The sequence below is a fragment of the Prionailurus bengalensis genome, chromosome D4 (assembly GCF_016509475.1).
Source record: "Prionailurus bengalensis isolate Pbe53 chromosome D4, Fcat_Pben_1.1_paternal_pri, whole genome shotgun sequence".
NCBI lineage: Eukaryota > Metazoa > Chordata > Mammalia > Carnivora > Felidae > Prionailurus > Prionailurus bengalensis.
In genome coordinates, this window is record NC_057359.1 from 1648291 (window position 1) to 1791213 (window position 142923).

A 142923-nucleotide genomic window follows, 5' to 3' on the forward strand; every position below is an offset into this window, starting at 1 on the left:
TGCCACATTACTGAATTCATTTATGAGTTCTAGAAGGCTCAGGGTGGAGTCTGGAGGGTTCTGTGTGTGTAATGTCACGTGTCTGCAAATGTGACAGCTTCTTCCTTTCCAATTTCGATCCTTCTATTTCTTGTTTTTTCCTAATTACTCTGACTAGGAGACTGTGGTTTTACATTTAAATGAATTTTTTGTAGACAACACATAATTGTGTTTTTCTTTTTTATCTATCTCTGCCTTTTAGTGTGAGCATTTAAGCCATTGACATTTAATTTTTGTTTGTTTATTTTCGAGAGAGAGAGAGAGAGAGAGAGAGAGAGAGAGAGAAAGAGAGAATGTGGGGGAGGGGCAGAGAGAGAGAGAGACGGGGAGACACAGAATCCGAAGCAGGCTCCAGGCTCTGAGCTGTCAGCATAGGGCCCAAGGCAGGGCTCAAACCTACAAACTGTGAGATCTAGACCTGAGCTGAAGTTGGTCACTTAACCGACTGAGCCACCCAGGCGCCCTTAAACCATTGACATTTAACGTAGTTATCCATACGGTTGGATTTAAGTCTACAGTATTGATACTTTTTTATTTCTCTTCATTGCTTTTTTTTTTTAATCCCTGCCTCCTTTTAAGGCAAATACCTTTTTTTTATGATTTCAGTTTGTCTCCATGCTTGTCTTATTAGGCAGGTTTCTTTTATTTATGCATTAGCATCATTAGTTGCTCTGGGATTTTGTTGATCACGATCTATGTTCAAATAATATCATATTTTCTCGTATATAATACATGAATTTTACAACAGTCAACTTACATGTCCTTTCCCCCCACACTTTGTGTGTTGTTATCATACACTTTAATCCTACATATGTTGTAAACTGCAAAATACGTTGTTGGTTTTTGCTGTAAGCAGTCAATCATCATTTAAGATTAAAAAATGGGAAAATGTGGAGTGCCTGGGTGGCTCAGTCAGTTAAGAATCCCACTTTGGTTCAGGTCATGAGCTTGTGGTTCATGGGTTTGAGCCCTGCATTGGGCTCTGTGCTGATAGCTCAGAGCCTGAAGCCTGCTTTGGACCCCCTGACCTCCTTTCTCTCTGCTCCACCCCTAATCACTCTCTCTCCCAAAAATAAGTAAACATTAAAAAAAAAATTACTCGGGAGGGGGGTGCGGAGTGGCTCAGTTGGTTAAGCGTCCAACTTCAGCTCAGGTCATGATCTCCCAATTTGTGGGATCGAGCCCTGCGTCGGGTGCTGCGTCTGTGCTGACAGCTCAGAGCCTGGATCCTGCTTTCGATTCTGTGTCTCCCTCCCTCTCTGCCCCTTGCCTGCTTATGCTCTGTCTCTCTTTGTCTCTCTCTCTCAAAAATGAAAATAAACATTAAAAAAATTTTTTTAGTGGCAAAACATATATCAAATGTATCCACATAGTCGCCAGTCTGGATGCTGTCCGTCTCCTTCCTGTAGAAGCACAATGTCGTCCTGGCCCCATTCTCGTTCTGCTTGAAGCAATCCTCCCATGACATTTTCTGTCCTTCGGGTCCACTGTTGAGCTGCTAGCTCAGTGCTTCTTTCATCTTTCTGGAAAGATGCTTTTATGCAATATAGAATTCTGGGTTGTCATTTCTTTTTTCTCTGAACACTTAAAAATGTTGTTTGAGGGGTGCCTGGGTGGCGCAGTCGGTTAAGCGTCCGACTTCAGCCAGGTCACGATCTCGCGGTCCGTGAGTTCGAGCCCCGCGTCAGGCTCTGGGCTGATGGCTCAGAGCCTGGAGCCTGTTTCCGATTCTGTGTCTCCCTCTCTCTCTGCCCCTCCCCCGTTCATGCTCTGTCTCTCTCTGTCCCAAAAATAAATAAACTTTGAAAAAAAAATGTTGTTTGATTGTCTTCTGGCCTGCACAGTTTCTGGAAAGAAAGCCACCATCACTGTTATTACCTCTGATCTCGCAATACCCCTTTCCTTCTCCAGCTGTCTTAAGTACGATGTACCTTAGTGGGGTTTTCTTTATATTTCTGCTATTTAGCATTTGCTCAGTGTCATGGATATTTGGGCATGCAATTCTCCTCAAATTTGGAAATCTCAAGTATAATTTCTTCAAATATTTTTATGTTTTCCCTCTCCTTCTGGGACTCCAATTACTAATCTGCCAGACCACCAGATATTGCCCCACAGCTCACTAAACCTCTGGGAGATTTGTTTTCGGTATCTCTTGTTTCCTCTGTGCGCTTTATTTTGGATACTTACAGTTGCTGGCTACGAGGTGTCTGATTCACTCTTCTGCAGAATCTCCTGTGCCCTCGGCCCTGCCCGGCTTATTGTTCACTTCAACATCACAGTCCTCATCTCTCCATCTTCCACTTGTGTCTTTTTTACACCTCCCGGTTCTTTCCTCATGATGTTCACATTCTCCCTTCTGGCCCTGATCACAGTTATAAGATTTTTAATGTAGTCGTTTAATATTTCCATCTATTAACACCGTTACCTGTCACTTCTCCGTCTGCTTGTATGGCCTGATTTTTCTGCTGTCCTTGGGCCATTTTTCTTGCTTCTCTGCATCTCTGCTCATTTGTGGACAGTGTAAGCTTTAGAGTGCTGTTCAGTGCTGTTATTTTTTTAAAATTTTTTTTAACGTTTATTAATTTTTGAGACAGAGAGAGACAGAGCATGAACGGGGGAGGGTCAGAGAGAGAGGGAGACAGAATCCGAAATAGGCTCCAGGCTCTGAGCTGTCAGCACAGAGCCCGATGCGGGGCTCGAACTCACGGACCGCGAGATCACAACCTGAGCTGAAGTCGGACGCTTTACCGACTGAGCCACCCAGACGCCCCAGTGCTGTCCTTTTTTTTTTTTTTTTTTTACAGAGTGTTACATTGAAGTTATGTTACTTGCAGATGAATCCAGTCCTTTCGGGTTTTGATTTTGAGATCTACTAGAGGGATTTCTGAGCAGCTCTGGTCCTACAGGTAACTGAACCCTGGGACTAGGCATGGCCTTTGAGAACACACTACCTAATGCCCCAGGCATCATGAGGACTCTGGGAACACAGACTATCCCCAGCCTCATCTAAACTCCAGGAATTGTTGTCTCCTGCTTTCCGGGATTTCTTTCCTCAGTCTGGGAGCTTCTCTGCCAAAGACGCGTTGGGCCCCTCTGCAGATGCCTGGGACTCTGTCTACAACACCATCCCCTTCTGCATTCTGTTCTGAAATTTCTAACCTTCTTGACGTCCCCAGAACTCAACGTCTGTGTCTGGAGCTCAGCGAGAGCTCTGAGTCCTGCTGGATTCCCCTGCCCTGCCCTGCTCTGCCACCCAGATGTCTGCTCCGGGCAGTGAGCCGGGACATCTGTGGGGCTCACCTGCTTTTCAGCTTCTCCGCCCTGTGCTGCCACTTTCCGGTGCCTGGAACTTTCTGGTGCCTGGTGTTGCAGATATTTTTCTCCACTGTTCTATTTTTGTATGGCCAGAGGGCAACTCCCTTAGTACTCGATACTTCACGGGCAGAAGTCGAAGGCATCCATTGAGTTCTTAATTTCAGTCATTATGGTTTTCAATTCTAGAATTTCTGTTTGATTGTTTTTAATGGTTTCCAGTTCTCTGAGAATCATTTTCCATTTTCTTATTGGATATGTCGAAGACATGAAATACGAAACTTAATTATTTTAAAGTTCATGTCTGATAATCCCAGGATCGGGGGCATTCTGTGAGTCTGTCTGTAGTCTTATTTTTTTCTCTGAACTTTTGGTCAATTATTATCTTTTTGTATGCCTTCCTAAATTTGGTTGAGGGCCAGACATGTGTGGTTTACAAACTATGAAGACAGCTCGAGACTTTGGATTCTTTCTCAGACAGAGAGGATTTACTTTTGTTGCTAGCCAGCGGAGAAGCTGCCTTTTGTCCTGGCAATCAGTGATCTGCTTCCTCTCTGCCCTCTCTCCTGGGGTGCACCCCTCCAGGGACCCTGCCGAAAGCCTGGGATGTCCTCTCCTCCTCGGCCAACTCTGAACAACGCTTGAACAACGCTGAACAACTCTGAACAACGCTTGTCCCCAAGCGCAAGGAGCCACCGACAGTGAGCCTTGGGGCCTGTGCGGCAGCAGATACATACCTTGGGGGAAAAGGTACCAGAATCGGGCTCCCCTCCCTGGGCTTTCTGTCTCTCTGCAGTGCTGTTGAAAGACATTTAGTTAGAGACTGTGTCCATCTTTTCTAGTCGCTCTTGGTTCGAGGATTAGTTTGAGACATGCTGGTTCATGGTTACAGGAAATAAAACTCAGCACGGATTTCTTCATAGTAGTACTTTTTGAACCTGAAAGGGCAGCGGCTGTGGCCAGTGTAACTCACATCACCAAGAACTCCCCTGTAGTCAGGGCTGACTCCAACTTCCTGAACGCCAGATCAGGGCGAACAGAACCCTCCACCTCTCCCTTGATGAAGCCAGGATTCGGGATCCTTGAATTAGGGCAAATAGTCATGGAAGAGATTTACAGCCGGGCCACGTACAGGTGCCTCCTTAAACAGGGTGTGGTCAGCGAGGTGCCCAAAGCTGAGGGCCTCGGTTATCACATTAAGGTCCCAGAAAAATCATTCAAGTGCGAGTTGCTGGCAAATGCAGGCAAAATGTAGGATTTTCTGAGGGCATGACATAAAAATCTAGTCCAGTTCCTTGGACTGGACCCCGTTCCTCAGTTGCCCCCAGAACATCCCCCTGATGTCCAACAGCACCTTGGACGCAGGGGCCTGGGCTAAACTTGCTGTCTTCCCCCAAAATCCCTTTTTTTCAGAGAAAAAGTTCTGAAAGGACACAGATTAAACTATTTTTTTTTAACATTTAATTATTTTTGAGAGAGAGAGAGAGAGTGCGTGAGCAAGCGAGGGACAGAGAGAGGGGGAGACACGGAATCTGAAGCAGGCTCCAGGCTCTGAGCTGTCAGCACAGAGCCCGACGAGGGGCTCGAACCCATGATCCGTGAGATGGTGACCTGAGCTGAAGTTGGGAGGCTTAACTGACTGAGCCCCCCAGGCGCCCCTGTTGAAAACAGGGCCTCCCAGGCGCCCCTGGATGAAACTGTTTTAATGGGGCCACATCGGAGGAGGTCACCTGCGGAATCGGAGAACGGAAGTGGCGGCAACTTACGCTTTCCACCTTTCGCTCCTCTGTAGTCTTGAGAACAATTTTAAATTTTTTTTTTAACGTTTATTTATTTTTGAGACAGAGAGAGACACAGCATGAATGGGGGCGGGGCAGAGAGAGAGGGAGACACAGAATTGGAAGCAGGCTCCAGGCTCTGAGCCATCTGCCCAGAGCGCGACGCGGGGCTCGAACTCGTGGACCGCGAGATCGTGACCTGGCTGAAGTCGGACGCTCAACCGACTGCGCCACCCAGGCGCCCCTGTAGTCTTGAGAACAATTTTAAACCATGGATTGGTATCGCCCTTAGAATAAAACACACCTGTCCCTCCCGTGCTCCCGGCAATGCCCACGAGGGTAGCGCCCCCACCCACCCCCGCTCACTCCGCCCCGACCCCCTTCCCCGCCCCCCATCACGTGGGAACACGGAAGGAGGCCCACCCCTCCCCCAAGTCCAGCTCCTCTGGTGCTCAGCTCCTGTTTAACTGACTCAAACGCCTGCTCGTCAGAGCAGCGGGTCCTCATGGCTGTGCCTACGGTGAAGCCCCAAGTCCTGGGCGCGGAGCAGAGACTCCCCTCCACCTGAACCCAGGCCTTCCCCCGCTCCATTCTCTCTCTGCGGCAGGGGGGCTTCCGGTCGGGGCGGGGCTTCCGGTCCAGGCGGGCGGCTGGGCTACTGTGAGGCCTGGCGGGTCGGAAGTTCACGAGTGCTGCAGGCAGGCCTGCGTGCGGGACTCGGAGGGCCAGGGTCCAGGGCAGGGTGCCCCAAGCACCGCTCCCTGCCTCGTCTTTCCCTCGCTGTTCTCTGGGCTGGGTGGCCCGTGCTCGTGGCCAGTGCTCCCGCCGATGCCTCCGGCCATCCAGATTCCCAACACGGTGCTGCTTCTCCCGGCGATGGCATCAAAGTAACACAAGGTCTGGAACGTCGTGGGCCTGGATTGAATTCTGGAAGGTGACTTACCACTGTGAGACCCAGGTCACTCTTCCAGAAAAGGGGGTTCCCGGAGGTTGGAGGACTAGGAAGAAAAGGGCGAGGCCCCAAGCCCAGCTCCTGCCACAGCAGTTCTGCCACAGACGCCAGCCTGCCCCTTGTCCTCCGGGGTCCCCATGCCCCAGCGCCCTCTCGGCGCAGCGCCTCGGCCTCAGCCTCAGCCGTCAGCGCCCGACACCTGCGTGTGGGCTCACAGCCCGGCCGGTCCGCATCCTTCCAGGGCATGGGCCGCAGAGTAACTGACCCCCAACGCTGTCCTCGTCCCGATCTCCCAGACCTGCGACCATGCGACCTTCCTCGGCCAGAGGGTCCCTGCAGACGTGGTAGACTGGTCCTGAGATGAGGGATGGTCCTGGATGATCGGGGGCGGGGCGAGGCCATCACTGGGCCCCGATAATCCGGAGACAGGACAAAGAGGCAGATGCTGGAAGCCACCATCAGAGTGATGCAACGAAGACTCTCCAACCCCCCAGATGCTGAAGAGGCTGGGAGACGGGTCCCCCCCCTCCCCCCAGGCCCCACAGGGAACCAGCCCCAGCCACACTTGAGCCCATGAAACCAACTTCATCCTTCTGAGCCTCAGAAAGGTAAGATATGAAATCTGGGCTATTTAAGTCACCAAGTTTGTGGTAGTTTGTTACCAGCAGTAGGAAATTCGTGCGGGAAGAGTGAGAGCCGCACCCGGCACCGTCTCCCTACGGTTTGCTACAGGGGCAGTGGCCCATTTTTCTTAGGTCGTAGATGCATGTTTGACATCCTTGAGAAGGCCAGGGCGGGGGCTGCTGAAGTCAGTCAACAGCCAGCACGTCTGAAGACTCGAGCGACACCCCACAGGCTTAGCATGATGGCCACACGCCTCCTCCTGACCCCGGAGGTTGCTCTCAGGCCTGGGGTCCGTCACACCCGCCACACCTGCAAGGATCTTTTCTCACTGTGAAAGCCACACCTGCCCGCCCCCATGCGGGCAGCAGGGGGCGGGCCACCTCCTCCACATGGGGCCTCGTCTGCTGCTCCCACTCCCTCACACTTGTCTGCCGGTAAAGAACAGAGAGGCCCGGACTGGCTGTTCGTTTTCTGTAAGCAGAGAGTTGCAAGTATGGCCACGGAATGCATTAATTTCGGAATGAATTTTGTGAGTGACATGTGCTCCCTGGGGGTTATCTATTGCAGAATTTATTAAATCCCAGCATTACCAACCAGGGGTTTTTCAAAGTGTAGACTTTGTTAGAAATGTAAATCCTCAGGGGTGCCTGGGGAGCTCAGTCGGTTAGGCGTCTGACTCTAGATTTCGGCTCAGGGCATGATCTCACAGTTTGTGAGTTTGAGCCCCACGTCGGGCTCTGTGCTGACAGTGTGGAGTCTGTTTGGGATTCTCTCTCCCCCCTTACCCTTCACTTGCTCTCTCTCTCTCTCTCTCTCTCTCTAAGTAAATAAATAAACTTTAAAAAATTAAAAAAAAACAGAAACATAAATCCTCAGGTCCCGTCCTAGAACCGTGTGTTATGGACTGAATGTTTGAGTCCCCTCAAAATTCATATGTTGAACTCCTAACCCTGATGTGATGATGTTAGGAGGTGGGACTTTGGGAGGAGATCTGGTGACTTTGTAAGAGAGGGCCCAGAGAGCCCCCTCATGCCCTCCACCGTGTGAAGATACAGCAGGAAGTCTGCAACCCAGACGAGGGTCCTCACGTGACCCACTGGCACCCTGATCTCAGAGCCCCCGCCTCCAGAACCATCAGGAAGGAATGTGTGTTGTTGAGGCCGCCCTGTCTGCGGTGCTTGGTTACAGCAGCCCATGCTGGCTGAGACACTGCACGTCCCTGAATGCCCAGCGGTCACGTCTTACCAAGTCCTCAGTGAATCACATGCACACTCAGATTGAATACCGATCTGCCTTGCTCCTGCTGGACACGCTTCTGCAGCAGTAAGGCTCCGTGTAGCCCCACTTGCATACCTCGAAAGCCAGGGGCTCACTACCTAAATTAGGTTTGGTCATCAAAAGCTCTTTCTTGTATTGAGTCAAAATCTGTCGCTGTGTCCTGAACCCGCCTCCATTCTGCCCCTGGGAGGCACTTAGAAAATAAGTGTATTCTGCTGATGTCCTTCCTCCGGCCACTGGCGCGTCCAGAGGGCAGAGCCCCCGGATGGCTCCAGGTCTGGGGGCTCTGCCCAGGCAGCCAGAGGCCCCAAGCAGGGGTGCTGTGTGAACTTCTTGCCTTGCTGCCTATAGACTCCAGTGCCTCCTCTGAAGTGGGCAGTGATCAAAGTGGAACACAGGGCACCTGGGATGTCCACCTTTCCCCTCGCCAGCTCTCGCTCAGGTGGACATGTCCCAGTGGCTCCAGAGCTGTGCCCTCAAACCTGCCTGGGCCGTCCTTTGCTGTGTTCTCACTGGAGGCCTGTCAGTTACCCGATTCTGTCCTAGCACTGCTGAGGCTGAGGCTGTTTTCTCCCAGCATCAGACGGTCTTTGTGTCTTTGCCTCCGTGGCTCATCGTGGCTCGTCATGGCTCTTACGGCTGCTGGAGGTTCACACACCCTGGCTCCTAAGTGCAGGAGATGTGCAGGAGGGGGGTTCAGGAAGGAAAGAGGCTGCAGATCTGAGTGGCAGAAAGGGGCCAAGGTGGTGAGAGATGGAGGTCAGAAGGGCCTGGAGGGGGAGGGGGCCATGCAGCATTGGGAGTGACACGAGCCAGGTCAGGTTTGGGGAGCCCCTCTGTTCGCTGGATTCGGTGACAAGTGCCAAGGGGGTGTCCTCAGAGGATGAGTGAGGAAGGGCATTTCTGGCCCAGGGAACAGGCCTGGCAACGTTCAGAGGAGAAAGGAAGGAGAAGGACCTGGTGGGAAGCTGTACCTCACTCTATGAGATTCGGATCCCGATTATTTCTTCATTACAAGCAGCTTCCAGGAGCACCGGTGTCCTCCTGCCCGGTCCACACTGGCTATGAGTGGTCGAGGCTGGACTCCATCAGCTGGCCTCAGGCTGGAGGCGCATCCCCGCCTGGGACTCCAGACTCGGGGGGGGGGGGTGGTGGTGTGAGCCGGGCCATGGTTTCATTCTGTGCCATCAACCAAAGTTCACACGACCAGCTGGCTGTCAGGGGCTCAGCTAGTGGAGATGCCAACTCTGGTCATAAGGAGAAATGAGCGTTTGGAAAAATACAACCCGCCCCAACCAGGGAGCCTGGCCAGGTCTGGGGGTGGCGGGGACGAGGGACAGAGCATGGGCCTGATGGGCAAGCAGACTACAAGGTCAAGTCCAGTGGCCCCCAAATGTCTTTTTTAGCTGGTTTGGGAAAGCCAGGCTCCAGTCGGACCCCAGGCATCAGAGAAGGCTGCCCTGACAAAGTGCCACGGATCAGCAGCTTTGACAACAGAAACAGATACTCTCAGTCCTGTGATGCAGGCGTGGGCAGGGCTGGTGTCCCCTGAGGCCTCTCTCCTGGTGTGTAGATGCCATCCTCTCACCGTGTCGCCCCTCCAACCCTCTGCGTGTGTCTGTGTCCTGATCTCCTCTCCTCAGTCATGTTGGGCTAGGGCCCACCCTCCTAACCCCATTAGAACCAATCACATCTCAAAGACCCTACCTCCAGATAGTCACATTGAGGTACCAGGGGTTAGGGCTTTGACGCAGAAATACTTTGAACTGAGAAAAATGAAAACAACACATAACGAACTATGCGAGGTGCCCCTACAGTAATGCAAACAGCATCTGATGCTCTGCAAGTGGGCATGGAGGGAAACGCATTAACCAAGTGCCACAGGCTGTGTTGATCTGCCCAGTATAGATACCATATCTGGGGCAGCAGGTGACATCGGAGCCACCACCTGCCCACAGTCCTTCAAGAGCCTCTGCACGGGCCCAACTGCTGAGTTAAGTGGGGAGGCTTCATTCAGGGTTGTGATGGTGGCATCCATTTCTTTAGTCCCCAGGGACGGAGCACTGCTTCCCTGTTCTGCGGAGAGTGGATGCTCCAGGGGCTGCCATCAGCCCTCAGGGAAGAAGAGTCAGGGAGCCGATGTGGGGGGGTACCACTTGCGGGGGGGGGGGGGGTCTGTGCATCCTCCAGGCCTCTGGGAGGCCATGACTCGACCCATCACCCCCCATGCTGCCCCGACGTGTTCAGTCCCTGGGAATCAGCATCAGTGCAGACACGGAAAAGACACTTCTTTTCCTCTAGTGCATGGTCACTTTAGCAAGCGGACTGAGGTCCCTTTGGGAGACGTGGGTGAGAATACGTGTGTGAATCCGCAGTATCCGCATGGGGTCTTCTCTCGAGGGATTCGGGGCCAGTGAACCGACTCTCCATTGTGGCACTTCAAGCCCGGTTTTTAGCCACCAGACCTAGAGGGTTTTTTTGGTTTTAATTTTTTTTTAATGTATATTTATTTTTGAGAGAGAGACACACACAGAGTGTGAACAGGGGAGGGGTAGAGAGAGAGAGAGACACACACACACACACACACACACAGAATCCGAAGCAGGCTCCAGGCTCTGAGCCGTCAGCACAAAGCCCGACGCGGGGCTCGAACTGACGAACCGTGAGATCATGACCTGAGCCGAAGTCAGACACTTAACTGGCTGAGACACCCAGGCGCCCTGCTCCCTAGGTTTGTGACCCGCATTAGCAAAATCTTGAAAATCTTCCAGCATTCAAACTGCGTCCTCCTGGGTCACCTCCCCATGTTCCCTGGGATCATGCTCAGGTCTGACCTAAACCACGGGTCTAGAGGCAACAGGGAGTGGTTGGGGTGGGCCTTGAAAAGGATGAGTATCCCTTTTTGAGGCACTTGCCCGGCGTCCCGATATCAAGGGTGTTAAGCAGAAGCAGCTGTCTCCTTCGACAGCAAACAAGCTGTTTCCCTGGCAGTGGAGGCTCAGAATGATTTGCCGGTCCAGTGTTGTCAGTTTCATCTGGGTCCAACCAGATTTCTCCATTCCCAGTGTCTCCATTTCCAAGTTTCAAGATTCCGTTCCTTCCCGATCAATACCCTAACTTTCACAGGGGAAGCTCGGCAAGACTGAATCTGGCTGCCGAAATCTAGCACCCTGCACAGCTAAACAATGTGCCTGATTTCCAGCTTCAGGGGCTGTCTTGGACCCTCTCTGGTTTTCAGAAAAGGCTTCAACTGATTATTTTTAAATTTCTTTTTCTAACATTTATTTATTTTTGAGACAGAGAGAGACAGAGCATGAGCAGGGGAGGGTCAGAGAAGGGAGACACAGAATCTGAAACAGGCTCCAGGCTCCGAGCTGTCAGTACAGAGCCCGATGCGGGGCTCGAACTCGCGGACCGCGAGATCACGCCCCGAGCCAAAGTCGGACGCTTAATCGACTGAGCCACCCAGGCACCCCGACTTCAACTGATTATTAACACACCCGAGCTTCTTGTTTTCTCTCTGCAAGAGCTCAGGTGCCCCCACCCCTGCTGTAACAGTCAAGCACAAGGTCACTGGGATCATAACCCATCGCTGTGGTCCATGGTGCCTCACGGTCCATGGTGCTCCCGCTTTCCCTTGGTGAGGAGCTCAGCACTGTGCATGATCCTGAGGGTACCGCTAAGCCAACCCCCGAATTCCATCTGTACAGGTCTGCTTCCCGGGACCAGTCCCAGAACCAGTTCTGTATCAGTTTGGATCCAAGCAAGGGTCAGAAACCACACAGCGATTTCAACGGAAAGTTTAGTCTAAGGAATTATGAAGCTTTGATTAGGGAATAATATAAAGGTGGAAAGAGATCTCTAAAGGGAACCTGTCAGCTGGATAAACAAACGGGTTCATCACAGGAAGAACACGCACGCCACATCGTTCTTGTGCGCAGCACACACAGGGGAGAGCAGACTTGGAAGGAGCCTGCTTCCCAAACCTAGGGCTCAGACATTGTCGGGGAGGTGCAGTGTGTGATTTTGCTGGCTGCCTGGACAGAGCTGGTCCACAGTCTCTGGCAACAGGAAAAGACCCTCTGAATTTGCCTCCTCACAGACAAGACAGCACACGGTCTCCAGTGCATGGGGTTCATGTTGGAAGAGTTGCAGCCACATGGCCACCAGGCCAGTCCCCGAGGCACTAAGGTTGTGAGGGACACATGCTCCAGGGCTCTGGGCTTGTGGCTGGGGCAGAGCACCACTGGGGGTTCCCAGGACGTGTGGCAGAAGACAGAAAAAGCCGGATACAGCATGTGGCTGTCAAGGGGAGGGACCCCTTGCCCCTGCACTGGCCCCTAGTGCCGGCTGCTGACAATTCCGGTCATCACACCCTGCAAAGGTGAAATGCCGATGGATCCCAGGCTGTCACAGAGGAGGTGCTCCTGGGGCAACCCTGGAGCTCAGGGGCATATATAGATCTGGCCCATGCCGCAGTGTAGACACCACACCAGTGTTTATCAGCAGGTGAATGGATGAACACAGTGGGGCACGTCTATGCAGCGGGAAACACCACTCAGCCATAACAAGTATCCTATCACTGGCACACGCACCACACGCATATGTCGCAAGGACATTTTTCTGAGAGCCGCAGACACAGAGGAGCCCACGGCACGTGACTCTGTTTGTAGGAAAGACTCTACCGGCAAAGCGTCAGCTGGATGGGGTCCCGGGAGAAGTCGCTGCCAAGGCGCATACGCAACTTTCTGGGATGATGGGGATGTTCTGTTTTTACAGTTGTGCTGGGTAAGTGGATGTACCCATCTTTCAAAACTCATAAAGCTCTACACTACAGTGGGTGCGTATTTTTTATGTAAGTCACGCCACAATAAAGCTATTTTTCAAAAGTTAGTGGGAAACTATGGCCTCTCAATGAAAGCAGGATTATTAAGAATTCAAACCGTCAGATGTTGGGGAGAGGACCCCCACCGGCTGAGGGGCTGGCTGACAACAGAGTACACACACACGATGGGGAGACCATGCAGATGTCGGCTGTGGCTTCAGGACCAGTTGTCCACACGAACGGGCTTCTTGTTGGCTGTTCTGGGGTGTGCGTGGAAACCCGGTTTTCCCACCTCCTCCGCCTGTTGTTTAGTCAGCAGCTTTGGCGGTGATTCATTTCAGTTATCTTTGGGGTCACAGAATTTCCAGTAGGACTTTGAGCCAGAACAGGAATGACCATTCAGACGTTATTATGGGGCGTAATGGGACTTTGCGGTCCCCTCCCGGGGGTGAGAGTCAGAGGATCCCCCACGAAGCATGACTGCATCCTGTTGGAAGAGCGTGAGGCTTCTGTCCTCTGCTGAGCATGACGGTAAACGCAGGTGGTGGGAGGTAGGGATGCTGGGCGCTACAGGGGCTGCGACGATGCTTGACTGCACGGGGTTATGGCTGTTGTCATTGAGGTCCACACCTGCCTTGTTGCGCTTTGCCTTTGGCTGCTGGAGCCGAGTGTCTCAAGTCTGTGTTTCCTAGGGTCACCTGACAGCTGGCTTCTGGTCCTGAGGATGGGGAGCACTGGCAGGAGACGCGAAGCTGCAGAGGGAAGACCGCTCGTGCTCTGACAGCTCGAGGTAGCTCAGCGGGTGGGAGAGGTGTGGCTGTGCCCCAGGGGACCCAGGCAAGGGCGGGGGCGGGGGGGGGGGTGGGTGGGGCCTGGTTATCACTCCTTCCTTTTTGCTCTTCTGTACCTTCTTCGTCGTTTGTAACCAAGTCTCTGTATACATTTTTCTGTTTAAATACCTAGTAGAGTTTCTGTTTCCTTGCCCAGACTGTGACAAATACAATAATCCTAGTATCAAAAACACTGGTGTGGCTTAGCACAGTAAGCACAGCAGCCTTGCCCAGGGGGTAGGTGGAGACAGGATAACCACCTGATACCATTTACACGGCGGTTTTAAAGCATTTGCTTAGCAGAAAGGGTGAGCGCTCTAGATAAATGAAGGAAGGGCCCGGAAGGAGGAACGGCTCAGGGAGCACCCCCAGCGTCTCCCCACCTCCAGAGAATTCATTTCTAGTCCCAAATCTGCATCCCCTCCTCAGCAAATCAAAGCCCTGCAGTTAAGGGCACCACTGTCTCAGAAGGCAAAGTTTTGGCTCAGTTCCTCAGGACCCTCTCCTTCTAGGCCCTATTCAAAGATTCCTTCCCCCACCCCTGCCCTGCTATTTCCCCTGAGGGGAGATCCAGAAAAGATTGCTGTCTCTACCCTGCTGCTGCTTTCAGTGAGATTGGCTGGTCTTCCCTGGCTAAAAGGAAATGTGCTTTCTTTCCAAGTGCTCTGGAACTTTCCTGAGCCCTCTGGTGCTCCTGTGTGCCTCCCCCCTCCCCGCCCCCCCCCCCCCCCGCCCCACTCCTGGCTTCCCAGGGCCCCCAACATAACTGTCAGTTAGGCCATGACATAGAAGGTGCACAGAAGTTAGAAAAGTGCAGAGACAAAGGATTTAAATAAGAAACAGTGCCTCATAACATATTATGTCCAGAATATCATAGAAAATCAGCAGTTAAGCCAAGATCCAGGAACATCTCCACTTCATCGAGAAAAGACAACCAACAGAAGTCAACACTGAAAGGATGCAGATGTCGGAATTATCTGGCAAGGATTAAAAAAAACTTTTTTTTAATGTTTATTCATTTTTGAGAGACAGAGCACAAGTGGGGGAGGAGCAGAGAGAGCAAGACACAGAATCCAAAGCAGGCTCCAGGCTCTGAGCCCTCAGCGCAGAGCCGGACGTGGGGCTTGAATTCATGGACCGTGAGATCATGACCTGAGCTGAAGTTGGATGCTTAACTGACTGAGCCACCCAGACGCCCTTTATCTGGCAAGGACTTTAATATAGCCATCACAAAAATGCTCCAAAGAGCAAATACGAACACGCTTGCAACAAATGAAGAAATAGAAAGTCTAAGTAAAGAAATAGAAGATGTAGAGAAGAATAAGAGGAAAATTTTAGAAGTGAAAAATACAAATGAAAACCTCAATGGATGGACACAATGGAAAATGGAGAGGAGAGGAAAGAATCAGCGAAGTTGGAGGTAGAAGAAACTACCCAACCTGAGCAAGAACAAATAGACTTGAAGAATAAACGAACAGAGCTCGCAGATCCTGTCGAACAATAACAAAAATCACACACTGAGACTTTAGAGGCTCAGAAGGAGAGGAGGAAGAAGGTGGCCTGAAAGATTTTCAAGGAAATCACTGCTGATAATTTCCCAAATTTAGCAAAAGACATAAACCCGCAGATTAAAGAAGTCGAGGATAAACAGGATCCACCCAGCGAAACCCACACCAAACACCACAGTCAAACTGAAAAGGTATCTGAATCCCCAAGACAGGTGAGTGACCCCTTGCCTGTAGAGCAAACAAGCCTCGGACAGCAGAGTCGGAGTCAGAAACCGCGGCGGCCGGAAGGAAGCCACGCGGCACGCTCCAAGCGCGGACAGAGGACCACTGTGAACCCAGAATCCTACAGCCCGTGGGGATAGCCCTTGGGAATAAAGAGAAGAGCGAGACATGCTCAGAAAGGAGAAGTTCAGTGAGTCGCCAGCAGACCTACTCTGAGAGAGCTCGAGACTGAAGCGACAAAGGAAAGATTTTGAAAGATCAGGAAGGAAGGGGGAGAAATACAGTGAGAGTACCAGCAACCCCGGTAGGCTCTGCCTCTTACCTTGAGCCCCCGCATCGTGCTGGACAGTGGAAACAAATCAGTGTTCCCTGGAGTCTACCGGGGAGCAGGGACGCGGGGGGAGACATGCCCTGTCCTGGGGGGGAGGGTGTGGGGGGGGTTCCCAGGCCGTGCATAACTTGATCAAACCGCCTACAAACAGTCCTGATATGGCAGTGAGCAATGCATGTAACTGTCTGTTAACGGAATACAAGAAATGTAAGAATCCGGACACAAAAGTCAACGGAAAGACATCCACCGGCAGAGAAGATCGTAAATCCTCCTTTTTGCTCCCATTAATGTGGCAGTAAAGTACAGAGGGGAAGAGATCCATCTGGTCCACTCAAGTCCCAGGCTGTACCATCCGCTGTCAGCCAGCCGGGGTCCAGGTGGTCCCGGAAACCTCCAGGGAGACGTGGGTTCTTCCTGGTCTCCACCCCACCCCGCCCCCTCGCGTTGGCCTCCACACCACCGACTCCATCAAAACTCTAGCATCTGTTTTTAGAGAAAGGTTTTCTCCCCATTTTCTGTTCTGAACATACACTTTGACCCAAGCTCCCACCTTGCAACATCAGAAAAAAGCTCTGTTTGCAGCCTCTTTCATCTGCTGTTAACATGAATTAGGTTGTAAATTAATCAACCAAGTCACTGGTTAATTGGCTTTCATTTCTTCCAGAAATGTCAGGAGAAATGATATTTTTCAGAGCTTAAAATGTATTCCCCAGCCAGAAACACTGGGCTACATAAGAAGGTTTCCTCCTAGGCCAGATGAGGGTGAAACGGGGCAGACAGATTTCTCTTGCGGCCCCCACGTCCTTGGTGGCGGTCTGTTCACAGGGACAGGGCAAGAGCCGTGCCCTGGAGGACCTGGCTTATCGCCGCGTCCTGTCACTAACGAGTTTTGGGAACTTGGACAAGTCAACGCCGTGAGCCTGGTCTGTAAAGTGCATACAAATCTACCCCGTTTGGCCTTTGCAAAAAATTCCTTGTAAAATGCAGCATATCACAATGATACGTTCCTTTCCAGGGGCTGGAACATATGGAGAAGTGCAGGAAGGTTGGAGAACCAAGCTGAATCATGAAGGAGGAAAGGAAAAGCGGTATTTTCGGCCAGAAGAACAAGGTGGCAAAGGTGAGGGAGGGCGGGACAGATCCAGAAAACTGCTCCGAGTTTGCACAGCCAGGTTTAAGGACTGAGGGAAATGGGGGATGGGGGGAGGTGTTGGAGCAGGCAGGGCAAGGTCACGAAGCCCTTCTGGTGTCACCCGGGGGAGTGTGGCCTTGGAGGATGTGGGGAGCCATCAAGGCATTTGGAGAGGGCAAGACCAGGTCTGTTGTGTGAGAGCTCCCTGGGAGTGGGGCACAGAGGAGGGACCTGGCACAGACTAGGCTGGAAGATCCCCCCCGCCGGGGCCAGGCATGTCAAGAACCCAACCGGGGGCTGTTGTACTGTGACCGAACGTCAGGTGGAGCATCCAACTTCGGCTCAGGTCACGATCTCGTGGTTTGTGAGTTCGAGCCCCACATAGGGCTCGCTGCTGTCAGCCTGTCAGTCCAGAGCCTGCTTCAGATCTTCTGCCCCCCTCTCTCTGCCCTTCCCCTGCTTGCACTCTCCCCAAAACTAAATAAATATTTTTAAAAAGTGGCTGAAAACCCTGCCCATAGGAAGAGATCTTAGTTTTACAATGAGCTAAAGTAACTTTAGGGCAACTCAGGGGGCTTCTGCGCAGGCCCTCAGCTCCAACCTGGGTAGCTGCCTGTTCTGCAGAGTAGACACATTCTTTCCCTGCCTTCGTCCCTCCCTCTCCCTGAGAAGATGGTCCCAGTGTGTTACTGGGGTCGCTGCCTTGCAGCTGATATGGAACACACTGTACATCCAGTGGTTTTCAGACTCCCCACCCTCATTCCTCAGGATTTTTTTATAAAAGAAAACCAAACAGGGAACCCCAATATTAAAAGCACATTTTATTTATTTTTTAAGTTTATTGATGTATTTTGAGAGACACAGTGCACTGCCAGCACAGAACCCGACACGGGGCTCAAACTCACAAAAACGCAGGATCATGACCTGAGCTGAAACCAAGAGTTGGATGCTCAACCGTACATTTTAAAGGCTCTTCAGACAGTTTAAATTTTTTGTTTACATTTATTTTTGAGGGACAGAGAGAGACAGAGCACAAGTGGGGGAGGGGCAGAGAGAGGAGACACAGAATCAGAATCAGGTTCCAAGCTCTGAGCTGTCAGCACAGGGCCTGACGTGGGACTTGAACCCACAAACTACAGAGTTCATGACCTGAGCTGAAGTCGGACGCTCAACCAACTGAGCCACTCAGGCGCTCTGGCTCTTCAGTTTAAATCTTCATCTTGCACAGTTCAGTTTGAAAAGTCTGATTCCCAATGATCTCTGCTAAGAATTCAGCTGCTTTCCAGGACGGGTCATTCTCTGCAACCTGTCCACTGCTCACAATGCTTGAGGTCAGGGATCTCCGTCCACATCCAACCTACGATCTCTTTTGTCTGGTTAAGCCCATTGCTTTTGGTTCTTGTCCTTATTAGAATCAGATCAATTTCCTGCTATAAGTTTACACAGTAACAGTTTATGCCTTTAAACCTATGGTTGGACTATTTCAAACACATGGATAAAAAATTTAAAATATGGTTGTCCAGATGTTTCCAAATCTCAACCAACAATTATCATTTCTCATTGGTTTCCCCGTGCCTCTGAACTAGAGACCAAAGTTAAACTGGCCCAGCAGGTCCTGTGTGATTCAGGTCCTGCCTGCCTTTTCAGCCTCGTGCTCCCATCTCCCCTAGTCGGCCACCACTCCTCCCCTGCCATTCTGGGCTTCTCTGCATTTCTGGGATGCTCCAGGCCTTGTTTTCACTAACTGCTTCTTTGTGACTGTGCATAAATTGACATAAAATTCAAGATCAAGGGCAGAAGTGGGGTCACGATCTTCCACTTGGGTCTTAAGTTCCTTCATCTGTAAAATAAGAAGGGTGAACCGGACCGGGTTGGACACCAAGAATGGGATCCCATGATTCCCAGGGAGCCTCAGAGACCTGCATGGCTCAGTGAGCCAGGAGAACGGAACTTTGGCCCATGCGAAGCTACAACAGGAATGAATCTTCACCAGGCTCTCACTCACCAGGCTCACGTTTCCCTAGTTCCTTAACGAGGTAGGTGCTGTTGACCTACTTGACCATCGCCATTTTCTTTCTTTTTTTTTTTTTTTTAATTTTTTTTAACGTTTATTTATTTTTGAGACAGAGAGAGACAGAGCATGAACGGGGGAGGGGCAGAGAGAGAGGGAGACACAGAATCGGAAACAGACTCCAGGCTCTGAGCTGTCAGCACAGAGCCTGACGCGGGGCTCGAACTCACGGACCGCAAGATCATGACCTGAGCCGAAGTCGGCCGCTTAACCGACTGAGCCACCCAGGCGCCCCGTCCATCGCCATTTTCAGGTAAGGAAATGGTCCACAGAGAACTGAGATAGGACCCTTAAAAAGCAGACCTGGGGATTAGAAGGCAAAACGAAACCAAAACCATGTTTCTTTGCTTTTAAATGGAATTATATGAATTTAATAATGTAACCAGGGCTGTCCAGTTAATAGGCTGGGTGGCAGGGCAGGGGAAGAAGCGTATTCTTGCTTTCAGATACCTTTCAAAACATGACCCACCCGGGGAGGGGGATAATAGTACGCAGACTTCTTCTTTTTTTTTTTTAACGTTTATTTATTTTTTTTTGAGACAGAGAGAGACAGAGCATGAATGTGGGAGGGGCAGAGAGAGAGGGAGACACAGAATCCGAAGCAGGCTCCAGGCTCTGAGCTGTCAGCACAGAGCCTGGTGCAGGGCTCGAACTCACGCACCGCGGTGACCTGAGCTGAAGTCGGACGCTTAACCGACTGAGCCACCCAGGCGCCCCAGTACGCAGCCTTCTGATAAAGTTGGTAACCAGTGGAGTAGTTGCTTCATAAAGTACCTCAAAACCGACGAGGATCTAAGAAAACCTGACACATGGCGTGCGCGGTGGTAATTAGCTGCCATGGGCGGGGGTGCATTTGTCAGAAAGCAAGAGGAGCAGGCCCCACGCTGCTGCCCTCACTTAGAACACCCTTTCTCTTTTAAAAATTCAGTCTTGGGGTGCCTGAGTGGCTCAGTCAGTTGAGCGTCTGACTCCGGCTCAGGTCATGATCTCGCGGTTTGTGAGTTCGAGCCCCACATCAGGCTCTGTGCTGACAGCTCAGAGCCTGGAGCCTGCTTCCGATTCTGTGTCTCCCTCTCTCTCTGCTCCTCTCCTGCTCACGCTTAGTCTCTCTCTGTCTCTCAATAATAAATAAGCGTTAAGAAAAAAAAAATTTTTTTTAATAAAAAAATAAAAATTCAGTCTTGATTGTTCTGTTTAGTCAGGACTGGCTTACTTGCACAAGTACCCACATGGAGCCCTTCCCAGCCTCCCCTCGATAACGCACATTAATAATAAAAACGGTGCACTGCAACTGACTTCCTACTGCCCACCCACCATTCTTTCTAGTACCTTCTGTCTCCCACTGTATTGGTATGGTGGCCTGGTGGCTGCCTTTTGAGCAGATTTAATAAGCAGGCATCAGGCTCTCGCTGAACTTGAACATGCCAGACCCTGTGGCCACTAGGAATCCCGAGCAGCCTGTTTAGTTAAAGCCACATGGCTGGGGAAGTGAGCAGCCTGCTGACCATCTGTTGTCTTCCTTCTCCAGGGGCCGAGTTGAAGGAATGTGGAAGGTTAGTGAGCTCCCGCTGGCCCCCGCGGTCCTGCCCAATCTGTGGTGTGGGCCTTGTCCTCTTGGAAGATAAACACCCACAAGAAATGTGTCAGGGGTGCACATGCCTATACAGTGACCAGAGTTTCCTGTGAACTTTCCAGAGGCTATAAGGGAATGTCAGAAAACAGCATGGGCTTTGTAATCAGACCGTTCAGGGTTTTAGACCTTGATTCCTCCACTTAATTAGGTAGCTCTGGTGCATCTCTGAGCTTCCTCTTCCTGTAAAATGAGGCAATGATAACATGTTTATCTTGTGGGGCTATCGTGAAGATGAACTGAACTAAGTGTGTGGAGCACGGAGCACAGACCGGCTGCTTTGATTGTTGGACTGTAACTGAGCTCCCTCTTCAATTCCTCTACGTTGGTTTCTTCAAACCATCAATCACTCATCCCATAAACACTCACTAAGTGCGTGAGAACATGCCTGTGGCTAAGCTGCCGCCGGGGCGGGGCAGGACTGGGGGGAGCTGAGACAAGCAGGAGGATGGGGTGGGGACCCCACAGCGAGCAGGGCTCTGTGCTGAGAGCTGAGAATCGCTGGCAGACGAGCCCCAGCATCTGGATGTCGTCCTCACTTTTGCTTCTTCACTCAAGCATTCATTCAAGAGACTTCAAGGCTCACAGGAGCTCTTGGAGACAGGCCAGCCGGGCTTGTGCCCCCACTTACTTCCCCGCTGCGGTGAGGATTAGCCACTTTCTCAACAGGAGCCTCCTGCCCTCAGCCTCAGTAGTACTGTTGTTTTTTTTTTTTTTAATTTTTTAATGTTTATGTTTATTTTTGAGGCAGAGAAAGACAGAGCATGAACGGGGGAGGGGCAGAGAGAGAGGGAGACACAGAATCGGAAGTGGGCTCCAGGCTCTGAGCCATCAGCCCAGAGCCTGACGCGGGGCTCGAACTCACGGGCCGCGAGATCGTGACCTGAACCGAAGTCAGACGCTCAACCGACTGAGCCACCCAGGCGCCCCATCAGTAGTACTGTTTTTGAGAGTGATGGGGTTGTGGCGAGATCACCTGCCCTCTTATTACGGGCCGTTATGGTTTGGTCCTTGTCCCTGGTCCTCTGATCACGTTGATTTATTTGTGTTGTCAATTCTGTCACTAAGTATGTCCTCTTACATCATGTTGTTATAGCACACTTCCATACAATTTCAGGAAAAAGTGGGTACCACTGGAAATTAAATTACTCAGAGAACCACATGATGAGGACATTCCACAGTGCTAATTTGTTCTCTCTTTCCCCCAAATCTGTGGCAACGAGTGACTCATCTTTAAAATAAAATAGCTCTAGAGTTGGTCATCTAGAATAACTCAAGGGCAAAAAAAAAAAAAAAACCCCACAAAACCCTTGTCATGACCTCCATCAAAGCAATCAATCTTACAGCACAATAAAAAACTCCAAGAAGGTTGTCAGTTGAACATGGCATTAGAGTGAAATTGGATGGCAGTCTTTGCACATCTTACTCAAAAAATTGTTTTGGTGGAACACCCCATTCAAACTGTCATAGAGAAATGATGTTGACATAGTCCAGACTTTCCCCAACAGTGCTGATTTAAAATACCGAGTATTTATTTATTTTTAATTTTTTTTCCAACGTTTATTTATTTTTGGGACAGAGAGAGACAGAGCATGAACGGGGGAGGGGCAGAGAGAGAGGGAGACACAGAATCGGAAACAGGCTCCAGGCTCTGAGCCATCAGCCCAGAGCCCGACGCAGGGCTCGAACTCACGGACCGCGAGATCATGACCTGGCTGAAGTCGGACGCTTAACCGACTGCGCCACCCAGGCGCCCCTAAAATACCGAGTATTTAATTTGGGGTTAGAAAGTATGATCAAAGTAAGTAAAGAATACATCTTTCCAGGGACTAAAATACAATTATTCCTATCTAGTTCTGAGGTGTGAAAATGAAGTAATGAGACTTTATTGCGTTGGCTGAGGAAAACATCACACACATAACCCCTACCCTCGGTTGTGGTTTCCATGCAATTTTGTAAGCTTTTCGTGGACCCACAAGGCATCCCCCTTGCCTGCTCTCAGATGGGGATGTTTGAACCCCTGACTTTCCCTCTCACTGCTGGTAGATGATCCTGGCTGAGCTTGAGTCAACTGCCCGTCTGTTGGCTGGATGCCAGTGGGTATCTAAATTAGGAATGGATTTGGATATTTGGATACCAGAGGGTATCTAAATGAGGAATACCACCAAGACTACACACAAAGTAAAGAAACCCCCAAATCGAGGAGGGAATGGCTGCAAGTGGCCATAGGGATGCGAAGTCCTTATGTGCATACATGACCAGTTATGTGCATACGTGACCTGTCACGGCAGGGCACCACCTAATTATTATGTTCTTTTAGTCCTCTCTTCAAACCCAGCAGTCACATAAGCGACACCCTTTTGCCCTACATACTTTTGTACTGCTATTCCCTACACTTAGCTTGGTCCTCTCCAGTTCAATTTTCAAGACCCCCATTCAATTATCTCTTGAGGCCTTCTCTGATGACTCCCTACTTGTTCCTTGCCTCCCCTCCAGATTGGATGCCCTTCTCACATGTTCCTACACCACCCAGGGTTGTCCTGATGAGTTCAGATTGTGTTCTGGTCTTTCTCCCCATAGACTGTGGGCTCCCTACAGGCAGATCAATGTCTAACTTTCCCCACTAATTGTCAAAGTTTAATGCAGCAACAATATTTGAGAGGTATTTATTTGTATGTTTATTTTAGAGAAAGAGAAAGAGAGAGAGAGAGAAAATCTTAATCAGGTTCCACATTCAGTGCGGAGCCTGATGCAGGGCTCAATCCCACAACCCTGGGATCATACCTGAGATGAAATCAAGAGTCAGACACTCAACCCACTGAGCCACTCAGGTGCTCCTGGAGAGGCCTTTAAACCAGTCTGGTTACTTATTAATAAACCATAGTGTGGGCACTCTTCTCCCTTTGACAAACTTGAGGAAAATCAAGTTCAAGTTTTTCAACTCTCTTTTAGACTCTACTGTTCATCAAAAACGTTTCCTTCTACAATCTCACTATATTGTTTTGGCACGGTAATATCTTTACATTGGTGTATTATGTGAGGCCTGCTTCCTGAGCTGCAGAGAGGAGTGATCTTGTCAGAGCTGGGTGGCCTTGTTGATTTAACAACACAAACTTGTATTACTTGGGCCCATGTGTTTGTAGCACTGTAGAGCCGCCCACACCAGATCATCTGGTGTACGTAAAAGCCATCTGCGTTCTAGTTTGCCATCCCTGATCAGCGGTGTTGCGGAGGTAATCATGCCTACCTCGCAGGGTTGTTGAGAATTAAATGGGAAGATGTATGCAAGCATCCAGCACAAGGTCAGCCACAGAGCATGTATTCGCCTAGTAAGTTGTTCACATCCAGGAGGACTTATTTCTAAGGACCACCCGCACCGTTTAAACACACACAACACACACCCACCCACCAGGACGTAGCATTCTTTCCCTCTTTTTTGGAAGGAGATTTCACCGCGGGCAGAAACGTGCTCAGACTCCATTTCCCAGCTGGGTGAGCTGCTAAGGTTAAGTGTGTAAGATGTGGGTAGAGGCTGTTGGAAGGGGCTTCTGGAAGGCCCGTTCTAAATCAAGGAGGTGACTGCCGGAGCTCCCCCAGATTTGCGGTAGGAAGCCAAGCCGTGAGGACAGAGCGGAGAGAGCCTGGGCCCCTGGGGTCCCGAGCTCCCCTTGCTCTTGGAGGGGAGGCAGCCTTGCGATAAGGCTCGGGGTGTTGGGATTTGGGGGTTCTGCTACACGCAGGCGAACCCCATCCGCCGCGCGCTGGCGGAGCAGGTGCGGGCCCCTTGGGACACTCGTGGGCCAGTCGCGGCCGTCGGGGCGGGGTAGCTCGGGGGCGGGGCCCAGGTTCCGGCTCCCCGTCCCGCGGGCACAGGCTGGCCGAACCCGGGCCCTGCCTTCCCTCCCCGCTGCCGCCGACCTCCGAGTCGGGCCGGGAGGCGGGATCCTGCGGCCTTCCCGCGGCCCGCCGCCGCATCCCAGGCCGCCTCGGGCTGCCATTGGCCGGCGCGCGTCACGTGCGTCGGCGGCGGGGGCCAGGCGGCGCGCGCGGCCCGGGAGCGGCCCAGAGCGCCTGCGCCGGCCGCGGCCGAGGTGGGCGCCGGCGGCTGTGTGGCGCCGGGCGGAAGCTGCCGGGCGGCTGCGGCGGCGTCCTTGGCGGGCGCGGGCGGCGCGGTGAGTGCGGGCGCGGTGAGTGCGGCCGGCCTGGCGCGTCTCCTCTAGAGGCGGAGGTCGGCGCTGTGCTGCCGCCGCCCCGACCCCGACGCGTCGGCCGTTTGTGGGAAGCGCGTGAGAAGAGTGGGGGCCGGGCGGGGGGCGGGGGTCGTTCCGCCGTCCGCGCGGGGAGGCCGAGGCTGGGATGCAAGCCCGAGCCCGCCACGGCGGTCCCGGAGGCCCCTGGGCGCTACCCCGCCGCCGGCGACTTGGGACCGCGCCGCCTCCCGCCTGCTGGTGCGGGTGCCCCCAGGTGCGGATGCCTCCCAGGTGCAGGTGTCCCGCCGGGGTCTGGGACGCCCCCTGGTGCGGGCGCCCCCCAGGTGAGTGTCCCCCAGGTGCAGGTGTCCCGCTGGCGTCTGGGACGCCCCCAAGTGCGGGTGTCCCCCAGGTGAGTGTCCCCCAGGTGGAGGTGTCCCGCCGGGGTCTAGGACGCCCCCTGGTGCAGGTGCCCCCGTGGTGAGTGTCCCCCAGGTGCAGGTGTCCCGCCGGCGTTTGGGACGCCCCCTGGTGCGGGCGCCCCCCCTGGTGAGTGTCCCCCAGGTGCAGGTGTCCCGCCGGGGTCTAGGACGCCCCCTGGTGCGGGTGCTCCCTGGTCTGGTGCTCCCCGTCAGGTGCAGGTGCCTCCAGGTGCGGGTCCCCCAGTTGCGGTGCCCCAGGTGCCCCGCGTCCCGAGCCATCTTCAGGGGCTGCACCCCGGGCTTCGGTGGGGACCAGCTGCTGACGGGGCCTGGCGCCCTGCCTGGTCCGCGCGGTCTGGGAAGGTGCCTTGTCCTCCCTTCTCTCCTCCTTTCCAGTGTAACGCTTCCTCCTGTGCTCCTCTGACCCTCATAACAAATTCAGGCCCACGACAGTTGTTTTAAAGGTAACATTGGACGCTATGAAAAGGGGTCTGAGAAGCACAGTTTCCCCCAGTGCAACCAGTGTGGCAGAATCACTTCCACACCCTGCGGAATCCCCTACTGATGATGAAGTCTCCTCGGTGCTCCTCGTATAGATTGTTCAGGGTCCCAGCATTTAGGAAAATCTTGGGAGAGAAGGGGCTTGCACTTCAAAATTCCACTTGGAAATCTGGAAATTATCCTGAGGACAAACCTTAAATCACAGTTCTCTTAAAGGCACATCTCATCCTTTTTCCGACTGAAACTGCCTCAACATCCGAAGATTTTCTCTAGCTTTAAAATAAGCAGCACGGTGGGTGTGAAACGTGTACGTTGGAATGTTTCTTTGCTGGTGACTTTATCCGTTCTTTCTCACATCACTTCGGCCTCACCTAAAGATACATTTGATTTTTTTTTAGTTTACTTATACATTTCCTGTTCTAAAATATGTAAGTTGAATAATCAAAACATTTCCTTGCAAAATATATTTTTTTAAGTTTTTATTTATTTTTGAGACAGAGAGCATGAGCAGGGGAGGGGCAGAAAGAGAGGGAGACACAGAATCAGAAGCGGGCTCCAGGCTCTGAGCTGTCAGCACAGCGCCCGACGCGGGGCTCGAACACACGAGCTGTGAGATCACGACCTGAGCTGAAGTCGGACGCTCAACTGACTGAGCCACCCAGGCGCCCCACTTTCCAAAATATTAACTGTGTCATTTAACGCACTTAATGTGTTGTTACTGAAAAAAATGGACTGTTTTTTGGTTCCCGTGGAGGCAACTTGGGATAGAGAAAATAAAGTGGGTTTTGGTTTAAGCAAGAACTCGTATTTTAACCCCAGTTCTAACACTTTCCTGACCTTGGGCCAGTGACTTCCTGGCTGAGTCTCACTTTGCTCATCTTTAAGATGGGGACAGTGCCTCCAGGGTTTTATTTGGGACAGCATATGGAAAGGCCTGGCAGAGTACTAAGCACAAGCAGTTTTGTCCTGTTCTCTTTCACCTTCCCTGTTTTCAGAGATCAGTGCGTTCCCATACTGCTGTAACATTCCAGGTCATTTTCATTTCCAAAAAAGATGCAATTCATTTTTGAGGACCTACTGCATGCAAGGCATAAAAAGAAAAAATCGATAAAAATAATAACGAGCCGTGGGGCGACTGGGTGGCTCAGTCTGTTAAGCATCCGACTTCGGCTCAGGTCATGGTCTCATGGTTCGTGGGTTCGAGCCCCGCGTCGGGCTCTGTGCTGACAGCTTGGAGCCTGGAGCCTGCTTCGGATTCTGTGTCTCCCTCTCTCTCTCTGCCCCTCTCCAACTCGTGCTCCTTCTCTCTCAAAAATGAAATGAAGACACATTTGAAGACACAAAAATAACAGTGAGCCACCTTTTAAATATTTTTGAGAGATCTGTGGGCACGGGGTATTTATTTAGCTCCTAATCATGCTTTCCTTTCTATGACTAAACTCATCCATTTGTTAATTCAGTAAATATTTATGAACATTTATTGGTGCCAGGCTTTGTGTTAGGTGGAGGGGATATACCAGTGAGGAAGGCAGACAGGGTCCCTGATCTTACAGAAATTATATGGGAAAAAAATACAAGCAAATATAAAAGCAGAGGTAAGTACAGATTGTGATAAATGTTTGAACAGCACAACTACAAAGTCTCTGAATGTTAGCATGATGAGGAAATGTGTTTCTCACTGAGTTTGATTTGTAACAAAATAGTGGTTGGGAAATTCTCTTAAACTCTTAAAGTCTCAGTTAAAAGTACATTGTGCATTAGAAAATAGGAAACTTCAAGAAAATAAACGAGCACAGTTGAAGATTTCACAGGTCTGAAATACTTTTCACAGTTGATCCAAGAGATGTAACTTAAATTTGTTCCCATAAAAATGTCAGTGCTTTGACAGTTCTTTGGCTTAACTTACAAGAAGTTATAATCGTATTTTTTTCTTGGAAATCATTCCCTTTAATGGCAATTAGTATGGGCACCTAGTTTTGTAGAAAATTGTGTCCCCATAAATCTTTCTGCATGATCTCGAAAATGTACTGATCCTCAAGCCCATGAGACTTTTAACACGAACAGTGAGTGTGGACTGACCATTAAACAGGTGTCTGAGAGAACAACTAACCCATGACCTTAGACACCACTTATAAGGTACATGTTTTTATTTTTCCAGTTGATCAAACAGCAATAGATCTGATGACAGCAAATTGAACAAATTGGATTTTTAAGGAAACTGACTTTTGCAACTGACCAGTTACGATGATGAAAACCTGAAACTCCCTAACTACTTACACTTGCATGAAAAAAACTAACAGAAATATTAACAGGCATTCTGCTTATCATTTTCTCAGTTCGTTATTAGTCATGTTTCCTGGGCTGTCTAGTTAAGTATTTGGACATAACTTTTTTGCCATGGTTTAAAACCTAACAGTTGTCCTCTTGGTGGTAAACCTTATGATTTTAGTCCATGATCTTTTTTTTTTTTTTTAATTTTAGAGAATGAACAGAGGGAGAGGGGCAGAGGGAGAGCGAGAGAACCTTAAGCAGGCTCCATGCTCAGCGCAGAGCCCGACATCCATGACCCTGGGATCATGAACAAGTTGAAATCAAGAGTTGGATGCTTAGCACCTAGTCCTTAACCTCTTGATTGGCAGGTCCCCCCCCCCCCCCCCCCCCCCCCCCATCAGCTAGCCTCCTTGTAGTTGCTATGAAAGAGCACTTCTGCCCTTTGTTCTTTCTCTGTGGGCACTAACACCTGTCAGTCTCTGGATCAGATCTTTGTGTCTGAGTGCTGTCCCGCTTATGAGCATAGGAGCCGGCCAGGTGGAGTAGGTGGAGACCAGCTAGGAGAAAGCCCGCTAATAGTTTCTTGAGGGAAATAAAAGTCTTTTTGGTCTGGGAGTCATTTCTTTTCACTATAGTTCAAGCAACACCATTTTTTTCTGCACGGTCGGTGTGTTAATTTGTGGCGTTCTACCCTTCAGAAGGAAAGATGTTTGGCCCTATATGTGAACTCAAGACTTTATTTCATCAAAAAAATCCTTTTAAGTTTATTTATTTATTTTGAGAGAATGAGAGTGAGCAAGCAGGGTAGGGGCAGAGAGAGAGAGAGAGAGGGTGGGGGGGGGGGAGAGAGAGAGAGAGAGAGAGAATCCTAAGCAGGCTCTTAACTGTTAGTGCAGAGCCGGATGCGGGGCTCGAACTCACAAACCGTGAGATCGTGACCTGAGCCGAAACAAAAAGTTGGACGCTTAACCGAGCGGGGCACCCAGGTGCCCCAATTCTAGTTCTTTTTAAGCAGATGTTTTATAGCTAGAATAAGGACCAGAAGAATCCATTTACTGAATTGCTCTACAGGATAAATTTGGAAACCCAAACTGCCTGTCCAGGAACAAAATCAATTATCCGCTCCTTTCCTTCCCTAACCCTGGCCTCTCAGCCTTACTGCCCACCGGAGGGGTCTCTGTCGGAAGAGGTCTCTGAAGGAAGATTTATCCTATTGGTGACAGGTAGCACCTTCAGTTCTCTTCTTTTCAAACTTTGTCAGCCAATCCTTTAGAATGTTTATTTTTTACTTTATTTGCTAGAGGCAGAGCATGAAGAGTAGACTTGAGGGGATTAGGGTCAGTGTGGAAAAGTAAAATCACATGCTGGAACTTTTCCTCAGAATTGTAGGGAAAGGGGAGATGGCTGACTGAAAATATGTTTAGAGTTGAGTAATAGATATTCAAGTTTAAAATTTTTGTGTCCCAAAGAAAATGGCCCAATTTAAAAATTCTGTCTAGCCTTTTGTATATTACCTCAAACTTGGTAGCAATTTTGTTGTGTCGATCACTGATGGGCAAATATATTTGACTATTACATTGTGGCTGTTTTGAAATATACAATAGTTTTGTCTTTATCCCCCAATGAGAAACTATGTATAAATTGACTCAGGCCACAGGTTAAATTTACAGCAGATATTAGAAACAATGGCAGGAATATATTGTAACATGTAGCACGAAAGTAACTAAGGCTGTGTGTAATGTAATAACCATTAACAACTATAGGATCTTTTGAAAGTGGAATTGTATTCCTATAAAAGTAAAACATCATGGAGCATAAAAATTTAGAAAATACTGATCAGCCAAAACGAAAAAAAACCTTGCAGCTCCAGCAGCGTGAGTATCATATTAGTTGAGCTCGCCTTTGTCGATCTGCGGTGGATTTACTCGGGATGGTGGTAGACAAGCCAGCTGCCCCGTGAGCGCTGGACGCTGCATCTCCTGCGAGCGCGCGTAGTGTGTGCTCTCTACTCTGGCTGTTCCGTGAATGGAGGCACTTATTCTAAGGTCAACACCTTTAGTCCACTCTTTTTTCCAGACTGTGACCTCTCCGGACGTCTTCAGACCTCTGGCTCCTCGGGAATCTTTAGGGAAGGGCCCGGTGAGCTAGCGTTTCAAGTCTGTGGTGGCCACCTGAGTAAGAACTGAAGAGTGGCCGAATATGTACTGCGAGTAATAACGGAAGCTGTAGGAGCGGGTCAGGGGAAGTCAGCCACCTGGTGTCTCTCAAGCGCTTTCTCGCCGCCTGTGTGGACGTACTGTGTGTACAGTTGTTGTGTTTGACTTTGCTTAGCGGGAATGCCTTTCTGTTTCCAGCCAGCTCTCTGCATGTCCGTATGGCCCAGAAGTGCTGTCCTGCAGTTCTGTCCCTGCAGGCCAGCCCGTCCCCTGCCACGGTCCCTCCCGACCCGCGGGCCTCCTTGTGCTCACCGCCGTCAGTGCTGTTGTGTCTTGAACACATCTCGGGCTTCTCACTTCATGTCATAGGCCCACCTGAACACGCTCACCGTCACTGTGCCCTGTGAACACTGGCGTCACACTGTGCCCTCTCCTGCTGGCCCCCGTGGTTGAGCTCCTGGTCTCCGCCCCGAGCTGACTCGTGTCCACACGCCCTCCATAAGCCTGTTTTGCAAAGGTCCTAGCACGCATCCAGCTTAGCCTGTGTTTAATTTTGTGAGTATAAAGCTGTACAGAATCAACTGTTTTCTTTCAGCAAAAGCTCATTGGGAGCAGAGGTGATAAGCAGGGGCTTTGGGGAGGCTTTCTCCTCTCGGTGGTCAGTTGTGTGTGTTTCCTGGTACATGTGGCAAAGCATTCTCGTCTGGATAATTTTCTTCTCTTCCCTCTGATGCAGCCATTCCATATTTCAAAACAGAGAAACAGAATGTTAATTATGTGTGGAATTTTAAAGTGTTCATGCCCTTAATGGTCTAAAGTTCTATAAAGTGATCGTGGAGTATTTCTGCTTTTCATTTTGTGCTGTCCAAAGTCTTATTTTCTAATTGCCTGTTACTTGGATCAGTGGTGGCCTCCTTGAGTCAAAGTACAGGACTCCCCCGTTCATGTAGACAGAAAGAAAGCTGAACAGTTTTTCTGCATGTTAAGTTTTAGACTTTTAAGTTCTGTACTTCTAAAACGCTAATTTCTCTAGTTGATTATAACAACATAGAATGGAAGTAATATCCTTTTGTCACATAAGTGGTGAAATTTACTGGTTTCAGTAGAGTGAGTCCTGTTGCATTGGGCATTTGGGGAAGAGATCGTAACACATATTAATCGCTTCCTTGGTGCCAGATGTTGACTCCAACTCAGCCTGTGAGGGTGTCCTGAGCCGTCCCTCAGGCCACGCACCTCAGGAACTATTTGGTCTTTGTACTCCCCCATGTTCTCAGAGCTCTTGGCACCTCGTAGGGGCTCAGATATTTACTATATTGAACCGGACTGTTGTTCGTGTGACTCCCTAAGCATTCTGGCGTCTTCCCCTCTAAGGCATACTCTGGTTTGTCTTCCGACTTTGGGAAAAATATACCTGCACGGTGACACAATTTTGTATTATTGAGCATGTCAGAGGTTTCTGTTCCCAGGTAGATACAACTGAAAAGTGCAGTATTTATTTGTTGCTCAAATTGTTCCAACTTCACCATCGAGAGCTCTTTCCGGTGGTTTCTGTTTGTGTTTGGAGCACTTGCCTACTTTCCGGCACTACAGGATGCTTCAGATTCATCTAGCGTGTTCCCTGTTCCAGCCCTAAAATCAGCCATTTCAACAAGGATCCCTGGATCCTGGTGTTAAAAGCCAGGATTTGCTCTGATGTGCTCATCGCTACTGGGGTGTCCTTGCTTTTAGGTCCCGTGAGTGAGCAGAGCTAGGAGATAAATATGTGGATATTGACTTACCTGTGTGTGCACACATCTGTGTAATATTTCCACTTTGAGTCATCGGTTTCTGTATTAAGCTAAATAGGAGTTCCGGCTGATGCCTCAGACTCTAATTCAGAACCCCCCCACCCGGTTCATTCTGGCCTTTTCCCCGGTGCTTACTTGTTATCTGTACCCTCCATCTGCGACAGCGAGAGACCCGGCTTCTGCCATTCACCATGTTTCTACTTAACTTCTCCATTCCAGGATACGTGTGCAGGGGTATCAAGATTGTTAACCAGCCCCTCCCTGAGAAGTCGCATTTCCAGCTACAGTGGAGTGTATGGTTCCTTTTGACTTCAGCCTCCGGTCATTTCCAGAGTTACTCAGGTCCCTTTCTGCCATCCCCCCTCCTCCTCCCCGTGAGGTTATTCACACATTTGTAATACAATTAAATTCTTTTGTCTGTGTTCCCTGCTGGGGTTCCCCACTCTTCACCCTCCTAGTTGATTTTTTTTAGTTTGCATTTTAAAATATTGCATAAAGTTTATTCTTTGTGCTCTAAAAGAGTTCTGGGAGGGCTGACAAATGGATAACATACGTATCCATCACTGTAGTACTAGACAGAATAGTTTCATGGCCCTAAAAATTTGTGCTTTACTCGGTCGCCCCTCTGCCCTTTTCAGACGTCTTGCAAAGGCTGTTTTGTCTCTTTTCCAGAGAGTCCTATAAATGGAATCTTACAGTGTAATCTTACATTGGATTCTTTTGCTTAGCGTGCTACATGTAAAATTTATCCACGTTGTTGCATAGAATAATGATCCTTTCCCTTTAATCACAGAACAGTGGTCTAGTAGGTTTTGTGACAGGTGGGTCATTTCCAGATATTGGTGATTACAAGTGAAGCCATCGTGAAGATTCACATATGTGTTTTTGAGTGGATGTGTTTTCAAATTAGTTGGGTAAATAGCTGAGAACAGTTTCTGGGTCTTCCTCTAGGGCTGTGTTGAGCTGGCTGAGAGACCGCCACACTGCCTTCTACATGGCTGTACCGTTGCCCTCTCTCCCACCAGTGGTGAAAGAGGCTTCCTCTTGCCCCCCATCTGTGCCAGCAGTTGGCATTGCTAGGTTTTCTTGTGTTTCTGTGTTTTGCTGTTCTGACATAGAGTGGTATATCATTGTGGTTTTAAGTTGCACTTCCCTATACGAAGCATCTTCTCATACGCTTTGTTTTCATCTGTCTGTCTTTGGTGAGGTGCCTGTTCACATCTTTTGCCCATTTTTTTTCTTTCGGTAGAAACTAAAAAGTATAATATAAAGGTTTTATTTTTAACTTCAAAATAAAGCTCAAACAATACAGAAGTGTATAAAGGGAATAAATAGGACAAATGCTCCCTTTTTTGCTCCAAATGTAAATCTCTTAAAACTGGTATTAACAGATTGACACATATGGCGCCAGTTTTCCCTTATGTTTCTAATTCACAAATGCATTTTTCTATAATTTTGAAGTTTTTTTAACACATAAATGTAACTCAACCCAAACTATTACTCTGCAACTTGCTTTTATTTTTTAACTTACTGCCGTATTGCAGTCAAGTTCCAGCTCAGTGCATGTAAACATAACTTGGTGAGAATGTAACTGGCTTGTGTTCCATGAGAAATGTATGCTAGCATTTGCTCAACCATTTCTTACTCAGAAGTATTCAAATTCATACCAGTTTCTTTTCTACAAGAAAAATTCTGCAGCAACCACAATTTACACACCCTGATGTCCTTTTCATTTTTTTTAAAATAAAAATGCAATATGTGGGGCGCCTGGGTGGCTCAGTCAGTTAAGCACCCGACTTCAGCCCAGGTCATGATCCTGCACTTCGTGGGTTGGAGCTTGGCGTCGGGCTCTGCGCTGACAGCTCGGGGCCTGGAGCCTGCTTCAGATTCTGTGTCTCCCTCTCTCTCTGCCCCTCCCCTGCTTACACTCTGTCTCTCTGTCTCCCCAAAATAAACAAACATTTTAAAAAAATACAATATGTAAATACCTATAATATCTCCAATTAACCAACATATGAGCAGGAAAGAGTAGTTATCAGTCATCCTGGGAACCTGTCCTCCCACCCCTGCCCTCTCTCCTCCCTTTCTCATTTTGCCAGTTTTTAGGAGTGCTTGGGTGGCTTGGTCGGTTGAGCGTCCCACTCTTGATTTCAGCCCAGGTCATGATCCCAGGGTTGTGGGACTGAGCCCCACATCAGGCTCTGCACTCACAGCATGAAGCCTGCTTAGGATTCTCTCTTTCCCTCTCTCAGCCCCTCTCCCCCGTGTTCGCACATGCTCTCTCTCATTTAAAAAAAAAGAAAAAGAGTTGTCCTCTTTTTCAACCTTTAAAGTTGTTTGCATGTGTTTGATGCGTGTCCTTCATCAGACATGGGATTTGCAGGTACTTTCTCCCAGTCCGTCTTTTCATCCTCTGTGGCTTTTACAGAGTTCAAGGTTTTCATTTTAATTAATTTCAACTTAAAAGTTTTTCTTTCAGGGGCGCCTGGGTGGCGCAGTCAGTTAAGCGTCCAACTTCAGCCAGGTCACGATCTCGCAGTCCGTGAGTTCAAGGCCCGCGTCAGGCTCTGGGCTGATGGCTCGGAGCCTGGAGCCTGTTTCCGATTCTGTGTCTCCCTCTCTCTCTGCCCCTCCCCCGTTCATGCTCTGTCTCTCTCTGTCCCAAAAATAAATAAACGTTGAAAAAAAAAATTTAAAAAAAAAAAAAAAAAGAAAAAAAAAAGTTTTTCTTTCATAGATTTGCTTTTGCTGGTATACTTAAAAACTCATCACCAAAACCAAGGTCATGCAGATGCCCCCCTGTACTTTCTTCTAGAGATTTTATAATGTCTGCATTTTACATGTAGGTCAGTGATCCATTTTGAGTTAATATCTGTGTGAGGTTCAGTGTGTTGCATATGTACTCCAGTACCTGGCATCACTTGTTGAAAAAGCTGTTCTTTCTTTATTGAATGGTCTTTGCACCTTTGTCAAAAACTGTGTTTTTGTGGGTTTGTTTCCAGGCTCTGTTATGTTCCATAACATGAGTTGGTTCTTTCACCGGTTTATAGTCAGTCTTGCAATCAGGTAGTGTGAATCCTCCAACTTTGCTCTTTTCCAGAATCAAATTGGCTATTCTAATATATTTACTTGTTCATATAAACATTAGAACAAACTTGAGTGTGTTTCCAAAAAGCTGGCTGGGATTTCAGTAGGAATTGCATTAAACCATCGATCTGCTGACATCGTCACTACATTGAGTCTTCCAAATACAAGAACATGAAATATCTCTCCCTTTATTTAGATTTTCCTTGATTTCTTTTGATCAGTGATTTCTGGTTTTCTGTACCCACATCCTGTACATATTTTGTTACATCTATACCTCAGGACTTCATGTGGGGAGGTGCTGTTATAAGTGTATTCTTTTTGAAAATTCAAATTCCAAGTGTTCATTGCTGGTATATAGGAAAGCAGTTGTCTTTTTTATCTTATGTCCCTTTCAGCTGTGCTAAATTCACTTATTATGTACAGGAGTTATTTGGTAGATTCTTTGGGGTTTCTGGATAGAGAGGTATGTTGTCTGTGAATAAAGATAGTTTTATTTCTTTTCATTTTATTTTTTTATTCTTTTTATTTTCTTTCTTTATTTCTTTTTCTTTTCTTTTATTCTTTTTCTTTTATTTATTTTTATTTCTTTTTATCCAATTTGTATACCTCTTCTTCTTGTGTGATTACACTAGCTAAAACTTTTAGTATGAAGATGAATTAGAAGTGGTGAGAGGGAACATCCTCCTTCCTGATCTTGGGGAGAAACTTAACATCTCACTATTTAGTGTGATGTTAGCTGCGATTTTTAAAAATAGTCTTATTAGATTAAGGGAGTTCCCTTCTAAGTTTTTTGGGTTTTTAGCATGAATGGATGTTGAACTTTGTTTCTCCTGCATATATTAATATAATCATATCTGTTTTCATTCATTCCATCAATATGACGAATTACATTGATTTACAGATGTTGAATCAACCTTGCATTGTTGGGATGAACCCCATGTTACCATGTATTACCCTTTTTATATAGTCAGTTTGCTGGATTCATTTTGCTAATATATCTAAATTCATGAAAGATCTTGGTTTATAGTGTTCTTTTTTGTAATATATTTATCTAGTTTGGGGATAAAAGGTAATGTTGGCCTTACAAAATGAGTTGAAAGATGATCTCCCTTCTGATTCCTGGAGGAAATTGTAAAAGTGGTATTGTTTCTTCCTTAAATGTTTGGTAACATTCACCAGTAATAGCATCTGAGCTTGGTGTTTTCATTTTGGGGGAAGATTTACCACTGATTTAATCTTTTTCAGGTGTAGGGCTGTTCATATTATCTGTATTTCCTGGGGTGAGTTTTGGTTGGTTGCACCCTTCAAGAATTAGTCCATGTTATCTAGATTATCAAATTTAGGGGTGCCTGGGTGGCTCAGTCAATTATGTGTCTGACTTCGGCTCGGGTCATGATCTCACAGTTTGTGAGTTTGAGCCCCCCGTCGGGCTCTGTGCTGACAGCTTGGAGCCTGGAGCCTGCTTCGAGTTCTGTGTCTCCCTCTCTCTCCCCCTCCCCCCTCTCAAAAATAAATAAACAGTAAAAAAATGAATTATCAAGCTTATGGGCATAGAATTGTTTGTGCTATTCGCTTAACTAACTTTTTGATGTCTGTAAGATTAGTAGTGATGACTCCTATTTTACTCCTGATTGGTAATGTGCGTCTTCTCTTTTTTTCTTAGCTCTTGGTTTGGTTTATTGTTTCCTTCCTTCTACTTGCTTTAGGTTTTGTTTTTCTTTATCTCATGTTTGAAGTTGGAAGCTTATGTTATTGATTTTAGACCTGTCGTCCTTTCTGTTGATCTTAAAAGTAAAACTGCTAGTTATTTTACTCTGTACAGGAGTAGAAGAATTGCAATCTAGGACGTTCAGGTTACTACAAACCATAGGTAAACTCAGAGAACAAAGCAGAAGAATGCACTTTTATGGATGAAAGGGGGATTTGCAAAGGCTGTTCTGCACAAAAGTCCAGTGGAGGTAAATGGGAGTTTCAGGGTGGTGCCCATCTCTCACTGGCTGGGCTCTGATAGTCTCTCATTGGCTGGGCTGTGATAGTCTCTTATTGGCTGGGTTGTGACCTGTCTCTCTGGCTTGGCTGTGATCATCTCTCATTGGCTGGGTATTACCATCTCTCATCTCTTATTAGCTGAGCTGTGACCCTCTCTCATTGGCTGGATATTACAGTGTCTCATTGGCTGGGCTGTGACACCTCTCATTGGCTGGCTGTGTTCTCTGTCATTGGCTGGACTGTTGCCAGGTCAGGAGAAAATCTTCCTTCATCTTGCAGGGGTGGTAAAGTGAACTTGGTCCTGACTGAATGCAAGGTAGGGCTCTTCCTGTTGCATCTGCAAAGGCTGCAAGCAGTGGGGGAGGGGTCATGAGTGCTCCCTCGTCGGACCCCCAGCTCCACTCTAAGGTTTCCTTTACTCATTTTCACATTCCCCCTTTTAATCAAGAGCTTTCCCCAAAAGCAGCACCTGTCCCGAGTCAAGTTTTCTGTATTTAGTGGTTTAGTCCCTCAGTGGCAGGGAGGACCTTTGCTAGTTGTCATGTCCTACATTGGAGGGAAAATGCATAGCAGTTGGAAACCACTTCAGGCCACATTTGAGTAACGAGGAAGGTTAGGAGGGAGAGACTCTCGGGTGGTTTCCAACTAAAGTTTCTGTCTTAATGTTGTAAGTGTTGGAAATCACCTTGAAGCATGAGCTAGAATCACCTTATTGGGTACATCGTTTTTACAAAAGTTTGACAGGTAATAAAATGCAAAACCTAAAAATAATTATACAAAACAAAAAAAGTAATATGACAATAACAAATTACATTATAGTCTACAAAGTTTTCCCGTTGAGACTTCACGATGCCGCGAGTGAGTGTGACAAGTCTGAGGACTGAGCGTGGCGTGTGCACAGTGCAAGTGTGGTAACATCACACGGCCGAACAGTGCACGCCTAACTAACAAAGCACCTGAATGGTGAAGTGGGTTTCCCGACCACCATGATGTGTGAGAGGGGCCCCCAGGTAGGAGTAATCTTCTTTAACAGAATTTTAGCCACAGAAGAAGCATTGGCCTGTCTACAAGGGGAAGCTTCGGTCCGGTGGCAAAACATACAGACCACGACAAGAACATGTTTCTTTCCCTGAGGTAGGGAAGCCGTATGAGATCCATTTGCCAAACCTCAAATGGTCCGTCGGGCGGTTCAGAGTCTGGGAGAAGTGCGGTTTTCCCTGGATTATACTTTGGATGTGGGACAAGCAAAGTAGGCACCCTGTTATCTTTTCCGCACCTGTATTGGTCCACGAATGCCATCACCGTGTCAGGAGACCAGTGGTTGAAAGCACGTACAGTGGTGAGCAGCGGGGATTTTGGAACTTCTGTGGGCAGATTGTTATTTGGTCCACACCAGAGTTCTCTCTTACTATCAAACCAACAATGACTAGATTTCTAATACTGTTTTTCCTTTTCTGGGGCCAATTTTTGGGGTCTCTGGTCAATTTTTCCAAATTATCATTTGAGAGAACATCCCTTTGGACCAGGGCAGAGGTCTGGCTGTTGGCCTCCGAGAGAACAGCATTTGGGGCAGAAATGTCAGTGAGGTGGTTTCCTTTGGCCTCCAGGGACTCACGTCTGGAATGCCCAGGAACCTTGGTAATGGCCAGAGCAGCCCTTAAAAATATGGCACGTAATATATTTAGATACAGCCATTTAAAATTTTATCTCCGTTGGAGGTAAACCTCGCTGTTGCCATACTATTTCAAAGTCCTGAGTTACTTACTGGAAGGGCTACCAGCTCTCGATATAAATGCCTGTGGTTTTACCCCTGGCCAGGGTATCCAGCTCGAGTCCGGGCATGTAACTCAGCCTGTCTGGCTGAAGTAGGCAGAGGTAAAGGTGCCCCCTTAGTGACTTCAAAAGGGGTTCCAGTAGCACTCCCAGCACGATATTTACCATTTTCATCCTTTAAATAAGAACCATCAGTGAACCATTAAAAGTCTGTATTTCATCTGCAGAGAAATTCCTGTAACTTGTCACAGGGCGTCAAAAGGTGATGTGTCAACATCGAGCAGTCGTGAGGGTCTTGTCAATGAGGGAGGAGAGAGGAATAGTGGGGTGAAGGCTGTTGCAAAAAGGAAGAGTCACATGAGGAGCGGTTAGCAGGAGGATGGTAAGTGAGGCGACTGGCTGAAGAGTATTGAGTGTGGGGAGAGTTCAGGAGGGCTTCCACTGCATGGGGCACAAGGATGGTTAGAGGGGACCCCGTGACTATTTCCGCGGTGGCCTAACCAAGAGGGCAGTGGCAGGAATGACTGGGAGGCAAGGGGGCGGGGGGGGGGGGCATCCCTGAGCCACAGGTTCAAGTTGTTGGCTATAATGCCCTACGGGACAGCAGTGGTGCCCGTGATTTTGGGGTGAGCGCTCCAAGGGCATTCCCTTCCCTCTCACATACCAAGAGGAAAAAGGGGAATTGAAAGGGCGTCCAAAGACAGGGGTTGTGTTAGGCTTTTCCCTAAAGTCCCAAAAGCTGTGTCATCCTGATCTTTCCAAATAACAGGGTCAGGTTGGTTGATTTTCAGGAAAGCGTGTGGAGGTTGAGCTGTAAGAGAGTTTGGAGTCCAGTTTTGACGCAGTCAGCTAGGCCAAGAAAACCTCGTAATTGGTGCTGGTTTTAGGTTTAGGGATGTTCAGGGTGCCCTGAAGTCGGCCTGGGTCCAAATCTAGCCCTGGTTCTGAGGTCAGGGGCCCTAAGTATCGAACCTGAGTTTGAGCAAACAGCAGTTTTCCTTTGGTGACTTTATGTCCGTTTAAGGCCAAAGCTTTGAACGCATGAACGTTGCCTTCCTGCGAAGAGATCTGGGAAGAGGGGCAGAAGGGCGAATCCTCTGCGTATCGGAATGAAGTAGAGCCTGCAGAACGCTTTCTGTCGTCTGAATCGGCTTTTAAGTTTGTGAAAAGTAAGGACTCTGAGAAACCCTGGGGCATGACTGTCCAGGTGGATTTTAAGTCTTCCCCAGTGAAAGCAAAAATATATTGGCTGTCCTTATCTACTGGAATACTAAAAATACACTGTATGCATCAATCACAGTGAAAATTTTGTTTTCAGTGGGATTGGGTGTCGGTACGGATGGGGGTTAGTGATAGTGTGACGTATGGTGTGGAGATCCTGGACAAACTTTTCGTCCTCAGCCATTGAGTTTTCTCGCAGGTAAAATAGAAGTATTACAGAAACTAGTGCAGGATCACTGAGGCCCTGAGCCTTGTAACCTTGTGTTATGGGCTTGATGCCTTGAAGGGCTTCTTTATTTAGAGAGTATTGGTTAATTCTGGGGAGAGAGTTTGGAGGATCTGTTCGAATCTTGATGGGAGGTGCACTGTGGATTCTGCTAATATCAGCTGAAGGTTTTGCCCATGAGGAGAGTGGTAGCTGATCTAACAGGGACAAAAGATCAGTGTCTTTGGACTTAGCTCTAGTTAGCTCGGAGAAGGAGCAAACAGAAGACGTTGAAGGGTCATTTGACTTACCGATTTGGCTACTTTGATTGCTGCTGTCAAATTCTAGGATTATTTCCCCCTTTGGGGAGGAAGGAGTCGCAGCATGAAATTTTTCTAAGACACCTCAGCCCAATCAGTGAATGGGCAGAGGAAGGAAGGAGAAAAGGGCGTGTGTCCCTCAGAGGGCCCAGACGGAGGGAGTGGGTTCAGGGACGGAACCTGCTGAGGTTTATTGGAGACCCCGCTCCGTGAGCTGTCCCAGTGCTCCGAGGGGAGGGCTGCTTGGTGGTGGTGGGTGGAGCACCGAGAGTCCAGACAGGCAGAGATTCACTCCCAGTCTGGAGAGTGGTTCCTCCAGGTCGATGAAGAGGGGGGATTGGGAAACGCCAGGAATTCCGTGGACCCCCCCCCCCTCCCTGGGAATGAGGAGGATATTGGAATAGGTTGGCTAGAGGGTCGAAGGTGCCTGGATCACTCCAGTTGGCAACGGTCTTTCCGCAGTGTCCTGGCCCTTTGCAGTAAGAGCAGAAACCATGAGACTTGGGTTTTGTTTCGGGGCCTCCATTCGCTGGAGCTGAAAGTTGAGAATTTTGTGGTCTTCCTTTTAGCAAGCAGGTGTGCAATCCAGTAGTATTAAGTAAATTCACATTGTTGTGCAAGATAAGTTGTATTTTCATTTTTATTAGTTTAAAATATTTAAAGATGTCTCTTGAGACTTCCTAACCCATGTGTCGTTTACAAGTATTTGTTCAACTTCCCAATATTTCTAATTGTGGAGCCATCTTTCTATTACCGATTTCTGCTTTGGTTCTGATATGCCACGAAGCAGGACTTTGTGACACTCCTATGTTTTCACGTTGTTAAGATGTGTTTTATGTGGCAGCAGTGGTCTGTCCGGTGCTGTTCCGTGTGCACTTCTGTTGGTGGGTGAATACGTACCAATTAGACCAAGCCGATTGGGAGTGCTGTTCAAGTCACCTGTATTCTTACTGATCTTCTGCCTGCTTGATCTGTCAATTTTTTGGAGAAGAGTGTGGAAGCCTCCAACTATACTTGGTGGATTTATCTATTTCTCCTTTCAGTTCTGTCAGTTTTTTCTCATGTCTGTAAAGTTTATGTTTTTAGTTCTTGCATTTGGGTGTATGATAATTTTGAGTTAATTTTTACATGAGGTATGAGATGTCATCTGAAGTTCACGTTTTTTGCACATGGATTTTCAGTGGTTCCGGCACACTTTGTTGAAAAGAGCATACTTTTTCTACTTAATTGCCTTAGCATCTTTGTCAAAAATGAGTTGTCCAGCGGGTGTGGCTATGTTTTTGGGTGTTCTTTTTTGTCCCATTTATCTGACTTTAAGCTACTACCTCACTTTTTATTACTGTTGTTTGAAAGTAAGTAGTGTTAGATAGACAACTTTTTCTTCTTTTTCAATGGTGTTTTAGCTACTCTGGATCCTTTGCATTTCCATATGTTTCATAATTGGCTTTCAGTTTCTACAGTCCCCATAGGATTTTGGTTGAAATTGTGATGGCTGTATTGGTCATTATGGGGAGAATTGATATGTTAACTAGGCTTTTCAACTATGAACACAGTAGATCTTGCCCTTCCTTTTAGGTCCTCTTTAATTTTTCTTAGTAGTGCTTTATAGTTTTTAGTATTCAAACTTTTTACCTCTTTTATCAGATGTAGCCCTAAATATTTCTTACTTTTTGATGTTATTATGTTTTCAATTTTAACTTCATTACTTATCCTTATTATGTAATATGTGATTGGTTTTTATATACTGATATGTATACCTGCTAAATTGACTTATTGTTTCTAATAGATTTTTTTGTAGATTGCATCAGATGTTCTACATAGATAATATGTCATCCTTGAACAAATATAATTATACTTTTTCCTTTTCAGTATGAAAACCTTTCACTTTTTTTTTTTTTTCTTGAATTATTGCTCTGGTCTCCATACTGCGTTAAATAAAAGTGACAAGTGTGGATGTGCTTGTCTTGGTAGAAAATACATTGAGTTGAGGGGTGCCTGGGTGGCTCAGTCGGTTGAGTGTCCGCCTTCCACTCAGATCATGATCTCACGGTTTGCAGGTTGGGCCCTGCATCAGGCTCTGTCCTGATAGCTTGGAGCCTGGAGCCTACTTCAGATTCTGTGTCTCCTCTCTCTCTGCCCCTCCCTACTCATGCTCTGTCTCTCAAAAATGAATAAACATTTAAAAAAATTTTTTAAAAAAGAAAATACATTGAGTTGAATGAAATCTCAACGTACCAAAGTTTGTGGGCCACACCTAAAGCAGTGCTGAGAGAGGGAGCAAGGCTGGTTCAGTATTTGAAAATCAGTCAGGGTAATCCACTATATCAACAGGTTAAAGAGGCAGAAATTATACATTTATATCAGTTGATGCAGAAAAAGCATTTGACACAATTAAGCGTGACCATTATTAAAATTCTCAGAATGAGGTGTTGTCTGGGTGGCTCAGTCAGTTAAGCATCCAACTCTTGATTTCGCGTCAGGTCATGATCCCAGACTCATGGGTTCGAGCCCCTCATTGGGCTCTGTACTGAGCATGGAACCTGCTTAAGATTCTCTCTCTCTCTCTCTCTCTCTCTCTCTCTCTCTCTCTCTGTCTCTGTGTCTCTCTCTCTGTCTCTCTCTCTCTCTTTTTCTCTCTCCCCCTCCAGTACCCCTATCCCTCCTCCCCACATATGCACTCCCTCTCCCTGTCTCTAAAAAAAAAAACAAAAAACAAAAAACAAAAAAAAACAAAACCTACCAGAAAATTAGGAGTAAAAGGGAACTGCCTTGACTTGAAAAAGAGCATTTTTAACAGAATTTATAGAACTAAAACTATAATTCAAGCTTATAGAAATAAAATTGTTTTTGTGTATCATTCTTGTATCTTGCCAACTTGCTGAACTTGCTTATCAGTTCTAGTCTTTTTAGTGGATTCCTTACAACTTTCTAAATATAACACCCTATCTGCAAATAGAAATAGTTTTACTTCTTCCTTTCCAATATGTAAGCTTTTTATTTCTTTTTCTTGGATCATTGCACTGATTGGAACCTCATTACAATGTTGAGCAGACATGGTGAGATTACATATCCTTGTCTTATTCATGATCTTAGGAGAAAGCCCTCCATCTTTCTGTAGATCATGATGTTAGTTGTGGGGTTTTCATAGATGCCCTTTATCAGGTTGAGAAAATTCTCTTCTGCTAGTTTATTGAGTGCTTTTACCTTGAGAGGATGTTGGACTTGGAAATGCTTTTTCTGTGTCTATTGAGATGATCATGTGGTTTTGTCCTTTATTATGTTGATGTATTACATTAATCGATTTTTTAATGTTAAACCAGCCTTACATTCCTGAGATAAATTCCACTTGACCATGGTGTATATACTTTTCTCTATGTTGTTGGGTTCAGTTTACTAACATTGTTTAAGGCTTTTTGTCTCTGTATTTGTAAGGGATGTTGGTCAGTGGTTTCTTGTGATATCTTTCTGTGTAATACTGTACTTATCGAATCAATTATGACAGTCGTCTGTTTTTGAAAGAGTTTGAAAAGGTTAGTGTTAATTCTTTAAATGTTTGGTAGAACTCACCGGTGAAACCATTTGGGCTTGGTTTTTCTTTGTGTGAAATTTTTGAAATAATTTAATTTCTTTACTTCTTGTAGGTCTATTCAGATTTTTTATTTCTTCATGAAGGTATTCTTGGTAGTTTGTGTTTCTCTAGTAATTTGTTTCATCTCACTATTTGTTGGAATATTTTTCTTCTTAGTATTCTTTTATAATCCTTATTTCTGTAAAGTTAGTTATAATGTCCCTTTTGTTATTCTTTAAGTTTATTTTGAGAGAGAGAGAAAGAGCGCGCATGCAGGTGGGGTAGGGCAGAGACAGAAGGGAGAGAGAGAATCCCAAGCAGGCTCTGCACTGTTAGCACAGAGCCCGACAGAGGGCTCAAACTTACAAAACATGAGATCATGACCCAAGCTGAAATGAAGAACCAGACGCTTAACCAACTGAGCCACTCAGGCACCCCATGTTATTCTTGATTTAGTACTTGAGTCTTGGTTAGTCTAGCTGAAAATTTGTCAATTTTGTTGATTTTTATAAAGAACCATATTTTGGGTTCATTGATTTACTCTTTTATTTTTGTTTTTCTCTATTTCATTTATTTCCACTGTGTTCTTTTTCATTTCCTACTTTCTGCTTGCTTGGGATTCATTTTGTTCTTTTTTTTCCCCAGTTACTTAAGGTGAAATAGTAGGTTATTGATTTGAGTTCTTTCTCCTTTTTTTCCCCCCCAGCAGACCATAATCTTTCCCTTTTTTTCATACATGCAGTTATATCTCTAAATTTCCTTTTTAAGCACTGCTATAACTGGTTACCCCACAAGTTTTGATATTTTGTATGTTTTCATTTCATCTCAAAGTAATTTATATTTTCTGTTGTATTTTCTTCTTTGACTCTTTGGTTGTTTAAATATATATTTAGCTTTTATATATCTATGACTTCTGTTGTTAACTTCTAATTTAATTTCATTGTAGTCAAAGAAGATATTTTCTATGATTTAATTCATTTTTAATTTACTGTGATTTGTTTTATGACCTAGGATATGGTCTACTATGGAGAATGTTCTATGTGAACTTGAGAAGAATGCGTGTTCTGCTTTTGTGGACTTGAAGTGTTTTGTAAATGTCTGCTACAACTAGGTAGTTGTGGTATTCTTTAAGTCTTCTGTTTCCCTGTTGATCTTCTGCCTCATTTTCTCTCTGTTACTGAAAGTGGAATATTGAAGTCTCCCAGCTATTTTTGTTGAATTGTCCCATTTCAACACAACCTCTTCAGGTTTTCAGTTTTACTTTGTGTATTTTGGGATTCTGTTCTTATGTGCATGGATATTTAGTCATTATATCTTCCTGATGAATTGTTTTTTTTTTTTTTAATGTTTTTGTTTATTTTTGAGACAGAGAGAGAGCGTGAGTGGGGGAGGGGCAGAGAGAGGAGGAGACACAGAATCTGAAACAGGCTCCAGGCTCTGAGCTGTCAGCACAGAGCCCGACGTGGGGCTCGAACTCACAGACCTTGAGATCATGACCTGAGCTGAAGTCAGACGCTCAACCGACTGAGCCACTCAGGCGCCCCTGATGAATTGATTTCTTAATCATTGTAAAATGTCCTTATTTTGCCTCAGATAACAATTATTGTCTTACAGTGTTCTGTGAGGTATTAGTATAGCTATCTCAGCCATATTTTGGTTACTGCTTACATGGTATATATTTTTCCATCTTTTTTTCTGCCAGCCTGTGTCTTTGAATCTAAAGTGAGCCAGGTGTCAAGGGGTATCTCACTGTTTTCATTTGCATTTTGATGACATATGATGTGGAGCATCTTTTCATGTGCTTATTTTCCATCTGTATATCTTCTTTGGTGAGGTGTCTGTTAAGGTCTTTGACCCATTTCTTAAATCAGATTGTTCTCTTATTGTTGAATTTTAAAAGTTTTTTGTATATTTTGGATAACATTTCATCATCAGATGTGTCTTTTGCAAATATTTTCCCCCAGTCTGTGGCTTGTCTTCTTATTCTCTTGGCATTGTCTTTCACAAAGCAGAATTTTTAAGTTGGGTCCAGCTTATTTACTTTTTCATGGGTCATGTCTTTGGTGTTGTATCTAAAGAGGCATCACCACACCCAGGGTCATCTAGGTTTTCTCCTGGTTTATCATGGATTTATAGTTTTACATTTTATGGTTCGGTTTGCCATCCATGTGAATTAATTTTTGTAAAGAGTATAAGATTGGTGGGGCGCCTGGGTGGCGCAGTCGGTTAAGCGTCCGACTTCAGCCAGGTCACGATCTCGCGGTCAGTGGGTTCGAGCCCCGCATCAGGCTCTGGGCTGATGGCTCAGAGCCTGGAGCCTGTTTCCGATTCTGTGTCTCCCTCTCTCTCTGCCCCTCCCCCATTCGTGCTCTGTCTCTCTCTGTCCCAAAAATAAATTAAAAAAAAAAAAAAAAAAGAGTATAAGATTGGTGTCTAGATTTTTGTTGTTGTCGTTATGTGGATGTCCAGTTGTTCCAGCACCATTTGTTGAGGAGATTGTCTTTGCTCCGTTGTTCTGCTTTTGCTCCTTTGTCAAAGATCAGTTGATTGTACTTCTGTGGGTTTGTTTCTGGACTCTCTATTCTGTTCCATGGATCTATAGTTTTGTTCTTTTGCCAATTCCACACTGTCTTGATTACTGTAGCTTTATAGTAAGTCTTGGAAGTTATGTAGTGTCATTTCTCCAGCTTTGTTCTCCCTAAGTATTGTGTTGGCTATTCTAGGTCTTTTGCCTCTCCCTATAAACTTTAGAAATATTTTTAATGATATCCATAAAATAACTTACTGGGATTTTGGCTGGGACTGCCTTGAGTCTATAGACCAGGTTGAGAAGAATTGGCATCTTGACAATGTTGAATCTTCCTAGCCATGAACATAAATATCTTTCCATTTATTTAGTTCATCTTTGATTTTGTTTATGAATGATTTGTAGTTCTCCTCATGTAGATCTTACCTGTATTTCGTTAGATAGATCTTTTAAAAAATCCGTTCTGCCATTCTTTTACTTGGTAGAATATCTGATCCATTTACATTCAATGTAACGTAATTACATTACTGATAAATTACTGATAAATTAGAATTTATACCTACCGTTTTTGTATTTTTTTGTATGTCTGAGGTCTTTTGCATTTCTTTATTCGTTGATTCTTGCCTTCTTTCATGTTACATATTTTTTTTAATACACATTTTCAGTTCCCTTTTTGTTTCTTGACTATGTATTTTGAGTAATCTTCTATGTGTTTACCCTGGAATTACAATTAGTATCTTAGCTTAAAACAGTCTAATTCAAATTAATACTAGTTTAATTTTAGTAACATACAAAACCTTTGCTCCAATATACCTTCATTCCTTTCTCTCTCTTTTGTACTATTACCGGCATTCAGTTCAAATGACATCTTTATACATTATAAGCTCTTCAAGTCATTTTCATAATTAGTGCTTTATGTAGGCATCTTTTAAAACAGATAAAAGAGTTTTATTTATATGTATTTTTATAATGCTTATTTTGTGAGCTTTTTTGTTGCTCTTTCTTTGTCTGGATTCAAGTTACCCTTTAGTGTCCTTTATTTTGGGCTGAAATACAGTATTTCTTGTAAAGCAAGACTGATAACAAATAACAACAAATTCTGTTTTGTTTTTTTGAAGTTTGTTTTTAAATCTGGAGATGACTTAATTTCTCCATTTTTTTCAGGAAGAGTTTAGCTGCATGTGGAATTCTTGGTTGACTGTCTATTTCTTTCAACACTTGGAAGATGGCTACCTCCCTGTTCTCCATCTTTCTGAAGAGACACAGCTATGTGTTCTGCAGAATATGCATGGGCATATTCTGGGCTACAGCTTCCTCACCTCTGGTTTATTGTCCTCTTTAGTTCTACCTGCTTTCTTTCCTCTGGGAGCTTACTAAGGTAACTAGTTCACCGATAACCTCCTCCTGCTTCTTGCTCTGTGGGGTTATTCTTTTTAAAATTTCTTTGCATTGGGGTCTTAGGAGGAAGAGAAAGCTAGAGTATGAGAGTGTAAGAGAAAGCTAGCTTAGTCCACTACTTAAACCAGAAATTCTATGTATCTTCCTGTAGAAAGTTTGATCTAAGCCTTTGAAGATCCAGGAGCCACACTCCCGCTTATGTTTTAAGTCACCCAGACTTGTCACCCAAGTACTGAAATATGTTTCACAGAATAGTTTTTTCTTAGGGGCGCCTGGGTGGCTTAATTGGTAAAACGTCCAACTTCGGCTCAGGTCATGATCTCACAGTTTGTGGGTTCGAGCCCCGCATCAGGCTCTGTGCTGACAGCTCAGAGCCTGGAGCCTGCTTTGGATTCTATGTCTCCCTCTGTCCCTCCCCTGCTTGTTCGTTCTCTCTCTCTTTCTGTCTCTCTCTCAAAAATAAATAAACATTAACAAATTTTTTTAAAAAGAATAGTTTCTTTTAGAGAAATAGTTCAGGAAGTGAAGAGGTAGAAAATCATGTTATCTTCTTAGTCTATAAATAAGGATAGAAAAGTGAATAACAAACTGTTTTCCTCATTATTTTAAGCTTTTCATGTTGAACTACCTGAAATTGAAAAAGTTGTAAACAGCATGTCATATAAATGTATTTAAATGTGAACATAATTTTATATCCACGCTACTTATATATTTACTAAAAAGGAATATTTAGTTAATGAACATCTGTTGGTTAAGAATCCAAATTAGGCTGAGCAAAGTGGTGTGGTATCTGGTGGCTGCTGTGGGGAGTGTTTCTTCCTGTGGATACCACCGGCATAGCAGTGACCTGATTCCAGGTGATTGCTTGGTCCAAACTAGGATGTTGGTGGGAACATTAGTACCCAGGGCTCACCCAGGTATGTGAAGCTTTTTCTAGGTCTGGTTGATGCGGTGGGGCTTCTTAATGTATTTTGGGATTTTGTGAAGGTTGGTGGAAGAACCGTAAAAGGAAGCCTTCATTATGTGACTGCTAAACAGAACCCGGGGGCCCTGCATTCACAGTAGCCTCCATGAATACCTGCTGTTATGTGAATGCAAGCTGCTTGTCTAATGCCGCATTCTCAAAGCATCACTGGAGGGGCACCTGGGTGGCTTAGTCGGTTGGGCGTCTGACTTCAGCTCAGGTCATGATCTCACAGTTCGTGAGTTCGAGCCCCGCATCGGGCTCTGTGCTGACAGCTAGGAGCCTGGAGCCTGCTTTGGATTCTGTGTCTCTCTCTCTCTCTCTCTCTCTCTCTCTCTCTCTCTGCCCCTCCCCCACTCATGCTCTGTCTCTCTCTGTCTCTCAAAGATGAATAAATGTTAAAAAAAAAATTATAAAAAAAAAAAATAAAGCGTCCCTGCAAACTAGGCAGAAATGCAGATTCTCAGCCCTACCCACACCTACCAAGTGGAAATTCTGGGAGTGAGGCCCGGCCGCTGGGCTTTTAAGAGAACCCCTCTGATGGGTGTTGAGTCAGGAAGGGTTGACATCTTGATGAGTTTAGAAGTACCTGTGGTGGTGACACTGATGTGAGTGAGGTGTGTTCACATCTGTGGGGATCATCCTGGTGTGGCTGTTTGTGGGAAAAGGCTAGGAGCGTGGGAACCCTGCTTGCGAAGATCTGCTTCACCTATTGTTAACGTCGCACCCATTGCCTTATCGTAATGTGTTTTCTGGAGCATCTGAACCAGACAGCATACTTCTTCAGATGATGCAGCGGCAAGGGTCCTGCTGTGTGTTGTTTTTCCTGATCAGTGATGAGTCTCCTGAGAGCCCAGGGACCTTCCCAAAGGTGCAGTGCAGGTGTGAGATCACAGCAGCCCGTGAGGTTCAGGCAGACTGCCAGCTCTTTCCCAGAGGACCTACCTTGCCAGAAGGTCTGGAGGGGCTTCAAGAAGGAAAAGGCACCTTTTAAATGTTGCCTGCCTGCCCCCAGGTGATTTGAGGAGAAAAAGAATTTCATTCAGTTTCCTCATTTTGTTTGAGTTTGCAGATTCAGAAGTGAGGATGTTTCCATTTAAAAGAAATAAGGTTTTTCATTTGTTTTACTGCATATGGACTCATAAAAAGTGCTATAATTCTTTAAGGACAAAATACAAGTGTGGTGTCAGGAAGCATCCGGGCCCCTAGGTAAATCTGCAGTCGGCCCTGCGTGATGAAGGGATGTAATAAAATATGTAATTGGTGTTAGGGAAAACATCCTGAAGGAGAGGAAGTTGAAGTTCAACAGACCCACCCCTTCGGGAATTAGAAGGGACACCGATCTGTCAGGTTGAAGACCAGCAAGGGGTTGGAGATGTAGATGTGATCAGGAAAACTAAGATAAGGAAACAGTTCCTTGTGTTTGCATGTGGTGCTGTAACCTGAGACAGGTGAGGCATAGCTGCTATTTCCCCTTTACAGCGATGTCAAATGACAGTGGTGCTGGTGGTCATGACCTTTGAATGGTTATTCGTGTATTCATTCACTAAATCTATTGAGCATGTACTGTGTGCTGGGCCCTGTTGTATACAGTAGTTGACAAAGCAGACAAAACTCTGCCTTCGTGGAGCTGACCTCCTAGTGGGGAAGGCAGATAATAATGTAATAATAAGGATAAATCAGTAAATTATGTGCCATATTCCATGTTTTCTTCAGAAGTCCTGAGGACACGGAAACAGAGGGGAGCTGGTTTAAATCGTAAACAGGGTGGCTACGTGGGTTTGAAGAGAAGGGTGGTGTGACCCGGGTGACCCTGGCTGCTGTGTTGAGGATAGACTGAATTATGAGTCGGGCACGGAATTAGGTCTGTATACAAGATCGTGGGGCATCTTTACGGTGACCGCAGACAGATGTGAGGCTCAGAGGTGGCAGTGAATGTGCTTACGGTCGCAGAGCTGGTAAGTGCCAACAACCCTCCATCGTGGAGGAGCCCAAACATGTGAAGGAGGTGTGTGGTTGACACCTGCCTTTGGGACAGCAGTGCATTGAGATTTGGATGAAGGAAGGATCAGCCAAGTGTCTGCACAGAGCAGAACGAATGTGAAAGTCTTGCTGTGTGAATAGGGAGGTCTGAAAAGTTTCTTGGGAGCCAAGGAATTATCAGCGCCACAAAGTTAGAATGCATACAACATTGCATTCATTGCTTTGCATGCAAACAGGGGAGTTTCCTTTATTCAGTGCGAGGTCTTTACTGTTGAGAGGCTGTGTGTGTATGGTGGTGAAGAGAACAGACTGTGGAATGAACGTTGTGAATTCAGATCCCAGCTCCACCATTTAATAGCCTTGGTTCTGTAATCTGCAAAATGGGAATAATATATGAACCTAAACATGTTTTTACCATATGGTCCTGTGGTCGTGGTCCTTGGTGTTTGCCCATGGGAGCTGAAAAACCCACGCCTGCACAAATAGGCTGCACACAGATGTGTACACAGATGTGTACACAGATGTGTACACAGATGTGTACACAGCTGTATTCATAATTGCCAAGCCTTGGTAGCAAGTAGAATATCCTTCAGCAGGCGGCTAGATAAGCAGACCGTGGTCCGTCCAGATAATAGACTATTACTCAGCACTAAGAAGAAATGGACTGCTGGCCACAGAACATGTGGAGAAGCCTTAAATGTGTGTCACTGAGTGAAAGAAGCCAATCTGAAAAGGCCACATACTGTATGATTCCAATTACTTGACATTCTGGAAAAGGTAAATCTGTGGGCACGGTGAACAGATCAGGAGTTGCTGGGGTGGGGGTAGGGGTGACTGAATGGGGCATGGAGGATTTCCAGGGCAGTGAAGATTCTCTGTGTGATCCCATAGTGACAGATACGTGTCCTTATACATTTGCCCAAATCCAAAGAATGTCCACCACCTGGAGTGGTGCCTTAGGCAAGCCGTACATCTGGGTGACGATGACGTGTCCGTGTGGGCTCATCGGTTGTAGCGAAGGTGCTATCTGCTGGGGGTGTCGACAGTGGAGGCCGTGCACGTGCGGGTGGGACAGGGGTGTGCAGGGCTTTTCTGTGCCTTCCACGTAGTTTTGCTGTGAACCTAAAACTGCCCTAATAATAAACTGTGTTTCTGATTGGAGTAATGGTAGTACTTCCAAATGGTGTAGTGGTGAGGGCTCCGAGTTACAACAAACAAGGCACTTGGAACGGTGCCTGGCTGGAGTCAGCCTACGTGTTTATTATTACTAACAGATTATTCACAAGCATGAAAGTGTTTATGTAGCTGTCCTGTGTTCACTCATATACTTGGAAATGTCTATTTTTGCCCACACAGACTTAAATTTCCAGCCTCAAATTCTTCTACCATGATTGCTGTGTAGAAGATAATCCGTTGACACGTTTCTTTAATGTGGGCAGAGGGCCTCTTACGTCAGGAGGAGCTGGACGGAGTGTGGGCAGATAACGTGTTCTGTTCCTCAGACATCCTGAGGGTGGGCCGCGGGCTTGCACTTCCCACAGGCGCCCGAGAGGACTCCGAGCCCCAGAGCAGGTGGGAAGGGTGACGCCACACCCCCGACCTCCTGACTTCTCAGGGCTGTCCCCGTCAGCTCTCCCAGAAGTACACACGCAGGCTTTTTGTGCGGAAGGCGGAACGGAAGGCAGTGACCTCAGAACCCCTCAGGCTGTCACGGAGCCTGGCTCTTGGGCCAAGTGACTTTTTTATGAAGTAGAACATTCTTTATGTCAAACTCTTACTCGGTGACGACTCTTCCTAACAGTATGAGTAATCGTCCATTGCTGCTCTGAGTTTTTTTTTTTTTTTTTTTTTAATTTTTTTCTTCAACGTTTATTCATTTTTGGGACAGAGAGAGAGACAGAGCATGAACGGGGGAGGGGCAGAGAGAGAGGGAGACACAGAATCGGAAACAGGCTCCAGGCTCTGAGCCATCAGCGCAGAGCCTGACGCGGGGCTCGAACTCACAGACTGCGAGATCGTGACCTGGCTGAAGTCGGACGCTTAACCGACTGCGCCACCCAGGCGCCCCTGCTCTGAGTTTTAAGTATTAGGTACCAATTAGTGAGCCTGTGATTAATTCTGAATTTTCAGTCATTTCGAGGGACTTCTCGAGATGAAAGCAAATTGCAGGATAGAGTGAGCAAAATATCTGTTATTAGCAGCAGGAAATGAAATCAAATAAGAGGATTGTGCAGTGAAATGACAGGATCACTCTTCAAACCCTCTTTCTCCTGACTCTCCAACCAGGCACACAAAATCAGTCCAGCTGTGGATGCAGCTGATGGTTCAGAAATCTTCTTCAGAAGGTCAGCCATTACCAACTGCTGGCAGGACTGTTTTGCACGTCATGAAGGCAGTGCTTTACAGACTCTTGTAAAATATTACGATACTGGTTTGCAAATGAAAACAACAGTAATATATCGGATACCTGTGTGCCAGACGTTGTGTTAGAAACACACACACACACACACACACACACGCGCGCGCGCGCATAGTCGTTCTTTATCCTCACAATAAGCTAGGAAAGTGGTCTAATAATAATCCCCATTTTACAGGGGAAAATTGAGGCTGAAAATGGTTCCTGTGGCCAGCAGTGAACAGAGTCAAGGTTCTTTGTTTGTTTGTTTGTTTTAAATATGAAATGTATTGTCAAATTGGTTTCCATACACCCGGCGTTCATCCCAACAGGTGCCTTCCTCAATGCCCATGACCCACTTGCCACTCTGTGCCACCCAAGAGTCAAGGTTTAAACACAGAACTTGTGACGGCACAGGATGGTCCGGCCTAGCTGAGCTGTATGTAATTGGTCAGCAGTTCCTCTAGTTGGACTGGACATCAGTGTTTTCACACAGAGTTAATCCACAGTGGACACTCCTGCAGAGTCCCCTAGCCAGGGCCAAGGCGGTTCCTGCTTCCAGCCATGGTGAAATTGCGGAGAGCAGGGTTACCTTCTGCCTTAAACAACTAGAAAACCAGATGAAATATACAAAACTGGGTTTGGGACAGTGGAAAGCAGGCAGCTCGGGACCATGATGTCTGTGAGAGACAAGAAGAAGACGTGTGTGAGCCCAGGATTGGACTCCCGGGAGGCAGTTCCCAGGCTGCCTTGTGGGACGGGGACAGACACAAAGCTACCTTGGATATTCACCGAGAGCTGAGGTGGCTGGAATTTGCGGTGAAGGGCCCTGGCGGGAAGGAAGTGGCACGGAGAGGGCCATGGACGTGTGCAGAGGGCCTGCTGGGCTCCGCTGACCTGTGTTTGACTGAATACTGACCATGCGAGCTACCCAAGGCCAGGGGTGGACACAGAAGGAGTGGGCAGAATACCTTCTGGGGCTCTCAGACAGCTGGAAGGAGTTCACGTTCCCACCAGCCAGACGAGAAGGGCCTCACGATACTCAGAGCAGCAGGTGGAGGCCTGGGAAGGTGTCAGCTTAGCGATGGGACTAAATCAGCCTAAAGCGAAGGCTGCTGTAGAGCTGCCGTCCTGATTCCATAGAATTCGTCTAATGAGATGAGGACAAGAGGTTAGGAACTGAGACCTGCTGGATAAGCAGTGGGATTCCCCGGAGGAGGCTGGAAGGTGAGGCGGGACAGAAGAAGGACTGGTGTTCAGGCAGAGAGGAAGGTCGCTGAATTCGTGGAGCCGGGGGCCACCGGACTTGGTGGATGAAGGTAGTGATGGGCAGCTGCATGCATGGAAAGGGGCCTGCATGGATGCCCTTCATTTTCTCCTTAACTCTCAGTCTCAGAAAGGGCTGGAAATAGACTCTTTCCCAAAGGGATGGTGATTATATACCTCAGATCTCTGAAAATTTAAAATTTAGCACTAAGTATGTATAGTAACTCTCAGGTAATTAGACCAATAAAGAAAACACTCCATTTGTTGCACCATTTTTCCTTGGTTAGAAGGATTACTTTTAATAAAAGGCACGTATTCGTGTTGTTGGCAAAAGCACAGTATTTAAGGACTGCCTGGGTGGCTCAGTTGGTTAAGGGCCTGACTCTGGATTTCAGCTCAGGTCATGATCTCACAGTTGGTGGGATCAAGCCCCGCATCGGGCTCTATGCTGACAGCATGGAGACTGCTTAGGATTTTTTCTGTCTCCCCCACTGTCTGCCCTTATCCTGCTCATGCTGTCTCTTTGTCTCTAAATAAATAAATAAATAAATAAATAAATAAATAAATAAAATAACAGTGTTTAAGCTATATAAATGTAGGTGACTTACAAAGAGTTTTATTTTACTGTTCTGTTCTTTTTTATTTATATTCTAGTTAGTTAGCATACAGCGTGATAATTTGTTTCAGGAGTAGAATTCAGTGATTCAACACTTACATATAATACCCAGTGCTCATCCCAACAAGTGCCCTCCTTAGTACCCATCGCCCATCCCCCACCCACCCACCTCCCTCCATCAACCCTCAGCTTGTTCTCTATTGTTAAGAGTGTCTTGTGGTTTGTTTCCCTCTCTTCTCTTTTTCTCCCCCTCCCATATGTTCATCTCTTTTATTCCTCAAGTTCCACATATGAGTGAAGTCATGATATTTCTTTCTCTGATTGACTTACTTCACTTAGCATAATACACTCTAGCTCCATCCACGCTGTTGCAAATGGCAAGGTTTCATTCTTTTTGATTACCAAGTAATACTTCATTGCATATATGTATACCACATCTTCTTTATCCATTCTTCAGTCTGTGGGCATTTGGGCTGTTTCCGTAGTTTGGCTGTTGTTGATAGCAATGCTATAAGCATTGGAGTTCACATGCCCCTTTGAATCTGTATTTTTGTATCCCTTGGGTAAATACCTAATAGTGCAATTGCTGGGTCATAGGGTAGTTCTATTTTTAGTTTCTTGAGGAACCTCTATACTGTTCTCCAGAGCGGCTGCACCAGTTTGCATTCCCACCAGCAGTGCATGAGTGGCCCTCTTCCTTTGCATCCTCCCCAACACCTGTTGTTTCTTGTGTTGCTAATTTTAGCCATTCTGACTGCTGTGAGGTGGTATCTCATTGTGGTTTTGATTTGCATTTACCTGATGGTGAGTGATGTTGAGCATCTTTTCATGTGTCTGTTAGACATCTGGATATCTTCTTTGGAAAAGCTTATGTCTTCTGCCCATTTTTGAATTGGATTATTTGGTTTTGGGGTGTTAAGTTTGGTAAGTTCTTTATAGATTTTGGATACTAACACTTTATCTGATATGTCATTTGCAAATATCTTCTCCCATTCCACAGCCTGCCTTTTAGTTTTGTTGATTATTTCCTTCACTGTGCAGAAGCTTTTTATCTTGATGAGGTCCCAATAATTCATGTCTGCTTTTGTTTCCCTTGCCTTCGGCGATGTGCCTAGTAAGAAGTTGCTATGGCCTAAGTCAAAGAGGTTGCTGCCTTTGTTCTCTAGGGTTTTGGTAGTTTCCTGTCTCACATTAGGTCTTTCATCCATTTTGAATTTATTTTTGTGTATGGTGTAAGCAAGTGGTCCAGGTTCATTCTTCTGCATGTCGCTGCTCAGTTTTCCCATCACCATTTGCTAAAGAGACTCCCTTTTTCCCATTGGACATTCTTTCCTGCTTTGTTAAAGATGAGTTGACCATATAGTTCTGAGTCCATTTCTGGGTTTTCTATTCTGTTCCATTGATCTATGTGTCTGTTTTTGTGCCAGTACCATACTGTCTTGATGAGTACAGCTTTGTAATATAACTTCAAATCTGGCATTGTGAGGTCTCCAGTTTTGTTTTTCTTTTTCAGGATTGCTTTGGCTATTCGGGGTCTTTTGTCATTCCATACAGATTTTAGGATTGTTTATTCTAGCTCTGTGAAAAATGCTGGTAGTATTTTGGTAGGGATTGCACTGAATGTGTCACTTGCTTTGGGTTTTATTGACATTTTAACAAGGTGACTTTTATAAAGTCACGTTAGGATACATATGATATTCTTTGAAGATGGGCCATCTTTAATTTTGTCGTTTAACTATTATGCTTTAGCAATACTGTCATGCTGCAATAGGGACAGCATTTATCACTCCAAAATGGAAGATATTAAATTAGGATTTACATGTTGTATTGGAGAAGGTTTTCTTATTGGGGCAGAAAAGTTGAAGTCGTAGGAAAAATCTTACAGGTTGGACTATATAAAACAGGACTGGTAGGCAAAATACACCATAAACATATGCAAGACATGATAAACTGTAAAAAAAAAAAAAGTGGTATTTTAATTAAGTTTTTAATTTTAATTCCAAGTAGTTGACATTCAGCGTTATATTAGTTTCAGGTATTCAAAAATAGTGACTCAGCACTTCCACGCATGGCCCACGCATGGCCCTGTGCTCATTGCTGCAAGTGCACTCCATGATCCTGGGATGATGTCCTGAACCTAAATCAAGAGTTGGGCGCTCAACTGACTTAGCCACTCAGGCACCCTGAGACTTTTCTTGCTTCTTGAGGTAGGCCTGTATTGCTATAAACTTCCCTCTTAGAACCACTTTTGCTGCATCCCAAAGATTTTGGACCACTGTGTTTTCATTTTCATAATTTTTTTTTCTTCTTTGATTTCTTGGTTGACACATTGGTGTGTGATTTTTTTTTTAATGAAGCCTTGATATTCTTAATATAAAAAGACATCTTGTAAGTCAATAACAAAGGGGCAGATGTCCCCATAAGGAGAAGAGCTAAGCCCTGAAGCAGGAAGTGTATTAATACATTTATTAAAAAAAATTTTTTTTAAACATTTATTCATTTTTGAGAGAGAGAGAGAGACAGAACATGAGTGGGGGAGGGGCAGAGAGAGAAAGAGACACAGAATCTGAAGCAAGCTCCAGGCTCTGAGCTGTCAGCACAGAGCCCGACGTGGGGCTCAAACTCACAGACTGCAAGATCATGACCTGAGCCGAAGTCGGACACTTAACTGACTGAGCCATCCAGGTGCCCTGATAAATTTATTTTTCAAATTGAGTATAATTATATTAGTTTTAGGTATATAACATAATGATTCAACATTTATATATGTTATGAAATGATCACAGTAAGTCTAGATACCATCTGTCATCATACAAAGTTATTACAATATTATTAAGGCTTTTAGGCTTTCACCATTGTGTGTGTTGTTAGCTGTCAGTTTGTCTCTGTAATATCCTTGCCTTGTAGATAGCACTGTTCACTGGAATATCATGTGAGCCTTGGGTTCAGTTTTAGATTTTCTAAGAGCAACATTAATAATAAGAATCAGAACATTAATTTTAATAATGTATTTTATTTAACTCAGCATATCAAAAATATTGATCAGTAAAAAATTAAAATCAGTGTAAAAAATTATCGGGGCGCCTGGGTGGCTCAGTCGGTTGAACGTCCAACTTCAGCTCAGGTCATGATCTCACAGCTCGTGAGTTCGAGCCCCGCATCAGGTTCTGTGCTGACAGCTCGGAGCCTGCAGCCTGCTTCGGATTCTGTGCCTCCCTCTCCCTCTGCCCCAACCCACTCGCATTCTGTCTCTGTCTCTCTCAATTTATTTATTGATAAAATCAATTTATTTATTGATAAATAAATATCAAAAAAATTAAAAAAAATTATTAGTGAACTATTTTAGTCTTTTTTGTATTAGGTCTTCAAAATCGTATTTGACACTGACAGCACATCTCACGTCTACGCTGTCCACATTTCCAATGCTGGGGAAACACAGAGCTAATGACTAGTAGCAGCAGAAGTCCAGCACTTTGTAGGTGATTCATAAATGCACATCCCATAAGCAAACTCTCAAAAAGTAATCTGTTTTTTTCTCAACAGACTACCATGCCTGCGGGAATCTTGCCTCAAAATGAAGAGCCATACTCCGCTTTGGTGAATGACAGTCCATATGCTGCCAACATGAAGGGTAAGTTCTTTGATACACTTTTTGACGCTTTGTGCAGAGTAGCGTCTAATGAAACAGTATGAGTAGACATGATGGAAAAGGCTCGAGGCCTCACACTAGAATCCCAAGTGCAGTCACTGCTTATGGCTCTTGTTTACTTCTGCCTCCCTGTTTTGACCTGTTAAAACTCCTTTTCAAAATCTTGAATAAGCGGTCTTTTGAGAAGGAATGGTGAAAACAAAGTTTGCCTCCTGCATTATCCTTAGACTGAAATGACCTCTTCCTCTCATTGCTAGCCTCCTTGTGAGGCAAGCTTTCTCTTCCATCCCTCGCAAGTGTCACTTCGAAGCAGGTGCCCCTGCTCCTCCCAGTTTGTTTCTTCTCCATTCCATCCCACACATTTGATTTTTCCCATGGTAGCCCTGGGAAGAAGGGTGCTGTGACGGGGACCCTTGCTGCTGTCGCAGCTACTAGGCTGGCGACTGATTTCCTGCCATGAGCCATCAGCCAGACGTCAGGTCATTTTTTTTGGCAAAACCTTTGCATGGTTTTGGTCCTGCCCTGTTCACGTTAGGGCTCCTGTATCGGGAACCTTGAAGGGCTTCCCCCTGCGTCAGATGAGGTAACGTACAGAAAGTAAAGAGGCAGGGGTCTGAAGGTATTGGAGTCCCGCACTTGCCGGCAATAATGGGGCTCTGTTGACTGTTCTCTCGTAGGACTCTGACCACCCCACCAGGGGGAGCCCTCTGTCATCAGGAAACCAGTGTCTCCCTCCTCTTACTTGTCAGAATTCCCCTCTTTGTAGTCCCTCCTGCATCTGTCTGCTCCTGTCTGACTCAGTAGGGACCGGCCTATTGGTAACCACCGTTTGTGGACAGCGTCTGAGAGCTAACTGACTGTTAGTTTCCCTGCTTGAGAAAGAAGCGCTATCTAATACAAGGGCGGCAGCGGTGCCTACTTGCTGCTTCCTTTGTACGGCATGTTTTTTGCCTAAAGGACGCCCCAGCTAACAACCCTGAGTCAGACCTTTTTCCCTCTCCCTTCTTCTGTCGAAATGTCCCCTCTTAGCTGGTGTTTCCCATCAGGGATTTTCTTGGCTTCTGAGATGGGCAAGTCTTCGTCGTACAGGAGAGCCAGGTGACGGCATCCCTGACCGAGTCCCGTGATGTCCCCAGACTGCGGTGACAACCAGAAAACCTGATGTGTTTTCAGATGCCCTGGAGGAGGTCGTCATACCCATGTTGTGATCCTCTAGAGAAGCTGGTTTTACCTCTCCTAAAGCCATCTCTTTAATTGAAAATCTCCTCGTGTATAAAATGTAGCTAATTTTTAATTAGGAAAAAGTCTGGAGAAATAAGAAACTTACTTTATATCTAACTTTTTTAGAGTGAGTCTCATCTCTAAAGGTAGTTCTACCTATTGGGTTAACATTGGGCTAGGAAGCATTTTTTTTTTTAATGTTGGCTAATGAACCATAAGGAAATTTAATTAGGGGGTCAGTAAGTAAAGTATTTAAATTATTTTTAAAGGAAAATAGAAAACTCAACAAGAACTAGCTTTAGAATGAGATAAACCTAGATTTAAGTATTCTACTTTGTGGAAAAAAAATTTGTGGGGAAATTTCAAACATTCACAAAAGTATATAGAATACTACAAAGATCTCTGTGGAGGTACCACTGCCTGTATGGGTGCCAGTGGAGACCCCACCCCCAGGGAGGTCCCCTTCCCCGAGAGGTACCGTCCCCCATCTTTAACAATTTCAGCTCACTCACTTCCTCTACTCCTTTCCCTGCTTCCATATTACTTCATTTCATTCCTTAACCATATCACCATCACCATAACTAGAAAAATTTAACACCGGTCACCTAATATCCTCAATACCTGAACATTGTTCAGATTTCTAGCTGTCTCATAGACGTATGTATGTTTGTTTGCATCGGGATCCAACAGAATCCATATTGCATAATTGGTTGATGTGTATCTTACATCTGTTTTACATGTGGATTTCTCTCTCTCTTTCCTTACAATTTATTTTTGAAGAAACCAGGTTTTTTGCCCTGTGGAGTTTGCCACAATCTGTATTTTTCTGATTTTATTCCCACATTATTTCCTGTAAACTGGATTAGTGGAGGGATGTAGAGCCTAATCAAGTTTTTTTTTTTAATTTACAACCATATTTCATGGATGGCACTATATTCTTCCATCAGAATGCCTGTGATGTCTAGTTGTCTCTCGTGATGTTAGTTCTTTCATTTTGCAAGAATTTCAGACTCATAGAAAAGCATTAAAAAATCCCTAAATACTGTTCACCCAGAGACCCCCTCTCAAGTTTGGTCAGCTGTGCCAGTAACATCCTTTAACAGCAAAAGGATACTTGTCATGTTTTTCCAGTTTCTTTCTGTGACCACAGTCCTGCCTTGATGTCTGTGAAACTTACAGGCCAGGTACTTTGCAGCATATTCCTCACTGGGGGTTTGTCTGCTGTTTCATCATAACACCGTTAAGGTTTTGCGTTTCTGGCAGGAACATCACAGAAATGACTCCATTCTCTTCCCACGGCATCCCATTAAGTGACCCAGAACGCCATCTTGCCACATCCCTGGGGTGCTCAGTTTGGTCCCATCAGTGCAGTCCCATACAGCATCTGCGGGCTGTATCCACTGTAAGTTGTTCCTTCTCCCTTCGACTTCGTACTTGGTGGAGAGGCGCTGGGAGGCTGTGGGCACCTGGTCTTCACCCAGCTCTCTCCCAGCCCCGCAGCATCCGCTGGCGTCTCTTGCCTGAATTAAGTATTGTGATGACAGATGACGGAGGGGAGGCTTCCTGACCCCATCACTGCTTCTGCATTTCTTAGCTGGCATTCTCCAGGAGCAGTTCCCCTTCCCCTTGGTTCATTCAGTTATTCTCCATTCCAGCGTAGATCCTCATCTGTGCAGGGAGTGTACTCTTTCACTGTCCTTTGTTTTCGCACTCCGCTGTCCCTCATTGGGCCAGAAGAGCCTCTCCAGCCTGTAGCTGTGTCATCTGGACACGTCCCTGCTCCCTGCTCCCTGCTTCCTGCCTCCTAGCCCAGCAAGGTCTTTGGTGTCCTCTTGTACCTTTCCTGGTCCAGCCCTGAAGTCACCCGTTTCGGCCAGGAGCTCTGGTTCCTTCCAGTGCGGAGTGGTGTTGGGAAACCCAAAATGTGTCCCCAAGCTCCCTGCAAGACAAAGCCAGGAAGTGTATGTTATAAGTGTGCATAGATATCCACCCGCTTTTATACACATATTTGTTTTTATATATTGAAAACTATGAGTTCATATTGGTACTTGCTGTTGTCTCATCCATCACTGTACCATCGTTCTAGCTTTTCCCCTTACTGAGTTTATAATTCCCTTCTCCAAGAATGAGGAACCTTGCTCTTATTTAGTGAGTCCTCCTTTTCATGACCCGTCTCCCAGCCCCGCCCTGCCATCACTTGCCTCCGCTCGCTCTTCCACACAGGGCCTGTGCCCTGCTGGCTCGAGTGCCATAGACTCTGCTACAGCTGACCCTTGAGCAGGCGGGTTTGGACCCTGACCACCAGCACAGATGAAAATCCACATATAACTTTTGACTCCTTGAAAACTTAACCACTAATAGCCTCCTGTTGACTGGGAGCCTCACCAACAACCATTTAGATTAACACAGATCTTGTGTGTTATATATTGTATTTTTACAATAAAGTAGCTAGAGAAAAGAAGACGTTATTAAGAAAATCCTGGGGGAAGAGAAACTACATTTACAGTACTATATGGTATTTATCCAAAGACATCTGCTTATGTGTAGACACATGGAGTTGAAACCCATGTTGTTCAAGGGTCACCTGTGGTTGCCTTCCTTGTGTGGGGCCTGACCTTTGCTAAGTAGGCCTGCTTTGTGGCTGTTTTTATCTTGATTACGTGTACACTTTTAATTAAAATATTGAGATAATTATACAGTCACATGCAGTTGTAAGTCATATACCCTTTACTCCGTTTCCATCCGTAGTAACATCTTGCGCATCCGTAGTTCAGTGTCCTGGCCAGGATGTCAACATTGTTGCGGTCGAGATACAGGATGGCACTGTCACTGCAAGGATCCCCCCTATTGCCTTTTGTAGCCAGACCCACTTCCTCCCATGAGCCTGGCCCCTGACAAGTACTCATCTGTTCCCACTTCTATGATTTTGTCATTTCAGGAATTGTATATAAGTGAAATCACACAGCATGTAGCCATTTGAGTCAGCTTTTTCCACTTGGTGTCATTCTGTTGGTGTTGTGTATCCACGGTGTACTTGTTCTTAATGCCAAGTGGCCTTGCCTGGTAGGGGTGCACCACGGGGTGTTTATCCTTTCACTCCCCCAAAGGATGGCCAGGTGGTTTCCGTTTGGGGCTCTTGTGAACACACATGAGCAGCTTTATGTGTGAGCGGGAGTTTTCCTTGCTCTGGGGTCAGGGGTCAGGAAGGAACTTCCTAGTTCACACAGTAGTCGCATGTTCAGTTTTACAGGAAACTGCCAAAGTGTTAACCAAAATAGCTGTGCCATTTTGTGTCCCCCAGCAGTGGACGAGTGATCAGATTTCTCTGCTGTTTCACTGTCCCAGCAGGTGCGTGCTAGTGTCTTACTGTGGTTGCTCAGCTCACTCACTAGGTCTAGGAGGCTTTTGGAGATTCTTTGTGATTTTGTGTGCAAACAATCACATCAGCAAATAAGAGCAGTTTTATTTCTTTCCTTTGCAATCTGTATGCCAGTATTTCTCTTCTTGCCTTACGGTAGTGGCCTAGCACGTGTGCTGAGCAGAGAGAGTTAGGAGGGCCACTGGCCTTGCCTTCCTCCTCCCTCAGGGAGAAGACCGTGTTTCACCTTTCAACGTGATGCTTACAGATTCTGGCAGGTTCTCTACAACAAGTTGAACCAGTTGCCCTCTGTTGTTAACTCACTGAGATTTTTTTGGTCATGAATGGCTGTTGGAATTTGTAGAATGCTTTTTCTGTGTCATTTGATAGAATTATTTTTTCTTTAGCTTATTGCTATGGTAGATTTTATTGTTTTTCAATATTTAACCATCCTTACCATACCTACAATAAATCCCGTTGGCAATGGCATATAATTCTTTCTGTGCATCGCTGGATTTGGTTTGCTGCTGTTTTGTTCAGGATTTTGTGCTTAAGCTCTGGAGAGACGTCGGACTATTGTTCTCTTCTTTTGTACTATCGTTGTCTGCTTTGGTGAAAGAGTAATCCTAGCTTCCTAGAGGGGGTGCAAAAGTTCCCTCCTCCCCTGTTTTCTGGAAGACACTGAAAACTGGTGCTCATTCTTTAGATGTTTGGTGGCATTTTCCAGTGTCTCAGCAGTAGTCTTGTGCCCCAGGAGCCTGCAGATTTTTTATCACACAGTATTTTCGAGTAATACTTGAAATTACTTTTCTGCCTTCAAGGTGCTCAGGTGCCCAGACAGGTTAGAACAAGCACATACAATAATTTTCAAATAAGGTTTTCTCTGCTCATCCTGGAATTAGAGACCAGGGTCCCATACTGGGACGCGGGCTGCCGCCATCTGGACAGCTGCCAAGCTGGGGGGGTGGGGGGCGTGGGGCAGGGACAGGCAATCAGTCATCAGAATGGTGTGGTACTGGCATAAAGACAGACATAAACCAGCGAATAGAGTAGGGATCCCAGAAAAAAAACCCCTTGCATGTGTGGTTAAATGACTTTTGCCAAGGATAACGAGTCCGTTCATTGGTGTAAAGACAGTGTTTCCATCAGTTGGTGGTGGAAAGACCGGGTGTACATGTGCAAAAGAGTGATATTGGGCCCTTACCTTATGCCTTGTGCAAAAATTAGCTCAAAATGGATAAAAATCCTAAACGTACGAGGTGAAAGTATAAAACTCTTAGAAGAAAACTTAGAGGAAACGCCTCATGATGCTGGAGTTGGCAATGATTTCTTGGCCGTGACACAAGAGCACAAGCAACAAGAGAAAAAAATAGGTAAATCAGTCAGACTTCATCAGAATTTAAAACTTCTGTGCTTCAGAAGATGCTGTCAGCAGAATGAAAAGTCAGCCTACAGACGGGAGAGACTGGAAATCACAGAGCTGTCTAATCAGGGACTAACATACAGAATGCATAAAGAACTCCTGAAGCTCAACAACCAGAAACAAACAACCTGACTCAGAAATGGACAGAGGACTTGAGTAGATGTTTCTCTGGAAAAGATACACAGATGTCTGATAAGCATATGAAAAGCCTATTTTAACTGTTACGGAAATGCAGATCAGAACCACAGTGAGATAGACTGCGTATCCACCTGGATGGCTGTTACCAAAACAAATGAACTAACCAGAAGTAAGAGGTGTGGGTGAGTGAGAGACTGGAGTCCTTGCATGTTGCTGGTGTGGTAAATGGTTTTACTATGGAAAACAGTATGGCAGTGTCTCAACAAATAAAAAAAAATAAATATATGATCCAGCAATTCCACGTGTGGGTATATACCAAAAGAATAGAAAGCAGGGACTCGAGCAGATATTCGTACACCCACGTTCATACAGCGTTCACCGTAGCCAGAAGTTGGAGACGAGCCGTGTATCCGTCGGCAGGTGCACGGGGAAAACATGGTGTGGCACATACACACAGTGGAATACGATGCAGCCTTAGAAAGGAAGCAGATTCTGACACCTGCTACAGCATGGATGAACCTCGAGGGCATTATGCTGAGTGAATAAGCCAGACACAGAAGGACAAATACTGTGTGGTTTCTCTTACACAGGAACCGCAAGAGTCAATTCCATAGGGAGGGCGCTGGCTCGGCCGGGGGGAGGGGGGGCGCGGAGTTGGTGTAATGGGGACAGAGCTTTGGTTTAGGAAGATGAAGTTCTGGAGATGGTTGGTGGGGACGGTTGCACAATGTGAATGTACTTAATGCCATTGTATACTGAAAATTGACTAAGATGGTCAATTTTATGTTCTGTATATTTTACCACAGTTAACAAAGGGAAAAAGGAAGGCACCCTCTCTTCCTCTTCTTTTGTCTTCCCTTCTGGAACAAATCCGTGTAAAAGCCACTGGCAGGGCCACGAGATGTGGGTGAGGGCAACGGCAGGATGGCGAGCGTGTGAGAAGCTAACCTGACTCAGGGAGTCAGAGCCTGCCTGGGGTTAGCAGGGCTCCTGTGTGTGGCCGGGTGGCCCCGTGTGGAGCATCAGAACACACACAGGGCCCGGGCTTCCCTGAAGGTGGTGGCAACAGCCGTGAGGGGAGAAGGGTCACACAGAGGGTCCTGGTTAAGGATGACAGAAAAGTAGAGGGGCCCTGTGTGTTGGATTGTAATTGATAGTACTAGGGTGAACTCAGTTTCCAGTTAATGATGCATGCACGTAGAAATAGACGTGGCTGGGGCGCCTGGGGGGCTCTGTCGGTGAAGCGTCCGACTTGGGCTCGGGTCATGATCTTGTGGTTTGTGGGTTCGAGCCCCACGTCGGGCTCTGTGCTGACAACTCGGAGCCTGGAGCCTGCTTCGGGTTCTGTGTCTCCCTCTCTCTCTGCTCCTTCCCCACTCGTGCTCGGTCTCTCTGTCAAAAATGAATAAACACTAAAATTTTAGAAATAGTGTGGCTGAAACATGTGGAATGTGTGCATGCGTGTACATATTTTTTTTTTTTAAGTTGATTTCAGAGAGAATGATCAGGGGAGGGGCAGGGAGAGAGGGAGAGAGAATCCCAAGCAGGCTCCACACTATCAGCACAGAGCCCAACCTGGGGCTCAAACTCACAAACTGTGAGATCATGACCTGAGCCAAAATCAAGAGTCAGACACTTAACTGACAGAGCCCCCCAGGCGTCCCACATGTTCATATTGTTTAGCTCTGTGTGCTGAGCAGGCCCGCAGGCGGCAGCATGCCCATAGCCACGAGCACACCCAGCACCCAGACTTGGTTCCTAAATGCTGTTCTTCACCCATGAACCCCCCAGGCTCCATGGGTCTAATCGTGAGGAAACAGACACATTCTGCAAGCTAAGCGCCTGTACTCCGCAGAAATGAAGGGCGTCAGAGTCCAGCAAAGACTTTGGAGCTTGCTCTAGAGTGAGTGAGAGACAGGACAGTGGGTACAGCGTGTGGTTCTGATGCTGTGGCGTGGTTTGCCGTGAGCAGCACTGAGGTCACCAGGGAAGCTCCAGTGAGGTCTGAGGGATAGCGGCGACTGGTCACGTATCAGTCGTCATCTGATCTGGGGGAATCTAGAGGTTGTCTTTGTCGAAACATATGCTAAATTATTTGGCGTATCGGGCGGTGTGTATGCAGCATATTCTCAGACGGTTCAAGAAAAAATATTCTTTGTATTGTCTTTTTATTTAAGTTTGAGATTGCTTCAAAATAAAAGATAAAGTCTTTTCCAAAAAAATTTTTTAATTGAAACTAAATTGCCCGACTGTGTGGCATGCTGCTGAGTAGTCTGAGACAAAACTCACGAAGAGGCCATCGGAGACCTTTGCTGGAACAACTTTCCATGGATAGTGGAGGCCAGAGGGATACGGGTGGAAACTGAGACACGCAGCGGCCACCGCAGTCCACTTTTCAGAGTGTTGGCTGTGAAGGGGGACGAAAGGGCCTTGGAAGCGGGGGGCTGCAGGGAAGGGTCTGGACACAGTGACATGTGCTTGGAAAATCGGGAAGCCGCAGCCCAGGTAGGGCAAGTTTTGGAGAAGTTCTGTCTTCAGATATTTGAACATCTTGCAGAGTCAAAGAGATGCTTCGTGTTAACTTTTAGAGGAAAGAGGCAGAGCCAGAGTTCACAGAGCAGGCGGCTCTGACCGGACGTTGGAAGACACGCTGAGCTATCCAGCAGCTGGACGCTTGTGACTCCTGCGAGAAGCGAGCCCCCTGGGGTGAAACTTGGCAAGCAGACACGGCGCGGTCGGCGTCCTGCCCGACTCCTGGATGTGACTTCCCCGGTGATTGGGGGTTGGGGGCTGGGGGCTGGGGCCCCGTGGATCTGCGGCTCTCACCACGCTCTTGGGCCCACGGTCACGTGATGTTGTTCAAGTAGGAAGTTCCCAGCCCTTTCTGAAACCTTGGATGTGAGAGAAGTGACCGGTTCTTGGGGCTCCACGTCTGCTTTAACCGCCACGTGTGGGAATCGAGGAGAGGACAGTGGCATTCTCTGTTGCTTCCTGCCCTCATCACAGGGCTAGACAGTTTCACATTTGCAGTGACCGGGATATCCCGGTTCCATAAACATTGTTCTGAACTGGGGAAGGTCTGATTGCCCACCTGCACACAGGCCATTGGCCGGGAGATGGCCTGTTACAGTGTGGAGATGGGCACCCGGCACCCCCGTTCTTCGTGCCTTGAGGGGCCGTTTGTGCGTTGGTGATGACAGCAGCTTGGGGCACAGAGGGTTGGTCGTGGGGATTATCCTTTATTGTTTTCCTACTTCTTGGAGCCTGGTTTCTTTTTAGACACAGCGTATTTGGAAGTGAGGAGAAGGTAAGAATAGTAGCAAGGTAGGGTCCCCATGAGTTTATATTTAGGGAGTGTAGAAAACTGACATTTTTTTATTATGTATTTAGACAAATATGTTGGCAGAGCAGTGAAAACAAATGAGTTATTAGCAGGTGAGTGGGAAGGCCCTTGTGGCAAATAAATTAGAACTGTGGGCCAACAAGGAGCTTATGATAGTGGTGTTTTCTCTGTGGCCACCAGGAAAAAACGCTCTTTACCTCTTAAGTGTCTGCTGACAGCATGGCCCTTCACAAATTACTCTGACTGTAAAAAATTCTGTTTTATATATAACGTAAAATAGGAATTAAAAGTCTTTTTGCTTCTGTTTATCTAAAGAGAAGTCTTCTATTTTTTTTTCCTATTGGGGATTTAAATATTAAAATGTTATTTCTAGCCATCTATAATTCATCCCAATTATAAGTTATAATAATTTAATAGAAATAAATTCATAAATATAAATTATAAATTAAATTTTTTAGTGGATTTTTAGGTTGTACAAATATGCTTTCTTAATGAACACAAAAGAAGAGATCAGTTTGGTACAAGTATAGTATCTTCTCTTCCAAGACTTTGAAAACAGTTTCTTTTGAATTGTTGCATGATTGATTTCCAGTGACTTTCTGTGAACAAAAACGTGGTTTTCGCAGGCCACAAATTAAGGAGATGTGAGATTTCTGAGGTCAGGGAGGCGGAAACAAAGCATCTCTGAGATGGCTTTCCTCGATCCTATTTGAATGTCGTGTTTCTCTCTGACCTGAGAAAAAAACCTGTGTTGAGTTTTTAAAAATATCTCCCCTTCCAGTGTCTTCACACGTGGTTGTTGAAACGGGTGAAGACTCAACCAAATGGAAGTCTGAGCTTCGGTGGTGGAATCCGCTCACCGGCCACCTTACCCCTGGGGGTTTGCTGAAGGAGAAACATGGAAATCAAAAGGTCCTGGGCCTGAAGTGTTTCTGTCTTGTTTGTAAATAAAGTCGGGGGTGGTGGCCTGAGTGTCCGGCAGTGAAGACACGAGTGGGTCAGTGGCGATGCACCTGTGTGTGCATCCCTGAGTGGGCGCCTGGGCGGGTGTGTAGAAGGACAGGAAAGGGCTCGTGGTGTGCTTCCAGACTCACCCAAGGCCCCATGCAGACAGCGGGAGGGGGGCTGTGAGGTCTCAGGGGACAGGCGGCTGAGGGCTCGTGCAGTCTCGGTGGGCGGGAGGGGGGCAATGTGGTCTTGGGGGACAGGTGAGAGTGTGGTCTTGGGGGGCAGGCGGGAGGGGTGCCCTGGGGCCTCGGGGAACAGGCAGGAGAGGGGTCGTGCGGTCTCAGTGGATGGGCGGGAGGGGGCTGTGTGGTCTCGGGCAGGACTGAGGCACGCTCCCTGCCAGAAAGCCGTTTGGCACAGGTAAAACCAAGTTTTCAAACGTGGATTTGGTCGCGATTTGGGCATTTTGCCAGCGGGTGGTTTTGGAGGCTGAGCCTGCCAGGCAGTGGTGCTGTGCTAGGGGAGTGGGGGTGTCCAGGCAGGCCCCTGGGTGGACCCCAGCACCTCAGGTGTCCTGGGTGAGCCTGAGGACGCGCTCGGAGGAGGGCCTGCACTCAGGGTTCCCCGGGCGTCCACTCGGTGCTGACTCGTTCAGGTGAGGTTGGCCCACTTCTGTGGATTTCACAGCAGAGATGGTTCTTGAGAGAACACGTGAGCCGTCCCTTCCTTCCTCAGCTTCGTCCAGACAGGTACTGCCCTCAGCAAAGCCATTTTCATTTTTGGAAGTGTTGAGAGCAACGTCACTTGCACCCTCGTCTGGGGATGTCCTTAGCGCCGTAGACGTGAGGCGTCCCCTACTCCCCTACTTGAGGCTAGAGACTTCCCAGCTGCTGCTCATGTGCCTTTCCAGTCCAGTGGAACTGGCCTGCTGGGTCTCCCCACCCCCAGCTGCGGGAACCTGAACCCTGGCTCCCGCCTGTCCGCTCCTGTCCACTCGCACCGCTGCTGTCCCAGTAGGCCCCTGGTTCTCAGCTCCCCACCCCGTGAACCACCGCCTGGAGGCTGGCTCAGACCCCCAGCCCCGAAGAGCAGAGGCTGTCCGCCCAGCCGAGTTAGAAGCCCTCAGACTCCAGCTCACCCCTGGTGCAGCCCCTTGGACTCTGAGCCCTCCTGTAGAGCTCTGTGGAACTGTGCTTTCTGGTCACTCACAGTAAGACGTTCTGGGGGCCTCGGTGGCTCGGTTGGTTGAGCACCTGACTCTTGATCTCAGCTCGGGTCTTGATCTTGGGTTCGTGAGTTCAGACCCTGCGTCAGGCTCTGCGCTGGTTGTGAAGCCTACTTAAAAAAAAAAAAAAAAAAAAAAAAATTTCTTTTCCATCACTGTATATGAAATGACAAGGTCCTGGCACTATACGCAGAGTAGGAATTTGGGTGCCAGCTTAAGCTTTTCTGTCTCTCTTACTGGACAAAGTCTGTTGGGTTGGGGAGTTAGGCGTGCACTGTAGAAGGAGCTTGCTGACCGCATGGCTGATCATAGAAATAGAACAAACACACAAGAGCTCGTTTCTCTGTGCACGCGGCTGAAACACCACCTGGAGAGACAGAGAGACGCAGAGAGACGGGGCAGGCGCAGCCCACATCCCCGAGGGAGGAGGCGGACATGAGTGCTGGATTGTCTGTTCTCAGCTTGAAGCCTCCTCCTCACCCAGCTCCTGACAAGAATGTGGTACTTAGTGAATTTTTGCTGCACGCCTCCACCAGGACATTCCTGAAGCATTGTCCTCCCCCCCCCGCCCCCCCGCAGTCAGTGACAAAAGGCACAGAATTGCATCTGTGAGTTTCTGAGAGGCCTGGCTGTTGTCTCAGCCCAATAAAGGCATGACCAGGGATTGCACTGTCACGTCCTGAAAATAAAAATACGAAAGTAAAGGTCTTCTGATTAAGACATCAGCGCTACACACGTCTTTATGTGTTCTGTCCCAGTATTTTTTAAAAAGTTCGATCGAGAAAATTACAGGGGGCTTTGGTTTTGAAGAACTGAATGGTGTTTTTATAACGTCACGAGCTGTACTGCGAATCCTTCATTATGGTTCACTTCTCTGCCCTGTGCACAGAGGGGTGGAAACGGAAGGGTTTTCAGAACGTTCAGAGAATAGATATGAGAAGAACAGCAGAATTTAAACCTTTTAAAGTGTATATAAAAGGCAGGGTTTGTGTCATAAACACATTTTTCTGAATTCATCACAATGTGTTGTTAGATGTAATTCTTTGATCTGTCAGGACTTCCAGCTGAGTCGGAGAAAAAAGAGACTCGTTACAACTTGGGTATATAATCTACTGAAAATACACGTTCCTCTTCCCCCTGCTCCAACAATCCCTCCAAACTGCAGTCCATTCATGTGGGATTTCGAGGATGCAGCTCTGAGTGGGAATCAGTAGTTTCTTTGTTCGTCACCATGGCAACAAGCCCGCCTATCCTGAGCGGCTGGTGGATCTCGCAGGCTGATCGCAGGCTGGTGCTCCGGGCTCAGTGAGTGAGTTGGTGGCGGAGCAGGCTGGCGCTGCCATCCCCGGCCATGCAGGACCTGCCCCGGCGGGGCTCTGCCCTGCCCTTCCTCAGCGCCTTCCTGCAGGGCCGCCGGCACTCGGCCTCGGACCCTGTCCTGCAGCTGCAGCAGGGCCGCCGGGGCTCCGCCGCCCAGACGCTGTCCTCGTCCTCTCTGCAGGTGATGGTGGCCGTGGCCTCCGTCCGCCGCGCCGACAGGGACTCCGCGTGCCTCCAGAGAAAAAGTAAAGCTCTTTTCCTTCTTTCAGATTGCCACAGCTTTGAGTATGAACTGAGACTGCAGGTGGCATGCTGTGTTGAGACCGTCTAGGTTTTGACAGTTAATTCTGCGTTCCGCTTTTTACTGTCTGTTGCACTCAGGGCTTCAGTGGACACGGAATAGGAGATAAAGTGATCGGATGTTTTGTGCTTTTTCACGAAAACATAATTGTTGAAAAAACCCATGCCCTTGTAAAAGATCTGCTTTTACGGTTTCTTCTTCTTCGCCACCAGTGTGACACGTGGAGGTGATCATGTGCGAGCGCCTCTTCTGTGTCGGGAGGTCCTGCTCTTAGAGCACAAGGCAGCGGTTTCACTGTGGCAGAACGGGGGGGTGCGGCAGGGCCGTCGTCTCCGATCCTGGAGGGCGTTCTCACGCTACCCTTCCATCTGGAGACTGGGTTTTGAATCTCCCCTTCCGTGTACGTTCTAGGAAACCCAGGGCGTCCAACGCCAAAGTACACAAAGGTCGGAGAGCGGCTGCGACATGTGATTCCTGGACACGTGGCCTGCTCCGTGGCGTGTGGCGGCAGAGCTTGCAAGTACGAAAACCCGGCGCGCTGGAGCGAGCAGGAGCAAGCCATTAAGGGGGTCTACTCGTCCTGGTGAGTGGTCCTGGGCACCCGCGCTGGGCGGTGGGGCTGAGCAGCCTGCGGGCCTGGCAGCTCCAGGAGCGGTGTGAAACCTCGTTTCCTCCTCGGTGAGATGGAAATAATAAAACCGCCCCACAGCGTTTTTTTAAGCAAGTGAAATGACGTGTGTAAAGTATCTTAAAGAAGCGGTGACCGGGGAGGTCTTACATGTCAGAAGTTACTGGAAACAATGGATGCGGCTCGAAGTTTGAGAAGTTACGAGGTGCGTGTGTGGTTTCCTGGTCCGACGCAGGTACCGTTGGCCTCCTGTTTGCTCCCGTCTGCCGCGTGAAAGGGCGCGCGTGGGTGCACACGCTGCCCATCTGCCTCAGTGGGGAGCCGTGCGCCACGTAGGCTCAGGATGGCGTAAGGCACACGCCTCGTGCGTAGTACGGGATGCGGCTCGCTCAGCATTCGGTCATACCGCTTTCTGTTCTTAACAGTAAACTGTCAGGGATGCCTGTTTTGATGGAGTGATGCCTCTGAAAACGTCCGGCAATCAAGCCGCATCATGTCTGAAACCCACTAAGAGTTCACCGTTTAAAGAACTCTAGCAGTGAGTCATTTCTTGCAGCGGGAATCCCGCTTCCAGGTCAGACGTTTGTCGACCCGCTTACCCGACTGCACCCCGCGCTCTTGCGTCCTGGGCTTGCTGGTGTGCGCGTGGTGGTGGAGTCGGGTCGGCTGTCCCCACTGTTCCCCACAGATCGCATTCCAGCCTGAGGAGTGTTGTGAGAAAGCAAACAATGTTCCTGAGATGTGGTCGGACCCTAAATTTCTAATAATGCAGCTCGAGGCCACATTAATATTTTTGTTTCACTGTTGACTAAGCCATCTGAGTCTTTCACCTCTGATGCTTTCATGGTCCTTCTGTCCTCGCCTTGGTCTAACTACTGCTGAATTTGGGGGGTCCCCGTTAAATGTCAGGACTTGCCCTGGGGGAGAGTTGCGGTATCCTTCTGGACCCTGATCAGCTCAGCCGACGTCTCTGTTACTGCTCAGGTTCACGTGGCCCACAGCCCCCGATGGACTGCCCGGTGTTTCTCACTAGAGCTCTAAGCAGGATCCGCTGTCTGTCGGGCCTCTGTCCATTCGTACATTCCATAAAAATCCATTCGCCTACAGGCCAGGCGCTCTGCTTGACACTGTCACATTATAATGTCATCTTCATGAAGCGCTGGAAAAGTAGACATTGTTAATGTCCTTTTAGTGATGAGAGGATTGAGTCCGGAGCAACTAAGTAATCTACTACTTAGCTAGAAAGCAGAAAAGCCAGCGTTTGAAACCAGACCCGGCTGACCCCAAAGCCCAGATGTTTCGCTAAATCACAATAAGTCGGCATTTATTCATAACCACTCGCCAGGATTTGTGCTAAAGACTTTACACCCACACCTTGTCGAATTGCCGTGCCAACCCCACGAGGCAGGCGTTATCCCTGCCTCACACAACGGGTGACTGGGGGGCAGAATTGCCTTTGATGCCCGATGAGGTGGCTCTGTCACGTCTGCTAGAATCTCATGAGAGTCCTTGAAAACACTGTGCTGCAGTCCACAAATACTTTACGTCCTGGAATTTTTTCCAGGCTTTCAGGGTCTCTTAGAGCCCTAATTGTGATGCAAAATTGAAGCCAGAGCTGTATGAGAAAATTGTGCTACAACTGTTGGAATCGTAGAAAAAACAGGGACTTGGTAACTCGTTCTCTCAGTACTTAGAGCTAGAACGTTCCAGGTTTTGTGCATCTCACCAGCCCCGTCCTCCCACCTCAGGGTCACTGACAACATCTTGGCCATGGCTCGCCCGTCCACTGAGCTCCTCGAGAAGTACTGCATCATCGAGCAGTTCCGAAGGTAAATGCTGCACGCTGACACACTTCGATAAGCCAGCTCGCGTCTTCTTGTCTGTCACTTTTGACTTCAAATAGTCAAAGAGTAGGCAGTGAAGGGCTTCTTTCAAGTAGGAAGTTAAGGTTTGGAGAGTTATTAGTAATGTTTATGAATGCCAAAAGATGGTTGATTTTTTTTTAAACTCTAGCTCTCAATATGGTAACTTCTTTCTTCTCTCCGGTAAGCCATGGCATAAAAACAATCATCAACCTGCAGCGCCCTGGGGAGCATGCCAGCTGCGGGAACCCCCTGGAACAAGAAAGTGGCTTCACGTATCTTCCTGAAGCTTTCATGGAGGCCGGCAGTAAGTCCCCCACTTCCCCTCCGTGAGTTACCAAGGACAGCACCCAGGCTTTCGCCCACTCCGCTCTTGGGTCAGAGGGTGATGGAATGAACGAACGCTTACTGTAGGCTCCCAAGGGGGGAGATGAGCTGATTGATTCTAGATAATGCGACCATTCTTCTCTGGCGTTGCTATTGAAAGTACAGGATTTCTTTTGTCCCGTGCGAGCGATCTTGGGAGGAGCCCTGTAGAAACAAAGCGTGCATGAATTGCCATCATAGTGTGCCAGACCTGTCCTACCCATCCGTCCCATCCCGTGGTTCTGCTCTCTGTTCGGACTCAGACCACACGGCTTACTCATGGCAGCGGGACTGGAACACAGCACTCACTCATGCTGTTACTGAAGCCCAACTCTGCCCCTGGGTGGTACTCAGGGGTTCTTTACTGGGCAGTCCCAGGAGCCCAAGTCCGGGAGCCTAGGGATGGGGTCACTCAACACGTGCCATTCTCACCCAGGCTGGAAAGGACCAGCCCAGGCCACTTTGGGGACTTGTTTCTAAGAAGCGTGTGCCTCGCTTATTTGTCTCCACTAGGTGGAAAATCTGTATGCACCCAGCTTGTGCCACTTGCCAGTCCTTTAAACGCATTTCCACGCTTGAACAAGATGGCGTGCTGTCCTTCTGTGGCTGAGTCATTTGGGTGAAGGTCGTGGCCTTTATTAATCTGCAGTCCTGTTTCTCCTTAATTGTTTCTGGCTGAGTTTTAGCAGGAAATGTCTCGAGTAATAGAGAATGTGCTTTGTAAGAAATGCAAACAGTGAATTTACCGGAAATATAAAGAACCTATTATTTTAGCCTCCGCATGCAGTGCAGCCAGCCTGCCTCACAGCTGTGCGCTTTTCACGAATCCACGCGCTTCCTTCACACGGCTGCTCACGTACTGTCCTTTATGTTGATTTTTCTTCTCTGTTCTCTGTTTCATTGTCCAGTCTATTTCTACAATTTCGGATGGAAGGATTACGGTGTGGCATCGCTTACCACTGTCTTAGACATGGTGAAGGTGACGACATTTGCCTTACAGGAAGGGAAAGTAGCCATCCATTGTCATGCAGGGCTTGGTCGAACAGGTAAATTCTAGGAAGTGGACTTACTGTCTTAGAGCATATCTAAACCTGGACAGAGCGATGCTTCCTAATACGAGGAGAGAAGAGAAGTAGTTTTCAGAATCCTGTCGGAGTTTTGGATTCAAATGAAAGAACCCACTGAAAGAAATTTGAACTATCTTTGGAAAAGACAGTTTCAGTGACCATTTATTTGTGAGAGTATTTTTGAAAGACCTAGGACTGAAAACTCATCATATTTAGGAAACAGATGGGTTTCCACGGCTCACTAAATGATCCGTCTGGTTTTTCTTCTTCAAAGGAAAAAAAAAAAAAACCCAACACTTTAATAGTTAATGTATTTTAAAAATGGCATTTTCCTTAACCAAAGTAATGAGAATAGAAAGCATTGTTTTATTTGGTGTGCTCTAGGCATTTTACACTTTTGTTTTTTTAAGTCTTGGGCACGTTGAAGGAGGTTAAGTAGTTTGCTACGCTGAGTAAGTGGCAGAGCCAGGATTTAAATTCAGGGCTGGAAGGATTTGGGTGGTGACGGGAGTCTATCTGTGCTTCAAATTCTATGTAAAAATCAATGATTTTACTTAAAAATGCAGCAAATCTCAGTGTAGTGCTGATACTATTACAAAAGCAAATACCGTAAGGTTAGAATTTTAATTGTAGCCTGGTCCAAGCAGACACCTGAGCTGTGCGCCAGCCCCCAGGTCTCCACGTGCCTGGGAGCGTTGGGAGGGCAGGGGCTCTGTCCTGCTTGCTTAACAGACTTGGCGAACCACACGCATGTCTTCTGATTTGCCTTTTATCTTGATATCAGTCAACTGATATTGTTGGATTAATTGATCAATTATCACCAGTATGTTATTCATTTTAATTTGATATTAATTAATGCAAATGTATAATGTTTTGTAATGTTAAGTGTGTTTTCTTTAATAACAAGTACTTACAGAATAAAGTTATATCTTGGTTTGGAGAAAAGTACTATTAGTATAGACGAAAAGTCCAGAAATAGACTGAATATGAATAATAATCCCCAGGCAAAAAATACCCAGAAAGGAAAAATGCCAGGCTGGGGATGTGGCAACAACTGATGGCAAAGCTGGCAGGGGTGGGAAGGAAGTGTGCAGGGAGGGGTGGTAACGGAGGGATTGTGGTCCAGCCCCTGATCCTCCTGTTCCCCAGCCCCACGGGGACCACCTCAAATCCACGGTCTGCTTTCTGCTCTGAACACCCTTAAAATATCCCATCCAGTCAGTGCACACACCTTGGTGGACCTTCCCCTCACATCTCCCTCATCCCCTCACCACACTCCCCCTCGTCCCCCATCCCCTCGCCACACTCCCCCCCATCCCCCCACCACACTCCCCCTCGTCCCCCCATCCCCTCGCCACCTCCCCCTCGTCCCCCCACCACACTCCCCCTCGTCCCCCATCCCCTCGCCACACTCCCCCTCGTCCCCCCATCCCCTCGCCACCTCCCCCTCGTCCCCCATCCCCTCGCCACACTCCCCCCCATCCCCCCACCACACTCCCCCTCGTCCCCCCATCCCCTCACCACACTCCCCCTCGTCCCCCCATCCCCCCACCACACTCCCCCTCGTCCCCCCACCACACTCCCCCTCTTCCCCCATCCCCCCACCACTCTCCCCCTCGTCCCCCATCCCCTCGCCACCTCCCCCTCGCCCTGCCACGCTCTCTTGGTCCCCCTCACCCCCTCTCACTCCTGCGTCCACCCCCATCACCCACACTGTCCTTCTCTGGGCAGAGAGATGACTGGATTCTCAGGGGAAGACGTGACACACAGACAGGGAATAAACACTCGTACAAGAAGTCAGTAAGTTAGAGTGGCCCTTAAAAGGATTCTTAATATGCTTTCCTAACACGTACTCAGATTTTAAGTCTTCAAGAGTGGTAACTGAACGATCACCTTCTTCATACCGATCTTCTCTTTACCTCTAGGCGTCTTGATAGCATGTTACTTGGTTTTCGCCACGAGAATGACTGCTGACCAAGCGATTATATTTGTTCGGGCGAAGCGACCCAATTCCATACAAACTCGAGGACAGCTCCTCTGTGTAAGGGAATTTACCCAGTTCCTCATCCCTCTCCGCAATATATTCTCTTGCTGTGACCCCAAGGCACACGCCGTTACTTTAGCACAGTATCTGATTCGCCAGCGGCATCTGCTTCACGGTTATGAGGCCCGCCTTCTGAAACACGTGCCCAAAATCATCCACCTCGTTTGCAAACTGTTGCTGGATTTAGCTGAGAACAGGCCAGTGGCGACAGAAGAGGTGGCAGAGGGGCCCCGCCTGTGTGCGGAAATCGAAAAGACTGTTTCTGAGGTGATCAGCATGCAGCTGGACAAAGAGTTACTGAGGCAGGGCAGTGACGCCTCAGACTCCTTGCCGCCCGCTGCCGTGGCCGTGGATTTTGAGAATCAGGATGTGATTCTTTCCAGCGAACAGCAGATTGACCCTCTTTGGAAGAGGCGGAATGTTGAGTGCCTTCAGCCCCTGACGCCTCTGAAGAGGCGATTCAGCTACAGCGACTCTGACTTAAAGAGGGCTGAGTCACTTCTGGGGCAGGGGGCAGCTCCGTGGACGGGGCCTGCCGCAGCCTTGCTTGGCCATAACCCCAGACAGCAGAAGCCCATAAGCCACTGTCACACCCCCCAGTCTCCACAGCTTGATCTGAGTAAGGAAACGCTGGTCCGAAATACATTCTCTTTCTGGAATCAAGCTAAATTTGGAGGCCTGGAAGGACTCAGGGATGAGCGGTCACCGGGTTTCCATAGGGAGACTGCTGCGAAGGAAGTACAGCGGAGTAGAACCTTCTCCTCGGGGGTTTCAGGTCCCTACAACCCTGGGGATCCAGTGAGACCCAGCTTTGCGGATGTCCCTCGGGAACCGGACCGTTGTCCCCAGCAAGCGCCCCGTCTGTGTGGAGCTCCCGCCGCTCACTGCTCTGAGACTCCCCGCAGCCCCGGGGACCGTGACTCGCTCTGCAAAGTACCCTCCTCGGTTGGACCCACAGCCCAGGAAGGCAAAGACCTGCCTGAGGTCGCTGCGCACGCTGCTTCGCAGGCCGAACTGAGTGCCGAAGCCAGGAGAGTGCTGGCGGCCAAAGCCCTGGCAGATCTCAGTGAGCTTGCAGAAGAGGAGGGAGTGAAGAGGAAGGTAGAGATGTGGCAGGTACTTCTACTTCACTTCACTAACGTGTGGGAAGCACTTCGGTCGGGGCCGAAACAGCGTCTTACCAAATTTAAGTGCGACAGGAATCTGAAGACCTGTTTGCGTCACGCTTAACTTTGGAGCTTGAGGTTTCTCGGTGTCTGTGTGAAAGAACGGGCTCAGCGCCTAGTACTTAGGGTGCTTGAGTGAGCAGGGCGTGGGTGCCCGTTGACGGGTCGGGCGGGGGGCTTCCTTCTGGCTGGGCCCGTGAGACCTGGCCTGGGGGCCGCTCTGAGCATCTCTAACCTGAACTCAGGTCAGGGAGCTGCACCTGGGAAACCACGGAGAGAGGTTCTTTCCCCGAGTCGTGGGCCCAAGTGCTGAGTGAGGTGGGGGGGGGGGGGGGTGATTCCACAGAGCAGACGGGAGCAGCCGTGGAGTGCCTTTGTGCTGTCCCTTTTCCTTGACCTTGGGTCTTTGGGGTCCATTTCCTGGCTTTTAAGTTGGAATGTGAAATTTTAACCCCTTTCTGTGGTGCGCTTTCATTAGAAACGCAGTCTTAAATCAGCTGTACTCTTCACCCGGCATGAGCAGCTAGTGTAGACAAAAGGCAGGCCTTCCCACATAGTTACCAGAAGCTAGTAGACCGCCCACGTGTGGAGCTGACAGGCCCGGCTCCGTGGGATCTAGACTCCTTAGCCCATAATGTCCCACAAATCATTCGCGTAGCTGCTCCTGTGTATTCTAAGTTAATAAGCAAGGCACGTGCACTTTCCAGGAGGGTCGGAACCTTCCAGGTGCAGAGGTGGGAACTGAGGCAAGGAACCTCGCACCCGCTTACGGCCGTGTCACCGCAGAGCAAGTGCTCGTTGTCATCAGAGCCACGGGTGTTTGCCGAGTGAATACCTAACACACACGGATTTCCCACAACATGAAGTCTTTTCTTTCCACTCCAAACTGAACAAGCCTTTCGCTCAGTCTGTGGGCCCCTCCTTTACGTGGCCATGGGCCACAGAGCTCGTGGCGGGACCCCTCGTGGGCCAGCCCTGCGCGGCTGGACTGTCATGTGAAAGCATTTCCTAGAGGTGAACACAGCCCCTTGGTTTAGATAGGCTTGCCCTCTGTTTCCTTTTCTGGATTTCATCATGGGCCTTTGAGCAATAAGACCAGTTAGTTGAATTCTGTGATTTGGACCCCACAGTGCTGCCTGTTCCCTCTCATCTGCTGTTACGTCACCTGCTCTCGCAGGAACCCGTAAGGCAGGGGATACCCCACAGATTCTTTGTTAACTTAACAGTCCTCATAAGTTAAGCATCACAGACCGGGAAATCAAGGGTCACAGGGGTCGGGTCATGTGGCCGAACACAGCTGCGCGGGTGCAGCTCAGAGAACTGCATTCTGTCGTGTCAGAGAACGTGACAACGTGACGGCATTTTACTGGGCGAGCCTTTGGTTCGTGCCGTCCCGCCCAGCCTCTGGTCACACTGCACACCAGATCTGCCATGCGCGGGATCGGTGGGGAACGGGGCCCCCACAGCCGAACTTCATGGCCTCTTTATGAGATAACGAAGAGGGACCTGGAGCCGGGGGACCCGGCAGCAGCGCGGCAGGAGCCTCACGTCTGGGGTCCAGCCAAACGCGGGGAATGCTGTGTGCCCCCTTCTCACTTCGGGCCTCTGAGCGAGGGCCCCCTCCCCTGGGCTGCACGTGTGCCCTTTGGGCCTCCAAGGACGGTGAATGAATGCATGTGGCAATTATTATGCATATTACTGTAGCACGCACGCACCGCACCGTATTGACTGAAACCTAGGTCTGAACCCCATCAGAAGTTAAAACTCTTCTTTTCCCTGCTCTCTGTGGGGTCAGCATTTAAAGCCGCCTGCAGGCGTTTGGGGTGTGGGCAAGACTTCGGGTCACTCCCCCCATCGGATCTCAGGACGCGGGCTTGTCCCGTGCTCACATGGGACTCCGGAAGGGAATTGGAAAGAAGTGCATTTGCCCCGCGTGTGGCCTTCTAAGCTCTTTGCGGGGGCCGTCCTGGGGGGTTTAGTCGGAGCTCTTCTCACCCAGGGTAACGCAGATGGGCTCTCAGTCACGCTTTTTCCTCTGCCGTTCCGCTTCATTGCGGTGAGTATTTCTGCTTTGTTCCAAGCACCCTGAAAAGGGAGGCTCCCTCTCCCTCTTCCTGAACAGTTTCTGTGGTTTCAGGGTGGGGTGCAGAGCTTAGCGCTGAGGCCAACCCTCCCTCTGTGGTTGGGGAGGGGGGGTGGTTCTTGAGCAGCAGACCTTAAGCTAAATGTGCCCAACATGCAGGGCCCCCAGCTTCACAGACCGAAACTGAGGCTCAGAGAGGCTCAGTGTCTCAGCCCAGTGTGCCACCTGCTGGTGGGGGCCCTGGGAAGGTCCTGGTCCACAGCCTGGAGCCCGGGACTGTCACTCGTGGACAGCCTGAGGGCCTTCAAACCTCAGTGGTGCTGCCTCTCTGTCCCTCCCTCTCCCCCTCCCCTTTCCCTTCTCACCCCTGCTCCTCCTCATTTCCCTCTCCTTCCCCTCCCCTCCCTCTCCCCCTCTCCCTTCTCACCCCTCCCTATTCCCTTTCTCCCTCGCCATCCCCTCCCCTCCCTTTCCTCCTCACCTCTCCCTCCTCACCTCTCCCTCTCCCTTTACCCCCTCCCTCCTCCTCTTCCTCACCCCTCCGCTCCAACTCCCCCTTTTCTCCCTCCTCTCCTCTTCCCCCTGTCCCTCCCCTCCTCTCACTCTCCTACCTACCCCTTCCCCTCCCCTCTGTCCCTCTTCCTTCTCTTCCCCTCTCTACTCCTCCCCCTCCTCTTCCCCTCCCCTTCCCCTCCCCTTCTCCCTCTCCCCTTCTCCCTCTCCCCTCCCCTTCTCCCTCTCCCCTCCCCTTCTCCCTCTCCCCTCCCCTTCTCCCTCTCCCCTCCCCTTCTCCCTCTCCCCTCCCCTTCTCCCTCTCCCCCTTCTCCTCTCCTCTCTCTCTCCCTTCTCCTCTCCTCTCTCTCTCCCTCCCCTTTTACCCTTCTCCCTGTCCTCTCCATCCCTCCCCTCCCCTTTCTCCCTCTCCCTCTCCCTCTCCCTCTCCCTCTCCCTCTCATTCTTCCTCTCCTTCTCCCTCTCTTTCTCTCCTTCCTCTCCCTCTTTCTCTTCCTCTTTCTTCTCTTCTTTTTAGAAAGAACTGAATTCCCGAGACGGAGCTTGGGAAAGAATATGTGGCGAAAGGGACCCTTCCATCCTGTGCAGTTTAATGTGGTCTTGGGTGGAGCAGCTGAAGGAGCCTGTGATAACCAAGGAGGACGTGGACATGTTGGCTGGCAGCCACACCGAGGCCGCAGAAGCGTTGTTTTTGTTAGAGAAGGTAAGAGGCTGTTGTTGGCCAGTTGATAAGTTAACCAAGGCCCACAAAGTGCTTCGTGCTCAGAACTCTCGCGGAAAAGGGAACTCGTGCCGAATCCCATATCTGGGGCTCATTTAGGTTTTTCCAAGGCGGGAAGAGATGCACACCCAGCCTAACACTTAGAAGATGCAAAACCAGGGGCGCCTGGGTGGCTCAGTCGGTTAGGCGTCCGACTTCGGCTCAGGTCATGATCTCGCAGTCCGTGAGTTTGAGCCCCGCATCGGGCTCTGTGCTGACTGCTCAGAGCCTGGAGCCTGTTTCGGATTCTGTGTCTCCCTCTCTCTCTGACCCTTCCCTGTTCATGCTCTGTCTCTCTCTGTCTCAAAAATAAATGTTAAAAAAAAAAAATTTAAAAAAAGATGCAAAACCAAAAAGGGAAAATACCCATGATTCTGGGAACACCACTTTGAACATTTTCAAGTCCTTTCTTTCAAACATTTGTTAAGAAGCTGCAAATCCTTTCAGAAACAACTTCATATTTCATGTTTCAGACACACACACTCACACGCGACCTTATAGATGAGAACGCCCCGTGTCTGGAGTCCATTTGCCAGGCTGCCCTCTGAGCAGCTGCCTGACAGAGATGAACTTGGAGGGGAGACGGGGGGAGGTCACCCCTGGGGCGTCGGCCAGGCCCTCGCTGGGTCATAACTTCTGTTTTCAGCTTTGCTCGCCTCCACGGCCCAGACAGAGTGCAGCCCCACCTTACAGGGAAGAGGGGCAGCGTGTGTAGAGCAGGACTCGAACTCTGATCTGGCACAAAGCTCGCGCCCATCTGTCACACGGCACCCGCCCCGGGTTCCACGGCCTTCACTGCCATCCCCGCATGCAGGGCACTTATGTTATTTCAAGTTGTTACCCCTCCACACAGCCCTGTAATGTTGAGTTCTGCTTGCGGGTCCTCTGCGTTTCAGATCAGGTCCTTACAGTAGATTTCAGAGGCCACAGCAGGGGCGCCTGTACTGGGCGCAAGTTCTTCCAGTGCTGAGGTGTCTCCTTTGCTTCTCTGAAGTGAACAGCCCCCGGGGGGGTCAAGCCGGACACCCCTGTCCTTCCCCTGAGGTTCCAGCTGGCGCACTGCTGGAGGCCACAGCACTGTCTGTCTGTCCCCCATGCTGGTCCTCCTGTCTATCCCAGTGCTAAGTCAGCATTCGCTAGCTGCACAGAACCAGTTTTGTCCAGAAATAAGCGGATCGTCTCTGTCCACGGCAAGGAAGACATTTGATCTGCAATGACACTTGCGTGCGTATTCAGTTTTACTCTGCATAATAACTCCGCAGCTTGGATTTTATCTCCTGAAAGCTTTTCAGATTACACTAACACCCAACAGTGAATAGAGCCCTTGGTAGGTCGTTCAGTATCAGAGGTTATGAGTACTTGGTCACAACCAGTTCCTGGCTCTGCAGTTGCTTTGAGTTTATTTCTTGAGGCATTTTTCAAACCGCTTGTTTGATTTTGATTTTGATTTTGATTTTGATTTCTGCAAACACAGGGCCAGCACCAGACCATTCTCTGCGTGTTGCACTGCATTGTGAACCTGCAGCCCATCCCTGCAGATGTGGAGGAGGCCATCCTTGCCCGCGCCATTAAAGCCTTCACCAAGGTGGGTCACACGCTGCAGGGGGCATAATCCAGAGGTCACTCACCTGCTCTGAAATAAAACTTTCAGCTCTGTTTTTCCTTAATGGAAGTGTGTTTGACATTTCTCAAATGTAGTTGTAGACTTTAGCCAAAATATATTAATTTCCCAACAGTGCTATCAGAAAGAGCTGAACTTTTTGAAGAACGTTGGAACAGAGAGCTTCGATAGAGAAACACTTGGATATTGAGAAAATACTTCTAAATCACATGCCTGGTAGGAGTCAGAGAGTCTTTTCTGGTGGAGGAGTTCTACCTTGGGCATAAACAAGTAACCGGCCCCTGAGAATCCAGCATCCGCCATTGATGGCCCGGTCCCCTGTCCTGTTAGCAAATCTAAGCAGAAAGTGAAAGAGGGGTACGGGCACCTGGATGGCTCGGTCGGTTAAGCGACCGACTTCAGCTCAGGCTATGATCTCACGGCTCGTGAGTTCGAGCCCCGCGTCAGGCTCTGTGCTGACAGCTCAGAGCCTGGAGCCTACTTCAGATTCTGTGTCCCTCTCGGTCTGCCCCTCCCTTGCTCGTGCTCTCTCTCTCAAGAATAAACATTAAAAAAAAAACTTTAGGGGCGCCTGGGTGGCTCAGTCGGTTGAGCGTCCAACTTCGGCTCAGGTCATGATCTCACAGTTCGTGGGTTCGAGCCCTGCGTCGGGCTTTGTGCTGACCGTTTGCTCAGAGCCTGGAGCCTGCTTCAGATTCTGTGTCTCCTACTCTCTCTGCCCCTCCCCCGTTCACACTTTGTCTCACTCTGTTTCTCAAAAATAAATGTAAAAAAAAAAAACTTTAAAAAAAAAGAAAGTGAAAGAAAAGGTTCCTTCATATATACGCCCTTTTGGCTTCCAGCAGTGCTTCCTGGCTGAAGCAAAACCAGGTCCATGCCAGGGGAAAAGGCACCCCTTACCCTGCAGCCTCTCATAGGCCATGTGGAAACGTCCTTAAACAAAGAGCCCCGCTTTTCAGTGACAGCATCTGTGGGAAATGTTAGTGATGACACCAGTTATGTTTGTCTGCGTTCACAGCGTCTTCCCCTCTGCTCTCCAAGGTGCTGTCCTTCCTGCAGCTTCCTCGTTACCGGCGGGGTCTTTGTGGCACTGACCACCCTGGTCTCCTGGTCTCTTGTTGACAGTTTCCAGAGCCAGTGGCTCAGACCCAGGGTGCATGGCCCTTCACATCTGCATTTATGTCTTCATGGACCGTGAGGCCACCTGCCCTTGGGGAGGGCTTAGCTGGATGCTTAGCAAAGTGAACAATTCAAACCACTACTAAGGTTAATGAGAAGTTTTTGCAGGTAGGATAGACAATATGATTTCATTTCTGAGTTTAACTGAAAAAATTATTAGTGTTTGTTTCTCTAAAAGTGGTGGGAATTCTGTACAATTTCTGTTGGCCTTTTAGAGGATCCTAATGAAAAGTTAAACATAGCAGCTATTCTAAACCCAAGTGTAAAGAGGTTGGGAGATGTTGGGTGTCTCCCCGGGTGCATGGTCTTGTGAGCAGAGGCCCCGACCGCTCTTGTCCAGGGCTGGCTCTTTGAGGAGAGCTGTGCAACAGCTGCGGCCATATGAGGAAGGTCCTGGTACCCTTTGGCCAGAGCTTTCCAGGCCCGCTGCGGCCCCTCATCAAACACTGGGGTCACCTAAGCCCGGAGTCATCGGCTGTGATGCAAAGCCCTTGTGTGCGCGGCCTCCGCCTGTGCCGCTGCGCATCACCCCCACCTCGTCGAGGATGGGGATGTGGAGGGCAAGGGGACCCCGTGATTGGGACTCACACGCTGTCCGGAGTCGTAGACTTGTTTGTCTCTGAGCCGGTGGTCTTGTGTCCACAGATGTGCTAGCCGGGCACAGCCTTCCTGCACCCCCTCCGGAGGAGGGGTTACTGACTGGGTGGCTCGTTTCTGTAGGTGTGGGTTTGGGTAGAGGTGTCCCGTTCTGTGTCCTGCCATCACTCGACCCTGTGTCCCGGTGAACGTGGGCAAACAGTCCACGAGCACGGACGTGGTACCTCCCCACCAAGGGGTGAGCTGGCTGGCTTCTGGGACAGTTTTCTGTGTGGCAGATGAAGCCGCGAGCCTCTGCTGACTCCTCCTGGAAGTGCTAAGGCGGCGGTGGGGGGGAGGGGGTCAGTCCCATGTCACAGAGGTCGGCTGTGAGCTGACGCAGCATGGCTGGCAGGTGGAAAGCCGGGCTCCCAGTCGGGTGGCTGTGGTGCGGCCGTGCGGCTGGTGTGCTCTTCCCTGTGCCACCAGCGATTAGTGTCAGATTCACCACTCCACCCTCGTGGCTGCCCTGCCTCAGGACAGCCTGTGAGTGGACCTGTCCAGGCACTGGATTGAATCTTTTGTTTTCGTTCATAAGTTTGCCTTTGGCACAGTCGACAGTTCTAATACAGTCTCTCGGTTATAATTAACGTGGGACGTGAGTTGTGTGTGTTTAGTTGAATATAACTGTGTTTGTAAGTCAGGTTTTCTCCACCCCCTTTCTTTTCTCCCAAAACAGGCTGATTAAAATTCTGTTACGGTGTCCTGAATCCATATATTCTTTGTCACCAGGTTAATTTTGACTCTGAAAATGGACCGATAGTTTACGACACCCTAAAGAAAATATTTAAGCACACACTGGAGGAGAAAGGGAAAATGACAAAAGATGGCCCTCAGCCTGACGTTTAGTGACGCTTCCCCACGGCGGACACTCCAGACCCGGAGACCCAGGCGGCATTCTTGCGTACAGATGAACAGGAAGGGGGGTGTGGAGCCGTTTCGGGTCCCAGCACTTTATCTCAGACGCTCTTGGTTTGTGCAAAGAACACTCATTTCTGTTGCGAGCGATTATTTGTTTTAAAATACCCTTGAGCTACATTTTTGTGTTGAAAAATTGCCATAATGTTGGTGCCACTTTCTTGTATTTATTTAACTGAATTCATATTGTGTTAATATGTTAAGTACATGGTGTTTACATCTTTATTCTTTTTGACATTTTGGGAAAAGTTGTAATTCTTCTTTCCAAAACAGTTATTTTGTTGACGGAGCTCTTGCTGGAGTTTTTACCAAGTAGGTAATTTTAGCAGTAAAACTTCACTGTGGGTCCGTGAGCCTGATCCATGACCTGAGGAAGTCACAAAGTGTCTTCAACTATTTTGTATTTGTTAATAAGAAGGCGATTGATAACATTTTTAAAGGATTTTTTTAATTTGGAAATTTTTCGTTTTTTCTTTTTATAAACGTGTCAAAGGGTTTCAAAGTATATTATTTTTTGGAGTGATTTAGTTTTGTGTTAAGGGTGGTCGTGAGGTGGTTGGGATTTTTTTACTGTAGGAAGTAGACTCGGGCCTCCAGATGGCCTTGCTGATCTCTCCGCACATCCAGCCTTACTCTCTCCAAACAGCGTCTTCACAGGAACTGGTCAGGCAGACCCTGTGCTGACGGTGTGAGGTGTGAGGGCCGCACGGATCAGGCGTCAGGCCCAGGCAGGCACTGTGCTGACGGTGTGAGGGCCACGCAGCCCGTACCTCCCACCTCCGTCCTTCTGCAGACCCCGCTGCCCTAGGGCCCTGTCATCTGCCACTTTTCACTAGGAAAATTAAGATTCTTAAACTGAAATGTGAGCACGTAGCCTGCATTCACCATATGGGCTTTAGTTAAGAAGTAAGTAAACTATTTGTTGCCTGACTAGTAACTGCCTAACGGGTTCTTTGTGGACCGAGCTGTCATTCAGCAGTTGAGGCTGTAACAAGTGTGTGCAGTTGTCAGAGGCCAGGCCGCCCAGGGTGATCGTTTTTCCCAACAGATGTGATACTAATCAAACCAGTTTCACACTAAAGCTGTCACGCTATTTTAGAGACGGAAACTTGGGGGACGCGAGACTAACCTTGGATGAGATTCTCCAACTCCTGCACCTCTGACTCCGGCACTGGCACGTCAGAAACGTTTTAGTCATTATGGGTCTTACCGACTCTGGCGGCAGATGCTGCATGCCGTTTCCTCCCACACTGTTTGAATTTTCTTGGGAAACCAGATCCAGTGAGTTTTAATGAACTGGGTTGCCTGTTGCTGAGATTTCTCATTTTTAAGTGCCTGATCTGGGAAAGAAGGGGAGAAAAGATTACATTTTATCCAAAGGTACATTATAAAAATATGTTTTTTACCCAAAAAGATGTTTACCCACATGTCTGTCAGTGTCACATGGACAAGGGCCAGCAGGGTTCATTCGACAAGTGGCTATTGGCCTGTGTCTGCGATGGTCAGGTTAGAGGACGGATCCCGCGCAGCCACAATGTGACCACGGCCGCACGCCAGCCTGAGGAGGCCGGTGGGACAGGTAAACCAGGCTGTCTCCAGGTTTTGTATTTATTCGAATAAAAGTGCAAACAACAAACCATAAGGCTCGTACGTCTTTAGCTTGGAGCTCTTGAGACCCTGACGATACGGAGGTGCCCTGGGAGGAGATGACCCTGTGGGCTGTGGTCAGCCCAGACTTTGCTGGTTCCAGACGAGCAGGTGGGGGTGGGAGGGGAGCAGGGCTCCAGGAGGAAGGAGTGAGGGGAGTCTTGAGGTCAGCGGGGCTCCTGCCTTTCCTGTATTGGAGTGGGTGAGGAGTTCTCTGTAGCCCAAAGGAAGGACCTCCGGGGTGGGGGATTCGGCTCCAGGGCCAAGAGCCCACACATCCAGAACTGACCGCCATGGCCACGCACGCGCACTGCCTCAGGCCAGAGAGAAGTATTGTTCACACTTGCCTGACGAAGGAGTCCTGGTCTGACGGACTCCAGACCCCGTGCTCTTCCCCCCAAAGCCGCCTGTGTGTGGCGTGCCCGGCAGGGACCGCAGGGCCCTTTCGGCATTGGGCTCTGTGATGGCACCATAGAGCATCGTGTTGTTTGTGACTTAGCGATGGTCTCCATCCTCTGGAGCAGGCTGGGGTGCCGTGGTGCTGTCATGTGATCTCAGCATATCACACTTAGGAAGCGCGGGACTTCCTGTCCAGAGCTCGCTGGTGCTGCTGGTTTCCAGACCGCTCTATCTGTTTGCAGAACTCAGAGACACCCTGTGATGTGCCGAGTCGTGTCTTCAGCCAGCTTCCCGGTCTTAGCCTCAAGAAGACCGGGGTTCACAAGAAACCACGTGTCATACGTCAGCGAAGTTTCTGTTTGCTCTTGAATGGGGGACACCTGCTCGTGCACGTGTTTGTGTCCTGTTGCAACCAGTTCTCTAGACGTCCAAAGAAATCTCCAGAGCCAGTACGCAGCAGACAAGGTGCTTGCCCCATGTTCTTGATGTCTGAAGGCCCGCAAGTAATTTTGGGAATTGATGAAAAGTGATCGTTTCCTCAAGACCTCTTTGTTCTTGTTGTTCCAAATGAACAATATTGATATATTTTCAGGGCAAGTAAATCAAAGATGATATTCCCTTTGGATTTTTTATTTTTATGAATGTGGCTCAAGAGTATCACCTTATTTAAAAGAGTCTACTCGATACCAGATGGCTGAAAATTGTTTACAGATAACATGGCGAGAGAAAAATGCAACAAATCCTGTTATGCAGGTGTGCATTATGTTTTACGTATGCTTTCAGGCATGAGCGGGTCTCTGATTAGCCCAACACTGACACTAAGACTGATTTGTAAATAATCACAGTGGAACCATTGAGTAGCGTAGCTTTGGGAATCCTTCATTCTCAGCCATCGTTTAAAACATCCAGACGCGCCTGGGTGGCTCTGTCAGTTGAGCATCCGACTTCGGCTCCGGTCATGATCTCACAGTTTGGGAGTTTGAGCCCCACATCGGGGTCTCTGCTGTCATCACGGAGCCCATTTCAAATCCTCTGTCCCCCTCTCTCTCTGCCCCTACCCTGTTGGCTCTCTCTCTTTCTCTCAAAATAAATAAATAAAACTTAAAAAAAAAAATCCAGTCACTGAGGCACCTAGATGGCTCAGTCAAGTGTCCAACTCTTGATTTCAGCCCAGATCATGGTCTCAGATGGTCTCGAACCCTGTGTCGGGCCCTGTGCTAACAGCTCAGAGCCTGGAGCCTGCTTCTGATTCTGTATCTCCCTCCTCTCTCTGTCCCTCCCCCACTCATGCTCTGTGTCTCTCTCTCTTTCTCTCTCTCTCTCTCTCTCTGTCTTTCAAAAATAAATATTAAAAAATTCTTTTCATAAAAAATAAAAATAAAAAACTTAGACATTGAATTAGATTGAACCAGGTAGAAAAGCCTGCAGGTCAAAAATGATCAAATACGGCCATTTTATATAGTTCAACCTAATATTAAATGTGATGTTCCTGAGACAAGTAGGTGATATTTCCTGAATTATTTTAACAAAGTTTAGATTAGATGATCAGTTATTTTCTAGGAATATTCTATATTCCCCCCAGTGGACTTCCAAAACAAGTGGGAGAGACCAGTGTGCAACTCGGCGAGCCTGTGCCCACTCAGTGCTTGGCCTCCGCTGTTGCCAGGGACACACAGGAGCCATTCAGTCTCTCGCCCTCCATCAGGAGCCACGATTAGCGCATGTTCTTAACTAATGCTGGAAGCCTAATTCTCAGCACTGTGACTCACTGAATTCTAAATGTCCTTCAAAACTCAGCTCTGATTCCTTGGAACAGAATATGTTAACTGTAGTTAAATTCAGCTACCTGACTACACAGCCCAAGAAGATGGAGGGGTATCACAGGCTGGATTCATGTGCTGAAGTGCCAACCCCCCAAACTCCCGAATGTGACTTTATTTGGAGATGGAGCCTTTACTGAAGTGATTAAAGTAACATGAGGTCATATTTGTGGGCCCGAAGATGGTGTGACTGGTGTCCTTATAAGAAGAGGAAATGAGGACCCAGACGCACACAGACAGATGACCCATGTGAGGACACAGGGAAGATGGTGTCTACACGGCAGGAGGGAGGCCTCAGGGGAGACCACTGAGTGAGTGAGGGAGATTGCCCACGCCTGCATCCCGAATTCCAGCCTCCAGGACTGTGACAGGATAGTCTCTGTTGTTTAAGCTGCCGTCTCTGTGGTCTTTGTTACACAGCCCAAGCTGACCAGTATACTCGATGCTCCCACTGCACCTTGTGTGTGTTTCTTCATCCCGTTACCTCAGGCAGCACATGGCTTGGTTTTGCTGGTGTCTCCACTTTATATAGATTGAAGAATGCAGTGTATTGTCCCGTGACTTGCTGATTTTGTTCAACATGCTCCTCAAGTTTATCTGTGTTGATTGTGTGATGCCACAGCTGCGTGGCAACCCGCTGTGTGGACACCCCACGCTTCATTCCTCTGGCCTGGAGTGGACACTTGGATGGTTTATATTTGTGCACAAATACAAGCACTTGGGGCCCAGTTGGAAGTCTTTCTGGGCTGTGGAGTTTTGAGTGGAATTTATGGGCTGTAAGGCACACATGGTTTCCTACGCAGTGACAAAGTGTTTCTAAAAACGATAGCGTCCACTTATGAACGTTCCCATTGCTCGGCGGCCTTGTCGACACTTAGTACTGACTGCGTTCCTGGTTTTTGCCAGACTCGGCAGGTGTGAGTTATATTATCACGTGTTCTGGGCTGTTTGTAGTTCCTCTCAAGTGCTAGTGCACATATGTGAGTGTCTCCTACAGCATTTAAACACATGGTGCTCTGCCTGTCAGTGTTCTTTCTTCTCCTCCATGATCCTGCCACACCCTGTGTGCCTGGCACACAGAAGGGATCAGCATATGTGGGTAAAAGGCAGAATAGGGTAGCGGACAGGAGGGGAGCACAGTGCCCCTCAGACCAGGAACAACCCAGGGAGGGCTGCCCCCAGCCTTGCCCACGCTGTGCTGGCAGATCTGGCTGTTGTGATCAGGCAGGGAAAAGAAATATGAGGCATTCAGAGGGAAAAGTAAAACTGTTTTTATTCTCAGACGTGATCCATGTAAACAACACGGTGGAATCTGTGGAAACAGCTGTGGGAACGTTCCGCGAGTCCAGTGAGGCAGACGGGTGCCAGACTGGTTCACGAAAGCCACTGCATCTCTGTGCACTGGCAGCGAAGCACCTGATCTAGAACGGTGACAGGTACCTGAGCGTCAAATGCCGACAGATGAATCGGACAGAAAAGTGAGCCACCTGTTTTGTCCGTCTCCCAGCGCCACAACAGCACATCATCACAAGCCGGGAGCTCGCGGCAACAGAAACTTGTTCCGGCTCCGACAGCTCCGGAGGCCAGGCGTCTGAAATCGAGGTGTTGATGGGGCATGCTCCTTCCAGAGGCTCCAGGGGAGTGTCCTTCCTGCCTCTTTCAGTATCTGCCAGCCACAGGTGTCCCATGGCGTTTCGTGGCTTGTGGCCACATCATGCCCATCTGTGCCCCCATCTTCACACTGCCTTCTCCTTTTTCTCTGTCCTCTGTGGAGCTCTTACAAGGACTGTCGTCAATGGATTTAGGCCCATCAGGATAGCCTAGGATGATCTCCTCATTCCAAGACCTTCGAGTACAACTGTTTCCAAATAAACTCATGTTCTCAGGCTCCGGGGACTAGGACATGGACATAATGGGGGGTCAGGGTGAGTGGCATGATTCAACTCACTACACCTGCACACTGAAAACAACAGAATATTTCCAAGAGAAACTTCAACAGACCAAAAACAATGGAGATACACCTGTTTGTGAGTTGGAGGACTCAAGGTTGTTAATATGTCCATTCCATCCAGGTTGATCTCTAGATTCCATACAATCCTAATCAAAGCCCAAGCTAGGTTTTCTTGTAGAAATTGACAAACTGATTCTGAAATTCACATGGGAAGGCAAAGGACCTAAACAGCCAAAAGAACTTTGGAAAATAACAAAGTTAGCAGGCTAACACTAACTGATTCAAGAATTATCATAAAGCTGCACTAACCAGAACTGTGTGGTGCTCATATAAAGATGGGTAGTTACATCAATGGAATAACGTAGTCCGGATTGAGACCCACAGGCACATGGACACCTGAGTTTTGACAAAGGTGAAAAGGCAGTGCAGAGAAAGGACAGGCTCTTAACAAAGGGTGCTAGAACAATTGGGTATTTATATGCAAAACAACAATTTGGAAAAAAAAAAAAAAAAAAAAAAACCTTGGGGGCACCTGGGTGGATGAGTCAGTTAAGCAGGGGACTTCGGCTCAGGTCATGATCTCACTGTTCATGGGTTAAAGCCCTGCGTTGCTCTGTGCTGACAGCTCAGAGCCTGGAACCTGCTTCGGATTCTGTGTCTCCCTCTCTCTGCCCCTCCCCAACTCATGCTCGAAATAAAATAAACTCTCAAACATAAACATTAAAAAAAAAATTAACATTGGATCCATACTTTGCATTATCTACAAAAATCAACTTTTGTCATTTTTTTTTTAAGTTTATTAGAGAGCATGTGCACGAACAGGGGAGGGGCAGAGAGAGAGAGAAAATCTCAAGCAGGCTGCACCCTGTCAGCGCAGAGCCTAATGCGGGGCTCAATCCCATGAACCATGAGATCATGACCTGAGCTGAAATCAAGAGTCAGATGCTTAACTGACTGAGCTACCCAGGCACCCCTTAGAAAAATCAACTTTTAAGTGTAAAATCTAAAACTATATTGGGGCGCCTGGGTGGCGCAGTCGGTTAAGCGTCCGACTTCAGCCAGGTCACGATCTCGCAGTCCGTGAGTTCGAGCCCCGCGTCGGGCTCTGGGCTGATGGCTCGGAGCCTGGAGCCTGTTTCTGATTCTGTGTCTCCCTCTCTCTCTGCCCCAACCCCGTTCATGCTCTGTCTCTCTCTGTCCCAAAAATAAATAAACGTTAAAAATAAATAAATAAAACAATAAACTTCCTAAGAGAAGATCTGTGATCTTAGGTTAATCAGAGATCTGGTGAATACAACAGCTAAAGTACAAACCATTAAAGAATAAGTCGATAGATTAGACTATACCAAATTAAAAACTTCTCTTCAAAAGGCACTGTTAAGAAAATGAAAAGACCAAGCCTATAGACTAGGAGAGACTCTGCAAAGCATATATCTGATGAAGGACTATCTGAAACCTCTCAAAATGCAACAAGGTAAAAGAAAAAATAGTCCAAAGTTATAAAAGTGCTAAAGATTTGAATACACCACCAAAAATACATAATTGGCAAATAAGTCAATGAAAAGGTGCTAAGTATTATTAGTCATAGAAAGGCAAATGAATCTGTACAGCAAAGGAAACAACCAACAAAAACTAAAAGGCAGCCAATGGAATGGGAGAAATATTTGGAAACGACCTATCGGATAAAAGGTTAGTATCCAAAATCTATAAAGAACATGTCAAACTCAACACCCAAAAACCAAATAACCCACTTAAGAAATGGACAGAAGATATAAATAGACATTTTCCAAAGAAGACATCCAGATGGCCAACAGACACATGAAAAGACGCTCAACATCACTCATCATTAGGGAAATACAAATCAAAACCACAGTGAGATAACCACCTCACACCGTCAGAACGGCTAAAGTTAACAACACAAGAAATAACAGGTGTTGGTGAGGACGCGGAGAAGGGGGAACCCTCTTGCACTGTTGGTGGGAATGCAAACTGGTGCAGCCGCTCTGGAGAACAGTATGGAGGTTCCTCAAGAAACTAAAAATAGAAGTACCCTATGACCTAGCCATAACACTTCTAGGTATTTATCCAAAGGATACAAAAGTACAGATTCGAAGGCACACATGCACCCCAGTGTTTATAGCAGCACTATCAACAATAGCTGAACTATGGAAAGAGCCAAATGTCCATTGACTGATGAATGGATAAAGAAGATGTGGTTTATATATACAATGGAGTATTACTCAGCCGTCAAAAAGAATGAAATCTTTTCATTTGCAATAACATGGATGGGGCTAGAATGGATTATTTCTATTATATTCACCTAGTGAAATAGAGAAAGACCTATGATTTCCTTCATGTGAAATTTAAGAAACAAATGGGGAAAGTGGGGAAAAGGCAAACCAAGAAACAGGCTCTTAACTATAGAGAACAAACGTGGTTACCAGAGGGGAGATGGGTAGGGGATGGGCTAGATGGGTGATGGGGATTAAGGAGGGCGTGTGTGATGAACTCCGGGTGTTGTTATGGAAGTGCTGAATCTCACCACACTGTACACCTGAATGTAAAATTACACCGTATGTTATGTAACTGGAGTGAAATAATAGCCATGTGAATGACAGCCACAGTGAGGGGTCCCAGCACACCCCGTAACATGCTGAAATGAGCAAGACCACACCAAGTGTGGGTAGATGGGGAGAAAGGGGAACCCACATACACTGTAGCAGGGGCACAAAACGGCATACACTTTGGAAAGCAGTTTGGGAGTGGCTTCAGAAATGAAACGGGTACCCACCGTGTGATCCAGCCATGCCATTCCTAGGCATTTGTCCCCGGGAACAAAATGTACACGTCCCTGCAGACACCTGCACAGGTGTCCCTGCAGACGATGTGCAGCAGCTCTGCTGGGAACACCACACCCTGGAAACAGCACACTTGTCCATGAGCAGGTAAATGGAAAACGCCACGGTGATGGAGCCACACGAGGAGTGCCACGCGGCAGGAAAAGGGCGTGAACTATCAGTGACTCACAGCGGGAATGACTCACGGTGCCGAGTGGAAGAAGCCTGACAACAGGAGTTCGCACCGTGTGCGATCCCGTGTACCTCAAAGTAGGAGATACAGAGTAACCTGTGGTGACCGGGCACGGATGCGGCTGCCCCGGGGAAGAGATGCACTCACAACAGGGACTGTGGTGGTGGTTTCACGGGTGCGTTCGTGTCACATGTTCCCCAGGTGCGCTGTTTACACTGATCTCCCCTCAGTGAGGCTCCTACAGAAAATACAGAAAATAGACCGTATTTGTCAGAGGAGGGAGGAGCATTGGAGCGGCCACGTGAGTGTTCTCTGGGAGGGACCGAGACATTCTGTTCCAGGCACGCTGGGGCTGCAGCTGCATTTGAACGTGGACAACACGCGTGTGCCCACGTCGTGGCTGTGCTGCTCTTCAGAGTTACAAGGAAACAGGCAGCTCGAATGCTCCGGGAGCCTCCGTGGGTGGCAATGTTTGTGCAGCCAGAGCTTTGTTTCCACAATCTGAACTCTTTACATGAATTGAAACGCATTTCTGATTTTAAATGTTCCCCGCCCCGGGGATTTCTGAGGGATGATTTGGGAAAATCTGCTTGTGAGCAGATGTCCCACATTCCCTGCTCAGTTCTGTCTCTAAACATTACTTGGGAAGAGTGAAACACTGTTTTGCTGGACTCTGACTCACGCGGGGATTTTGTGGCCACCGCCCATTCGGAGCAGGGCCTCCCCCACCACACGCCTGTCTTCCTGCTTCAGGAGATGTAGCCGCGCTAGGCACACGGCTGTCTTTTCAGCAGTTGAGAGCTTTGACAACTGGCATTCGCAAACTAACCCGACGACACAGAACCCTCGAGTTAATCACAGAGTTTCAGAAAGGGTTGGGGAGGGCGCCGCTGCTGTGCCCGGAAGTCATCCCCCGGCAATTCCGACAGATCCTGGCCGCCACCCCGGGCCTGTGAGTCATGAAGAAACCCCGTGTGCAAAATAAACCCTTGGCAAACAAGAAATGGCTCTTTGGAGAGTGTGTGTCCGCACCAACAAAGAGGAAGCTGAATGAAACACGGGACTCAGTACATTCTTCACCCCTGGAGGCACTCATTCTGGCCTCGCTGCGGCACCTTGTGGCCCTGGCCCTAGGGGCAAGGACGCACAGCAAGTCCCTCCGAGGAGGCAGGACAGGCTGTCACCCCTCAGGGCCCTCACAACCAAATTCCTCTGGGAGGAGGGAGGACGTGGGCTCAGCCTACGGAAAGTCCGAAAATTCCGGACAAAGGAGCAGTGTGCCGGGCTGCTTCCGGCCCGTTGTTCTGAGACCAAACCCTTCTTTGTCCCGGGGTCGCTCTGGTGCCACATCGCAAAGAGCCTCCCCCCAGCCCCCAGTGTTAAATCCACAGACACAGGTGGGCGAGAAACGGCACAACCTTTACTGTCTTTCTTCGGTGCAGACTCCAGGTCCCCGTTTGCCCCAGGCTGTGTCTGAGATGTCAGACCAGCCCGGGTCCTCGGTGCCCCCTCCCGGCTGCCACAGTGGGCCCGGCAGGCCCGGAATGTGCACACGTCTCTCCTGAAGATACAGAAGTGTGCCCTGAAGGGGCCGCGTGTGCTGCGAGCGGGGCTCCCAGCAGGCGGGGGCTGTCTGCCATCAGGGATCTGACCCTGAGCCCAAGGCCGCCCCAGGAGGAGGAGGAGGAGGCCGGGCCGGGGCCCCTGGTCACTCCCGGGAGAGGGAGGAGGCTTGCTGAGGCGGTTCGGGCCCGGAGCGCAGACAGGGTGACCCGGAAGAGACGGAGCACCGGGCCGGGTCCCTCCCCGGCTCCCAGGACCACGCTTGTCTGGAAGGCCCCTCCCCACCGTCCCCCAGAGCGGCCCAGGGTCCAGCCTCTCCTCAGCCGCCACCCCGCTCCCCTTGGGAAGGCCTCCCCACAGGGGCTGCTTATTTCAAAGCCGGGTTTATTGACAGAGTGGAGTCAGATGCTCCACTTTCCACATTCTGTCCCCACAGTGCAAGTTCCCTGCTGTCCCACGCAGCCACCGCTCTGTCCTCTGGGTTTGCCGCCTCAGCGGGCCTCTGTTGGTTGGCCCAGATGCGCCCTCACTGTCCTGTGTGTCAGGCTGTGGCTCCGGAGGTCCCGCCATGTGGCCTGGCCACGGCACGTGGGTCCCTTCTCCCACGGACGCTCAGGCTGTGAATAAGGACGTGATGCGCACTCCCGTGGGCTCAGCCCTGATTTCTGTTGGTGAGAAGCCAGGGACAGGCTTAGGCTGCCCTCCAGAGACTGTGCCTCGCCCCCCGCCCCCCGCCCCCCGCCCCTCGCCCCTGCCCACACCCACCATCTGTTCTGCTCCGGCTCCCGGGTGGTGGTCTTTGCTCTCCAAGTCCCACGGGCTCTTGGGGGCCCAGGACCCCCCACCTCTGAGCCCCCTCCTGCTCTGTCTCCACCCATCCCAGGGACCCCCTCTCTGCACAGCCTCCTGGGCCCCAGGCCAGGTGCCCTCCCTGGGCCAGTTCTGCTGGGACAGCACTCACCTCCACAGCCGAGTCTGGGGGCTGCGTGTTGGTGCCCCCACCAGACTGCAGGTGCTTGGAAGGCAGGGCGGCTTTCAATTGAAACCAGACTCCCAGACCCAGGGGCACCTGGCCCTGCAGTGGTGTCCTAGGAGGACACAGAGGAAAGGGGCCCGTGTAGAGAAGGCAGAGGCCGTGAGCCCGCAAGGTGGCTGTGACCGTCGTTTGGACAGGCAGCACCGCAGGCCCCACGCGGCCGTCACGTGGCCCTAGCATGTCCGGTTCTCAGCCTGTGCTTGTCGGATGGAGGCTGAGGGCACACGGTGGGTCTGGTTCCGTTCTCCCTGCTGCCCGTGGTCTCCTAAGCACGTCTAGGAGTGCGAGGAAGCCGTGCGTCTCGCCAGGAGTGCTCACGTCTGCAGGACCTCGTTAGTGAGCCCATCGGGAGCGGGAGTGTAGGGAGAGCCGCTCCCGGGTGTGGAGACACCCGAGAGGGGATGTGGCAGCTGCCTGGCCCGGCCTCGTGCTGCCCACGCCCCAGCTTGAGGCTGCCTGATCTCCCGAGCCACCCGCAGAAAGCTGGACGCATACACCTGCCTGCTCTCTGCAGACACGGTGCCACGCCGAGGCTGTCATATGCAGGAGGACAGGGCTGCACGGGACCCCAGACACGCCCCGCACCCACAGCCCCTCCAGCCGGAAGGAGCTGACCGTGCCCACGAGGTGGGCTGGGCTCCAGCTGTCCATCTGCTGCATTCGAGAGGCCAGCAGACTTTCGGGACAGAGCTGGACAGAACACATGGTCTCCGTGACTACTGTGTGTTTGTGTTTGTCAGTTTTCTTCCTTCCCGCCTCTTCACGTAAAACCCACTGGCGTCTGGTGAGCGGTACACGGAGAAGCTGCGGCTGGCACCCCGGGCGTCTGTGGAAATGCCCCTGTTCCTGGCGTGAGGAAAGCCTGGCGTGTGCATCGTGATGGGTCTCACGGGGCTGTGTCCGCGCCTGTTCTAGAAGCAGGGCGGGCGGGCAGGCGCTGCTGCGGCCGTGGAGGCTCCTGGGAACATGCTGTCCCGCTCCCACAAGCAGCGTCCTGGCCCGTCCCCGTGTCTCTCGCTGCAGCCCCGCCGGCGGGCGGTTCTGTGCCGTGTGTCGGACGGTGGAAGAGGTTCGGGGCCCTCTGCTGAGGTGGCAGGTTTCTCTCCGGTCAGCACACGTGGGTCGGAACCTGCCCCACGTCGGGACTGGGGACACGGGCCGGCCAGAGGCAGGCTCAGAGGAGGGGGGACCCAGGCCGGGAGCCACAGGGGTCGTGCCCTGGGGCTTCACTCTGTGGGCACCTGCACCCCGGCCCAGAGACGCACACGCGGGGCGCCCCCCAGCAGAGGCGGTGAGCTGGGAGGGTCCTCAGAGCAGGGCCGACACGGGTGGAGAGGGCATTCCGGGATGAGGGAGGGGTGTTGGGGCTGGTGTGTATGCAGGTGAGAGACTCCAGTGGAGCAGAGGGGATGTGGCCCCGGGAGGGCTCTGCCTTTTGTCCCAGGGGCAGTGGGGGCCAGCAGTGTGGACCTGGAAACCGTTTCCACACCACACATCCTGTGGGACCTAATCTTGTGTGGTGTCTCCCCGAGCTGGAGGGCAGGAGCCACGACTGGAGCTCACCCAGGCCTCTTGGCTATTTGTGGAGGGAAGGAAGGAAGGAACGCAGACTGGACGGATCACGGGACGAGGGAAATACTCGGGCCCAGTGGGAAGCAGGGTGGTGGACGGCAGAAGGGCCAGGCCCACCCCCACCATGGTCCTCAGTTCAACACGGGGGGCCAGTGATGGGGCCGCAGTTCAGAAGCACCAGATGCTTGAATTTATTATGCTTTTCATTTTGCCACTTGGAATTTTCACGTATTTGTCTATTTGTTTTAAAGTCATGTCAAAGGAACACACCAGGTTGAAAGGATCAACCTTAGGAAAGGTCGATGGGAATGCACGCTGGTGCAGCCACTCTGGAAAACAGGATGGAGGTTCCTCAAACAACTAAAAAGAGAACTACCCTACGACCCAGCAATTGCACTACTAGGCATTTATCCACGGGATACAGGTGTGCTGTTTCGGAGGGACACGTGGGCCCCCATGATTATGGCAGCACTACCGACAATAGCCAAAATATGGAAAGAGCCCAAATGCTCTTGGATGGATGAATGGATAAAGAAGATGTGGTATATATCTATACAATGGAGTATTACTCGGCAGTCAAAAAGAATGAAATCTTGCCATTTGCGACTACGTGGATGGAACTGGAGGGTATTAAGCTAAGTGAAAGTCATTCAGAGAAAGACAAAAATCATATGACTTCACTCATATGAGGACTTTCAGAGACAAAACAGATGAACAGAAGGGAAGGGAAACAAAAATAATATAAAAACAGGGAGGGGGACAAAACAGAAGAAATTCTTAAATATGGAGAACAAACAGGGTTACTGGAGGGGTTGTGGGAGGGGGATGGGCTAAATGGGTCAAGGGCACTAAGGAATCTACTCCTAAAATCATTGTTGCACATATGCTAACTAATTTGGATGTAAATTAAAATTAAATTAAATTAAAAATAAATAAATAAATAAATAAATAAATAAAGGAAAGATCAAGAGGAAAAGCCGCGGCCTCTGCTCCATCTCCCCTGCCCCAGGCCCCAGGGACAGGCCCTCAGAACTTGTTCTAGAGAGTTCTTCCTGTGGTGGCCTCACAGCGCTAAGAGGCTCATGCCGCCTGTTCCTTTACTGCCAGCCACGGACATGGCTGGAGTTCACGTCACGCCACCCCTGGTCTCCCCAGTGTGGTTCTAAGTCACACACTTAAACGTAGGGATGAGAGACTCTCTGACTACACTGTGAAACGAGGCTCATGTGACATCCCTCCTCCCACACTCAGGGAAGTGTGCTGGCGGCCTTGGGCTTCACGGGTGTTCCCAGAGGAAAGGGCGCGTGCAGCAGGTGCAGCCGAGACAGGACGCAGTGGGTCGGGCCCTCCCAGCAGTGCCCAGCGGAGAGGCCAGCGATGGCAGGGGCCGCAGGAGAGGCAGGACCGGCCACCTGGGACACACCAACTCTCCCTCACTTCTGTTTGAATAGAGATAGGGCCCACATCCCAGGTGCTGGCATTGAGGGGCCTGGCTGGTTTATTCCCCATGGAGCAGTCACACCCCTGAATTTTGGAGGAGACTCCCACAGTGAGTGCTGGGGGGTACAAGCCCAGGTCCCCCCAGCGAGACCACCCGGCAGGCCGGGATCAGCAGCTGGGACAGACTGAGCAGCCCCGTCCTCCGTTCAGAGAGAGGGACAATCCAGAAGAAGACGCGAGGACATTTGCCACATCGGGATTCCCGGCAAGACATTTCTAAATCCAGTCCGGCTCACATCATAGGGCCTCCTCGAAAGCCTAAATAGGCACTTTCTTCAAAGAAAGGGACAGAAAATTCACTTTCAGAATATCAGCAATAGTAGCCCCTTTAAATCTGCAAGCAGGTGACTGCTAACGAGCAACCCCAACAGCAGACCGAGGGGTTCCAGACACGGAAACAGGCTTAAAATTCAAGTCACGATGTTTGAGTTCACACAGCTGACTTCCCCTCAAGGCACAGGAAGCGCACACAGTGTGTCTCCGTAGGACCCTCCCAGACCAAGACCATGCAGCCAGCGGTCCCCAACGCCCACGAGACCCTCCACTTCTTTCGTGGGGCAGGGGAGGGTTGTGCCTAAATTATAGAGATGGAACAATACGGTATATATTATTCCCACCTAGTTTCTTCCACTCTACATAATTTCTCGAGGTTCACTCATGCCGTATGTACCCGTCGTTCACGTTTTCTTTGCTGTTCCACTGTATGTGCTCACATACCCACCTATCTACCGTTGTCCTTCCGCTTACCTGGGGGAGTTCCCAGTGTCACGAAGGTGGGACTTAAACTTGGAGCTTTCCCTTCAGACCCTGGGCTCGATTACCACGTGTTTCCCCCACAGAGTAACATGCAGCTATCTTTTCTCGCTGACCCCAGAGCGGCACGGAAAAGACAGGTTTAGGTTAACGGTCTGGCCGGACATCCAAGGATGGAGCCAGAGTGGTGGCCACGGGACATCTGTGTCCCCCTCTAGCGTTCAGATCCCCGAGAGGGACCAAGCGTGTCTGTCCCGTTCACCCTCACATCCCCAGCATAGCAGGAGCTGAATAAAACTGTCAAACACATGGGGGCTCCTGGGTGGCTCTCGGTTAAGCATCTGACTTCTGCTCAGGTCATGATCTCATGGTTCGTGAGTTTAGGCCCCTCATCGGGCTCTGTGCTGACAGCTCTGAGCCTGCTTGAGGTTCTCTCTTTCTCCCTCTCTCTCTCTGCCCCAAGCTGCTCATTCATTCTCTCTCTCCCTCTCTCAAAAATAAATAAATATTGGGGCACCTGGGTGGTTCAGTTGGTTAAGCATCCAACTTCAGCTCAGGTCATGATCTCAAGGTTCGTGAGTTCAAGCCCCACGTTGGGCTCTGTGCTGACAGCTCAGAGCCTGGAGCCTGTTTCAGATTCTGTCTCTCTCTCTCTCTCTCTCTCTCTGTCTCTTTGACCCTCCACCCCCCACTCATGCTTGCTTGCTCTCTCTCTCTCTCTCTCTCTCTCTCACAAAAGTGAATGTTAAAAAATAATAGTTAATAAATAAACAAACACAAATAAAAATTTGTCAAACGTGGATTTGGGGATGGACCGTACAGTGGCCCCTGGTCGTGTCCATTTACTAGTGTTGAAAATGCAGGTTTTATTATTATCCAGGTGTGGTGGCGGCCAGCAGATCAGAACACAGCTTGTTACCCACAGTCCCCAAGCGGGGACCTGCCATGGGGGGCCACACGGGGAAGCACGGGGTCGGCCGGTGTGGGAGGGCTGCGGGCAGGATTGCTGTCCTGATTCCCACCGTAAGAAAGGTTTGGGATCAGCAGTATGCACGAGCTCAGCGGGCTCTGGGAACAGGGCCCCCACGGGGAGTCTGGCACCTGGTGCTGGGTGACGGGGAGGTTCGCAGGTGAAGGCAGCCCCCAGGTGAGTCCTTCCCTGTCTCCACGCGTTATCCCATCCCTACGGGGTTGCAGGGCCCCAGATGCCAGAGCACCAAACACAGTAAACGAAAGATGTGGTTAATACACTCGAGTCCTCAGTGCCTGGTTCGGGCACCCTCTTCTCGGTGCTGCGGCCCTGGTCTGCGCTGTCACCCCGGAGACCTGGTTCCTCCTTGCCTGCGCTCCCCTGTGCGTCATTGTCACCTGTGGGCCTCCCTGGGGACAGGCAGGCACGCAGGCCACCCGGGAAGCAGGCTGGCGGGCCCTGTCCCCTCCCCGTGGCGACGTCACGGTTGGCGATGGGGACCTGCCACAGGCTCGCGCCTCTGTGTGTTGGAGTTCGTCTCTCTGGGGGGGGGGGGGGGGGGGGGGAGGGGAAGGAATGGGTTGCGGAGAGACATCCCGGCTGAAAAGGTGCTGGACAAGTTTGAGGAGGCCCCCAAGGCCCTTCACCCCGCAGCGCACAGTCAGCTCGCCCGGATGCGCGAGGAGCGCCGAGAGGCCGCGAATCCGGCATCCAATTAGGAGTTTCGGCGGAGTCTCGCCGAGCTAGCCAAGCTGCCAGATCACTCGGCAACCTCCTGGTTGCGATCAGGTGTTCGCTCGGGAGGCGAGCAGAGGAGCGCTTTCGGAAGACGTCCCCGCGCCGACGCCCACCGCGTCCTTCACGCCTCACGCCGGAGCCCGGCCACGGGAGGTGTGTGGTGTCGGCCACGCGGCCACAGTGGGTGCGCGGCGGCCCCGCACAGAGGGGCCCGACGGGTCACAGTGAAACGGCAGCGCATTCGGACCCCGGAGAGAGAGAGAGAGGGTGGGTGGGTGAGGTGGGACCAGCCGAGGCCGTCCCTCCCCCGGTTCCCGCTCCTCCGTCTGGACAGCCGAGCCTGCTTCTGCGGCTGAGGTCGGGGAGTCGTCCACACGGCGCGTCGCAGGAGCCCCCGCTGCGTACGTTGTTGCGTACGCGTACGTTGTTGCGTACACGCACGTCTGCAGCGGGCTTCACGCAAAACCACGTCCTCTGCATCCCGCGCCCCAGCTAACGGCCCCGCGACGGCCAACTGAGACAGGTAGGCCTCTCCTTGGCCCTGACTTTAGGATGATCCCGTGTCGGGTGTAACTCAGGTGCGAGTCGGATGTGACGCGCCTGGCCTGGGGGGCGAGCCCTCGGGTTCACAGGTCACGCGGCCCTGCCCGCCAGCCGCAGGCTGCTTTGCAAACCGAGGGCTCGAGCTAAGCTGGTGACTGCTCCCCGGTCGGCGGGACCCGGCTCCGGCTCCAGGCTCTGCGGTCACTCCGGGCGCGCAGCCGTGGCCGAGAGCCTTCCGGCCCCTTGGTGTGAGCGCCAGGGGCCCGTCCTCGCGGGCCAGTGTGTCTCCGGGCCTCCCTGCCTTCAGCCGGCCTCCCGGGCCGCCAGGCCACGGCGGCCTCCGCTCTGTTCCTTCGGCTGCCCCCCTCCTGCGAGGACTCACGGTGCTCCCGGGCAGGCCGGCCGGGCCGGCGACAGGGCGCGAGAGGAGACCGTGCGGTTCGCCGTGGTCGGACTCTGCCTTCCAGAATCAGTTTCGTTTGCCACAAATCCGCAGTGGTTCTGCGTCGTGGCTGGTGGTTATCTCGCCCCGAGGCGTGAGTGCTGATCCCAAGGCCCCCCAGTAGTGGAGGGAGGGAGAAGGGTGCCCCCCATCGCTTCCACTCATGCGGTGCCCAGCTTGTCGCGGGCCTGCAGTGGGCTGGACACTGTGGGGGCCCCCTGAGATCCTTGGTCGCCTCCCCGTGTGTAACGTCTGCCGAGTGGCGGGCACCACACCAGGCCACGCTCACCACAGTCGGTCCTGCTCACGAGCCCCTGGCGGCCGTGGTGTGGCTGAGTGGAAGGGACCTTGCTGTTGGTGTCAGAAAGCCCTCTTCTAATCCCAGAGCCGCCCCTTTCCAGCAGCGTGTCCCTGCGGGCGTCACCCAGCGTCTCGGCAGCTGCCCGGCCACCTTGCACAGTAACATCTGAAGTGGTCGTGGCGAGGGTCCCACAAGGACCCAGCGTGTGTGCTGTGCTTTTGCTAAGCGGCCAGTCACCCACCACTGCCATGACCTCTGTCCTCCGCCCGCCAGGGTGTCCTTGATACCTGCTCAAGGACATATTCCGAACATGCCACTGGCCTGCGGCTTGGCGGGTCCTGAGAGCGTAGAGCAGGGACATGAAGGGAGGCGAGCATCATTGACTTTTCTTTTGTCAATCAGAGGTGCCTCAGTGATGAAGAACTGATTCGTGGGATGCGCCAGCCCTCTGGGGACCACACGTCTCACCGGGACCAGGTGGCCAGGACTTCTGATGTCTGTGCAGAGAGGAAGGGAGCTTTGCTGAGGACACCCGCCCGGTGCTGCCGAAATCCCAGAGTGTGGTGCACAGCACAGGTATGGCTCACATGGCTCGGGTGCTTTCCCCGCGTGAATGGCAGGGCCATGTTTGGGTTTAATTCAAATGGTTTTCTCTTCGGGGCACGAGGCTGACAGCAATGATGCAGAAATTACACGATGCATTCCCCAGAGCTTGACTGGGTCCAAAACTAGTCAAGATCTGAAAGGCGTGCCTTGAGACATGGCTGAATTCCCATTGCGTGGAGGGCTTCCAAAAATAGTCACTTAATGGTGACATCGGTTACCCTCTTACGAGATGCACAAATAGAGCGCATCCTAGCTTCTACAGCCTATTTCTCTTATTTCATGACTTTCCCCCCTGCAATATAGGTCTTGGGAACTAATCTCTGTATACATTTTTGTCAAGAGAACAAAATCCTCTAAGTCACACAGATACACAGACACACGCTGAAGACCAGATGGTCTTTCAGAGACAAATTCCAGGGGTGAGCTTTCAGTTCATGTAGACGAGAGACGCTACGGAGGCCCCTGGGGACCAATATCTGGGCCCCACCGGCCGCCTGAGGGCTGGCGGCAGGCTGGGTTCTGCGGAAGCAGTAGCTGAGACGGGGTTTGGGGTAGGAGACGTGGAATGGAAAGAAGTAGATGGAAGGGGGAAGGCGGACTGAGCAGCAGGCCTGACACGCCCCTGACGCAGGTGGGGACTCGAGCCGGCGCTGCCCATCACGGTACCCCATGTAGGGCCGAGTCGGGGCTGCTGTATGAGAGGCACAGCAGAGAGCAAGCGTGTGAACCTGGCCGCTGCCAGCCGGCGTCACCAGAGCAGGCAACACGTCCTCCCTGGGAAGGGGGATCTGGGGGGAACATCTCTGTGTCTGCCACATTTTCATAGATCTTCTCAATACCAACGAATGTTTGTTAAAATTGGTTTTATTACTTCCTCATCTGGCCAAGATGGAGCTACGGGGCGAATTTATCCTTCTCCCTGAAACGGTAACAACGAAGTAAACAGAAAAACGTGAAACGATGGTTTTCAAGACACCGGACCTCAGGCAACGAAGGATGATAATTCCTAAGGGATGGAGACCTAGTGGCCTGCAGAGGGTTCCGTGAGGGTCCGACAGACACCCGGGAAACACTCGTTTGTGGGAAACTCACGTCAGGTGGGGGAAGGAGCCACAGGGAAGGATTGAGGGACAGTGCCAGAGCTCAAACAGGCCCAACAATGACACCTGTTCCGACAAAGGAGACTGGAGAAGGTCCCACATCGTGAGACCTTAGGACAAGCACTCTGGAGGTCTCAACCCCAGGCCCAGCTCTGCTCCAGACCCATCCAACAGATGATGAGAGCAAGAACTGACAGGATCACACTCAACTGTGTTCAGAACACAATTTAAGACTTGTAGAAGTACAAAAATATCCAACATCCTACAAGGTAACATTCACCCTGTCTGGCCTCCGATCAAAGATTATCAGGCAGGCAATAAGCAGGAAAATATGGCCCACGTTGAAAACGAGATCCAAATCAAACCAGAATGGAGACAGACGTTGGCATTCGTGAAGACAATAAAAACTACCAGGAATCCTGAATGGGCTGAAAACACAGCGGATCAGGGTTAGGGATGCCACTAAAGCAGCGTTAGTGCGAAACTTACATTAGAAAAGAGTAAAGATTTGAAACTACCACTTCAGCTTCCACGGTCAAAAAGTACAAAAAGAAGAGCAGAGTAAGGGGCTCCTGGGTGGCTCGGTCGGTCAGGTGTCTGACTTGGGCTCAGGTCATGATCTCACAGTTTGTGGGTTCAAGGCCCGCATCAGGCTCTGTGCTGACATCTCAGATCCTGGAGCCTGTTCGGGTTCTGCCCCTCCCCTGCTCATGTTCTGTCTGTCTGTCTCTCTCTCTTTCTCTCAAAAATAAATAAACATTTAAAAACATGTAAAAAAAAAAAAAAAAGAAGAGCAGAGTAAACCCAAGTAAGCAGAAGAAAATAATTTAATAAAGACCAAAGCACAAAACAAGGAGACAGAAAACCAAAACAGCAGAGAAAATCAATGAACCAAGAACTAGGTCTTCAAGAAGATGGATGGAATCAAACCTTTGGGCAGGCTGCCCAGGGAAAGGGCACAGAGGGCAGGAGGAACACAGTTTTACCCACATCGGGAATGAAACTCAGCATCACTACACATTCTGCAGGCACTGAAAAGACAATATAACGGAAGGGCAGACTCCATGCTTGATGTCTGACTTCTGAGAAGCTCTAAGCTACAGGTCCCCCTCCCTCCCACCTCACATCTGGGCAGCTGGTAGACAAGCCCAAGTCAGCCCGGCCTGTGCGTGGGAGCCTTCAGACCAGTCCATTTCCCTGCTTCCTCCAGAAGGCCGCCCTGAATGAGGAGGCAACAGATAATGAGGGACTGTTGCAGACAACTGTATGTCGATAAGCCCACAGGTTAAATTCTGTGAAGGGCACCAACTATCAAAGATCTCCTTGGGGCGCCTGGGTGGCGCAGTCGGTTAAGCGTCCGACTTCAGCCAGGTCACGATCTCGCGGTCCGTGAGTTCGAGCCCCGCGTCGGGCTCCGGGCTGATGGCTCAGAGCCTGGAGCCTGTTTCCGATTCTGTGTCTCCCTCTCTCTCTGCCCCTCCCCCGTTCATGCTCTGTCTTTCTCTGTCCCAAAAATAAATAAACGTTGAAAAAAAAATTTTTTTTTTTAAAAGAAAAAAAAAAAAGATCTCCTGGGGTGCCTGGGTGTCTCAGTCAGTTAAGCATCCATCTCTTGATTTCGGCTCAGGCCATGATCCCAAGGTCGTGGGATGGAACCCCAAGTAGGGCTGGGCACTGACAGCATGGAGCCTGCTTGGGATTCTTTCTCTCCCTCTCTCTCTGCCCCGCCCCTTCTCTCTCTCTCTCTCTCTCTCTCTCTCAAAATAAAAAAAAAAAAAAAAAAAAAAAAAAAAGATCTCCCGAGAAGAAATCAGCTGCAAGAATAGCTATTTGGTTATTAAAGTTAAATTTGTAAACACCGTCCCAGGCCCACACAGGTCCACTGGGGAATTCTACCCAACACTCAAGGAAGAAGCAATAGCAAATATACACAAACTTCCCAAAAATCGAAGAAATGGGGATATGCGTCCATTCATTCTGTAAGACCAGCATTGCCCTGAAACCAAAACCAGGCAAAGAAAGCCACAACCAGTATCCCTTAGGATCTCTGATGAAAGAATTCTTCTCAAAATTTTACACGTCAAATCAAAAACTATATGAGGGAGCTAATACATCATATTATTTATATAGCTTTTATATATATATATACATGCGAAGACAAATTTTTGAATCACACTAATAATAGGACACCTTAACATACCATTTGCAGTACAAAAAACTAAGGCTCCAGAAGACTGACACAATGTAATAAACGCGCTAGAGCTTATTGAAATATTTATATGACACCTCGGTAATGGAAAACATTCTTTTCAAGTACACATTGAATAGTCACACAAATTGGTCTTATTTTAGGACACAAAAATTATATCACTGAGTTTCATAAAAAAGAGAAAAAAATATTATAAAACTTTCTGATCAAAATGCAATTCACATAGAAATTAACAACAAAAGGGGCACCTGGGTGGCTCAGTCGGTTGAGCTTCCAACTTTGGTTCAGGTCATGATCTCACAGCTCGTGAGTTCGAGCCCCGCATCAGGCTCTGGGCTGACAGATCAGAGCCTGGAGCCTGGAGCCTGCTTTGGATCTTGTGCTTCCCTCTCTATCTGCCCCAACCCACTCGCATTCTGTCTCTGTCTCTCTCAAAAATAAATAAACATTAAAAAAAAATTAAAAAATGAAAGAAATTAACAACAAAAGTGCAAGAAGGCCTTCTACCTGGAAATTTTAAGAATTTAGTTAAACAACTGAATGAAATGGCACATACAAAACAAACTTAACAGAATCTCTAAAACATAATGATAATAAAAACACTGCATATCAGAATCTATATAATACATTTTAAGGAATAATCAAAGGAAGCTACACAGTCTTAAACACATGCCAGTAACATGGAAAGAAAATAAAGGAATTAAATTCTCACCTCAAAAACTAAATAAACTAAAAGGAAAAACAAGTGAATTAATAGATATAATAGCATAAATGGCTAGAATAGAGAAATAATAGATATAATTAACAAAATAAAATCTTGATTTATTAAAGTGATACCAAAATAAACCACTAAATAAACTAATCAAGAAAGAGAGAAAAGATAAAAACATACTAAATAAGAAATGAGAAGGGAAAAAGAACCATTGAATAAAATGAATATTTAAAAAAAATTTTTTTTTTACGTTTATTTGTGAGAGACAGAGAAAGATAGAGCATGAGTGGGGGAGGGGCAGACAGAGAGGGAGACACAGAATCCAAAGCAGGCTCCAGGCTCTGAGCTGTCAGCGCAGAGCCCGATGCAGGACTCGAACCCACGAACTGCAAGATCATGACCCGAGCCAAAGTTGGACGCTTAACCGACTGAGCCACCCAGGCGCCCCTCAAATGAATGTTTTTTAATATAAGACTACTTTTAATGAAATGTAACATCTAGATGACATGGAAAATTTCCTAAGACACAATAGCTTAACATAACTGATGCCACTGGAGAGAGCTTAAGCAGAATAGTTTCTGTACAACAAAATAAAGTTATCAAGAAACCATCCCACCCAAAACCACCTGGCCCTATTGTTTCCAAAGAATTCTACCAAATCTTCCACTTGCTTCAGAGCGCAGAACAGGGAGGACTTTCAAGTGCCTTTTATGAAGCAAGTCAGATGATGAGACATAATCCTGAAAAGACAGTATCGAAAAAGGAAAATTTACAATTAGTACTTATAACCAGTGCAATTACAGTAAATATACTAGCAGAGAAACCGTAACACCACATTAATATAATAATATACCAGGGCCGAGTGGGATTTTTTTCAAAAGTGAACACACGGATACGGAAAGTTCATATGGAAAAAATTTTTAAATGCAAGAATAGCCAGGAAAACACTAAAATGGAAAGGCTCTGAGGGAGGATTAGACCTACCAGATATTGGAACAGACTATGAAGCCTCTATAATTGCGGTACTGGTACCGGAACAGACAGGCCAATTTACAGAACAGAAAGTCCCAAACCAGACCTGAGAATATGTGACAGTGCAGTGTATGGTGAGGGTGGCACCCACATCACTGGGCCCAAGGTAAACTTTCCAATAAATGGCGGCAGAACAACTGGGTGGACATTTAGAAAAAGAGAAAATCAGATCTATGCCTTATACGTTACATTAGAATAAACCCCAAATGAATCCGATGTCCGAAAGTAAAACCAACAACAATAACAAAAAAATATATAGTTCCCTATAAGAATAAGGTAAGAAAAAAAAAATCATATGGTCATAACAAAAAAATTGGAAAAATTTAACATCCATTTTGATAAAAACTCAGCAGTTTAGGAATAATCTCATATTCTCTGACTCTCTGACACCAACTAGGTGTCCAACCCTAACTAAATGCTGACACTAATTACCCGGAGTTAGTTCAGGCCTCATAGGCTAAGCACTCAGTCCTCCACGACTACCCCTACTTTGGACACCAGTTGAAAGTCTGAAGTTGCCATAACCCCCCCTCCTCATTTTTTTTTTTTAATGAGGAAACTGGTGTCTTTAAAAAAATTTTTTTTAATGTTTATTTATTTTTGAGAAAGAGAGAGACAGAGCATGAGCAGGGGAGGGGCAGAGAGAGAGGGAGACACAGAATCTGAAGCGGGCTCCAGGCTCCAAGCTGTCGGCACAGAGCTGGATGCGGGGCTGGAACTCATGAACTGTGAGATCATGACCTGAGCCAAATTGGATGCTTGACTGACTGAGCCACCCAGGTGCACCCCCCTCAGTTTTAATAATTCACTAGAACAACTCACAGACCTCAAGAAAAACACTTGATTTGCATTCATGAGTTTATTATAAGGATACAATTCAGGAACATTCCATACAATGGTACGGGGCAAGGTAAGGGCTGGGGCTGAGGGGTGGGACAGCGCAAAGCTTCCACACCTTCTCCGGGTGCACCACTGATGTGTTCACCAATCTGGAAACTCCCTGAATCCTGTCATTTAGAGGTTTTTATGGATCTCCTATCACATGGGGGATGAATGATCAAATCATTGGCCACTGATGATGGACCTCAGTCTCTGGTCCCTCTCCCTTCCCCAGAGGTGGAGGGGTGGGGCTGGAAGTTCCAACCCACTAGGCAAGGCTTGGCCTTGCTGGCAGCCAGTCCCATCCTAAAGCCATCTAGGGGTCCACCAAGAGTCACCTCATTAGCGTAAAGTCAGATCTGGTAGAAGGGAGCTTGTGAATAATGAAGATGACCTTATCACACCTATCACCCAGGGAATTTCAAGAGTTTTAGGAGCTCCATGGAGCACTCAGGTGGCTCATACATTGAGCGTCCAACTCTTGATTTTGGCTCCAGTCACGGTCTCACGGTTCATGAGTTCAAGCCCTGTGACAGGCTCTGTGCCGACAGCCTAGAGTCTGCTTGGGATTCTCCCTCTCTTTCTATCTCTCTGCTCCTCCTTCACTCGCTCGAACACACACACTCTCTAAACAAACAAACTTAAAAAAAAAAAAGAGTTTTAGGAGCTTCATGCCAGGAAGCAAGGATAAAGACCAAATAGGTTACGAGATCAATATACAAAAATTAGCAACAAACCATTAAAATTTTTTTTAATTTAAATATTTATAATAGCATCAAAGAAATGAATATAAAAAGCTTTGTGGAAAAATCCTATAAAAGATAGGTGACATCTTTACCCTAGCCATTATTAAATATTGCTGATAGGAATACAGAGGACCAAAATGAATGGAAGCATATGTGGTTTGTGCACAGGGAGACTCCGTATTGTTGAGTTCAGTTCTCCCCGGACTGCTCTATAAAGTTAATGCAGTCCCATTTAACACCCCAGGGTGTTTCTAAGACAGAGTTATTCTAGTGATCAAATGGAAAAGCAAGGATTCTAGAATAAAACCAAAAATGTTTTGGAAAAGCAAGTTGAAGGGCTAACATTGCCTGGTTCAAGAATTATTATGAAGTGAGGGTAATCAAAACAGCATTTATTGCATAAAGATAGACAAGTGGGCCTCCAGAAAGAGACCCACACATATATGGACAACTGAATTTTGACACAGCCGCAAAGGTTATGCAGTGGAGAAAGGATGGCTTTTTTAACAAATAGTGCTGGCACCATTGGCAATCCGTATGCACAGAGGTGGAAAGAAAGAGGGAAGGAAGAAGGGAAGGAAGGAAGGGAAAGAGGGAGGGAGGGAGGAGGGAAAGAAAGAAGGAGAGAGCACAAGAAAGAAAAGAAAGAAAGAAAGAAAGAAAGAAAGAAAGAAAGAAAGAAAGAAAGAAGAAAGAAGAAAGAAAGAGAAAAAGAAATGAACCAGTACCCATGCATACTACATGCAAAAGTCAACCCTACATAGGTCGTAGACCTGTATATAGAAAACACCGGAAACTATACCACTTGTAGAAGAAAACAGGAGAAAAAAATGGTAAAGCACATGTCTGGCAAAAGATAAATAATATATATAGAACTCTCAAACTGAACAATAAGAAAACAAACAAGTCAATAAAAACAATCTAAGTGTTTGCACAGACTCTTCACCGGCAAATAGCACATGAAAAGCTTCTCAGCGTCACTGGTCATAGGGGGAAATGCAAACAGAAGCCACAGTGAGATCCCACTTGCACCATTAGGAAGACACCAAGTGTTGGCGAGGATGTGGAGGAAGGGGGGCTCTCATACCTGGTCGCTGGGAACGTGAAACGGTACGAACACTTTGGGAAAAGAGTTTGGCAGTTTTTTTAAAAAGTTGAACATGTGATCCAGTCATTCCGATCCCAGGTTTCAAAACCCAAGAGGCAAGGAAACCTACGTGCATACAAAGACTTGCACACGAATGTTCATAGCAGCTTTCTTACAAGAGACAAAAACTGGAAGCCACCCAAACATCCAGACAAATGCATAAACAAATGGAAAGACACAGCCACCTGTAAATGCACCTGAAAATTGCTCTGTGAAAGAAGCCAGACAAAAAAGAATATGATCCCATTTATATAAAATCCTAGAAACTGAAAAGTAGCATGCAGTTAGAGACCGAAGGGCGGGGACTGCTGGGGGAGGGCGGGTGGAGGACGGGCGGACGGGCAGACGGGAGGAAATTACAAAGGCACAAGCATAGATGTGTTCACGACGGTGGTTGTGGTGATGGCTTCCACTCATCAAATATGTTTTGAAACCTATCAAACTGGATACTTTCTGCATGTCAGTTACACTCAGTAAAGAACTGGGTTTCCTGCACTCCTCTGAGCCTGTGGCATTATCAGTAAAGAAAGCATCACCTCCCTCATTCGTTCATCTGGGTGTTTGTATCTGTTGGGTGCCCGTTGGGGGCTCGACACTGGGCATCCAACAGTGAGTGAGACGGAGGCCCCGCCCAGTGAATTCACGCCCCTGATGCCATGCCACAGACACATGCGCTGACCACCGGGTGTTTGTCGACCAGTAGCATCTCGTTTCTGTTGGAGGAATAGCGATGTTTTAAGCTGAAGTTCGTTGGTGATGGACAAACACCAATAGGTCTGGGTGCTGGCCACACAGTACACATGCCAAGTGGTCCCACTCCCAGCTCACTCCCGGCAGGAGAATCCAGTTGTATTTTTTTTTTTAATGTTTATTTATTTCTGAAAGAGAGAGCAGAGCATGAGTGGAGGAGGGGCAGAGAGAGAGAGAGAGAGAGAGAGAGAGAGAGAGAGACAGAATCCGAAGCAGGCTCCAGGCTCCGAACTGTCAGCACAGAGTCCGACACAGGGCTTGAACTCACGAACTGTGAGATCATGACCTGAGCCGAAGTCAGACGCTCAACCGACTGAGCCGCCCAGGTGCCCCAAATCCAGTCGTATTTTAAATGAGATAGGGGTTGGGGACATAAGTAAGCAAGGCTGTTCTTTCGTGGGCTTCTCCTTGGGAGTTTTGGTCCGGTTCCAAAACAATCTTTCTGTGTCGCCTATTCCTTATCATAAACACAGAAATTCAGATGACTCATTCAGTGTTGGCATCCGTGTTACATTTTTTATTGTTGTAGTTGTGGCTCTGTTCTCTACACGGAGCCTAAATTACTTAGAAAATACATCATTTTATATTTATCACAAAATAGATCATTTGACAAGTGTAAGAAAGCCCACCACTTGTGGCATTTAATATTTCTTGTGTAGGATGGAACTGTTAAGTTTTCTGGAAGCGAAGGAACTACCAAACTAATACTAAAAAGTCAAGAGAAACAGAAAGAGGCATTTAAAATCTTACGAGACCCAAGTGCGTGACGGAAACAGATGAGATCATTGGCCTGCTCTTTGCCCACCGCTTTCTCTCTGGCCTGAGAGAGCCCCCTCCCCACCCAGGAAACCCTCCTGTCCATGGCCCTAGCACTTTCCAGACTGGTGAGAGTGGGCACGGCCGCTTGGCCTCTCCCGGCTGTCCCCGCTTCTGTGGCTCACCTCTGCCGCTGCCCCAGCAGTGCCCCGGCCTCGCTGCGCCCCGTTCCCTCACCAGACATGTCCCCTCCCCGGCAGCCCGCCCTCTCTGGCCCGGACACTGCAGTGGCTCCCACTAACAGCCGGCTTCTGCCGTTCCCACGTTCAAAATCCCCACCTTCTGGTGGGGTGGGGGGGTCCACATACTGCGAATGAATCCACAGTCTGGCCCCCCTGGCCCTCCACCCTCCACACCCGCCCTCTGAGCCGGGCCGCGTCTCAGCCTCATGGCCTGACGGCTCCCTTTGTCCCCGTGGCCTTTCTGCCTGGACAGCCTTCCCTCAGACGAGACCACTGCTCGACCACCGTTCTGTACTGTCCTTGGTGGACAGCATCTCCGAGACGCCCTCCCAGAGCACCACAAGCTCAGGGCCGCCTCCTCCCGGACCTTCTGCTGTTGCCCCCACTGGCTGCGCATCCTTCCGTCTTTCTCCAGGTCCGTCAGCACCCGGGACCCGTGTATACGTGTGTACGTGTCCTGTCTGTCCACGTTGGTTGCCCTCAGGAGGATCAGCCCAGTGGGGCAAATAAGACCCCTTGGCACCGCGGGGCAGGTGACGAATGGCGATGAAGGATGGCAGGCATATCTGTTTGCCCGCTCGACGGGCAACCTGCAAACGGCTTCGGACCGGCGACTCCTGGTGTGCTCTCAGCAGGGGAGAGTCACGTCATTTCCAGGTTGGCATATGATGTTAGGATGTGTGACCAGGGTGACCTACGGTGACACACAAGACCTGTAGCAACGTGTCAGGTGCAAGAACCCGCCACTGCCGGAGTCAGGGGGAGGTGCGGGTAGGGCGAGCTCAGCGTGTGTGGCGCCCATTGTGTGCGGTGTGGTCGCAGCCCAGGGAACCGTCCTCTGACACCGTTGCCTCCAGAACCCATGATCCCTTTTCCACGAGCAGGAGTCTCAGCCACAGGACTATGCAGACATTAGATCCCAGATGACGCCAGGGTCTGTAGGATGTCACCACGCCTCCCGCAAGGGAAGACTAGTCCCAGAGCTGACCCGGGGCTGAGGTTCACAGGACCAGCGGGTGACTGACAGGGGGACCAGACAGGGAGGCGCTGTGGCCGCGGACATCCCAGAGCAGGAGATTGTGACTGTTTCCAGAACTATCACAACGGGTGGGGCTGAGGTTCATTCCCCTCAAAATTATTTGGGCTCATTCTTCTATTTTTTGCCACTCTTTCAACAAGGATCTGCATTTGATTATAATAAAAACCCATGAGCCGTGGCTTTTGAAAAGTGAGGGTTCTGTTTTCTTACGGAGACATCCAGAGGGTCCTGGGTGCTCTGCCCTCTTGTTCAGTGCTGGGTGTGCCCTGTCACACACGGTCACAAGGTGCTGCCCCACGTGGGCACCCACGTGGGCACCGACGCGGCCCAGTGGGACGGATGAGGAATGGGAAACAAGGGTGAAGACTGGCCCTGCAGGCACCGGCCCCTCTTTAAGCCCTTTCCCAGAGGCCCCACCCAATGACTCCTACTTCTGCTTCTGCTGCACGCCTGGTCACCCCTAACTGCCAGGGAAGCAGGAAGCCAAGATAGTATTTTTAGTTGTCTACACATTGCAGGCAGGGCTCAGGGTTCTTCAGGTAGGAAACGGGTGAAAGGTTGGTGCTGGGCCGGTGACCATCCGTGCCAGCCATACCCAGGAGGGAGTCCCTGGCTCCGGGGAGGTCAAGAGGCTGAGGCGATGCCACGAAGCAGGTGCCCAGGCCATGGAGAGGCTCATCCGGGAGCTCCGGGCCAGTGCCACCCACACGCGGGCCACGATCGATGCGGCTGGAGACAGCCTGCTTACGTGCTGGAGAGCCACCTCGGAAAGGCAGCCGGTTGCCCGGGAACTTGACGCACCCCGGCAGCTAGGCCGGCGGATGAAGACGCTCCCCTGGCAGCACTCGAACCCGGTGCGGTTTCTCCATGAGCATAAAAGGTCAAGGTGGAGATGCAGAGGCTCGTGGAGGGCTCTGTGTCCCCCCAGGTTCCTCCCCACCCCCCCACACCCCCATGGACGCTATTTCTATCGGGCGTTATTCTCAAGAGCTCATCCAAGGAACAGACCTCGCTGCCTCTGTCGCCCCTGACACTGACCCAGTGCTGGCCAGCTCCTGACCCGCCACTCATCTCAGCGAGGGTGTGAGGACACCGTGCGAGGCCACGTCAGGCACGATGCCAGAACCAGATAAAGAGACCGCCCCACCGGCATGTCCTCGGCACGGGGAAGCGAGGCCACATCTAGGAGCCAACTGTATAACGTGGTCCTTCGGCCTCAAAATGTCGGCTTTTATCATTTTGGCTGCAACCTGAAGGTTGCTAGGCTTTATTTCTTAAGAAGAAAAAGAAAAGATTGTTTCCACATTGTGGTTTCTCTCTCGATTCGGGGCCTCATGTTGCTAACTGACCATCCAAAACTTTTCCTTTTCTTGTTTTTTTTTAAATAGAAATCTGCCCTCACAGCTTGTCGTCTGGAGCTGACTCGGGAGGGTTCGACTTGTGGGGGCCGCTGGCGTGGCCGTGGGGTGAGTGCTGCACGAGGGGGTTCTAGGCACAGCTGAGCAGAACAGCTTTGTGCTCTGATGACGTTCCTTGCTCACTTGGGGCTCGGAGACTAGAAATCTCGGTGGCAGTGATTCCCCACGAGTGAAGCCTTTGGCGGGCTTGCCCGGGGCTTTTACACGTCCACCAACATAACTACGGCTTGTCGAAGGCTCTGCATAACTATGAGGCACACTTTCTGCTAATGAGTTAATCCCATTCTCAAAATAACTGAAAGAGATGAGAATTGTTATCTCCACCTTATAGGAGCAAACTCAGGGTCCAAAAATTTATTTCATTTTACTTAAAAAAAAATTTTTTTGTTGGGGCGCCTGGGTGGCGCAGTCGGTTAAGCGTCCGACTTCAGCCAGGTCACGATCTCGCGGTCCGTGAGTTCGAGCCCCACGTCAGGCTCCGGGCTGATGGCTCAGAGCCTGGAACCTGTTTCTGATTCTGTGTCTCCCTCTCTCTCTGCCCCTCCCCCGTTCATGCTCTGTCTCTCTCTGTCCCAAAAATAAATAAACGTTGAAAAAAAAAATTTTTTTTTTAATTTTTTTTGTTTATTTATTTTTGAGAGAGAGACACAGAGCGTAAGCAAGGGAGGGGCAGCGAGAGGGAGACACAGGATCCCAAGCAGGCTCCAGGCTCTGAGCTCTCAGTATACAGCCCGACGCAGGACTCGAAGCCATGAACCCTGAGATCATGACCTGAGCCGAAGTCAAATGCTTAACCCACTGAGCCCCCCAGGTGCCCCATGGATTTAGATAAGCAGCCCAAGATGACACAGTCCTTAGAGAGACAGGACATGGTGCGAATCCCAGTCCTTTGGGCGGAGGCCTGGGGTGGAGTCTTCCAAGGCGGCACTGACGTTGAAATGTCTCTTTAAAGAACACTGCTACCTTCTTCAGGAGGGAGGGGGCTCTTCTTCATTCTAGCCCACCAGTTTTTAGCTAAAATTCAGTCTTTGTGGAATCCTTTTATGCACAAGCATCGCATTTAAGCTTCCTGCACATGACATTATCAGAGCCCCATCCACCTCAGGGGGTTACCAGTGGAGCCCCCATGGGGCAGATGAAGAAACTGGGAGGGAGATCTGAGATTTGTCCAAAATCACAGCAACGCGGGGTCCGAGTGTCTTTCTCAAGCCCCCTCCTTCTGCTACCTCTTTACTCCGGACTGGCTGCAAAGGACAGAAACCACCCCCAGGCTGGTGTTGGGAACCAGAAGGGAAACACACAGGGGCAGGATGGCATGGCCTTGGGGATGACGGACCCGGGACTCGGCCCTGTCTCTCTTCTCTGTTCTCAATGCCTGTTTCGCTTGTTTTCTCCCCTCATCATAGCTTGGGGTATGAAGCTGGGGGGGGGGGGGGGCGGTCTCTTCACTCTCTTCCTGCTTTAATACATTCCCAGGAAAGGATTCTGCTCGGCCTAGACCCAAGTGGGGCCGGCGCAGTGCCCCAAAGAGGAGGTGGTGAGCACATAGATGACCATGGAGCCAGGCTCATAATGAAAGTGAAGCAGGCGGGATGGGGGTGGGGGTGAGGGGACTGTGACAAATAGCAGAGCCCACGCTGCACATAAAGAAAAGATTGTCCTGTTGGAATGTAGGCTGAGTGTAGCCAGAGATCCCAGTTTTTTTGAGAAAAGCAAGAAATCCAGATTTTTTATGTTAAATGTCTTGATTCTTTTGAAAGCTGTCAGCTAATTAAAAATAGATTTAAAACATCGCGTGGGCGGAACAAAGCCCTTCTGTGAACCAGATGGGACCTCCCAGCTATCACCAGTTTGCAGCCTCTGGTGGAGGTGGACCATATAATAACCGATATGACTGGCCCTCCAGCCCAGGGACGCTGAGGGGCGTCCACCAAGCCCAAGCTCTCCCCCACCCGCTGTGACTCCCCAGGCAGGCACTTTTCCAGCAGGCATGCAAGGAAAGCGGGAGGCCCCTGGAGCCTCAGGCAGAGTGGGGAGTGGGGGGCCCCCTGGAGGCACTGCGCAGACATCTTCCTCTCGCTCATCCTGATCACCACACCCTGGAACTCGGCTAAGACCTGGGCCCACCAAGGCGGGGACCCAGGAGGAAGGTTGAGGAGTCTGAGCTTTGAGAAGCAGGGAGGCCCACGGGCAAGCTGGGCTCTGACGGCGTCACGCGATGCGCCCAGGAGTGTGTTCTTTTTATCTGGACTCTAGGCCACCAGCAAATGAGGGTGGAGAGTGGGTTCTGTCCTGAGGCTGCCTGCAGAGAGGTGTGGACCAGCAGTGGGATCTGGGACAGCAGGGCCTCAGGGACACTGGGCCTCTGGGGTCTGGTGGGAGTTTGCAGGTCTTCTGAGGACTCAATGTCCCCTGCTCACTCTTCTTTTCCACGTTGTCTACTGGTCATGGTCCTCACGACCTGGACTCCACTGTGACCTCTCCACCATCGGTGTCCTTCAGCTCCAGCACTGTGAACAGCCCTGTCTCTTCCCTTTTAATTCCACACTGAGAGACTGGGCACCTGCTGTGTGCCTGGGACCCTGTTCTAGGAGATGGGGACACTGTGGTGAAAATGCAGACACACAGGCCAGTCTCAGAGACACCTAGGTGTGATCAAAGCGTGGGGCTCAGACTGCACGGCGAGAAAAGGGCTCTCTGAGAAGGTCAGGTCTAAGTGCCATCTGACCGATGAGGACCTGCCAGACAAAGAGGGGACAGGCATTCCAGGCAGCCGTGCCCCCGTGAGCATGGGGGACAGGCGGGGAGGCCGGGGCCAGGCTGTGGCACAAACTCCACCTTGAACCCAAGCATCACTGCAGGCTGGCCTGCGTGGCCAGCAGGTCCTTCCGCTCGTGCCCAGGGATACATGTCCTTCCTGCTGCTTCCCCCTCTGTTTGCCACCCAGCCGTTCCAAAGCACTTCCCTGTTGCCATCTAATTGAACATGGCGTCTGTGCCCCAAGGGTATGTCCTGGGAAACAGAAGCTGGGACTTGGGCCCATGTTTGCGCTATTCCAAAAGCTGTAAGGTGTTTCCACAAAACGCCCTCTGCACCTTCTAAGGCCCCACCTGCAGAATGAGAGCACAGTGTGGGCATCTTCCTGTGCAAGTGTCCACACATCAGGGGCTCAGATTGGATGGAAGTCATGTCTGTCACCATCTAAGTTTTTGTGGAGGATGCCCTCTGATGACCCCAGGGGCTGGGGTTCACACCAGGTGGCTCTCCACTATACCCCATTCCCCCCAGGGCCGCTGGGAACCAGAAGAGGGAGAGAGGAGGCAAGCCCTTTCCCTGGAGGGCAGAACCCAGAAATGTCACCTGTCCTTCTCCTCACACCTCAGTCAGAGGACAGTCACACGGCTCCATCCCAGGACACTTTACTTCTGTTGCCTACAAACCAAGTTCCTGTTTACTGCACAAAAATAAAACTAACCGTGTCTGGATCACTTTTATCTTCATTTTTCTTGTCTGATCATGAAAACAGTACATACTCAGTGCTAAGAATCCAGAAATAGGTAAAGACCATAAAACCACCAGGAATTCCAGAGCTAAGTTTAAGACTTACAGGGCGGGGCAGTATCGACTGGGTGGCTCAGTCCGTTAAGCATCCAACTTTGACTCAGGTCATGATCTCGTGGTTCGTGTGTTCATGTGTTCGAGCCCCTTGTCTGGCTCTGTGCTGACAGCACACACCCTGGAGCCTGCTTCTGTGTCTCCCTCTCTCTCTGCCCCTGCCCCACTTGCACCCTGTCTCTCTCTCAAAAATAAACATTAAAAAAAATTAAAAATAAGACTTACGGGGTCATATCATACACATAATTTTGTAACCTTAGTTCTTGCATGGCAGTATAATCCTGGTAACCTCCCGTATCAATAGTGACCTAGGTTACCATCATAGTTGTTTGTGACATGTTTAAGTGATGACCATGATGAACTTGGAGATGGCTGTGATTTGTATTTATTTGACTACTGAGGGTGAACATTTTTTCACATTTATTGGCCGTTTTTATTTTGTGTGTGTGTGTGTGAATTGCCAGTTCATATCCTTTGACTATATTTTAATGGACTGTTCGCTTTTTTCCTATTGATTTGAAAAGAAAATCCGTGTTACATATGAAGGATAATATATTAGCACTCCTATAGTGCTTATGTGCACTAAGTCCTTGTAATGTATGTTCCTTTAATCCTTAGGTTGGTTCTCTGAGGGAAGCACTGCTGTAATCCCCCATTTTACCCTTCCTAGGCATAGGAAGAATAAGCAGCGTGCCCAAAACTGTGTCGTGGTATAGTCCAGGGAGTTAGAACTGGGATTTAAACTCAGCATTCTGGTTCAGGTTCTCGCTCTTAACCACTGGACATTTTAACTCATGTTTTGCCAGCTATAGATTTTACAAAATTGGTTTTTCCAATGTGTCATTGGTCTTTTCATTGTAAGGTTTTTGTTTTTAAATTGGTTTTTAACATACATGGTCAAGTCCATTAATCTTTTCCTTATGGACTTTGGAGTCCCTGGGTGGGCACTATCTGGAAAGTAGGGGGCAAAGTGTTTCATATGTACTTTTGCAAACTTGCCGAGAACTTTTTGGTAAGTGAAGAAAATGTCAGAAAGGCGCATAATGCTACGGGGCCCCCAGCCTGGGCCGTGTGGGTGAAGCCTGAAGCCCATGGCACCTGTTGCCCAGGTATGAGCTGGCCTCCTCGCTACCCTTTCCTCCCCCCATTGGGGCAGCACGACTCGGGCCACCCCTGGCTGCTGTGCAGATGCCAGTCATGGGTGAGTACTCCGTGCGCTCCACAGCAAATCTGGCTTCTCGGCTCCTTTCTGAGCACCTCTTCCACCCAGAAGTCCTCCCAAAATGCTGCCCCGCTTCCAGGCCCAAGCTCAAGTTTACCCTCCTCTAGTTTCTTGCTCCCTTCAGCCCTCCAAACGACTGTCTCGACTCTGGCATTTGTGGCAGGTGCACTGCGAGAGCTGGAAGGGCAGTGCACCTGCGACCGTGGGGGCAAACGCTAGGCGGTCAGCGCTCGGGGCTTTCTTTCGACTTCAGCCCTTGAGTACGGAGGTGCAGCGGCCTGCAGAGTAGCGCGGACCCACCCGCAGGGGCCCGGCCGCGGGGCTGCAGGGAGCAGCGCGGACCCACCCGCAGCGGTCCGGCCCGGGGGATGCAGGGGCCTGGCCCGGGAAAGTCGCAGCGCGCCTGAAGGATCTACGCTTGAGGCCGACTTTGAAGTGCAAAGACTAACGCTCGCTTTGAAAAGCGTTCGAAGACAAAAAATCTCCGAAAGCTGGGGCAGCCTGCATACACCGCGCCGCCGCCACAGACGGCTACACTGAGGCACCGAAGCAGCCCGCCCGGCCTCTGCCCCGCACACGGCCGCCCCGCGCGCTCTCGGTGCCACGTGACGGCGCCCCTCCATCACGCGCGGGGGGCGGGGCGCCGCCGCCACTCTCTCGCTCGTCCAATAGGAAACGGGGAGCGGGTGGGGAAGGCGGGCCCCCCCGCCCCTCCGCCGTCCGCCCAGCGCGGGGCGGGCCCAGCCGCCACCCACCAGTGGGGTCCCGACGAGCCTGGCTGGGCCGCGGCGAGGGGGCGAGGCGCATGTCAGTCAGGCAGTCCGGCCAATGGATTCGCGCGCTGCCCTTGTGCCCGCCCCCGCCTCGGCCTCCCGGCGCCCGCGCTGCCTTCCCTCAGGCCGCCACGGCCCGCCCGCCCGCCCGCGCCTCCATCCGGGTCCTCGCGCGCGGCTCTCGGGCGGCGGCGGGCGGTGGGCGCGAGGGCTGGGCCGTCCCCGCGGAGGGCGGCGGCGGGCGGCGGCCTCTTCTGTGAGCTCGAGGTGGGTACGAAGATGGACGGCGAGCGTGGGCCTGTCGCCATTTTCCTTCCCTCCGAATCCTAGGGCGGTAAAAGAGGGCAGCGCTGCGGGCCGGCCGGCGCGGGCCTGTGGCCAGGCTGGGCGGGTAGCAAGCGGGGGCCGTGGCGGCGGTGGCGGCGGCGGCGGGCGGGCGGGCGAGCGAGCGAGCGGGGGATGGGCGCCGCGTGGCGCGGACGGCCGGCCCCAACCCCCTCCGCTTCCCGCCCAGCGCCTCACGGACCGGGGGGAGGGGTCATTCTTCACATTCTTCACCCCGCCCCTCCCCCTGCTTCAATCAAACTTGGGCGGGGGAAGTCCCGCCCCCGGGCCGCGCCCATTGGCCGGCGCCGCCTCCCGCTGTGGCGTGACTGGCTCTGGGCACAGCTAGGTCTCCCTGACGTCACCTCCGCTATCAGGTTTGTGGGCCGGGGAGACCTTGGCCTTGGGGGCTGGGATGCAGGAGGAAGGTAGGAAGTGCGGGGGGAGGGCCGGCGCGGGCGGGCGCAGGCGGGCCCTGGGCTGGCTCGCTGCCCCTAATCCGCCCGGCCGGGCGCCGCCTCGGTCCCGGAGCAGCTGTGCGGCCGGCTCCGCTGCGGCGGCCGTCCTTGGCGAGGGAGCGGGGCGGGCGGCGGGAGGAAGCGGGCTCCCGGGAGACGGGCTCGTGCGCGGCGACCTGGGCCACCGCCAGCGGCCGCAGCCCTGAGTCGGGGCTGGTCGCCCTGCAGGCGGGCCGGCCGGGGCCCGTCCCCGGCGCGCTCCGGTGAGGAATGCGTAACCTTTCTGTCCTTGGCCAGCAGTGGCCTTCCGTCTCCAACTTTTACAGTAGGGCCTGGCCCCCTGCCTTCCGTGTCAGGGGAGGGCGTGTGCTCCTTTCCAGCCCTTCTTTCTCGGATAGACTTCTCGCTCGCGAGAGGCTCGGCCGGCGGGAAGAGGCGGTGGGAGGCCGTGAGTGTTACGTTCCTGCCGCAAATTAGGAGACGATGAGTTTTCCTTTTTTAGCTTTGCTGGTAAATACTGCTGCCTTGGCCCTCAGTTCCTAAAGTGAAAACCTCGGTTAGCAGTCCCCGCACTTCCTTCTGTTGGCCTGAGAATCATGCAATAATGTAAGGAGATTTAGGGTCAAATTTTAGATTTGTATGTAGTTTAGAAAATAATCGTATCCAGGTTTTTGTGCTGAATGGAGTTTAGGTTCATTTACAGTATGTTCAGGGAGTGTGTAGTTAAGGAAGTGAAAACTTGTAAGATACTTCGGGTTTTGTGAGGGTGTTTGATTTATTATACACAGTTGCTCAAAGTGTTGTCTTGAAACTTGTGAGTTTTTTGAGAGACAAATCTCTCCCATTTCTCCTGAATTCAGTTATAATTAAATAGTATTTTTAAATGTGTTGCTTGGGTACAGGCAATTATGGTTGATAGTGGGAAAAGTAATGCGTTTGGGTAGTTACTTTGCAGTGATAGCTAGGAGATCCTTTTCTTCATGTTGAAAGGGGCCGTTCGTCCTTCCCTCTTCACTAAATTGAAGCTCTGTTAAATTTGAGAGACTGGAGAATTATGCAGGTGTGAGGGAAACAGAACACCTGTTCAGAAATGAGAGGAAATTTGCAAACGACGGAATCCAGACTTCTAGAATGAAGAGATCAATATTATACAAAGTAGTCTCAAATGGTTAACTCTTTAAGGGCATTTTATTTTTATCATGAACTAGTATTTCTTGCTTTAGAGTACAGCACACTAGATATTTGTGCTTTTTTTTTCAATAGCTAATACAGTAATAGCTTTACTAATAGTGGGAATTGTTTTGTATTAAGAGCTCTACACCATTGTTTCAAACTGTAGGTGTTGACTCCTTGGGTCATGAAACCTCTTTAGCGGCTAGTAGTCAGAATTTTAAAAAACCAGAATAGAAAATATTCGTGTGTTACATGAAACTTGATTCAGTTCTGTGCATATATATATTTTTCCCCCCAAATCTTTTTCTGAGGGTGTCAAAAAGGTTTGAAAGACAGTACTTCTCAAAGATATTTTTCTCCCTTACAGGACTGGTCTTCTGCAAGGAATACTAAAAGCCCTGTTCATTTATATTTGGTGGAGGGTGGTCCCCTTAACTCTTACTTTCAGGAGTTAGGAACATAGATTTGTCACCAATGACCCGATACGTTTTAATCATTTAGAATTTTTAATATTCTGAGAAGCTTTTATTTAGACAGTAGGATCTCAGGATATTAATTCCAGTGATTTTTTTTTTTTTTTTCCCCATGTCTAGATGAGAGTAGAAGAATTTGGATCCCCAGTAATGAGTTGTCAACATTGCCTCATGTGACCTCAGGACTGGAGTAAAAGGAGGCCTGGTCACTCTTGCCCTTTGCCTGTTTGGGTGTTCTAAGCATTGCACAATCACTTAAGAGTGGACTTCATTAAATAATCAGATAAAACGAGACTCCTGACCCCTTTTTTTGGTGCCAAATCTTTGAAATCTAGAGTGTATTTCCGGGTTGCAGCACATCTGGGCTAGTTGCATTATTGTGCTCAGGAGTGACAAGTGGTTGATGGCTACCGAATGAATAATGCAATTCTAGTGGATTGTCTATCTGCTTTTTAAAAATTAGCTTTCTCTAGCTGTTTGCAGTTTCATATCAGCAGAAATGTTCCCTGTCTCTACAGCTTCATCTCAGATGTGGGGAAATTGCATTAGGTGATTTCTTAGGCTCTTTCTAGGTCTAAGATGTATGTATTCTGAGTCAGCTGACAACTACACTTTTGTGAAGTGTTACTTTTGTTGCTCTAAGAATATTTTAAGAGACTTTTAGATGATCTGTTTTAAAATGACATGTTAATGATGAATATGATTTGGGAGTATTTTGTTCTGTTAAGTAGTCATTATTTTTTGCTTTGTGTCAGTATTCATATATCAGGAAGTTATATACCAGCTTTCTGTTCACTTAGGAGGTGTTCTCTCCTCCCCCAGTAGTTTTTATTTGGTCAATTACATGATAACTTAATGTATAGGAGGGAGCGTGTTTTCTTAGAATTCACTTTTGTACATTGTAGACTATGAATTGTCTACCTAAAATATAGATAATTATAGGAGACTGGAATCTAGATTTAAAAACCAGAACCTACCAGAACCTTTTCTGACTTTTGTGGATGTGTAAAGAATACAGTGATTTTTCAGTTTGGGAACATATCAGTATAATGAAAGGAAGACAGCAGATTCTAAAGGATTGAGAAATAATGGTGTATATATGAGGACTGTCGAGCAGAACAAGTCACCCAAGTGGAACACTGCCTCACCCTTAATATTTGCATAACATTGTAGGACTTATAGCAGAATTTTTGTAAGTATACAGGTGTAGCATAGAATGCAGTTGTGGTAGCAGGGAGCTTGGCCCCAAATTAACACTCTGCATTGGAAAATTTACAAAGGAATACCAGGAATTGAGGTAGCATTAGTTACCTTTTTAAAAAATTTCAGAAAATGAGATATTGCAAGAAGAAGATACAATCAAGAACATCTATGTACCTGCTGTATATTTAAGTGAATGAAAAGGTATTGTTTTGGAAAATAAGACCAAGTATTTTGCTACATAGAATTTGACATGGATCCTCAGTACAGTGTTTGGTAGAATAAAAAATTGAGATGTTAGATTAGAATTAGGTTAATTTTCTTTTCTTTTCTTTTCTTTTTTAATTTTTTTAACGTTTTTTTATTTTTGAGACAGAGAGAGACAGAGCATGAACGGGGAAAGGTCAGAGAGAGAGGGAAACACAGAATCTGAAACAGGCTCCAGGCTCTGAGCCGTCAGCACAGAGCCTGACGCGGGGCTTGAACTCACGGACCGCGAGATCATGACCTGAGCCGAAGTCGGCCGCTTAACCGACTGAGCCACCCAGGCGCCCCTAGAATTAGGTTAATTTTCATTAGAAAAACATATCTAAAAACATCTTGTCAATTTCACATGTCAACTTATGTTGATGGAGTGATCCCTTGCTAAATGCTGCGTATCCTCTGCCAAAGGAATGGAAATAATGTTTTTACTATTCAACCAGCATCATCAGATAAATAGCTTCATTAATATTCAACTGGATATTCGAAATCAAAGGAAATCTTTATGAAGTAGTCAGTATTCTATTTGGTTACAAGTGAAACTGAATGATGGGCGTGAAGGAAATGTTTTACTTTATTTGTATGGAGGTTTGGCAAAAATGAAATTTATACAACTGTAGATGGCATCTGAATACATTTTTTTTTTAATATGAAATTTATTGTCAAATTGGTTTCCATACAACACCCAGTGCTCATCCCAACAGGTGCCCTCCTCAGTGCCCATCACGCACTTTCCCCTCCCTCCCACCCGCCATCAACCCTCAGTTGAATAAAAGTTTTTTAAAAATAAACTTTCTGAGCTACTTTGATAGTATGTAAATTAAGGTCTGGGAAACTAGACTTCTAGAAAGTCAACTTTTTTTTTTTTTTTTAATATTGTGAGAGAGCGCAAGCAGGGGAAGGTCAAAGAGGGGAACTGAGGATCCGAAGCAGGCTATGTGCTGACAGCACAGAGCCCGATGGGGGGCTCGAACTCATGAACCATGAGATCATGACCTGAGCCAAAGTTTGTGCTTAACCGACTGAGCCACTCAGGCACCCCTAGAACATGAACATTTTAGCTCAAGTTCAAATTCTTAATAGGTATGAAGTATGTCAGAGGTAGAGTAGGCCTGTTACTGAACTGAGTTTAGCATATTTTAAGAATTTAGAAGCTAGTTTGTTTAAAATACTATATTTGTAAAATTGATAAATGCAGAAGTGAAATTTACATATTTTACTTCATTAATATGTAGCCTTCAGAATGTGTATTCAAATGTGTTTTTCAAACTATGATGCTTAACCTTTTGGTCGTACACTTTCTTGCAAATGTTGATAAGAGCTATAGATTATTGCAGAAAAATTGTATATACAATTTCTGGGGGTTACTGTAGCCCTTTTTGAAGCCTGTTATGGATGCAGGTTAAGAACCCTGACTTTAGGCTGTTGACTATACAAGTAGTGTGTTAAATAGTATGACATAATATCATACACTGTCATTTACTGAAATAAGTGGATTTTAAAAATAAGTATAGATATAGGCAAACAAGCTTATTCATAATAACTAGATTTGCCTCTTCATAGCACATTGTAAATTGACAAAGCAAGTTTTACATTGAACATAAGTATTTCTATCACGAGTATATCTAGCAAAAGGAACTTTCTCTGAGACAGTTTCTCAAATTGATACAATTTGGTAAAAAGGAAGAGTTACTTGTTGAGTACTTCTGGGTCATTAAGGTGCTTTGCACATGTTCCCAGTTCGTAAAACAACCCGCATGAAGTGTGCGTGTTCGTTCTCTAACCTGAAATAAGAGAATTAAACCTTGAGGAGGTTACGTAATTTACCCAAAAACATAGTCACTGAGTACCTGCTTGACCCCAAAGCCATTGGCCTGAATTCCTTCCCTATACTGCTATGTTGTGCTAAAATCAGTTTCTTAAAATACATTTTGTCCAAGTTCAATTGTGACTTTTAATCATAATTTTTATTTTTTAAAACTTTATATTTTGAGAGAGTATGTGTGTTAGCAGAGGAGGGGCAGAGAGAGAATCCAAAGCAGGCTCCTCACTGCCAGCACTGAGCCTGATGTAGGGCTCAAACTCCCAAAACCATGAGATCATGGCCGAAGCTGAAACCAAGCCTGATGCTCAACCGACTGAAACACCCAGATGCCCCAATCACAGTAATTTTTAATGGGTGAGGGGTATCAAGCTACAGATTGAGATAGGATGTGAATAAGCATAGAAAGTGGATATATAAGTGTTACTTCCCCAGAAATTTATCTGAAAGATCAAATTCACATAGTTTTAGCTAATAGCATCTTGTCCAAGAATGTTTTAGTTAACAGTCCAATAATAACAGGTATTATTATGTACTTGGCATTGTAATTGGTGCTTTTTGTATTTTATTTTGAACCCCTCTTAACAGCCATGTAAAATTTGGCAGATTTTTGTAAGTTAAAGTAACAAAGCCTCAGAGATTACATGATGTAAATAAATATATGGGGAATAAAGAGCCAGGATTCAGATCAGGTCTTTGATTCTGAAATACACTTTACAGAAGGAAAAGTTTCAAGAGCTGAAAATATGCTAGCTACTTACCCAAACTTCTTTCTCTTTCCTGGTAGCCAAGCATTATATAGTTGTGATTGTGTACATGTTAGGGTTTTTACTTAACCTTATTTCTTAACGAACATTTCCATGGGTCCTGATAATGTGTTAAGTTCTAGTATATGGATTGTGTTCTGTGTTTCTGAAAGCTTGCTTAATTAAACACGGCCTCCTCTCAGCTGTCAGATTTTATTTCCAAAATTTGCTCTTATCCATGCTTTCTGGAAAGCTGAGGCTGAGAACCATCAGTGGATCATAAAATCAACTTCCTGTGTATAATGAAATAGAAAACATAAGAATAAGAGATAGTGTTGATTTGTGAACATAGACAATTTATTGTATTGGTAATACTTAGGTATAGACATGTATGAATACTGTTTATTTTTTATTTCTATTTTTTTTAAATGGCATCAGGTGACGTTCCCATTTTTTAAAAAATTTTTTTTTTGGGGCGCCTGGGTGGCGCAGTCGGTTAAGCGTCCGACTTCAGCCAGGTCACGATCTCGCGGTCCGTGAGTTCAAGCCCCGCGTCGGGCTCTGGGCTGATGGCTCGGAGCCTGGAGCCTGTTTCCGATTCTGTGTCTCCCTCTCTCTCTGCCCCTCCCCCGTTCATGCTCTGTCTCTCTCTGTCCCAAAAATAAATAAAAAACGTTGAAAAAAAAAAATTTTTTTTTAACGTTTATTTCTGAGACAGAGACAGAGCATGAACGGGGGAGGCTAAGAGAGAGGGAGACACAGAATCTGAAACAGGTTCCAGGCTCTGAGCTGTCAGCACAGAGCCCGATGCAGGGCTCGAACTCACGGACTGTGAGATCATGACCTAAGCCGAAGTCGGCCGCCTAACCGACTGAACCACCCAGGCGCCCCTTTGAATACTGTTTAGAAACATGAGATGTTTTTCTTGCTGTAGGTTGTGGAAAGAGGGAAACCACTGCTGTAATGAATACTGATGCTACATAGTAGATATGTTTCCCCTGCCCCTTGTTCATAAACATCCAACTTTATGTTGTGTATATTTTCCCACAAAACTGAGGAATATTTTAGTAGTCCTTGGTATGTAAATTGCCACATTACTTTCTACCAATATGGTACTGGATTTACATTGCTGGATCAGGAAAAATAGTACAGAGTAAGCTAGATTGTACATTTATTTCATTTTTAGATACCTGTGTTTGAGGAGAATTCAGACATGTTTTAAATGAGAAAATTATTTGGAGTTGAGGGTTGGGGTAAAGGTACCAGCCAGTTTTACTGCTGGCTGTCATTTCTTTTAAAAGAACCATGTGGGTTCTGAGGAAAGGTTTTGGCTTATAAAGGCTTGACTTTTTAGGAACAGTTGTCTGCATGTTCATACTTTGGATCTTCTGGCCTTGTAGAATGTAAACGAGCTCAGCTGTAGTACCTTTGGAGATGCAGTGCTATCATCTGTAATCTGGGGCAAGTTATTAAATTTAGCACCAGTTTCCACCTATGGAAAATAGAGATGGTGGCTATTAAATAAGATGGCACCCGTGAAGGCTTGACAAATGGGGCCTTATGTATGTCGGCATGGTAAATCTTTCCCCTTATTCGTACAGATCATTTAGTCCAGTGTACTGAAGTTACAGCTAAGAAAGTCGAGGGACTAAAAAGGCTGAATTACTTGTACAAGGTTTTGGTTGCAATGAGTGACCTGGGCCAGGATTTGAAGCTTGGTTTTTGACGATTCTGAATGAATATTGCCGCTCTGAAACATTTGTGTACAAGTGTTTGTGTTTAATTTTCTCCTGAATATACCTATGACTTGGAATTGCTAGGTCAAGTGGTAACTATTAACTTTCTAGTGAACTGCTAAACTTTTTCAGAATACCTGGTGCCATTTTCCATTCCCACCAGCAGTATATGAGGATTCTAATTTTAATTTCTCCACATCCTCATCAACACTTTTGTCTTTTTGATCCGAGCCATCCTAGTGGATTTGAAATTAGCATACCTTTGTGGTTTTGGTTTAGGTTTCCCTAATAACTACTAAATCATGTTGAGCATCTTAGACACTTGGCCATTTGTGTGCTTATTAATCGTTGAAGAAATGTCTGTTTAAATCCTTTGCCCTTCTTTAAGTTAGGTTGTCTTAAGTAACTTTTACATATGTTGTGAGGTAGGGGTCTAAATTCATTCTTTCAGGGGCGCCTGGGTGGCTCAGTTGGCTGAGCATCCGACTTCGGCTCAGGTCATGATCTCACAGTTCGTGAGTTCGAGCCCCGCATCAGGCTCCGTGCTGACAGCTTGGAGCCTGGAGCCTGTTTCGGATTCTGTGTCTTCCTCTCTCTCTGCCCCCTCCCCCGCTCATGCGCTGTCTCTCTCTCTGTCAAAAATAAATTTAAAAAAATTTAAATTCATTCTTTCATCCAGTTGTCCCAGCACCATTTGTTGAAAAAACTACTCTTTCCCCATTGAATTGACTTGGCACTGTTACTGAAAATCAGTTTTCTCATTCTGTGGGGTTTATTTTTAGACTTTCAATTCCATTCCATGTTGAGTTGTATTGTCGAAGAGTGTTTTTGATTACAGGTTTTGGTCACTAAGTCACTACTTAGTAACTTTCTTTGTCATTAAAATCAGTGTATGCCTTAAAAAAAATAATCTGTAGTGGCTACCTCTCAAGTATGAAGTCTGTATATTGAAGACTAATATTTACTGTGATTTAGACTAATTGGGATTTTAAGGTTTTGATGATAAAACTAAAGCGATCATATTGCTTAGTTCAAAAGTATTTTGCCAAGGTGTTAGATAGCTTGGTCCCTACCTTTGACACCATCACAGCACCTTTCCAGTTAAAGGAAGGATCCTGGTGAGATCCAGTTAATTTTCTTTTACAAAGACCACGTAGTGTTTGTTGGCATGGAATTATGTGCATTACGTTAATTTAAAAATTATGTTCTCAAGGGGTACCTGGTGGCTCAGTCGGTTAGATGTCTGACAGCTCAGGTCACGATCTCATGGTTCAGGAGTTTGAGGCCCACGTTGGACTGTCTGCTATCAGCACAGAGCCTGCTTCGGATCGTCTGTCCCACACTTTCTCTCAAAAATAAGGATTAAAAAAATTTTAATAAAAATTAGGTTCCTTCTACATTTTTTATATCCTCCCTTTGTATATAAATGCATTTAATCATAGATTATGCAAGCTGTACAGCACTTCTGGGTTTTGAGGGCATAAGGATTCAGTAGAGGTTCTTGTGTTCTTTTATAATGGATTTTGTTTGTGTCTCATGGAAGGATATGTGATTTTATGAATTTTCATTTGTGGCAACTATAAAAAATCAAAAGTTGATAGTAATAAGTGATTTCTGAATCTTGTAAATATATGGTATATTGGGAGCACATTCGTATAACAGCATTTATGACTATTCAGTCATAATGGGAAATGAGGGCACCACATAGATCATACATGTAGCTATAACTTAAAATGCTGATTTCAGGTTTGTTCAGTTACACTTAGTTCAAGTTGAGCGAATGAAATTGTTCTAATACTTTTCTTTTTTTCCTTTGATCACACAGGGGAACCAGGGTTACTGAGGAGAAAGCCTTCCTGTGGTGCTCAGCTGTGGTCCCTTTCCAGCATTTACCCTGGACCTTGTCTTCACTGTGGGATGAGGTAGTAGGTTGTATAGTTTTAGGGTCACACCCACCACTGGGAGATAACTATACAATCTACTGTCTTTCCTAACGTGATAGAACAATCTGCATCTCAGCGACCTCCTAGAAAGTTAATAACTGATTGTACAGTGTTTTAAATTAACTTGTGTAAAAATGCTGTGGTGCTGCATTTCTTTGTGGTGTGCAAGTTGCTTGCGTGTTTAAAAGATTAAAAACTTGAGCAAGTAGACTAGATGGTGATGGGAATACTTCTTTTTCTCATTTCTGTGTATAAGAGTAACTGTATATTTTAATTTGATTGATGCTGATGATTTTACGTTACATTTTTCTTTTGAGAAAGATTATGTTCTCCATTCCAGAAGAAAAGATTGCTCTATCAGAGTGAGGTAGTAGATTGTATAGTTGTGGGGTAGTGATTTTACCCTGTTCAGGAGATAACTATACAATCTATTGCCTTCCCTGAGGAGTAGACTTGCTGCATTTTGGTTTTATCTAGATGATATTAAAACTCAGAAGAATTAATTTTGACATTGTTTTGTACTCCGTTTACATCAGTTACTGATTTTCTCTGTTCAAGAAGGATAGTGTACTACGATAGAGACAGTGATCAAATATTTTTCCGTTTCACATATGGTATGTTTTCAGGAATTTGAAATTAAACAGAAATCTCAAAGAGTGGAGAAAGCAAATTTTCATAGGGGACTAAGCCCTTCTGGAATTAGAATAGGTTCATCACTCTATATCCTGCCACACGTGTCCAGTGTGGCAGTGGTAAATACAGACCAGAAAGGCACTGCCTGAGCTGAACCGGGGTCAGGTCACTTATCACCCCCAGTTTGGGTTTGAGGGTGGCCTTCGGCAAAGTTGTGACCACTGTTTCACTGGTATGTTGATTTGGACAGCTTAATCTCCAGCTTGGGAAATGAGAAATGGGCCCTGGGTTCTACCCTTGCTTCTGATAAGTTGCGAAGACCTCACCTTAGTCGCCCCAAACCTGAAGGGGTCCTTCATTCGCAAAGAGGAATCTCCTGAAGCTGTCAAAGAGGGAAATCCACAGGGTGTTGTTTCAGAGGAAACGGGAGGATAATGCCAGAAAGGGCTCCTTGAGTTGTAACACCCATGGAGGCCTGTGTTTTGGCTTTCTTCCGTGGTCAAGCCATACCCTACCTTGGGATCAACGCTAAAAGCTCCCTTTTTTAAGTACTTGCTGTTTATTTTGTTGTGGGAGAAGAAAAAGAGGTGCAAAGTGTGGCGGTGAGGGAGAGGTCATCTCTTCCCAGATAATTCCATCTGTCCTGAACCTTAATGTCTAGGATAATTCCAGTTTATTGCATTTGGCAGCAGGAACTTTGCATGAGAGAAAACATCGATTCTCTTGGATGGGCCGGGCCCAGGTGATCTCTTTGGGCTGGATTTATGCTTTTTATTTCATTCCTAGTGTATATAGATGGATACCTGCGTGGTCCAGAATTGATCTTTGTCATACACTGGACAGATGGGGGAACGCTTTTACGTTCGTTGCTTTCTGGTGTGCCAAAGAAAAGCAGGAATGTTCAAGAAATTCTCTTTGGCTTAATTTTTGTGAAGCCGACAAGTTGGATAATTCTCACTGTGTGTCTAGTGGAGTCATGGGGTTTTGTGGTTTTCCGACGCACGTACTGCCCCTAGTGTGGATATCCTGCTGTTCTGCAGCCGAATAATTAAGGTCTGGGGAAACATGAATCTGTATCTTTCATTAATTAAACAAGGACCCACTTCAGATCTTACTTAGCGCAACCCAGTAAGTAAATCAAATTGTGGAGAACGGCTACATTTTATGAAAACACTTAGGTCAAAAACCGTGGGCTCCAGAGGGGACTTGGTGTGATAATGTGCTCCGGTAGAAGTGGCAAACAGCATGTACACGAGTATCACCTAATTGTCTGGGGTACCAAGAGAGGCTGGGGATGTTGTGAAATTTGATACTTAAGTTGTAATACTTCAAATGTTTTTAAAAGTCTGTGGTTCCAACAACGTACGGTGGACTGGGTTTTAGGCTTCTGCGATTTGCATCTTCGGATGCAGTTACATTTTTGTGCCTTTGTGACAAGAGGTTTGGTTTTAAGCAAATGGATTTGTGAGTTTTACCAGGGTCATGGCCAGTACCTTTCTGAAAGCATCAGTGAAGAAATCGTAATTGGTTTGAATTTGAACTGAGAGCCAAACAGGATGGCCTTGACCTAACAGGTTACTGTGCCGTGCACCTGCCACGTGGATGCCCAGCGGGGACGTGGGCCCCTAGGAAGAGGTAGTGGGTTGCATAGTTATTAGGGCAGGGGTTGTGCCCACAAGGAGGTAACTATACGACCTGCTGCCTTTCTTAGGGCCTGATCATTCCACGCTTGCGGGTTCCTGGCACCTTGGTTTGACCTGCATGTCCTCTTAGGAGTGAAAACATTGCAGGAAGACCCAAGGAAGCGATGCTTGTGTTAGTGACTTACAAACGTGCAGCGTGGCACCAACGTCGATAACTGTGAGTCCTCTCGTAAGAAGTTAGGACTCTGAAGAATTAGGTGCTTGTGTGCCTGGCTTTGAGGTCACTGGGAAGTTATGGCAAACAGGCTTTTTTTGTTTATGGTGAAGTTCCTGTTTCTGATCTAGAAACTGCCAGCTGTTTCCCCCTCTGTGGCCTCTGTTAAACCTGAATGAAGGCATATAACAAGGCTGTGGAAATGTTTGCTGTATTTGTAAGTATTTTTTGCAGTAGGTCTGGGTCTGGACTTAGGATTTGGGGCAGCTCTTTGGTGTTGCATATTGTGGCAACCCATCGTCGCATTGGGCACCATTATGATATGTACCCCTGTGGCTGAATCTTAAATGTGTGTGAGGGCTGAGTAGTGGAGTTACTATATTTTGTTAAATATCTTTTCAATAAAATACTATTTTAAGACTTGTTTTAAAATCATTCTTTCACCTCTGTTCTTGCAGAACTAGATACATTTATTTGTATGTAGGCTTGTTTTAAGATCTGTTAAAGTACTCGATTTCGTTGTTTTATTCGTAATAATTTGCTGATCTGCTCTTCACAGATGCACGTTAATGAAGCTAACTTGCGCCGTATCTGGCATTTCCATTTTTACAAGTGCTTGCGTGTCTCCACACACAGTCGCATGTGCTTGGGATGCCCCACTGTCTGGCAGTGATTTTTCTGCATCGACTCAAGCAGACGGTACCTTGCAGAAACTGGTGTGTCCCTCCCTTAATTCCCCAGTGTGGTTCAAACGTTGAGCCTGGGATGTGTGTGCATTAGTATCCCGGCACTAGGTATAATTTATTTCAAGCTATGTTAAACTATAATTAAAAGACTCCAGGGTGGAAAGTTTGCAAGGGAATTTCAATGGAGTTTCATATCCTGTCCCCTTAAGAGGATGTTCAGTGGAGGAAAAGGTCAGGAGGTGCTTCTAGGCATAGTACGTACCTGTGACTGGGGCTTTAACTTCCGCTGTAAATTGACATAGTTGGGTGTGGTTTCTAAGGCACATTTTACATTATGTATCCCTTTAAAGATTTCAGTTCATGAGTGGCAAGATTGTCAATCCCCTGTACACTAATTTGAGTGGAAAATGCATAGGGAAAGAGCCAGAAAGTGGAAATGATATTGGCCATAGTAAGGTTAGGGTGGTATTTTAATCAACATCTCAAATTCCTTCTAGTATTGCCTGTAAGAGTATTCTAAATTACTTCTAGTTATCCTCAAATCAGGTGGGCCACACTAGCCAGCCCTCATTTTTTCTTCCGTTTCCTTGAACTGATTTTCCAGGCATTCCTTGCTTTCCCCACTTCATGTTTCCTATTCTGCCTTCCACTGTTGGGATGTTGGCAGGAGGGGAGTGGTGGGACCTGGGCAATGGCGGGGGGTTGCTCGGCCACCTAGGGGAAGCATCTGTATTCGATCCCTTTGGGTTATGGAGTCCTCCATCTTGCTTAAAACCCTTAACTAAAAATTCTAGTTTGACTTGAAGGCTATTTTTCCCTAAGTCAGAGGGTGTGGGGCAGAGTAATTACATTTATCCGCTATTAATCATGTTTCACACAACTCCCAAGACTGACTGCCTACAGCCTGTAGGGGGCGTCCTGACAGACGCCCTGAGCTCTAGCTTCTCTGCCATCTGACACATGGTTTCCCTTGTTAAGGTGTCGCCTCTTCATCATGATGACTGCCTGCCCTAAACTGGCCATCGCCCTTCTCTCAGGCTTGAGGATGGAAGGGGAGGGCAGACCTTTCAGCCGCCAGCCTTCTGGAGAGTTCTCTCGGCAGTGCCACCTAGTGACCCCTGTGTCCACAGTGGGTGTCACGCGGGGCAGACTGGGGAGTGGCTTTAGGCGTGTGGCTTGGCCCAGTGGGTCAGTGGTGGGACAACACGCATGTAGGGCACCACAGCAGAAGGGGCAGCCAGAGGATGAGTGGGCTCGGTCCCACCCCCAGTGTTCACATGTGTCAGGCACCCTTTCGGCTGAGACCAGTTCTGCCCCCAGGACTGTGTGGGGCCCTCGCCAGGTGCCACCTCCCCGCTTAGTGCAGCTCAGAAAGCCTTTAACCCTTTCACAGACTCTCCTTTTATTTAGGATGGTTCTAGGTCCGTGGCAAAACGGGGCAGAAAGTAGAGCTCAGGGGCCTTGGCCGCTCCCTGCCACCGCCACCTGAGCTCCTTGTTGCAGCCTAAAGCGCCTTTTCTTCCCTTGCTCGAAACTTCTGTGGCAGGAATTAGGCTAAGAAGCTTAGCTCCTTGCCCCATGGAAGCAGCAAGGACTAGGGGACAAATGCTTGATTCTGAGCGCCAAATCAACTGGAAAATAAGTGGCAAAAGTAGGCACTTGAAATGAGGGGTTTTTTTTGCATTTCGTGTAAACTTGCTAAGTGGTAAACCCGGAGGACTGAGGGCAGGGAGTCGCATTGTAGCAGCAGGTGGAGGACACTGCGATCAGCTGTTTTCTCCACCCGGAAAGGAGGTTTAACCAGCAAGCAGTAAGGGTGGGAATGGTTCTGGGGAGGTGCTGGGGCTCAGCAATCTGGGACAGGCCCTGGTGGGGCTCCCTGGGTGGCCTAGGGGGAGTGCAGGGGCTGGGGGCGCTTTTGCCGCCCTTCCCCAGGATATGCGAAGTTTCCAGGGAGCCGGTACAGGGTGGCTGGAGGACAGCCCCAAAGGGCTTCCTGCAGGGTCCTGGATTCACTGAGGTGTGAATCTTACCTGGGGTGGGGGAGGTGTGCCCTAGCTCTTGGTCTAGGGATAAGTTGTGACTTGGTCCAACCATTGATAATGTAAGGAGTGGTGGAGGGGAAGAGGGTTCCTTAGGAAGGTTGTGGAGGAGAACGCTGCTGCTTCCCTTTGAACACAGTTGTGTGATGACCCAAAGAGCCCGAGGAGGGGTTCAGGCCCACCTACTCTGACATCACTGAGCTCCTGGGGCAACGCCAGCACTTGCTCACCTCCACACCTCAAGTTGTGTGAGAAGAATGAACTGTACCACAGTGAGTGGGTGTGCTGTTCCCTGCAGAGGAAATCACTGGATCCCACCCAGGTCAGGAAGTGCAGGGCAAGCCCCCAGGCATGCCGGCCTGCGAGAGAGGAGCGAAGGTGCCCAGGTTATCAGCTGGGAAGGACCCTTGTGGCTGAGATAAGGATGCTGAAGAGTGGGTCTCTGGCATCCGAAGGCCTTGGTTGAGCCCTGACTATAAGCTTGACTTACGATGGGGATTGACAAAAAATCATATTTATTTAAGATGTACAATTGGTGTTTTGATGTAAACACACCTGGTAACCAGTGCCACAAATTAACATGTCCATCACCTCATAGACATACCGTGTGTGTTAAAACCTATTCAGATTTAATCTCACAGCAAATTTCAGGTATATGATACATTATCAACTGTAGTTGCCATATGTACAGTTGATTTCTATAACTTACTTTATAACTGAAAGTTAACTGAAGTTTGAAGAAAGTTAACCCTATGACCAATATTTCCCACATGTCCCAACCCCTGACAACCACCATTCTGTACTCTATTTCTCTAAGTTTCAACTTTTTAAAATTCCACAGACAAGTGATATCCTGCAGTATTTGTCTCCCCGCATCTAGCTTATTGGATTTAGCATCAGGTCCTCCCAAGTTCATCTGCATTGTCATACATGGCAGGATTTCCTTCTTTCACATGCCTAAATAATAGTCGATTGCACATATATACCACATTTTAATCTGTCAAGGGGCATAGATGGTTTCAATACCTTGGCTATTGTGAATATTGCTGCAATTAACATGGAAGAGATATCTCTTCAAGATACTGATTTCATTTCCTTTGGATAGATACCCAGAAGTGGGATTACTGGATCATATGGTAGTTTCAATTTCAAGTCTTTGAGGGACTCCCCATGCTGTTTTTCATGGTGGCTGCACCATTATGTATTCCCACCACCAGTGCACAGGGTTCTCTTTTCTCCACATCCTTGCCAACACTTGCTATCTATTGCCATTTTGATAATGGCTATCCTAACAGGTGTAAGATGATATTTCATTGTGGTTTTCATTTGCATTTCACTGATAATTAGTGATGTTGAGCACTCTTTAATGTAGTTGTTTGCCATTTGTATGTCTTCTTTGGAGAATGTCTGTTAAAGTCCTATGTCCATTTTCTTAAGAATTTTAATCCCAGTATAATTAATATACAGTATTAGTTTCAGGTGTACAATGTAGTGATTCAACAATTCTATACATTAATCAGTGCTCATCAAGAAAAGTGTACTCTTGATCCCCTTCTTCTAGTATACCTCCCAATCCCCCCTACCCCCACCCAATCTACCTCCCTGTCAGTTCTCTATAGTTAGGAGTCTGGTTTTTTTGGTTTATCCACTCTTTCTCTATTCATCTATTTTATTTTTTAAATTCCACATATGAGTGAAATCAGACAGTATTTGTCTTTCTCTGATTTATTTCAGTTAGCATTATACCCTTTAGATCCATCTGGCAAGATTTTCATTATTTTATGGCTGAGTAACATTACGTTTGTGTGTGTGTGTGTGTGTGTATCACATCGTTTATTTATCAATGGACACTTGGGTTACTTCCATATCTTACCTATTATAAATAATATTGCAATAAACAGGGGTGCATGTATCTTCAAATTAGTGTTTTTGTATTCTTTGTGTAGATACTCAGTAGTGGAATTACTGGATCATATGATAATTCTGTTTTTAACGTTTTTTTAAAAAGATTTATTTTGGGAGAGCACAAGGTGGGGCAGGGGCAGAGAGAGGAAGACAGAGGATCCAAAGTGGGCTCTGCATTGAGAGGCTGACAGTGGAGAGCCTGACGTGGGGCTCAAACTCACGAGCTGCAAAATCATGACCTGAGCCAAAGTCAGATGCTCAACTAAGTCACCAGGTGTTATTTCTTGTGTTTTTTATTTTAGCCATTCTGACAGGTGTGAGGTTGTATCTCAGTGTGGTTTTGATTTGTATTTCCCTGATGATGAGTGATGTTGAGCATCTTTTCATGTGTCTATTGGCCTTCTGTATGTACTCTGCCCATTTTAAAATTAGATTATTTGTGGGTTTTGTTTGTTTTGGTGTTGAGTTGTATGAATTCTTTATATATTTTGGATAGTAACGCCTTTTGGATCTATCATTTGCAAATATCTTCTCCCATTTAATAGATTATCTTTTTGATTTGTTGGTGGTTTCCTTTTCTGTGCAGAAGTGTTTTATTTTGGTGTAGTCCCAATAGTTTATTATTGCTTTTGTTTTCCTTGCCTAGGAGACATATCCATAAATATATTGCTAAGGCTGTTGTTCAAGAGATTACTGTCTATGTTTTCTTTTAGGAGTTTTCACATCTCATACCTATGTATTTAATCCATTTTGAGTTTGTTTTTGTGTATGCTGTCAGAAAGTGGCCCAGTTTCATTATTTTGCATGTCGCCCTCCAGTTTTCCCAGCACTTTTTATTAAAAAGACTGTCTTTTCTCCATTGTATATTGTTGCCTCCTTTGTCTAGATTAATTGACCTTAAAAGTGTGGTTTTATTTCTGGGTTTTCTAGTCTGTTCCATTGGTTTGATTGTCCATTTTTGTACCAGTATCATACTGTTTTGATTACTGTTAGGCTAATGGTTTTTAATGTAAACAATATGAGAATTTATTGATTGGTATTCAGATTCTACATTGCATTCCCTTAAAAAAAACTACCAGTTACTGTGTTTCAGTGTAGTATTAAAGTAGAATACCCAGGAGTGCCTGGGTGGCTCAGTCGGTTAAGTGTCCGACTTCAGCTCAGGTCACTATCTCATGGTTCGTGAGTTCGAGCCTGGCATTGGGCTCTGTGCTGACAGCTCAGAGCCTGAAACCTGCTTTGGATTCTGTGTCTCCCTCTCTCTCTGCCCCACTCCCACCCATGTTCTGTCTGTCTCTCTCAAAAATAAACATTAAAAAAAAATTTTTTTTTTAATTAGAATATCCGTAATTATCTAAAAAACAAAACAAAATGGGCACCTGGGTGGTTCAGTTAGTTAAACCTCTGACTTTGGCTCAGGTTATGATCTCACAGTTCGTGGGTTTGAGCCCTGTATCTGGCTCTGCGCTGATGGTGTGGAGCCTGCTTGGGTTTCTGTCTCTCTGCCTTGTTCTCTCCCCCTCCCCAACTTGTGTTCTCTCTCTCTCTCTCTCTCTCTCTCTGTCTCTCGGGATAAACAAACTTGAAAAAAAAAAGCCATTAAAAAACACTATTAAGAAAATCCCCTCATTCCAACTGCATACTGGTATGAAGCTAGATTTTTATCAACAAAAATAGTATTCTCACCACAGACTGGAGAAGTAGATATGAGAATGCACTTGTCTTCTACTAAGTCAGACGTTGAAGAGTGTTTTGCAAATGTAAAGCAATGCCACTCTTTCCCTATTTTTTTTTGTTTTGAAAAATATATTTTTTAAATATTTAAACATTTTCTCAATCTTAACTTTTAATGTATAAATATTGATAGGCTTAACCAATAAATGAAATTCTTTGGCATCTTCAATAATTTTAAGTATCTAAAGGAGTCCTGAAACCGAAAAATTTAGGGGCCACTGCTCTGGAGATTTCAATATACTCATGCAACTTATCACTATCACAAAATAGGCTATGTTGCTTCATGGGCAATATAAGAACTTTATATTTCCAGTTGCAACCTCCGTGCCTTTGTTGTCATATATGTTACTTCTCTATAGGGTAAAACCCCCATGTTATGCTATCTTCACTTTATACAGTTTAGGAATCCATAGACTAGGTGTGCCTCTCAGAGCTGTCTTTAAGAAAAAACTCATGGTTCCTGTGAGAAGTGCAGTTAT

At 48.2% G+C, this 142923-nt stretch overlaps 1 protein-coding gene and 1 long non-coding RNA gene across 5 annotated transcripts; both read left to right on the top strand.

Annotated features, from left to right (window-relative positions):
- Positions 1-24591: 24591 nt before the first annotated feature.
- On the top strand, positions 24592-88576 carry PTPDC1 (protein tyrosine phosphatase domain containing 1). 4 transcript variants are annotated; one of them, XM_043566855.1, is made up of 10 exons: positions 24592-24704; positions 58715-58802; positions 72509-72680; positions 74474-74554; positions 74776-74894; positions 75862-75999; positions 77946-79180; positions 82344-82529; positions 84061-84171; positions 86755-88576. In XM_043566855.1, the coding sequence occupies exons 2-10, from the start codon at positions 58721-58723 to the stop codon at positions 86869-86871; spliced, it is 2241 nt and encodes a 746-aa protein (XP_043422790.1). In that variant the 5' UTR covers positions 24592-24704; positions 58715-58720; the 3' UTR covers positions 86872-88576. The 4 variants fall into 4 exon arrangements, with proteins under 4 accessions (XP_043422790.1, XP_043422789.1, XP_043422791.1 ...); XM_043566854.1 differs by lacking the exon at positions 24592-24704 and adding an exon at positions 47712-47927; XM_043566856.1 differs by lacking the exons at positions 24592-24704; positions 75862-75999 and adding an exon at positions 47712-47927.
- A 35345-nt stretch (positions 88577-123921) lies between these two features.
- LOC122474514 lies at positions 123922-126173 on the top strand. Its single transcript, XR_006294923.1, has 2 exons — positions 123922-124839; positions 126000-126173. It is a non-coding gene; the product is annotated as an uncharacterized LOC122474514 (long non-coding RNA).
- Positions 126174-142923: the final 16750 nt, after the last annotated feature.

Excerpts from the sequence above, each read along its gene's own strand:
- PTPDC1 (XM_043566857.1), top strand. The coding sequence starts at position 71,828 with ATGCAGGACCTGCCCCGGCGGGGCTCTGCCCTGCCCTTCCTCAGCGCC. Across the intron at positions 74,895-75,861 it reads AGCTTTCATGGAGGCCGGCA|TCTATTTCTACAATTTCGGA; the intron begins GTAAGTCCCCCA and ends TTCATTGTCCAG. Across the intron at positions 76,000-77,945 it reads TGCAGGGCTTGGTCGAACAG|GCGTCTTGATAGCATGTTAC; the intron begins GTAAATTCTAGG and ends CTTTACCTCTAG.